We start from the raw sequence: 128,578 nt of genomic DNA, 5'->3' as shown, positions 1-128,578 counted from the left end.
AATGGCCCAGGCTAGAATTGGGACAGGGGAAAAAGGAGTCCTTGACTTATGACTGTAATGGAATCTGCCCACATGGTTGAAGTCATGATGGCCGTAAACTACGTCATCATGTGAACCAACCAGATTTTATAGTCTAGGTTTTGTGTATGGGGTCATTGTTAAGCAAATCACTCCAGGTAGTCCTCAACTTACGAGCAACGAGCCCAGAATTTATGTGAGAAATTTGTTGAGTTTTGCCCTGTTTTACAACTTTCTTGCTACAGTTGCTAAGTGAATCACTGCAGTTGTTAATTTCTTAACCAAGTTGTTAAGTGAATCTGGCTTAAGTGAAGGTCACAAAAAGGGGAATCATATGACACCAGGACCAGAGGTAGGTTACTCCCGGTTCGGCCCGGTTTAGTAGCATTTAGGCCTGGGTTGCAGAACTGGCAGCGACCCAGGCTGACCACCCCCAAACTGGTTCCCTGATCGCAACTCCCATTGCCAGCATGCTGTGTAGTAGTGCGCGTGCATGCAGAGTTCACGTTAAATTGTTCTGCGCATGCACAAAGAACAATTTACATTGAACTGTGGACCATGAGGATGCTGCAACAGTCGCTAAGTGTGAAAATGGTCGCTAAGTGTGAAAAATGGTCATCAGTCACTTTTTTCAATGCCATTGTAACTTTGGTCACTAAGCCCATTATACCACCTTTCTTGCCACAGTTCTTAAGTGAATAACTGCAGCTGGTATTTTGTATTTTGGATAGAATCTTTTTTTAAATTTGTCTAAGACAATTTCTAAAAAGATTCTATCCAAAATAAATTGAAGTGGAACCATTTTTAAAACTTCTATGCACAATACTTTGAAATACATTGTGCATAGAATTTTTAAAAATAGTTTTACTTCAATTTATTCTGTGTGGAATAGTTTGAAATATTTTACTTCAATTTATTCTGTGTGGATTCTTTTTTTAAATTGTCTTAGACTATTTAAAAAAAAATTCTATCCAAAATACAAATACCAACTGCAGTTATTCATTTAAGAACTGTGGCAAGAAAGGTGGTATAGTGAAAAAAGTGACTGATGACCATTTTTCACACTTAGCAACCATTTTCACAGTTAGCAATCATTGCAGCATCCTCATGGTCACGTGATCAAAATTTTGATGTTTGGCAACAGTTACAAGTTATATTTGTAAATTGTAGTGATGTTGAAATAAAGAAAATATTACAATACTATTTTTGCGTTGTATGAAAATTTTGTTACTCAGTATAAAATTTTTAATCTAGCCCCCTCCCCCACCCCCGGGGTCAAAGGTGTCCCTCTTTACCAATCTGAAAATCTGGTCACCTTAGTCATACAGATGAACCAATTGTCAATGTAAATCATGTCACCCTCAGGATTCTGCAAGGGTTAAGTGTGAAAAATGGACATCAGTCCCTGTTTTCCAGGGCTGTTGTAACTCCAAATGATCAGGAAATGAACTGTTGTAACTTGAGGACTTCCTCTTTTGGGGAGTACTTTAACTGAGCTGAAGTAGGCCCTGATTGCCGGTGCAGATAGGGTGCCCTTGACTCCATGGGCTTTAAACGTTGTCACCAACACCTTGAACTGCACTCAGCAGCAGACCAGGAGACAATGAGGTTCAGGGAGCAGGAGTGCAATGAGGACTATCCCAGGAGCCCCAAAGAATGCTTTCACTGCTGCCCTTTGAATCGCTGGGTTAAGCAAAAGGTTGTTTTAATTTTTAAAAACTCATTGTTCGTTCTGGGGCATTTTGCTGAAAATGTCATAAACTGTGACCAAGGGATGCTGCAAATGGCCATGAATGTTGCCAAGTGTGGAAAACTTTGCTCTATACGAAGATAGATAGATAGATAGATAGATAGATAGGTAGATAGGTAGGTAGGTAGGTAGGTAGGTAGGTAGGTAGTTAGATAGATAGATAGATAGATAGATAGATATATAGATAGATAGATAGATAGATAGATAGATAGATAGATAGATAGATAGATAGAGAGAGAGAGAGAGAGAGAGAGAGAGAGACAGAGACAGAGACAGAGAGAGATAGAGATAGAGATAGATATCTATTTAGAGTTACACAGGGAGACAGCACAGGTTCGATTCCCAGTAAGGGTATGGCTAGCTGATGAGAGCTAAATAGCTTGAAATAGATCTATAGTCTCCCTTTATTTATTTATCAGCACAAATACACAAATGTAACAAAGGCAACAGTAAAAAATATTGGGTTTCTTTCTGGATGGATCTTGTGACGAGCCGAAGGACAGAGAATGGAAGTAGTGATCTTCCTCCCATATTTGGGCATACCGGGGTTGTAACTCTAATAGATACCTTTCACCACGGCACAGCTGATAAGGAGTCGAACTCTGTGGCTTAGTGGTTAACACATCTGCCTAAGATGCAAGACAGCACAGGTTCGATTCCCAGTAAGGGTATGGCTAGCTGATGAGAGCTAAATAGCTTGAAATAGATCTATACTAGTCTCCTTTTTTTATTTATCAGCATAATACATAGATATAGATATAGATACACATACATACGTACTTGTTACAATGATGCAAACCTATGTACGATACAACATTGTATTGATTGGAAATTCTTGAATAAAAAGAAGCAGTGTTGGCATCATTTGTTTAAAAATCATATATTCATGTGTAAGATTCCTAGCAGTCCTCAGAGAGAAGGGCTCTTCTTTGTCCTTCCTCCCTACTTGGAGTTTCCTGGGTCTTCCACAAAGCCAGGATGGTAAGTAAAATGGTTTGTCCTTCACATGCAACCAGAGCCGAATTTGCTCTGGATGGGAGAAGAGAAGGGCTGGAGAAATGAGCCCCCCCCCTCCCCCGGTGGGGACAGTCACTCTATGAGGTTGTAACTGTGGGGAACATAATCAGAGGCTCATTCTGTGCATTATTTGGATAAAATAAAGATAGAAATAACAGAAAGAGGTGAAATCTAATGCCGTCAGATAAAGTTTCTTTAGAACTTTAGAAGAGACAAGGAGAAAAAATATACGTCCAAAAAACAAATTAATTACATTTTGTGATACGTGGGGTGAATGTAACACCCAAACATCCCTAAGGTACTATGTGGGCAAGAATTCTTGCATTTTGTTTACTCTCTAGCTATTTAGTAAGGTTAACAGTAGACACACAAATGCAAAACATATGTTTTTTTTATGGGGGACATATCACCTCAGGATTAGAAAGTCAGGATTGTCCCTTCCCTTCCCACCAAAGCATCACGAGTGGGAGAAGGCATGAAAAGTGGCAGATACCACCAAGGTGAGGGTAAAGCACATCTCTGCCCATCTATGGTGGGCTCAATCCCAACGACACCCCACGTATCACAAAATGTAATTAATTTGTTTTGTGTACGTATATGGAGAGATTCAAATATTCTGGAGGAAAAAATTCTAGGTTGACCCTGATGAGTAACAGAGTTCAAATGCAGACTTGCACAAGATTGTAAACTTAACCTAGAGGGCTTTTCCAAAGTTCATGAACAACATCATATTATGAAAGTGGACATTAGAACATTTATCAGAAAGATCTCCTACAGGAGATCCATTGGGAAAATATGAAGCTCCCCTGATAGATCTCTTGTAGGAGATACTTGAATATCTTTGATACTTTAATCTCTCTATCTCTCTTCATTTGTGTTGTTGGGATGGAGCCCACCATAGATGTGCAGAGATGTGCTTTACCCTCACCTTGGTAGCATTTACCACTTTTTCATGCCTTCTCCCACTTGTGATGCTTTGGGGGAATTGAAGGGACTATCCTGACTTTGTAATCCTTAGATGATATCTCCCCCTCCCCACAAAATGTGTTTCTGCATTTGTGCAGGAAGGTGCAGAAAACTACTTGGATTATTTGCAGATTTTGGTCATTCTCTGGGAAGTTGGGGGAGGGGAGTCCATGTGGGCCATTGCAGCTATTAAGCTGTTTGAGTGCAAGTCCCTAGCACAACTGTTAGATGGCGTACACCCGGAACCTTCTCTTAGCTTTGGAGCACTGCAGTTATTTAATCCCGATCTTTAATCTTGTAAATTCCCCGTTGCATCTCCAATGCAAGTGAATTCATGGAGGCTAGAATGATGGGAGTGAAGACCAGAATATGCCAGGGCACATAAAATTCCTGACTGAGACTGAAATTCCTTCCTCAGATTTCCTGCTTAGCACCAGAGAATGGACTTCAAAGAAGATCAAAGATTGAGATGTTTATTTGTGATATATATATATAAATATGCAGGTTTTGGTGTATTTGGGTTTTTTGCCATATAAGATATCTTGGTGACATTTCGATGAGCTCCTGCATACATGTACCTGTGAAAATCTACAAAAACAACACACACACACACACACACACACACACACACAAACACCCAGCTTCATTTCCATGTGAGTTCTCTGTTATGATTCTTCAATGTCAGAGGTGGTCCTTTTATGACCTATGGACCTTCATGGCTGGCTGAGGAATTCTAGAAGTTGAAGTCCACAAGCCATAAAGAGGCCATAGCTCTCCACCTCTGCTCTATATGAAGAGATGAGATCCAATGATGGTCATCAGTCCTATAGAATTCATGTTCCAATGTTTCTGTCTCTAGCATGGTTGTTATTTAATAAAAACAAAAGAGAAGGAAAAATATTGAGATGAGAGGTTTATTCAGGTTCTTTAAATGGAAAAGGTTGATTCAAGCACACTTGCATGAAGAGAGGAGAATCCAACAAGTTTAACAGCTCCATGATGGGGCATCAGTCAGATAAAACTCATATTCACATGTTTCTGGATTTACCAGTGTTTTGCGTCCCAGACGATGGTAGGCACCAGCATGTCTTTGGAAAAAATGGGATGGGGAGGAGGAAGAAGAAGAAGAGGGTATGGTCAGTCAAAGTTGGCCTTCATTGGTAAGGACCTCTAAGATCATTTGTCACCTTAGAACCTGTAGAGAACTTTTGAGTCTTCCTGGGAGAAAGATTGATTCAACCAAGATCTGATTTGATTCTAAACCCAGTTTTGGACATCTTCATTGGCATAGAGAAATCTCAAAGTTTGGGACATATGTTTCAACATATGATTTTGGATGATCCCGTATTTGATCGTGATATGGATAAGGAACTTCTTGGAGATCTGCAAACATGGCCAGCAGGATGTACATAATGACAGCCCAGGTATTCCCCAGTCCTGATGGCCAGGAAAAGGAAGGGAAGCAAGGAAAAATACCTGGAGAAAAAAAATTGGAATTTTGTTACTATATATGGGACAGCACGCATGTGTTGTACTTGCCTGCGATGCTTCTGCAAGCCTCCACGACGCTCCAGCTGCCTGTCGGAGTGCCACACAGGCGCCATATGCGCCATGCACGTGCGCGAAAGCGCCAAACGACAGGTAAGGAGCTTGGGCAGGCAGGTGGGCCCTCCGGAGCACCATGCCAGAAAGGTACCCAGTGCTCTGGGCAGGCTCCGGTATGCCCATACCAGGGCGTACCGCCTGCAACCCACCACTGTACTATATGCACAAAAATGGAAGGAAACTTCAATTCCTAGGATGAATGATTGCAGAAGTTGATGGAGTTTATTGAAAGGACAAAAAAAATGACTATTTTGATTAAAGGAAAGAATATACCGTAGAACCTCTGGTCACGGAAGCTTCTGACCACGTCCAAATCAGTAGACTCTGTCCAAATCACTCCAAATCCACATACTTGCTTTTGATAGAAACATCCTATCAGAAACATCCTCAGCAATCTCTGTATGTCACCAGGAATGCAGAGGGAGGGTGGAAAGGGGGGATCATCGGTTATTAAATATCAAGCCCAAGAGGATTTTGATTAATAAAATCGGATTTGGAGGAACTGAAAACAAAAAAAAAGGAAGAAACTTGGAAAATTTGTCTATGGACTTAGAGCTTTTAGTTTTGACAAATTATTGACGCGATCGTCAATAATAGAGGGATTTAAAAGCCACCGACTGGAGAGAAAATTACAGTAACATTTTCAAACAAAGCCTAGCAGTTAAAACTTTACCTTGACCACAGAAGAGATATAGAAGAAAAAAAAAAACTTTTGAAGTGGATTGGACTATTCTTGAACCTGATATTGAAAGGTAGAAACATCAAGAAGGAGGTCTTAATTTACGGTGGAAAAATTATAAGTATATTAAAGTGTGTTAAATTTGAACATGGAGGATGGGATGTTTGAGGAATTACTTGAAATACTAAAAGATGCGTGAGTAACATTAAAGGTGATAAAGAACCAGAAAAATTGCTGAAGCACAAAGAGCAGGAGTTAGGAAAGGAACTGGCAAGGAACACAAACGAGAAACGAGAAATTAACCGTGTAGAGAAAGAAACCAAAAACCAGTTAGACAATACGATTGAGATTTACAGAGGCATTTGATGAAAGAAGTGTCCTTCTGGGTTCAGCTCCAAGTGGGGAAGACGACACTGGAGACATGGAGGCTGCTTGGAAAGATTGTTTATTGTTGGACAGGACCACATGGCTTGAGCTCCTGAACAGAAAAGGTGATCACATGCTTCAATGTTGGTGGACAAGAAGAGAAGAGCTGCGGAAGGGGCTTGCTATGCTTTTTATAACCTGTTCAGTCCCACCTCTCTGTTTCCTGTTCCTGTGTAAGAATGTATTCTGATTGGTTGTCAGACTCCCATAGGGCCATGCAGGGGCAACTCTCTGGGCTGTGTTTTGAATCCAGGTTTAGTTGAGTTCTCAGATGCCAGTGGTCAGTTGAGTAAAGGGCTAATATTATCATGCCTTTACTCCCATCCCCCCTGGAGCTGCAGTGGAGAAGTCTTTATTATGTAAAATGGACTAGCTTGGCCTTCTTAATGGCCCATTAACAGTGGGGATGGGCAGGAAGCTACAGGCAACTATTCTTTTTAAAACATGTTTCTTTCTTTTCATATCCAGAGAAATATTCTGCCTTTCCAATATTTCCTAGGATATTTCATTTTTCTGGGAGAGGGCTGGATGATAACTTCCCACACATTGAAAGAGTAGAGAGGAGAAAAGGAAAATGGAATCCTAAAAAAAAATTAGCCAAAAATAAAGAGAAATAGTGGGAATTGAAAAAGAAAAATCCTGGGGTTATCCAAAAAATCTATCCAAAAGTGAGAGAAAGATCCACAAGAAAATAAATATACATAAAAAAAAAGAAAAAAAAGGAAAAGGAAAAGAAACTAGGAACAAGGGATTAGTAAACTAAATGAAATATGTTAATCGTGGTAATGTATGTAGTTAATTAAGATGTGATTGAACTATACTAATATCAACTGTGCAAATTATTACTGTAAGTAAAATGTTGATTATGTGTAATACTGAATTTGAAGATATATGTTACTTATAAAAAATAGATGGAGATGAAATGATAAGTTTGGTTATTTCTAAAGGGATAAAAATGGAACACTTTTTTGTTATTAGTTTTTTAAAATTAAAGTTGGGAAAATATGGAAGAAGAAAACAATACAGCTAAAATGGGAAATGGAAATATAATGTAAATGAATTATGCATATGTGAAAATGTTAAGGGGGGGGAACTGGACAGCACTCTGTTTACAAAAGAATTTGAAATATGTGACAAAATGCAGTGGCCACCAAATTGGGTTGCAACCAAAGTTATGGAAAATTATGGTCATGATCAGTACTTTGTTTCCACATGGAAATAAAATGGAAAATGTTCAACTGAAAGGAAAAAAACAAGCTATTGAGAGATGGTGAGCAGAAGGTGAGAAGTGGAAATAGCCAGGTGTGCAGCCTCCTCTCCAACTTCCCACAATTGGCTGTCCTATTCTTTCTTCCTTTTTTTTATTAAGTTTCATTATGTGATAAAGAATAGGAAAAAAACATTAGGACAATAAGGAAAAGAGACAGTGAAAGCGCCACACCCATTTCCACCACTGGATGTAATTTGTGGTTTGCTTATTGTGATCATTAGGGTATTTTTCCCTACAAAAATATTTAAGTACTTTTTACATTGTTTTGCTTAAAGTTTTTTTTTTGTAAGAAAGAAAAAAAGTATATTGAGAATTTACAAAATGTTTAAATAATATAGAACAGTATATTATAGTAAATTACAATCTAGTGTTTTCAAATTTTATGATAAAGAAACTCTAATTTCAGATATTTCATATGTTAAAATATAATTTATTTAAAAATCCAAATAAATACATTTAAAAAAACTCTAGCAGAAACCAATGACTTTTGCTGACGAATAGGAATATTTAACTGCATTTTTGAAAAATAGCATTTATTGTAAGGCAGAATTGTATCGCAATTTTGTAATACAATCTTGTATTTTCATAATACAATATCGTAATACAAGGAATATACTGAAAAAATTAACTTTAAATGTTACAATCAAATCAGGAAATAAAATTAAAACTTTCAAGATAATGAGATTATTAATTGAATCCATAAGAATATAACAATGATCAGGCATGTTTAACTAATCTAAAGCAGTAGAATTATAGTACAATACAAGCTACTATTTATAAACATGTTAAAAGGAATTCTGATTTCTGATATCAGATATATTAAATTATGTTCAATATACAAAAATCCAAATAAGTTCATTTCCTTTTAAAATTCCTCAGCAGCAACCAGTGGCTGTCTGTGTGAAGCCCATTTGAAGCCTGTTTATTAAATCAGGGACATCCCAGGTGGGAGGGTGAGTTGGGGGCTCAAGAGGAATGGCCGTGGCCAAAGGAACAAGGACCCTCGGATTTAAGGGAGCTGTGCTCTCTGAGCTTTGGCCAACAGGGTGCAGGGCAGCCATAGGGCAGATTGGGGGCAGACAGGTAGGGGGGGAGTTGAGCCTTTTGAGGGTCAGGGCTGGGGGGACCAAACCCAGGATTCTTGCATTGGGTTGGGTACTTGCTTCACAACACTTTATTCTTGGTGACTGCTGGGATTGTGATTGCTAAGCGATGCGGCCATGTGACATGTTGGCTTACGACCCCATCAGTCTCTTGATGACAGAAAGTCTGATCCCAAATGCGGTCGTACGTTCCCAGCCAGTTTTCTTCCAGATGGACAAGGCCAAGTGGACGTTCTCCAAGGACAGCCGAAGCTGGGATAGCCATAATAGAGGGAGATGTCCACTTCTTTCTCCGCTCCTCAAAGATCTTGATCCTCCCAGCGAAGTCCAGCAGGCTGCCTCCTCCCTCTCTTTCTGAGCTTCCCGCTTCATCCTCTCCCGAATGGGCCGCTGCTCGTCCGTGATGGGTCGCGAGACCTCCAGGTCGGGGGGAGGCATTCTCCAGGGTCTGAACGTATCCCTTTATACGGTGGCGATGAAGATGGACCTTTGGGCAGTGGGACTTTGGCTGGTGCTTTAATGTGGCCGAGGCGCCCAACATTCAGACCTAAGTCAGTGGGCTTTGACCCCAGACTGGTGGTTTTCCCGCCAGCTGCAGCCTGGCTTCTCCACTCCCTGCTGCGTGGAAGTCCAGAATCCCAGGACTTTGGGGCAGGTGGGATCGTGGCAGGGGGCACCTGCTTCCCCAGGGGCTTTGGGGGCTGAGTAGGCACAGGAATCAGCGAGTTTTTGCCACGGCTGCGATGGTGGTTGAGGCAGAGGATGGGATGAAGGTTTGGAGAGAGGACGGGAAGGTAATTTTGACAGCGGGGGCTGGTGGTTGGCATTGGGGATGCAGCTGAGGGGCAGGTAGGAAGTGAAGGGACGGCTTGGGTGCAGTAGTCAGAGGTTGGGAAGATAGGTGAGATGATGGTTGAGGCAAAAGCTTGGCCTTTGGGATACGACTGTCCGGAATAGACTTGTAAGGCAAAACGGAATCGACTTTCTTGCTTGGCAGAGTTGAACTGGTCTGCTTGCCTAGTGGGTGAAAGACTTGTAGAGACTCCATCAGTTTACAAGCCAGGTTGGTCTTTGGGATTGTCTTTGGGGCTCCCTCCGTTTCACTTTTGGGGTAGCACTTTCTGCTCTTTGTGCCACACAGGCTGACCTTTTTCCTCGCTTCCTGTTTATCTTGGCTTTTAGGCTGACTCTTCTCCAAGGCTGAAGAGGCATGGCCTGTCATAGAGTTTGGAAGAATAAGAATGACATTGTTCAGCTGTCTGCTCTGGAAGGAGTTCAGGAAGCACCACCTTCGGGTCTTCATGGATGCTCAGAAGTACAGAAGGCACCTTGGTCTGGGTGAGATCTGGAGCTTCCAAACCACAAGGGACGGTTTTGGATTTCGGGGCATCTGCTGCCCCCTTTGCAGAGGCATTTTTGCAAGGTTTGTTTCTCTGCTGCCCTTTTGCCCTGGTCTTAGATGGCATTGATGGTGAGTTCTCTCCTCCTCCTCTTTGGGTTTTTCGCCGGTGGCTTCTTCAATCCAAGGGATTTTCCTTTTCCCTTTCCCCTTTGATGAGGTATGGAACTGACCATCTGGAAGGGAGAGAAGAAAAAAATACTGCTCACCGTCAGGAAACTCATCAAGGAGCTCCTGCAGTACATGGAACTCATCCTTCAAGCCTGTCCCGTGAGGTCCTTTATGTTCCTCCAGGAAGGAGGAGAGGCATGGCCCTACTCCTGCCCAATCTGAACCCACCTCTCTGAAAGTAGAAAAGAAGAAAGAAAGAAAGAAAGAAAGAAAGAAAAGAAAGAAAAAGAAAGAAAAAAAAAAAAAAAGAAAAGAAAGAAAAGAAAGAGAAAGAAAAAGAAAGAGGAAGGAGGAAGGAAGGATGGATGGCTGGATGGAAGGAAGGATGAAAGGAAGGAAGGAAGGAAGGAAGGAAGGAAGGAAGGAAGGAAGGAAGGAAGGAAGGAAGGGAACTGACCATCTGGAAGGGAGAGAAGAAAAAAATACTGCTCACTGTCAGGAAACTCATCAAGGAGCTCCTGCAGTACATGGAACTCATCCTTCAAGCCTGTCCTGTGAGGTCCTTTATGTTCCCAGGAAGGAGGAGAGGCATGGCCCTACTCCTGCCCAATCTGAACCCACCTCTCTGAAAGTAGAAAAGAAGAAAGAAAGAAGGAGAAAGAAAGAAGAAAGAGAAGGAAGGAAGGAGGAAGGAAGGAAGGAAGGAAGGAGGAAGGAAGGAAGGAAGGAAGGAAGGAAGGGGAAAAGAATCTGTTTTTGAAGGATACCAATTAGGTTGCTCAGACAAAATGTGAGCTACTTTTAGGCTCCCATACTTCTCCTACCACCCTGTTTGCCCCTGCTCTGCTATGAGGAATGGGAATATTATTGTCTTCAATCTCTGCAGACCATTCTCCAACTAGCAACTTCATTCCTGGTTCACGGTAATAGAAGAGGGAATCTACAATCTAGGGAATTTTTGGCAAAATTGGTTCAACTGATGAACACAAGGCCAGTAAGGGTCTAGACCATCCCCCATTATTGATGAACAACAATCTAATTTTCATTGGGTTGTCTTCTCTAAAGCCCACAGCAAGATTTCACATATCTTGGAAGAGCATGATGAGACTCTGCACCTTCCAAAGAAACCCCTCTCGGTCGGGGACAGTCTTCCCATCTGCAATGCTTTGGAACTCACCATTCAGCCCAAACTTTTTGCTAGGATCTCGCTCTGATGCTTCTTGCCCTTGAGAGGTCTGTGGGACCTCAGTCTTCAGACTGGCACCTGATGGGTGTCCTCCTGGAGCTTGGCCCACTGAAAGAAAGATGTCAAGAGGTGATTCTTCAAACAAGGATGCTCTATCATATTATCTCCCAGATATGGATTCCCTTCTGAAGTGTTCACCAGCCTTAAAGTCCAGGATGTCATACAAAGGCTAACAGGGGTCAATACCTGCAGGGAATACCTGGTATTTAGCACTCACCTTCCACCACTGGAAAGAGGTGAGGCGTGTCCTCCAAATCATAGTGTAACGATGAAGAAGGAGCCAAAGGGGAGCCCACAAACTGATGGATGCTCCTTCCTGGCTGATCAAGAGATCCCGGAAGATGGTAAGTCTGGGCCTTCTGTGGTTCCTCTTCAGGGGCTCTGACCTCTGAAAGAGCCAAGAGGAGAAACTGAGCAAGAGATGTGGATTCTGCACCATCATAGCTGACCCTAACTTGGTGGCCCAATCTGCCTGTGACTCCTACCAGGTTTTCCTTCGCAACTCTACAGAAATAGATGAAGAGGCAGAAAAGGATGGAGACAGCTCTTGATTGAGGCCTGGGCCTCCCAAGCAGCTGCTCCTGTTTCATAAATTATGAAGAACCATATTAAAAACATCTAGGTCTTCAAGAAACTTACTCTAGTTCTAACTTTTCTTGAAGACCTCCAGGATTGGTGGCCCAGCCTTTGGACATCTGTGACTAGGTCTAACTGGTGGTGCTCTGGGAACAAGAGCCAAGGTTCCAGGGTTGCATAAGTAGCTCTCACCTTGCAAAGAGGCTGGTTGGCTGCTAGGATGCTTGAGTGGCCACCTCTGTCCAAGCTGAACGCCCACATCAGAGGCGGTCTGTGCCCAAGGCGTTGCCTCTGAATGACCTGAGAGCCGATGTTGGGGGTAGGAGGGCCTGGGGATCTTCTGCACAGGGCCAGTGCCAGGAAGAGCTTGATATGGAGGTGGCAGGGGGGTAGAAAGGCTGGGGAAAGGTAGAGACGTGAGGATTGCAGGCTGTCAGGTTGGCCAACTGCAGTTGCTCCCCATGGATGGTTTGGAGGTGCGACACTCCTGGAGGGACAAAACTCTGCAGGCTGGCATTGCCTTGGATCAAGTGAGCAGGCAGGTGGGGAAAAGGAGGCTGGATCCAAAGGTTGTTTCCTAGAGCAGGTATGGCTATGAGTATTGGGCAACCTGGAGTCGGAAGGGCCAGGTTTTCTGGGGTCTCTGCGTTATGCGCCGGATCTGTAAAACACGCATCAAAAGAAGGACAGAAGTCAGAAACTGCATTTTCTGTTTCAATCTGAGAACATCCAGGGTCCCATATTGGATATAGAACAGAACAGAATAGAATATGGATTGGAGTGGAATGGACTAGAATAGAATAGAATAGAAATGGAATGGAATGGAATGGACTAGTATAGAATAGAATAGAATACGAAATGGAATAGAATAGAATAGAATAAAATGGAATGGAATAGAATAGAATATTGGAAGGAAGAATAGAATAGAATAGAATTACAGGGTTGGAAAGGACCTTGGAGGTCTTCTAGTCCAACCCCTGCTTAGGCAGGAAACCCTACACCACTTGAGACAAATGGCTATCCAACATCTTTAAAAGTTCCAGCCTTGGAGCATTCAAAACTTCTGGAGGCAAGTTGTTCCACTGATTAATTCTTCTAACTGTCAGGAAATTTCTCCTTAGTTCTAAGTTGCTTCTCTCCTTCATTAGTTTCCACCCATTGCTTCTTCTCCTACCCATGTGCTTTGGGGAATAGTTTGACTCCCTCTTCTTTGTGGCAGCCCCTGAGATATTGGAAGACTGCTATCATGTCTCTCCTAGTCCTTCGTTTCATTAAACTAGCCATGCCCAGTTCCTGCAACCTTTCTTCATATGTTTAAGCCTCCAGCCCCCTAATCCTCTTTGTTAATCTTCTCTGCACCCTTTCTAGAGTCTCAAAATCTCTTTTACGTCGTGGTGACCATAACTGGATGCAGTATTCCAAGTGGGGCCTTACCAAGGCATTATAAAGTGGTGTTAACACTTCATGTGATCTTGATCTAGGTCATAATGTCCAGGGAGGGGTTAAACACCTGTTCCTCCCTCAGGCACAAAGTCATTCCCCCCCCCCACATCTGACCAGGATGAAAAGGAAAGAAGAATTAGAGGGGAAGAAAGGAGCATTTTCTTTCCTTTTACATCGTCCTTGGAAGTAGATATAGCGGCTGAGGACATCATGTAGTTTAGCCCTCAGTCCCATTCTGAGTGGTTTGAGATATGTAGCCCTGCCTACACCCTGCTGATTTTAGGGTCCTTCCAAAGAAACATACTTAGGGACTCAAAAAGGAGTCCACCCCCCGATGAGTAGATATCCTGTGAACCTTTAAAAGGACGCCAAACTGTCTTCTTGGCCCCAGAGAAATAACACAAGGCATTTCAACCAGATGTTTGGTTTCCTGTTTTGTGATTCCTCTTTCTTTTCCACCTTCTGGTCCATGAGTCCCCCTGATAAACTTTTGATGTGATGAGGAAATGGGATTAAAAATCTGTTTCTATCAAAAGCTACATTGGGAAATATTTATTAGAAGTGGATATGAAATTCCACTGAATATAGGGCAAAATGTATGGCCACAATCCAAGGAAAAGAAGTCAAGGACTTCCCAAAATTGGGTTGAGCGAGGACTCGCCCCATTGGTTTTCTTCCAATTTGCTTCCTATCATGGTTTCCATTTCCTTCCCTTGGATAGCCCATCCCCAAACCTTCTCCTTTCCCCAGCTGTTCTCTATGCGTAATGCCAAATTTGACTCTCAGTGAACGAGGGATCCCTTCCCAGAGTGAGATGGCCCAATTCCTACCTGCCATCATGGGAAAAAGAGTATATGTTGAACGAGGGTAGAGATGGATGCTGCCTCTAACCTTCCAGCAGCCGGTAAAGAGTGGTCAGTAAAAGTGGAATCATTTAAAAGTGTTTATTCCCGTCCCTATGGTAACCCTGGACATTCTGAGATGCCAAGAGAACTTTCAGAGTAGAAGCTGATGATGAAATGTGATGTCACTGCAGGAGGCAAGGAGAACATCAGTGATGGCTCTCAAGAGTTATGCCTGGGAGGAAAGAAAATGTCCAGTCCTTCTCCTGACCACTCATCTTCCCTGGTAGCCAATCGTTACTTTCAGAGATGTGGACAATAGCTTTAATTTGGGCAGTAGATGACTTCTTGATGCCTTAAACTATCCTATGGGGCTTAAGGGGTTGAATCCTCAGACCCAAACCCTTGATGGTTTGGTGATTGTAATGTTACTCTACATTTCAGGACCAAGAAAACATGGGTTGGTAAATGTTTAGTTTTTTTAAAAAAATGTTTTTATTTTTAAAAATTCATTTTTAAGAACACAAATATTATCTTTGCAACATTTCCACATCATTAAACCTCCATTATACTTTTTATCCATACATCTATATCTGTATCTGTATCTGTATCTATATCTATCTATATATATATCTATCTATATATCTATATCTATATCATATCTATATCTATATCTATATCTATATCTATATCTATATCTATATCTATATCTAGATCTATATCTATATCTATATCTATATCTATAATCTATATCTATATCTATATCTATATCTAATCTATATCTATATCTATACTATATATATATATATCTATATCTATATCTATATCTATATCTATCATCTATATATCTATATCTATATCTATATCTATATATATCTATATCTATCTCTATATCTATATCTCTATCTATATCTATATCTATATCTATCTCTATATCATATCTCTATCTATCTATATCTATATCTATATCTATCTATATCTATATCTATATCTATAATATATATCATATCTATATCTATATCTATATCTATATACGTGTATACATCTATACATGTATACATCTATATCTATATCTCTATATCTATATCTATATCTCTACATCTACATCTATCTATCTATTATCTGTATATCTGTATATCTGTATATCTGTATATCTGTATATCTGTATATCTGTATATCTGTATATCTGTATCCGTATCCGTATCCGTATCCGTATCCGTATCTATATCTATATCTATCTATTTACACATTTTTCATCTACTCATATGGTAATTTATACTTATATCTCTTCTGCAAATATTACTCTTTCAATGTACTTTTCTGTACAATACATCTTATATCATTCTATGTACATATTTCTTATAATTGTTATTCGGTTCTATTTTATTTACAATCTATCTTACATTTCCCCCCCCTCTTGTTAATTACGCAGTTTTTATGATTGCTTTCTAATTTCTTAATCTTTTTTCCCCTTTAATACAGCAGCAGCAGCAAAATAATTATTGGATAAGAATAAAAAACTGGCTGGAAGAGATAACCACACAATCAATAGAACTAAAACCAGAACTATTTCAATTAGGGATAACTATAGGGAATTATGAGAAAATAATTAAATACTTCATATTACATGTAATAACTGCAGTAAGAATCATATAGGCACAAGACTGGAAAAACAAAATACATCAACAGAAGAAAATGTGATTTTTTTAAAAAAATGTATTAGAGTGTGCTGAAATGGACAGACTTACAAAAGAAATAAAAGACAAAGAAGAATCTGAGTATTACATAGTATGGAATTTGTGGTACAAATGGCTAGAGGAAATAGACAAAGAACAAGGTAAATGTTTAGATTCAAAGGGCCATCCCTATGTGCTGTAGATCTTTGAATGTTGGCAATTTTCAAAGCTTTACTAGATGGCCTTCCATCCACCTGGGCCCAAAAGAGGGATGTTGTGTAACTTTTAGACGTGATCAGACTTTCCAGTGGCTATCAGCACCATTGAATTGTACATGAAATGAAGGTTTCTTATGACAGCCCCTCTTCATTTTCATGCAAAGACTTCTTCTGTAATTTGAACAAATAAATTAATTAGTCTTCAAGTTTATCCATTATTCCAGTCTCCAGATGATTTTTTTACATTGTTCCATATGCATAAATATGTGTTGAAGAATGTTGTTGTGTCATCTTCCAACATTTCCTTGACATTGAAAAAAATTATTATTGAAGTCTAATAAAAGGCAAGGAAGAGACTAAGATGCTTATGTGGAAGATTTATTCAGCAGCATTTACAAGGAAGAGATTTGAATGGTGCGGTGGCCTAGAGGTGGAGCTCTAAAGGCAGATATTTTTCTCTCTGGGCACAATGAAAATATATCTGCTGCAAGAAAACCTCCACATTGGTGACAGGAAGGGCATCCAGTCAGTAAATACTCAACTCCATTCAGTTGCCCACACTCCATCCCACAAGGAATTATGGGGGTCATTAAAAGAGGATTTACGGGTAATGGATAAGGGGACTGGAGACTAAAATATATGAAGAACCGTTGCAGGAACTGGGTATGTCTAGTTTAATGAAAAGAAGGACTAGGGGAGACATAATAGCAGTCTTCCAATATCTCAGGGGCTGCCCCAAAGAAGAGGGAGACAAGCTATTCTCCAAAGCACCTGAGTGTAGAACAAGAAGGAATGGGTGGAAACTAATCAAAGAGTGAAACAACTTAGAGCTGAGGAGAAATTTCCTGACAGAACAATTAATCAGTGGAACAACTTGCCTCCAGAATGCTCCATCACTGGAGGTTTTTAAGAAGATATTTGATAGCCATTTGTCTGAAATGGTATAGGGTTTCCTGCCTAGGCAGGGGGTTGGACTAGAAGACCTCCAAGGTCCCTTCCAACTCTGCTATTGTATTATTGTACAACTCACATTCCTCTGTGTGAGCAGATCAGGATTCAAGTTTAAGCAGAGTGTAGGTCCCCTAAGCGGGCATTTTAGGAGTGCTGGACCAGTACTGGTTCTTAAAGCAAACAAATAGAAAAAGAAGAATAGAATAGAATGGATGGAATGGAATGGAATGGAATGGAATAGAATAGAATAGAATAGAATAGAATAGAATAGAATAACAGAGTGAAACGAAGAGTGAATTCTCACTTCCAATGCTTTTCAATTCCTTCTTGATCTCGATGGGATTTTCACCAAGCAATATTAATGCTCAAGCAGCATTTATTTGATGCCGGAATACCAAAGGGATACAAGCAGCATCTTCAAGCCCAGCCTGGCTGATACACATTTAACATGGTCCTTATTTAATAAAAAGAAAAGACAAGAGAAAAGGTGAAGATGCTCAGGTAAGACATTTATTCCAGTACTGCACGGGAGGGGATAAGAATTAACATTATAATCTAGTCTACATTTTTTTTTTATGGCTGTCTGGATTTACCACTACTTTGCATCCTTCCCCATTTTCAGTAGAGCTGGGTCTTTGAAAGGAATGTGAGTGATTTAGTTAGACTTCTTTTCAAATTCCAAATCCATTCCGGCACCAGCATCCGAAGGGATGAGACAGCGACATTGGTCATCCAGTGTATAGGCTCCACGTTCACACGATACTGGGTTTTCCCCTTCCTTGCATCCTGCAATTAGTAGAACACCACAGTCTCTTTGAAGGGAAGAAAGAAGGGAGGGTGAAGAAGAGGAAGGAGAAAAGATCAAGGCCGGTCAAGGTTGATATCAATTGACACAGGCTTTTTAAGATCATCAGCCACATTAGAACTTGTGGAGAACTATTGAACTTCCTGGAGAAAGGTTGATTCAACCAAGGCTCTGCTTGATTCTAAAAACCCAGTTCTTGGAAATGCTCCTTTAAAAGGAGAAATCTCGGGTTTCAGGCACCCTGAATTCATTTGGGATGCCTCCTGTTGATTGCAATAAGGATCATGACTTTAACTAACCAAGAGGGATGTGTGTGCAGAAATCTGATGGCCAAGATCACAGCCACAAAGAATATGTTCACTTCCTCATCAGCAGTTGGCTCAAACTCCTCCCAGATAACAGGACTCAACTCAATGAGGCTCCCATCAAAAAAAGCTGAGTGGTTTTTTAAAAAAATATTTTTACTAAACAGTTTTTTTAAAAAAATATTATTTTACAATTTTCTTCTATGCAACATTTTCACATCAGTACACATCCATTATATATGCAATTCCCCCTTATTTCAATTTCTCTTTGTCTATACATATGATACTAATATATATCGTATTTTTCAGGTATAAGACACTACGAAGTATAAGACGCACCTAGCTTTTAGGGAGAAAAACAAGGGGAGGGGAGAAATCTGCCTCTTCCTCTCAGCAATTTGCCTCCTTGCAACAAACAGTATAGATAATATACACTGTTTGTAGTGTTATATTTCAGACTATACTTGTACAGATGCTGTTAAAATTGATGTGCTTTCTGGAAATATAGTTATTCTCTGCTATTTAAAAGAACAGCACTTTTTAAAACAATAGCATGGGGCCTCTTCAGATCAAGCATTTATTTTAAAAAGCTTCTTCATTTTGTTAAGTTGTTTTGAATAATAATAAGGCAGTCTTTAAAAAATAAGTCTCATAATTTGAACATTCTACAGGCATTTATAGTTGTTGACTTACCTCCTTGCAGCAAACAACCTGATTAGCACAAGAAAAAAAATCTGCCTCCCAGCAATTTGACACATGGAGCAAACAGCAAGTTTCACTTACAATTTCTCCCGATCATCAGCTGTTTCAGGCTTCAGGGATTGCTATACCCTATTGCAGCCTCCATAAGCCCCCGTTTGAGGCAAAGAGTTAAATTGCTGGGAGGCAGAGGCCAAATGGTTGGGGCCGGTGGGTGGGTGGGGCTACATTCAGTGTATAAGACACACTCAAATTTTCACCCTCTTTTGGGGGGGGAAAGGTGCATCTTATACTCTGAAAAATATGGTACATTCTTTAAACTGCCATCCTTCATTGTGTATCATTTCTATTATACATGTTTCATCTGCATATACATTGCTAATTTTTAATTCCTGTGTCTTCTTCATTTAGTCATTTCCTTCATTTCCTTAAGCTTTATACCTATCCTGTAGCCTTTTGTACCACTCGTTCCCTACCATATACTATTCTGTTTCCTCCTTATCTTTTATTTCTTTTGTGAGTCTGTCCATCTCTGCACACTCTAAAATGTTCCTTATCACATTTTCCTCTGTTGGTATGTTATTGTTCTTCCAGTTTTGTGCATATATTGTTCTACCTGCCGTTATGATGTGTAAAATTAAATATTGTATCTTTTTAAATCATATTTCCTTGTAGGTATTCCCAATAAAAATAATTCCAGTTTCATATCTATTTGCGGTTTAGTTATTTCTTTGAGCCATTTTCTTATTCTATTCCAATATTGTTTAGCTTTTGGGCATGACCACCACATGTGGTAATATGTTCCCTGATTTTGTCTACATTTCCAACAGTCCGCTGATGTATTCGGGTACATTTTAGCCAGTCTCAATGGTGGAAGGTGCTATCTATAGAACATTTTATAAATACATAAAGCTTGAGTGATTTTATCTGACAGCTGGAATATTTCTCATTGTGATGCTTCGTCCTCACCCAGAAGGGATCTGGTCACCCAAAATAGGGGCACAGTTGGCTAGCTGAAAATTTGCCAACTTAAAGCCACTACGTAAGTCCAGACAGTGTCAGGTGCAAACAGCCTGATTCTGAGATGCTTTATTACATTCTGCCTAGATTGCAGGAATCACCCCAGTCTGGGAGCTCTTCCCTGCGGACAATTAGAAATTCAGAGAGGGATGCTTCTGGCCCTTTTACAGTTGTGTAGTGATTCCAGACCAGCTCCATGCATGAGCCTTCCTCCCTGCTAGGTTAGGGCATTGTCTGTGCTATATTAGTAAACCCTTCTGGCTTAACTTAGGAGAAAACCTGCTCAAATTAACACATCTAAAGCTTGCCCATAACTTTTTCCTACCTTTCACAGCATCTCATTCCATTTCTATTGCATTTGCAGTGGAAGCAATGATCTGTATTCCAGGAGGACCCAATGGGATGGGTTTTCCTATCATATCGATCAAGGCAGGTTTCTGATTTCACCATTTTACCTAAGAAGAAAGAATCCAGTTGAGTCTGCAGTCATACTCAAAAGATCAAGCTGTATCAAGAATCGTTCCAGAACTGGAGGCTACTTCCATAAATCTACTATTGGACAAATGTGAGAAGTATATAAATTCTCTGCTTTTCCTGCAGGCAGTTATTGTCTACCTCTTAGATTTCTAAGGACTCCTGGTGACCAAACAATTTCTGCATTGGTACAGAAGGTGTTTTTCTGTCCCAGTTAGGAGACCTTAGATAATGTGAGAATCAAGAAATATAGCCTATGGATCTATTAGATTCAATAAGTCCTATGGATAATAGAAGGCCCCAGAAGAAAGAGATATGAACCAAAGTTTTCAGCTAGGATGATTTCAAAAGAACTATTTGTAATCCTGCTGAGCCATTGCTAGCAGTGAATTTTTTATGTGTGTACAAAATATGCACTTGTATGGATTCATTCAAAACAGGAAGAATGAAACTGCTGGAAATTAGGAATTGAAAGTAATGTATGCAGGTGTTCACGTAAAGTGACACTTAGTGAAGTTGTGAAGCATGTAGATGGTTAGAAGAACGGTATAAAGGATAGGGTTCAAAGTCAGCTCGGGGATCTTTGATTTATAGCAGTCCATGTAGGATCTGCTGTGAACCATTGGCCCATTGCAATGACTTATTATTGCAAGTATATTACTGCTATTATATCTTTCATATCTATTCATTTCTAATGTTCCAAATTATTAGAAACAATGAACCTGTGCTCTTAAAGTAAGGATTATTGCTTGGATTGTTGCCTTTCTTTCCCATTGGAATTTTCTTATGACAATAGAAACCTAGATTGTAGAATCTAAACCAGAAACTTTTCAGCTGGCACTACTAGACCTTTGCAGGCCACACAATGAGGGTTTGTTCAGATGAATAAGGGGCTTCCTTACCATCTTTAAGCTCTGGTTTCAGGGAATCTGAAAAACATGTTCCTTGACATGTAGCCAACATGAAAGAGAAGATGCTCAGACAGAAGAAGACACTCTGAGAATGGAAGAAAAGAAAAAATGAGTCAACAGAGCCCTTGTTGGTTCTTCCAGAAATGGGCTCTTCAAAAATCCTTCTAATATCCAATTCAGTAATATGATGATGTTCATGAACTTTGGGGAAAGCCCTCTAAGATTAAGTTTGCAATCTTGTGAAAATGTGCATTGAGATCTCTCTTGCCCAGCTGGGTCCACCTGGATATCTTCCTCCCTTCTCTGGGCCAGCTGCACCCAAATCAGGATACCCGAGTATCTCAGCCTTTTGTTCATCCTCCTAAGTACCGTATTTTTGGGAGTATACGACACACCTTTTCCTGTTTGGTGCAAGGTCAAAGGGTGGGGGCCTGCAGGTGGGTGGGACTACATTCAGTGTATAAGACACACCCACATTTTCACCCTCCTTTAGGGGGGGAAAGGTGCCTCTTATACTTCAAAAATAAAGTAAGTAGAACAGTGTGTGTGGGGGGTGGAATCTGCTGTGCCACACAATTTAGATTAGCTAGAAAGCAGGAAACAGCTGATTGTCATCCAGCTGATTGTCCAGAATATTAGTTCACCCGAATCAGTAGCATTTTACTACCGGTTTGGGCAAACCAGTCCGAACCAGTAGTATTTCACCCCTGCGTCTTATTCTATGTCACCTTTATGTTATCTAAATTATGTTCAGACATATCCTCTTATGATTCTCTCCACAGCCATGACCATGGGGTGATTCAGCTGTGAGAAAGTGACTGTCTCAAAGGGGCCATCTCATTCCTTCAACCATTCTCTTCTTACATCTAACCCAATTTTTTTACCATCTTGGCTTTGGGGAAGCCCCAGGAAACTCTTGGTTGGGATAGAAGGACAAGGAGCAGTGCTTCTCTCTGAGGCAGGCAAGGAATCTGCTTCTCCAATTTTTGCAAAAAAAATAAGACCACTCCTTGCACACATTTAAAAAAAATGTCTGTGGGTGAAAGTCGTGCCAAAATAGCCATTTCCAGAAGGAAAATTGTTCCTTTACAAATAGTTCCTATTTTATGGATGATGTTAAGAGGAAGTTTTCATCAGCTTCAGAACAAGATGTTAAGGAAAAATGAAACAATGGCCAAATCAAGTCTCCCAACAGAATGAGAGAAGGTCAGTCAGCCACGTGTGCAGCCATTTCCCACCTCCCCCAAGATGCCCCCTACCCATTTTGAGGATTGTAGACCATCCGGCAATCGGCTCTCATAAGTGGGACTTACACTATTTCCCAAGGATTTCAGAATCTTGCTTATTAGAGCAACAAAAATCTTATCTGAGTCTTATGCTTATATGGTTTTCCATGCATGCATTTTGCCTGTCTGTTACAACCTTCCGTAAGGCATTTGACAAAGTATCTCACAACCTCTGCAAGATAGATTCACAATTGCCTGACCAACCATACGCAATGTATAGTCCTCAGTGGAATATCATCTATGTGGAGGGAAGTATGTGGAGCGATACCCCAAAGTATGTTTTAGACCCAGTATTCTTCAAAAGCTCAAAAACCATTTAGATGGCTGGATAGTGCCAAGCCAAAACTGTGGCTTTCAGTTCTGGCTTTACCTACTGCAATACACTTGATCTCTAATGAATATTTATCAATGAATGGAGCCAAGGATTATTTGTATTTAGAGGTTTAAATTGTGGCTGGTCCAACATTCTCCTGTTTGCATCACTGGAGTTATTTAATCCCAATTCCTAACCTTCTGAGCAATGCAAAGCAATTCTATGAGGCCAGAACGGAAAGAGTGAAGGCCACAATAGGCCAGGGAACATGAAACTCCTGCCTAAGACTCAAATTAAAAACTTCTTTAAACTTAGCCTGCTCGTCACCAGAGAATAGACTTCAAAGAATGTCAAGGTGAAAAGTTGACAATGAATTCTCACTTCTAATGCTTCCGATTCTTTCCTGCTCTCGATGGGCTTTTTGGCAAGCCACATTAGTGCTCAAGCAGTGTTTGCTTGCTACACAATGCCAAACTGATGCAGGCAATACCTCCCAGCTATGCATGCCTTACATCCCAAGTCCCAAGTTCGTTATTTAATAAAAGAAGAGACATGCAAAAGTTTAAGACGCTGATGTGAGAGATTTATTGAGTTTCATTTATACAGGAGAGATTTATTCCAGCTCCTCCATGTGAAGAGATCAGACATCACAGCGCTTTGATGGGTCATCATTTCTGTAGAATTCAGGTTTACATGTCACGGGATTTACCACTGTTTTGCATCCTTCCACTACGGCAATACCACCATACCTTCGAAGGGGGGGAGAGAAAGAAAGGAATTAGGATCGGTCAAACTTGACCTTAATTGACATGGTCATAGGATAATCTGCCACCTTAGACCTTGCACAGAACGATAGAGACTTCCTAAGAGAATGTTGATGCAGCCATGGCTTTATTTGGTTCTACAATCCCAATTCTTGGAGATCCTCCTTTGCACTGAGAAATCTCAGGATTGAGACACATAAGAATTGATTGTGGATGCCCTTGTGTTTTCATGCAGAAGTATAAGGAGCTTGTTGGAGACCTGCAACCAGGGCCCGCAGGATGGATGAAAGGAGAGGCCAGCTGTCCCCCAGTCCCAAGAGGCCAGGAGAAAGCAATAAAAGCTGGGAGAAATTCTGCTCCCTGTCAGCCTCAGTTTCTCTACTCCTGAGGTGGTATTCAACAGGTGCTGACCAGTTCTGGAGAATGGGTTATGGAAATTTTGAGTAGTTCGGAGAACCAGTAAATACCACCTCTGGCAGCCCCTGTCCCAATCTATTCTCTGCCTCCCGAGTCCCAGCTGATCAGGAGGAAATGGGGATTTTGCAGTATCCTTCCTCTGGAATGGGGAGGGAATGGAGATTTTACAGTATCCTTAAGGTGACCAGACGTCCTGATTTTGGCGGGACAGTCACAATTACTAACAATTTGTCCCATGTCCCAGGGCGTTTTTAAAAAGTCCCAATTTTGTGGCTTCATGTTGAAAACCCAGTGGATTTGCTTAAGAAATCCTAACCGGGGCAAGACAAAAGACACTCTGTCTAACTTCTCTCTCTGTCTCAGTACTTTCATTGAAGATATTAAAATGTTAAAGCAAGAAAACGGAACCCTCCCTCACCCCTTTTACTTCCTTTTATAAGAAAAGATGACCCAGTACCATAGAGCTCCAGGAAATACTTTGGCTAGAGAAGTAGCGACTGTTCCTTCCTGGATTTCCCAGAGGGGAGAGGGACGGAGGTTGGAGGTCAGCTCGTGTGGGAAAAATGGTGGCAAAGTTTCTTTGAAAAATTTCCCTGGGACTAATTTTACCATTTTAATTTGCTCAGTTCTTTGTATTAACATCTACATCATTCTGGATTGACTTGGAATGCCTGCCTGCTGGTAAGTGAGCTGGTTTTTTTCTTTTATTTTTTTAATGTATTTCAAAATAATATTTTATTTATTGTGCATAGGATTTTTTAAAATAGTTTTATTCTGTGTGGATTCTTTTTTTAAATTGTCTTAGACTATTTAAAAAAAGATTCTATCCAAAATAAATTGAAGTGAAACCATTTTTAAAAATTCTATGCACAATACTTTGAAATATATTGTGCATAGAATTTTTAAAAATAGTTTTACTTCAATTTATTCTGTGTGGAATAGTTTGAAATGTTTTACTTCATTTATTCTGTGTGAATTCTTTTTTTAAATTGTCTTAGATTATTTAAAAAAAGATTCTAACCAAAATACAAAATACCAGCTGCAGTTATTCACTTAAGAACTGCGGCAAGAAAGGTGGTATAGTGACCAAAGTTACAATGGCATTGAAAAAAGTGACTGATGACCATTTTTCACACTTAGCAACCATTTTCACACTTAGCAACCATTGCAGCATCCTCATGGTCACGTGATCAAAATTTTGATGTTTGGCAACAGTTACAATTTATATTTGTAAATTGTAGTTATGTTGAAATAAAAAAATACAATACTATTTTTGCATTGTATGAACATTTTTGTTTCTCTGTATAAAATTTTTAATCAAGCCCCCACCCCACCACCCCAGTCAAAGGTGTCCCTCTTTACCAATCTGAAAATCTGGTCACCTTAAGTATCCTTCCCCTGGACTGGGGAGGAATGGGGATTTTACAGTATCCTTCCCCTGGACTGGGGAGGGAATTAGATTAGATTAGAGATTAGAGGTTTATTTATATGCCGCCCTTTTCCCTGGGGGACTCAGGGCGGCTCACAATCCAAAGGAAGGGGGGAAAACAGACTTTTACATATAAGACAATACATGGTTAAAACACAACATTCATACCATTCGGGCGGGTTACAATCTTTAGCCCCAGGCCTGACGGGATAGCCAGATTCTGAGGGCTGTGCGGAAGGTCTGGAGGGTGGTGAGGGTACGAATCTCCACGGGGAGATCGTTCCATTGGGTCGGAGCTACCACCGAGAAGGCTCTCCTCCGCGTGGTTGCCAGTCGGCATTGACCAGCGGATGGAACTCGGAGGAGGCCTAATCGATGAGATCTAATAGGTCGTGTGGAGGTGATTGGCAGTAGGCGGTCTCTCAAGTACCCAGATCCACTACCATGGAGGGCTTTATGGGTGGCAAGTAGCACCTTGAAGCGTATCCGGAGATCGACAGGTAGCCAGTGCAGCTCGCGGAGGATAGGTGTTACGTGGGTGAAGCGAGGTGCACCCACAATCGCTCGCGCGGCTGCACTCTGGACTAGCTGGAGTCGCCGAATACTCCTCAAGGGCAGCCCCATGTAGAGCACGTTGCAGTACTCCAGCCTAGAGGTCACAAGGGCACGAGTGACTGTGAATATTTTTAGTATCCTTTCCCTAGAGTGGCAAGGGAATGGGGATTTTGCAGTATCCTTCCCCCTGGAATGTGAGGGGAATGCAGATTTTGCAGTATCCTCCCCCTGCCATGCCCACCAAGCCACGGCCACAGACCTGGTAGTAAAAAAATTTGAATCCCACCACTGCTCCACATAATACTACTTGCTCAATATTGGAAAGGCAAACAAGGGGCTGAACTTCTCAATGAGCTGGACTCTAGAAATTTAATATTATTACCCAGACAGGAACAGATCACATAGTAACTTGGATTAAATATGTGTGCTTATCATGAAAATTTGTAGGGATGCTGGGGCCACCACAGGTGCCCCTGACATGAGTGAGATTGAGCTGGGCATGCCTACCCCAGCCCCCCCAAGGTCAAACACAACCTTGATGTGGCCCTCAAGGAAATCAAATTTGACACTCCTGATGTAGATGGTGAGAAGACTTGAAGGACTTGAACTCTGAGGCACGCCACATTGAAAAGACTTGTGGCTTGACCTCTCCTGCCCCACCAACACTAACTGGAACTGCCCATGAAGTCCAGAGAAGTACAGCAGGACAGCATGTCCCACTCACGAACCCCGTAAACTGATAGCATGATTTCTTACCTGTGACAGCATGACATTCCGTCTTTAAGACACTCGCATCTCATACACTCATCTGTGTTCCATTTGGACCCAATGGGATGCTCTTTCCTATCATACGGATCCACGCATTTTGTTGGCCACACCACTTTCCCTAAGAAAAAAGACTCCAGTTGAACCCGTAGCTGCACCCAAACCTACTATTACACAAATTCTTCACAGTTGCTACAAAGCATTTTACTTAATTTGTTGATCAGATGTGTTAGGACTCTGGTGAGCCAACAACGTCTGCATTAATACGGTTGGGGGTTTAGGAGACCTTTGATGGAAAACTGGGCCAAACAGGTCTTAAACAGTATAACAGTGTTGGAAGGGACCTTGTGGGTCATCTAGTCCAACCCCTACTCAAGCAGGAGACCCTACACCATTTCTGAGAGATGGCAGTCCAGTCTCTTCTTGAAAGCTTCCAGTGATGAAGCTCCCACAACTTCTGAAGGCAACTTCTGTTTCATCTGTTTTGATCTCACTGTCCATCAGAAAATAAAATTTTCCCTTATTTCTAGATTGAATCTCTCATTCAATTTCCATCCATCAATCCTTGTCTGGTCTTCAGGTGCTTTAGAAAATAGCTTGACCCCCTCCTCTCTGGGGCAGCCGCTCAAATATTGGAAGGCTGCTATCCTTTCTCCCCTGGTCCTTCTCTTCACTAGAGTAGCCATGCCCAGTTCCTGCAACTGTTCATCCTATGTTTTAGCCTCCAGGCCCCTAATTCTCTTGGTTGCTCTTCTCTGCACTCTTTCTAGAGTCTCCACATTTTTTTATAGTGTGGTGACCAAAACTGGAATGCAGGATTCTAGCAAGTACAGTCGTGATTTCTTCAGATCAATAAAGAGTATGATTACCATTTATAAGCTGGGGTTCAAACATAACCATAAAGCATGCCCCTTGACATGTAGCCAGCATGAAACAAAGAACAATCAGGCTGAAGAAGACTCTCTATGGAAGGAAGAGAATAAGAAAGTCAGTCAACCGGGGAATTTGGTGTCCTCTTCAATACAGGTAGTCCTTGATTTACATCAGTTCATTTAGTGACCATTCAAAGTTACAACGGCACTGAAAAAGGTGACTTTTTTATTTAAAAAATGGTATGACCTTTGCAGCATTAGATAGTCATTAGATCAAACTTCAGATGCTTGGCAACTGATTCATACTTCTGTCCCCCTCCAGAAGCAAAACTTGGCATTGTGAGTTACCCCACTACAGATGGAAGGAGACAAACCTTACCCTCACATCAGTGTCTGCCCCTTTTCATGCCTTCTCCCACCTGAGAGACTTTGTGGCGGGTGGAAGGGACAACCCTGAATCTGTATTATTGAGTTGCTGTGTCCTCCATACCAAAATATTCATTTCTGCATGTGTGCGTTTATCCTCAACACTACTAAATAGCTGTTTAAAAAAACCTCTACTTGAGTCTCTGCTCAAAAAATGACACCAGTTACGTCTGGATTTTACACTCCTCCCAAAATGCAATTTATTAGTAGTTCTTCTTATCCTTTCTCTTGTCTGAGGACATTCTGGCATTTGTGCTTCATTTTTTTTTCCTGTATTTCTGTCTTTCATAAAGGTAAAGTTTCCCCTCGCACATGCGTGCCAGTTGGTCCCAGCTCTAAGGGGTGATGCTCATCTCTGTTTCAAAGCTGAAGAGCCAGCGCTATCCGAAGACGTCTCCATGGTCATGTGGCTGTCATGACTAAATGCTGAAGACGCTGTTCCCTTCCCACCAAAGGTGGTCCCTAGTTTCCTACTTGCATTTTTACCTGCTTTCGAACTGCTAGATTGGCAGAAGCTGGGACAAGTCATGGGAGCTTGCTCCGTTATGAGGCGCTAGGGATTTGAACTGCTGAACTGCCAACCTTTCTGATTGACCAGCTCAGCGTCTTAGCCATTGAGCCACCTGTCTATTGAATCTAAATAAGGTACAGAGTATTCCTATCATTGTTATAAGCACAACTACGGCTCTGGGTTCAGTTGCAAGAGATTGACTGTCCCCAAGTGGCCACCTCATTCTTCCAGCCCTTCTCTTCTCACATCCAAGTTAAATCGAGCTCTGGTTTGTGAATAAAGTGTCATTTCACTTACCATCTTGGCTTTGGGGAGGATCTAGGAAAGTCTTGTTAGGAAAAGGACAAGGAGCAGAACTTCTCTCTGAGGTCGGAAAGGAATCTGCTCCTCCAATTTATACAAAAACCAAGACCGCCCCTTGTGTAATTTCTTTTTTTAAAAAATTCTGAGTAAAAGTTTTGTCACTTCATTTTTTCCCCCTTCTAGCTACTGCCAGAAGGAAAATATTTACGTATGACTAGTTTGCGTTTGTTTTGTAGATGTGATAAGGGGAAAGTCTTTTGTCGGCTTTAGAACAACGTAAATAATAATCAGGAAATGGTGGCCAGCAGGATTTGTGAGTTTCAAGGAGCCGGATGTGCATCCTTCTCCCCAGCTGCTCCCTAGATGCCCCCAGCCTATGTTGGGGACAGGTCATAGTCCTCAAAGTACGACCACAAGGGTGGCCAAAATTTCTGTGGCTCAGTGAGACATTTGTTAAGTGAGTTTAGTCCCATGTTACAGCCTTTTGGGCCAAAGTCATTAAGTGAAGCACTGCATTTGTTAAGGTAGTTACACGGTTGTTCTATGAATCTGGCTTCCCCATTGATTCACTTGTCAGAAGGACGTAAAGGGAGATCATTTGATCCTACCACACGGCAACTGCCATAAACCTGAGCCAATTGCTAAGTGTCCGGCTTACGACCACGAGGATCCTGCTGCAGTCATAAGGGTGAAAAACAGTCAAAGAAATAAGTATAGATCCTCCAGAAACTCCAACCTCAACAATATTAGTCTCTTTCCATAGTCCTTGATCCCTTTCCAAGATTTCATAAACATAAATAGCATTTCTTTGTGCCCCATGTTTATTATCTCTTACTAAAAATTTCATTGAATATTTTTTTAAAAATTACTCATTATTCCACCATGGCTTCAATGTTCCAAATGTGCAAGGTTACTAATAACACCTAATATTAACAATATTGAATCAATCCCGGGAATGTATTTATGTATGTGTATGTATACACACCCACCCACCCATCCACCCACACATATACATATTATTTACTTACTTACTTACTTACTTACTTACTTACTTACTTACTTACTTACTTACTACTTATTATGGTCAAAGACCAGCACTAGACATTACTTTTTACAATATATTAAAAAGTACTGACATTAAAAGTGGATAATAATCCCTGTTAAGAAAATACATGTTCTCCAACTGTTTAGGTCACACCTTGGTTTATGTGGGTGAAAAACAGAGAAGTATGGGAGTAAATATAATGATCCAGAAATTGATTAGAGATATGTCCAAATAATTGGTGCAAGATGACAGCTATGACAGCTAGATGAATGGGAATGTATCTCAAAATCCCCATACTTTCTAATCCTTACTATTTTAAATGCACTGTATATTTTAACACATTAACATTATTATCATCAAATTATCTAATCCTACATTCCTACCTACTAATCTTTACTTATTGGGGTTATAATAAAAATATATTGTCTATTAATTTATATACCGCTATTTTGCCTATATCCATTTTCCCATTTCATTAATGTATTTTCTCATTATCTGTCATCTCTTAATCTCTTTGAAACTTCATCATTTATCCACTTTGTGATTAGCCTTTTATCTTTCTTTCTTAGAATCTTTTTGATTTTTTTTTATACCTACTGAACTTTCCTTTCTGAGTATCTTTTGTCATTTTCTGCTTGAACAGCCATCCATAAAGGTTCCTTTTCTTTTTAGTTTTTTTGAACATTAAAAAAAAACATTTATAAAAAGTCTTTTCTGAGATGTGATTTTCTCTTTCTGGGAATACTAAAAGTCCAGAGCAGTAAGAAAACCCCATAATTATCTGTTTTCTTCTTTACTTCAAATCCAAGAGAACTGTTCTGCAAAATAAGGCATGGAGACCTCCTCTGTTATTGTTATTACGGTACGGTTTATAAATATTGGAATGATTCATTCCCTCTGAAATGTTGTTCAGGCCAGTGTTTCAGGTTTATTCTCTCTGAAATGTTGTTACGTTAGTGTTCCTGGTTTTGTAGGAAAATTAGATTTGCCTCTGAGATGGAATTACGGACTTATGAAAATACATAAATATTACTAATTTATGACAAAATGGGGATCGGTTCTGACTCTTATTTCCAGTGCACAATCTACGGTCAAAGAGGCTTTTTAGCAGAGAGTGGGTAGGATCAAAGCAAATAAACTTTCTAACTATATTGTTTATTTATTACTTATTTCATTTATTTATTGAGTTGGTCAAACACGTACGAGAGAACAGTTATAAGTATAAACATAAATATGAACATAGGAAATGGGTATGAATAAATGGGGATGGTAGGCATGCTGGGGCGCTTATGCACGCCCCCTTTAAGGACCTCTTAGGAATGGGGTGAGGTTCACGGTGGACAGTTTAAGGTTGACATTATGGGGGTTTGAGGATGTAACAACGGAGTCAGGTAGAGCATTCCAGGTGTTGACCACTCTGTTGCTGAAGTCATGTTTTCTGCAGTCAAGTTACAGAGTTGTTAATAAACAAGAAAACTCTAGAAGATTAAGATTTCTTTTCACTGTTTCATGGAATGTTTGTATTCTTCCACCTCAGAGGAAGCCATCTTGGCTTTCCTGGAAATATCTTGGTAAATCCTTTGAGCTCTTTACGTCTTTATTTCACATTTTCACACTCTCCGTGACCACGCTGGGTCAATGTTATTTACTTTGCTGATTAAAAGGTATTAGATTATAGTTTGCTCACGGGAAATAAGTCATATGACAGATCTCTGTTTTGTAAGGACTAGAGGAGAACATGATAGCAGTCTTCCAGTATTTGAGGGGCTGCCACAAAGAGGAGAGGGGTCCATTTATTTTCAAAGTACCAGAGGGCAGGACTAGAAGCAACAGAAGGAAACTAATCCAGGAGAGGAGCAACCTGGAATTAAGGAGAAACTTACTGACAGTGAGAACAAGCAACCAGGGGAACAACTTGCCACCAGAGGTTGTGGGTGCTTCATCACTGGAGGTTTTTAAGAAGAGACTGGACAGTTACTTGTCTATGAAGGTATGTGGGTCTCTATTTGGAGCAGGGGCTGGACTAGAAGACCTCCAAGGTCCCTTCCAGCTCTATTCTGATTTAAAATTAACCAAAAGGAGACAGAAGCTATATTAAAGGGCTGGGTCTTATCCTCCTAAGGAAACAAAACCTGAAATTCCAGTCTGATCAACACTGGAGAAAGAACGAACCGGAAAGTCCAGTCTGAACAATGCCAAGAAATGAGTCATTCCAGTATTGGAGAAAATGAACTACAAATCATTATGTAATAAAAAGTTACAGAGAAGGTCTCCAAACATTATTTTACTGGTAAAGTTGTCGCAGATGATACCACTCTAATGGCAGAAAGTGAAGAGGAACTAAAGAGCCTCTTGATGCAGGTGAAGGAGAGTGCAAAAGTTGGCTTGAAACTCAACATTAAGAAAACTAAGATCATGCCATCCGCCCTCTCAATTCCTGGCAAATAGATGTGGAAAAAATAGAGAGAGTGACAGATTTTATCTTCTGAGTTTCAAGATCACTGCAGATGGGGACTGCAGCCAAAAATTAAAAGACACTTGCTCCTGGGGAGGAAAGCGATGGCAAATCTAGACAGCAGACTAAAAAGCAGAGACATCACCCTGCCAACTAAAATACATATAGTCAAGGCTATGGTTTTCCCAGTTGCAATGGAAGGCTGTGAAGGTTGAACCATAAGGAAGGCTGAGCGCCAAAGAATGGAGGCCTTTGAACTCTGGTGCTGGGGAAGACTCCCTTGGACTGCAAGGCGATCCAACCGGTCACTCCTAGAGAAGATCAACCCTGACTGCTCTTTAAAAGGCCAGATCCTGAAGAGGAAATTCAAATATTTTGCCCACCTAATGGGAAGGAAGGACTCCCTGGAGAAGAGCCTCATGCTGGGAACCATGGAGGGCAAAAGAAGAAGCGGGTGACAGAGAAGGAGGTGGCTGGATGGGGTCACTGAAGCAGTCGGCGTGAGCTTAAATGGACTCCAGAGGATGGTAGAGGGCAAGAAGGCCTGGAGGAACATTGTCCATGGGGTCGCGATGAGTCGGACATGACTTCGCAACTAACAACAACATATGGTGTGTTTATATCCATGTAATCCACTTTGAGTCACTATGTGTGAGTATGTGCTAATATAAATTTTCTAAAATAAATAAGTAAGCAAACAAACAAACAAACAAAATGGAAAGGCATTCTGCTAAGAAGAAGGAGACGACAGAGAATGAGGTGGCTGGAGGGAGTCACCAAAGCAGTAGGCGTGAGCCAGAGGTAGGTTGCAAATCCCGGTGCTACCAGTTTTCTTGTTCTTGTGTGCACACTTGTACGCATGTGCAATCCTTCTGCGCTGCGCAGAAGCATCCGGGTGGGTGAGCGGAGCCTCAGGCCGCTGCCACTACCAGTTCGCCTGATCCGAGTTGAACCAGGAGCAACCCATGGATAGCGGATGGTAGAGGACAGGAAGACCTGGAGGAACGTTGTCCATGCGGTCGTGATGGTCGGACATGACTTTGCAACTAAGAACAAAAGTTGTTGTGTGTTTGAGATAAAGCGCAGGAAATCAACTTAACTATTAAAGATGCATTGAATGTTTCACATTTGTAATCCAAGTTGCTTTAGCTACAGGGAAGAATATGAAGTAAAGTTCAAAAACCGTCACTGACATGTGATTCAAATGCACAAAAAGTTTTGAAAGACACTCTCCAGAAAAAAAAGTACTTTATAAATCATATTGCATAGAAACTAGCCAAACAAGACTGCCAAATGGCTACTTAAGCTTTTGCCACAAAAAACATGGCATAGGACTGGAGACTTCAGCCAAAGGCTTCAGGAATAAAGTCATGCATGACTCAGTCAAGTATTCCTTTTGTTTAAAAGTGAGAGAGATCAGATGCACATTTCTTGGGAAGAAACAACCGTCTTATATTCTAGAAATGATTTACAGAAACAATTGTGGCCAATGCAAATAACTGCACAAGAAGGAAGCAGAGAATTATGGAAGCCTTTTACTGCTCTGGGTTATCAACCACCTTGATGTATTGATAGCACAGTGGTTAGAATGCAATAATGCTAGCTAGTTCTGCCCACTGCCAGGAGTTTGATCCTGACCAGCTCAAGGTTAACTCAGCTTTCATTCTTCTGAGGTTTATAAAATAAGGACCCAGATTGTTGGGGGTAGTATGATGTAAACTGTTCAGAGAGTGCCTTAAAGCATTATGGAGCGGTATATAAATCTAAATGCTAGTGTTATTGCAATTGGTGTTTTGGTATAACTGGAAAGTGGGAATCATGTCTCATCAAAAACCAAAAGCTGGAGTACAGCCACTCTGTGTACCTTCACCAGAAATATCTCCTACAAGAGGTCAATGGGAGAATATGAAGCTCACCTTGAGCAAAGCCAGAGAACAAGGACTAATGCAAAACAAAAACATGTGAGCTGGGAACCAAGAGAGAAAGAAACTACAGGGAAAGCAAGTCTGCTCTGTCAAATGCCTCACTGAAGATTTTAATAGACAAAAAGCATGCAGGGAACACCATATAAAGAGAGGACTAAGAGGACATTCTTAAACCTTAAACCTCTGAAATGCCAAATTATACCTTGGAAGTCTATAGGAAAAGAGTGAGAGTAAGTCCCACTTCTTATAGTAGGGCAGTCAATTTCCAGGTGCTCTACAATCCTTAAAATGGGTAGGGGACGTCTTGGGGGAAGCTGGGGAGGAGAATGCACATCTGTCTGTTTTCAGTCCTCTCATTCTGCTGGAAATTTTCAATCTCTCCATAATGTGGTATTTTCATTACAATGTTGTTCTGGAGTTAATGAAGTGGTTCCCCTTCATTGTATCTATCAAACAGAGACCAATCAAGTATGAAGCATATTTTATCCACTTGGCAGGACCTATTTCGGCACAACTTGCACCCAGAAGATGGTTAATAATTGCACAGGAGGCAATCTCCTTTTTTACACTGCTGTCTTCTACTGCTATATAAATTGGAGGAGCAAATTCTTTACTGGCCTCAGAGAGAGCTGCTACTCCTTGTCCTTCCTTCCTCCTACAAAGAGTTTCCTCGATTGTTTCCCAAATCCAAGATGGTAAGCAAACTTGTTTGCTCTCCTGTGCAGCAAGAGTTGATCTGACTTGGATGTAAGAAGGGAAGGTCTGCAGGAAAGAGATGGATGATATGAGGCAGCTTTCTGGATATTATTTGGATGAAATAAAGTTGAAAATTAAAATATATCAGTAAATATTAATGGAGATTCAAATGCAATCAGGTGTTCCCTTAAAACACCAAAAGATATATAGAAAAAGAAAGATTTGCAAAACTAGTTAATTGCACTTTGTGGTGTAGGAAGTTATCACCCAGCCCTCTCCCAGAAAAATGAAATATCCTAGGAAATATTGAAAAGGCAGAATATTTCTCTGGATGTGAAAAGAAAGAAACATGTTTTAAAAGACAGAATAGCTGCCTGTAGCTTCCTGCCCATCCCCACCTTGTTAATGGGCCATTAAGAAGGCCAAGCTAGTCCACTTTACATAATAAAGACTTCTCCACTGCAGCTACAGGAAAGCATGATAATATTGGCCCCAACTGACCACATGGCATCTGAGAACTCAAACAAACCTGGATTCAAAACACAGCCTAGAAAGTTGCCCCTGCATGGCCCCATGGGAGTCTGACAACCAATCAGAATACATTTCTTACACAGGAACAGGAAACAGAGAGTTGGGACTGAACAGGTTATAAAAAGCCTAGCAAGCCCCTCCCTCAGCCCTTCTCCTCTTCTCCACCAACATTGAAGCATGTGATCACCTTTTCTGTTCAGGACTCAAGCCATGTGGCCCTGTCCACCAATAAACCATCTTTCCAAGCAGCCTCCATGTCTCCAGTGTCTTTTTCCCCACTTGGAACTGAACCCAGAAGGACATTTCTTGCATCAGTGGTATTTGGTATGAGCATAAAATCCAGGCATTGCTGATGTAATTTTCGGGCAAGGACTCAGAAAGATTTTATTTCCTAGCTATTTAGCAGGTTTAACAGTAGATACATAAATGAACAAAAAGAATTTTTTTTGTATGGGCGAATATATCAACTCAGTAATATAGATTTGGGATTCCCTTTTTTGGAAGGAAGGAAGGAAGGAAGGAGGAAGGAAGGAAGAAGAAGGGAAGGAAGGAGAAAGAAGGAAGGAGCATTAAAATTAAAATATTTTTAATGGCTTCACAAATTTGGCTGGATACCAAAAAATAAAGATGAACTTGAACTGCTTTAATGATTTCCATTTTGTTGTTTGAACTGTGGCTTCCCACTTTGAATTATGGCAATTTGGAAATGAAAGAAAGGGGGTAAAGAGAGAGAGAAAAGAAGGCAGGAGAAATAGCCTTTGAGCCCCTGAGTTTTGTGATTGGACATGACTCCTCTGACCACTCATTGTATTTTTCTTCATCTTTCTTAGAGAGTTTTCTTCATCCTAATCTTCTTCTTCTTCATGCTGGCTTTGTGTCTAGGAGGCCCTGGATTGTCCTCAGATTTTGTCTACTATCCCGAGAGTAAGCAAGTTTTTTTTTATCTGAGCAAACATTCTACTTCTTGCAAAAAGCTTGTAAAAGGGTTTCTGAAGCCTCAGGATATCAAAAATATTCATCTGTAGCCTTCCTTACCTCCTTAACTCACGAAATGCACTTGCTATTCTAAGAAATAACTAAAATAAAATGTTTTGCACCAAGCGCAGATCACTTTTATCCTTGCCACATTCGTCCAACAGTGCATTTCTCACCACAGCCCCTTCTGTATCAGTTTGTTTCCTGGTAGGATTTGGCAATTTGGCTGTGCAGAATGAAAGAATGGTAGAGCTGGAGGGGACTTGGGAGCCTTCTAGCCCAACCCCCTGCTACACCATTTAACTGCAATGTTTGTCTCAGCTGCAGGTTTAATGGAATCTTTTTCCTTACGTAGGAAACAACTTCTCGTACCTTGATCCAGTCCAAGTCACGTTAATTGCCACAGATGCGTGTGTCATATTTGTTGGATGCACTGATACTATAGGTAGGAAAATCTTCCCAGCGTTGTTGGATATATGACTTTGCACATGATTTCTCATGTCTAATTGTCCCCTTTTCCATGCTGGCTAATGTCAAAGGAGTTCACAATGAGAATCGTCATGAGGTCCGCTATCACAACAGTAAGCAAGTTCTTTCGTTATCTGAGCAAACATTCTACTTCTTGCAAAAAGTTTGTAAAGGGGTTCTGGAAGCCTCAGGATAGCAAAAATATTCATTGGTAGCCTTCCTTTCCTCCTTAGCCCATGAAATATACTCAGGAGTGCTTTCAACCGCCCTGGGTCCCTTTCTTATTAGCTTCCGCGCACAGCTTCTCATCCTGTGCCAAGATGTTGTGGAGAATAAAGCTCTTCCATGTAGAAAGTTTTCAGGCTTGATCAGGAGGTCCTGCCAATGTAGAAAATAACAAAAATAAAATGGTTTACAACAAGCACAGATTGGCTATTTGGCTGTGCAGGATGACAAAGTTCCTAGAGTTGAATGGACCTTGGGGGGTCTTCTAGTCCAACCCTCTGCTCAAGCAGGAGACCCTACACCATTTCACACCAATATTTGTCCGAGATGCAGGTTAAATTTGAGTCTTTCTCCTTATGTAGAGAACAATGTTCAAGTGTGACAAAAACACTGGTTACAATTTATTCGTCAAAACGTTGGGTCAATTGCCACAGATGCATATGCCACATTTATGGGATGCACTGCAACCAGAGGTAAGAAGATCTTCCCGGCGTCAATTGGATATATGACTTTGCACATGATTTCTCTAAAGTTAAACCAGAAATGTTAAATGAATTTGTTCATTCGTTTGTTTGTTTAATTTATCATGGAGAGACTTTAGGCCGTTAGAGATAGCAGACATCCATGTACACCCATAAAGATTAAAGAAAAGTTTTCCCATATTCAGTCATGTCCATTTCTTAGCCAAGGGTGCCCGCATTATCCAAACACACTTCCATGGTCATGTGGCCATCTGGACTCTATGCCGAGGGGCATGGAACACTGTTGATTTCCTACTGAAGTGATACCTATTTATCTACTCGCTTATTGTCAGCACCTCTCCATTAAATAATTAGGAAAGAAAGACTCCATGTGTGGAAATCAAGTGTACTTTTACTAATTAAAAATGATTAAAGGCATAGCGAAGCGAAATCTGAATATTTAGGCGCGAAAGCGATTGATATATAGAATAGCCCATTCCCGACCCCTTGGCATCACAGTTACAGTCCAATCATAATTCTCCCAAGTGTCAGGTGCAAGATAACTTCAAAAGGCATCACTAAGATGGAATGTCGGTGCCATTAGTCCTGTCGGGAAACTCCCACGCATGCGTAGTCTGATCAACCGGTGAACTCCAGAACCTTCCTCCAGCACAATGGGCATGGTATTTCCCCTACCAAATACCATGCCCTCCCTCCCCGTTTCATGGCAACCGAAGCAACAGCAAAGCAGAGGCTGACACTTCCTTTCTCCTGGCCTCTGAGGACCAGGAAAGAGCTGGGTTGTCACATTGTTTATCCTGGTGGGCCTGGTTGCAGGTCTCCAAGAAACTCAGAATACTGGTTGTAATCAAACACAGGGACACCCAACATGTATTTTCCATCTTGAGATTTCTCCATGCCAAGAACTGACCCTGCTTTTTTCTTCTTCTTTTGTACTTTTTTAACTTAAGGTTCAATAGTGGTTCAGATGTGCCTCTACAATGAAAGATAATAGTATGTCTACCGTCGTCAATGCGCTGTTATTTTGATATTCTCACACAGAGGAACCTGATTAAATCTCTTAATATGTGAATGAATCTGAATAAACCTCGCACATAACCATCTTAGTCTTTTTCCTTGTCTTTCCTTCATTTCAATTAACAAATTGACATCGGTTTATAAGGTCATGGAAAAAGTGGAACAGGAGATGACACAATGACATTCTTCACTCCATTATTATTCACATGGAACAACCTAAACATACATGTGGAGATTGGAACTACAGATATACTTGGGGACTAGAGAGTTTGGGTCATTAATTTGTTCAAATAACGGAACAAATCCTTGCATGAAAAATCAAGGGGTCATAAGAACTTTCAATCTTCATTTCCTGTACAGAGGAGAAGACAACTCAACTGTGCTGGCTTACAACATTAAAAAAATAAAACCATAACCATGCACATAAACATATAAAGTGACCTTAAAATCACAATAGATATAGACGTATAGAAATAGAGGACTATAGTAAAATGTATGTGTTGATGTGGATACACTGCAAACTCAATCGAGTGATGCTTTTATTTTTATTGTTGGAAATGGTCAATGCCACTGAACATTTTCTCCTTCAGTCCAGGAACATGATGAAACTGTGTCTTATGGGCAGTACTTACTTCCTAAACATTAATGGAGTATGAAAGCCCTAGAGGAACATGAAAAAAATATAAATTTGATGCTGAGTTCCTTAGACTGGGAACTAAGACAAATAGTCCCTTCTGCGGAATCAGTAACATCTACGAAGCATATGTACTTTCCACTTTGGCAGTCAACCTTTTCCCCTTTAAATATATTCCCTCATTTATTTAAGCTATATGCTGAATATATAAAGAGGGAATCTGAACTGGAGGAAGATGAGCACGATTTTGGAGGAAGAAATATCATTAACCTGCATTTGGCCACCTTTAAACATTGGGGGTGTCATCATACTTGCTACGGGCTTGAGGAAAGCACATTGCAATACACAGCTGCCTCTGGCCTCTAATAGCTTAAGCTCTGCTCTTGTTGGTGTGCAACTGATGGATATTGCTGCTAAATTATGATTTCAAAATAGATTTTAGTTCTGATTTGTCACTATTGGTTTTCTCTAGGTTTTTTAACTGGATGCTCTTTGAGTATTTTTAATGGTACTCGTCTTTGACTGTGGGAATAATATTTGAATTGAATAAGCAGCTTTAAAAACCTTGATTCTAGCATAGGAGTCCCTGGGGAAATGTGAGTATAAGTTCCCCCTTTTTAGAGTAGGGCAGCCAATTACTTTGTGGTCTAAAATGCTCAAAATGAGCAGGGGACATTTGTGGGGAAGTTGAGGAGGAAGACGCATATTTGGCTGTTTCAACCTCTCACATTGTGTTGCAGGCTTTTACTCTCTCCATAATTTGGGGTTTTTCTTACCATGTTGTTCTGAAGTTTGTGAACTAGTTCCCCTTCATTGTATCTATCAACACAGAGACCAATGAAGTATGAAGCATATTTTATCCGCTTGGCAGGGCCTATTTTGGCACAACTTGCACCCGGAAAATGGTTAATAATCGCACAGGAGGCAATCTCCTTTTTTACACCGCTGTCTTCTACTGCTATATAAATTGGAGGAGCAAATTCTTTACTGGCCTCAGAGAGAGCTGCTACTCCTTGTCCTTCCTTCCTCCTACAAAGAGTTTCCTCGATTGTTTCCCAAATCCAAGATGGTAAGCAAAATTGTTTGCTCTCCTGTGCAGCAAGAGTTTGATCTGACTTGGATGTAAGAAAGAAAGTCTGCAGGAAAGAGATGGGTGATATGAGGCAGCTTTCTGGATATTATTTGGATGAAATAAAATTGAAAATAAAAATGTATCAGTAAAATTAATGGAGGTTCAAATGCAATCAGGTGTTCCCTTAAAACATCAAAAGAGAGATAGTAGAAAAAGAAAGATTTGCAAAACTAGTTAATTGCACTTCGTGGTATTTGGGATGAGTTTGGCATTGCTGATGTAATTTTCGGGCAAGGACTCAGAAAGATTTTATTTCCTAGCTATTTAGCAAGTTTAACAGTAGATACATAAATGAACAAAAAACATTTTTGTATAGGGGAATATATCAACTGAGTAATAGATTTGGGATTCCCTTTTTTGGAAGGAAGGAAGGAAGGAAGGAAGGAAGGAGGGAGGGAGGGAAGGAAGGAAGGAAGGAAGGAAGGAAGGAAGAAGGAGGAAGGAAGGAAGGAAGGAGCATTACAATTAAATTATTTGTTTATGGCTTCACAAATCTCCCACTAGAACATTCAGGAGAAAAGACATGACTGAATACCAAAAAATAAATAAACCTGAACTGCTTTAATGATTTCCATTTTGTTGTTTGAACTTTGGCTTCCCACTTTGAATTATGACAATTTGGAAATGAAAGAAAGGGGGTAAAAGAGAGAGAGAAAAGAAGAAGGCAGGAGAAATAGCGTTTGAGTCCTTGAGTTTGTGATTGGACATGACTCCTCTGACCACTCATTGTATTTTTCTTTTCCTTTCTTAGAGAGTTTTCTTCATCCTGAATTTCTTCTTCTTCATGCTGGCTATGTGTCTAGGAAGTCCCAGCTAAATACCAATATTATCCACCTTCACAAAAGTAAGCAAGTTCCTTCTTTATCTGAGCAAATATTCAACTTCTTGCAGAAACCTTGTAAAAGGGTTTCCAAAGCTTCAGCCTTAGCCTTAGCTTCCCCCCCACAGCTTCTCATCCTGTCTCCAAATGCTGTGAAGAATAAAGCTCTTCCCTATAGGAAGTCTTCAGGCTTGATAAGAAGGTCCTGCCAATCTAAGAAAATAAACTAAAAATAAAATGTTTTGCACCAAGCACAGAACATTTATATCCTTTCCACATTCGTCCAACAGTGGATTTCTCACTGCAGCCCCTTCTGTAGTGGTTAGTTTCCTGGTACGATTTCGCGATTGGCTGTGCAGAATTGTAGAGTTGGATGGCCTGCTCAAGCAGCAGACCCTACACCATTCAGACCAATGTTTGTCCGAACTGCAGGTTTAATTGGAGTCTTTTCCTTACGCAGTGAAAAACAAGCCCTGCTTTCCTCTACATCCCGAAAAAGGCAAACACCATGTAACTAAAAAAAAACCAAAGTTGGGTTAATTGCCACAGATGCATATGCCACATTTATGGGATGCACTGCAACCAGAGGTAGGAAGATCTTCCCGGCGTCAATTGGATATATGACTTTGCACATGATTTCTCTAAAGTTAAACCAGAAATGTTAAATGAATTTGTTCATTCTTTGGTTGTTTAATTTATCATGGAGAGACTTTAGGCCGTTAGAGATAACAGACATCCCATAAAGATTAAAGAAAAGGTTTCCCATATTCAGTCATGTCCATTTCTTAGCCAAGGGTGCCCGCATTATCCAAACACACTTCCATGGTCATGTGGCCATCTGGACTCTATGCCGAGGGGCATGGAACACTGTTGATTTCCTACTGAAGTGATACCTATTTATCTACTCACATTTGCTTGCCTTTGAACTGCTAGGTGGCCAGCAGATGGGGCAAGGAACATGAACTCACCCCATCCTTCAGCACTCAGATCTCGGCCCTGGTCTGCCAGGTTTCCAGCTGGTAAACTCAGGGTATTTAACTGCTGAACATCACACCCTAATGCACACAAGTAAATATGCAGAAACTTTCCGCCCAAGCATTTTAGTGAATGGTGAATGCATTTCAGGATGATCCCCCATGGCCAATCTAGGTCAATATGTGATCTGTTCCTCTCTGACTAATGATACCCTGTTTCCCTGAAAATAAGACCTCCTGGATAATAAGCCCAATCAGGCTTTTTAGCGCATGTGTTAAAATAAGCCCTCCCCCAAAAATAAGCCCTCCCCGACAATATTGAAACACAGCAGCCATGAGGTAACCACACTCGCCACCTCCTGCACATTACAAATAATTAGGCCTCCCCCAAATTAAGGCCAAGAACTTATTTTGGGGGTCAAAAGAAAATAAGACCCTGTCTTAATTTCAAGGAAATACAGTGTTCAATATCGAGAATTGAATTGAGAAGTTTAGGCCCTTGTTTATCTATCTAATGTTGAGCAAAGAGTATGAGGTGAAGACCCAGGATTGATGGGTGCAGAAGGAAGTGGAGAAACTGAGGCTGGCAAGAAGCAAGGTTTCTCCCTCCCTGTCTTCCTTCCTTTCTCCTGGCCTCTAAGGACCAGGGAAGAGCTGGGTTGTCACATTGTTTATCCTGGTGGGCCTGGTTGCAGGTCTCCAAGAAACTCAGAATACTGGTTGTAATCAAACACAGGGACACCCAACATGTATTTTCCATCTTGAGATTTCTCCATGCCAAGAACTGACCCTGCTTTTTTCTTCTTCTTTGTACTTTTTTAACTTAAGGTTCAATAGTGGTTCAGATGTGCCTCTACAATGAAAGATAATGGTACGTCTACTGTTGTCAATGTGCTATTATTTTGATCTTCTCAGAGGAACCTGATTAAATCTCTTAATATGTGAATGAATCTGAATAAACCTCACATAACCATCTTAGTCTTTTTCCTTGTCTTTCCTTCATTTTAATTAACAAATGACATCGGTTTATAAGGTCATGGAAAAGGTGGAACAGGAGATGACACAATGACATTCTTCACTCCATTATTATTCACATGGAACAACCTAAACATACATGTGGAGATTGGAACTACAGATATACTTGGGGACTAGAGAGTTTGGGTCATTAATTTGTTCAAATAAAGGAACAAATCCTTGCATGAAAAATCAAGGGGGTCATAAGGAACTTTCAATCTTCATTTCCTGTACACAGGAGAAGACAACTCAACTGTGCTGGCTTACAACATTAAAAAAATAAAACCATAATCATGCACATAAACATATAAAGTGACCTTAAAATCACAATAGATATAGACGTATAGAAATAGAGGACTATAGTAAACATGTATGTGTTGATGTGGATACACTGCAAACTCAATTGAGTGATGCCTTTATTTTTATTGTTGGAAATGGTCAATGCCACTGAACATTTTCTACATCAGTCCAGGAACATGATGAAACTGTGTCTTATGGGCAGTACTTACTTCCTAAACATTAATGGAGTATAAAAGCCCTAGAGCAACATGAAAAGAAATATAAATTTGATGCTGAGTTCCTTAGATTGGGAACTAAGACAAATAGTCCCTTCTGCGGAATCAGTAACATCTACGAAGCATATGTACTTTCCACTTTGGCAGTCAACATTTCCCCTTTAAAATATATTCCCTCATTTATTTAAGCTATATGCTGAATATATAAAGAGGGAATCTGAACTGGAGGAAGATGAGCACGATTTTGGAGGAAGAAATATCATTAACCTGCATTTGGCCACCTTTAAACATTGGGGGTGTCATCATACTTGCTACGGGCTTGAGGAAAGCACATTGCGAATACACAGCTGCCTCTGGCATATAATAGCTTAAGCTCTGCTCTTGCTGATGTGTAACTGATGGATATTGCTGCTAAATTATGATTTCAAAATAAGAGCATAAGAGTCCCTGGGGAAATGTGAGTATAAGTCCCCCCTTTTTAGAGTAGGGCAGCCAATTACTTTGTGGTCTAAAATGCTCAAAATGAGTAGGGGACATTTGTGGGGAAGTTGAGGAGGAAGATGCATATTTGGCTGTTTCAACCTCTCACATTGTGCTTCAGGCTTTTAATCTCTCCATAATTTGGGGTTTTTCTTACCATGTTGTTCTGAAGTTTTTGAACTAGTTCCCCTTCATTGTATCTATCAAACAGAGACCAATGAAGTATGAAGCATATTTTATCCGCTTGGCAGGGCCTATTTCGGCACAACATGCACCCGGAAAATGGTTAATAATTGCACAGGAGGCAATCTCCTTTTTTACACCGCTGTCTTCTACTGCTATATAAATTGGAGGAGCAAATTCTTTACTGGCCTTAGAGAGAGCTGCTACTCCTTGTCCTTCCTTCCTCCTACAAAGAGTTTCCTCGATTGTTTCCCAAATCCAAGATGGTAAGCAAAATTGTTTGCTCTCCTATGCAGCAAGAGTTTGATCTGACTTGGATGTAAGAAGAGAAAGTCTGCAGGAAAGAGATGGGTGATATGAGGCAGCTTTCTGGATATTATTTGGATGAAATAAAATTGAAAATAAAAATGTATCAGTAAATATTAATGGAGGTTCAAATGCAATCAGGTGTTCCCTTAAAACATCAAAAGAGAGATAGTAGAAAAAGAATGATTTGCAAAACTAGTTAATTGCACTTTGTGGTATTTGGGATGAGCATAAAATCCAGGTATTGCTGATGTAATTTTCGGGCAAGGACTCAGAGAGATTTTATTTTCTAGCTTTTTAACAAGTTCAACAGTAGATACATGAACAAAAAACTGTATTTTGTATGGGGGAAGCAACTCAGTAATATAGATTTGGGATTCCCTTTTTTGGAAGGGGGAGGGAGGGAGTGATGAAATAGATGTCCTTCTGGGTTCGGCTCCAAGTGGGGAAAAAGACACTGGAGACATGGAGGCTGCTTGGAAAGATGGTTTTGGTGGACAGGACCACATGGCTTGAGTCCTGAACAGAAAAGGTGATCACATGCTTCAATGTTGGTGGAGAAGAAGAGAAGTGCTCAGGGCTTGCTAGGCTTTTTATAACCTGTTCAGTCCCACCTCTCTGTTTCCTGTTCCTGTGTAAGAAATGTATTCTGATTGGTTGTCAGACTCCCATGGGGCCATGCAGGGGCAACTCTAGGCTGTGTTTTGAATCCAGGTATGGATAAGTTCTCAGATGCCATGTGGTCATTTGAGTAAAGGGCCAATATTATCATGCTTTTAATCCCATCCTCCCCTGGAGCTGAAGTGGAGAAGTCTTTTTTATGTAAAGTGGACTAGCTTGGCCTTCTTAATGGCCCATTGACAAAGTGGGGATGGGCAGGAAGCTACAGGCAGTTATTCTGTCTTTTAAAATATGTTTCTTTCTTTTCACATGCAGAGAAATATTCTGCCTTTTCAATATTTCCTAGGATATTTCATTTTTCTGGGAGAGGGCTGTGTGATAACTTCATATAGGAGGAAGGGAGGAGGGAGAGAGGGAGGGAGGGAGGGAGGGGGAAGGAAGGAAGGAAGGAGCATTAAAATTAAATTATTAATATTTTAGCCTCACAAATCTCCCACTAGAACATTCAGGAGAAAAGACATGGCTGAATACCAAAAATTAAAGATAAATTTATACTGCTTAATGATTTCCACTTTATTGTTTGAACATTGGCTTCCCACTTTGAATTGTGGTAATTTGGAAATGAAAGAAAGGGGGTAAAAGAGAGAGAGAAAGAAGAAGGCAGGAGAAATAGCCTTTGAGTCCCTGAGTTTTGTGGTTGGACATGACTCCTCTGACCACTCATTGTATTTTTCTTCTTCTACTTTCTTAGAGAGTTTTCTTCATCCTGGTCTTCTTCTTCATCCTGGCTACATGTCTAGGAGCCCCCAAAACAGCAACCATTTTGACAGTAAGCAAGTTCCTTCTTTATCTCAGCAAACATTCCACTTCTTGCAAAGCCTCAGGATAGCAAAAATATTCATTGGTAGCCTTCCTTTCCTCCTTAGCCCATGAAATACACTCAGGAGTGCTTTCAACCTCCCTGGATCCCTCTCTGACTAGCTTCCCCCCACAGTTTCTCATCCTGTCCTTAAATGCTGTGGAGAATAAAGCTCTTCCCTGTAGAAAGTCTTCAGGCCCGATAAGGAGGTCCTGCCAATGTAAAAAACAACTAAAATAAAATGGTTTGCACCAAGCGCAGATCATTTATCTTTGCCACATTCGTCCAACAGTGGGTTTCTCACCACAGCCTCCTTCTGTAGCACTTGGTTTCCTGATACAATTTGGTGATATGGTTGTGCAGGAAGACAGAATGATAGAGTTGGAGGGGACCTTGGGGGTCTTCTAGTCCAACCACCTGCTCAAGCAGGAGACCCTACACCATTTCAGACCAACGTTTGTCCAAGATGCAGGTTTAATTGGAGTCTTTTTCCTTGCGTAGACAACAAGGAGCCGTGCCTTCGTCCCAACAAAGACCATATAACCGCAAAACCCAAAAACTCAGCTTAATTGCCACAGATGCCTGTGCCATATATATGGGATGCACTGCAACCACAGGTAGGGAGATCTTCCTGATGTTGATTGGATATATGACTTGGCACATGACTTCTCTTAATTTAAGCCAAAAAATTTAGTGAGTTTGTTTGTTGTTTGTTGCTTGTTTGTTTAATTGATCATGGAACAACTTTAGGCCGTTTGAGATAGCAGGCACACCCATAAAGATTAAAGAAAAGTTTTCCCATATTCAGTCAGGTCCATTTCTTAGCCAAGGGTGCCCACATTATCCAAACACACTTCCATGGTCATGTGGCCATCTGGACTCTATGCCGAGGGGCATGGAACACTGTTGATTTCCTTCTGAAGTGATACCTATTTATCTACTCACATTTGCTTGCCTTTGAACTGCTAGGTGGCCAGCAGATGGGGCAAGGAACATGAGCTCAACCCATCCTTCAGCACTCAGATCTTGGCCCATGTCTTAAAATAAGCCCTCCCCCAAAAATAAGCCCTCCCCGACAATATTGAAACACAGCAGCTGCCATGAAGTGATCAAGCTCGCCACCTCTTACACCTTACAAATAATTAGGCCTCCCCCCAAATTAAAGCCAAGTGCTTTTTTGGGGGACCAAAAGAAAATAAGACCCTGTCTTAATTTCAGGGAAACACAGTGTTCAATTGCAGGTCTCCAAGAAACTCAGAATACTGGTTGTAATCAAACAGGGACACCCAACATGTATTTTCTATCTTGAGATTTCTCCATGCCAAAAACTGACCCTGCTTTTTTCTTCTTCTTTTGTACTTTTCTAACTTAAGGTTCAACAGTGGTTCAGATGTGCCTCTACAATGAAAGATAATGGTACGTCTACCGTTGTCAATGCGCTATTATTTTGATATTCTCACACAGAGGAACCTGATTAAATCTCTTAATATGTTAATGAATCTGAATAAACCTCGCACATAACCATCTTAGTCTTTTTCCTTGTCTTTCCTTCATTTTAATTAACAAATTGACATCGGTTTATAAGGTCATGGAAAAGGTGGAACAGGAGATGACACAATGACATTCTTCACTCCATTATTATTCACATGGAACAACCTAAACATACATGTGGAGATTGGAACTGCAGATATACTTGGGGACTAGAGAGTTTGGGTCATTAATTTGTTCAAATAACGGAACAAATCCTTGCATGAAAAATCAAGGGGGTCATAAGAACTTTCAATCTTCATTTCCTGTACAGAGGAGGACAACTCAACTGTGCTGAAAACAACCCTACGGTCAACGACTGTGACCAACCAAACACAGCACAATTGTACCGTACAATCCCGATCTGAAGATTATGATAAAACAGCCAGCATTTTAAACAGGCTTCCCCATTTTTACATGTACATTGTGGGTCAATGAAGATGACCAAAGTGATAGGTGTAAAGTTACAATTGCCATCCTGCAGGTTTTGACACACACACACACCATACACACAAACACAAACATAGATACACAGAGAGAGGGGGGGGAGAGAGGGGGGAAGGGGGGGAGAGAGGGAGAGAGGAGGGGAGGGAGAGAGGGGAGAGAGAGAGAGACCCCAGACACTCATGTGTATGGATTGCAAATTGCACAGTGACAGATAGGAGAGTGCTCCAGAGGGACAACGTCATTGCCCAGAGGATCACGGGTTGCCCTCTCCCCTCTTTGGAAGAGATTTATATTCCTGCTGCCTTAAGAAAGTTCAAAACATTCTTAAAGATCCATCTCATCTTAGGCACCCTGCTTTGTTCAACTATTACCATCTGGCAGAGGGTACAGGACAATCAAAACAAGGAGAAATAGGCTGAAAAACAGCATCTATCCCAGAGCAGGAACTGTATTGAATTCTACAATATAGTGCAATATTAATGCAATATCGGAGTTTTTTTAATTCTATTGTATAGAAGGTGAAGGATGTGATTGCATTTTATTTTTATATTTTTTCTTATATACATGTACACTGAATGTGGAATTTAATTTTGTTGCTCGAGGTGCAATGACAATAAGGTAGAGTTAGAGTTAGAGTTAGTTAGAGATAGAGATAGAGATAGAGATAGAGAGATATAGAGATAGAGATAGAGATGAGATAGAGATAGAGATAGAGATAGAGATAGAGATAGAGATAGATAGAGATAGAGAGAGATAGAGATAGAGATAGAGATAGAGATAGAGATAGAGATAGGGTGAAAGTGAAAGTAAGTGAAACTGAAAGTTCTAGGAAAAGAAGCAGGAAGCACAACAAGATCTATTCTGTCCTGAGTTTATACTAAAGGGAACATTTGATGAATGGAACACGATTCTTATCAAACTGAATGAAGGGGAATATAGCTGTTCCAGGATAATTTTGCAGGATCCAAGGTCACTTATATCAGGGTCCCTGTGGGGGTCCAAGCGATCTGCCAGTGATCTGGCCCCCGGGCCTTGAGTTTGACACCCCTTCTCTAGCAAATAGGACACCCAGCATATGTCTCCTGATGGTTTTCATAGGATGGGCGATACAACTGGCAGAGATTTCCTGCGATTCACCATCACATTGAGTAACCCCAAAAGGCACTTCAAAACCAGCACTTTTAACTAGGAGCAGAAGCAAACTGGCTATCAGGCCACCATATTCATATTCCTTTTAGGATATTTGGCCTGCCACACTCTCTCTTATTTTATTATGCTGTCTCATTAGTGGGGAATTGGGAGAGGGAATAGTAAGGAGTAGAATGTTGTTGTCAAAATAAAACATTCCTTTCTAGAAGCCCAAGGTCGTCTTTTGTCTCTGCACCTCTGCACCTGACCGGAACTAGATGGGTGGAACTGCCAATGTGTTAGTGGGAGATTGGACCATGTGATGGACTTGGGGGTGTGGGGACAAGATCATGAACTTTCAAATGGGTGGGAAACCCCGAAAACTTTCAGATTCGGGTTTCCACAGATTGTACCAATATGATACTCTCTTAATAAATTGGAAGTTTGAGGAAAGTTCTGCCTTGGACTCTGATTTAATTTTGGATGATATTTGGAACGCTGACACTGGCAACCAAGATGTAGCAAAACAGGGGTAAGGTGTACGCTTACCTGCCTACATGGCTGCAATTACAACATTTTGGGACGTGTGTCAGGTGGCTTACAACATTAAAAAAATAAAACCATAATCATGCACATAAACATATAAAGTGACCTTAAAATCACAATAGATATAGACGTATAGAAATAGAGGACTATAGTAAACATGTATGTGTTGATGTGGATACACTGCAAACTCAATTGAGTGATGCCTTTATTTTTATTGTTGGAAATGGTCAATGCCACTGAACATTTTCTACATCAGTCCAGGAACATGATGAAACTGTGTCTTATGGGCAGTACTTACTTCCTAAACATTAATGGAGTATAAAAGCCCTAGAGCAACATGAAAAATATATAAATTTGATGCCGAGTTCCTTAGATTGGGAACTAAGACAAATAGTCCCTTCTGCGGAATCAGTAACATCTACGAAGCATATGTACTTTCCACTTTGGCAGTCAACCTTTTCCCCTTTAAAATATATTCCCTCATTTATTTAAGCTATATGCTGAATATATAAAGAGGGAATCTGAACTGGAGGAAGATGAGCACGATTTTGGAGGAAGAAATATCATTAACCTGCATTTGGCCACCTTTAAACATTGGGGGTCATCATACTTGCTACGGGCTTGAGGAAAGCACATTGCGAATACACAGCTGCCTCTGGCCTAATAGCTTAAGCTCTGCTCTTGTTGGTGTGCAACTGATGGATATTGCTGCTAAATTATGATTTCAAAATAGATTTAGTTCTGATTTGTCACTATTGGTTTTCTCTAGGTTTTTTAACTGGATGCTCTTTGAGTATTTTTAATGGTACTCGTCTTTGACTGTGGGAATAATATTTGAATTGAATAAGCAGCTTTAAAAACCTTGATTCTAGCATAAGAGTCCCTGGGGAAATGTGAGTATAAGTCCCCCTTTTTAGAGTAGGGCAGCCAATTACTTTGTGGTCTAAAATGCTCAAAATGAGTAGGGGACATTTGTGGGAAGTTGAGGAGGAAGACGCATATTTGGCTGTTTCAACCTCTCACATTGTGCTTCAGGCTTTTACTCTCTCCATAATTTGGGGTTTTTCTTACCATGTTGTTCTGAAGTTTGTGAACTAGTTCCCCTTCATTGTATCTATCAAACAGAGACCAATGAAGTATGAAGCATATTTATCCGCTTGGCAGGGCCTATTTTGGCACAACTTGCACCCGGAAAATGGTTAATAATCGCACAGGAGGCAATCTCCTTTTTTACACCGCTGTCTTCTACTGCTATATAAATTGGAGGAGCAAATTCTTTACTGGCCTTAGAGAGAGCTGCTACTCCTTGTCCTTCCTTCCTCCTACAAAGAGTTTCCTCGATTGTTTCCCAAATCCAAGATGGTAAGCAAAATTGTTTGCTCTCCTATGCAGCAAGAGTTTGATCTGACTTGGATGTAAGAAGAGAAAGTCTGCAGGAAAGAGATGGGTGATATGAGGCAGCTTTCTGGATATTATTGGATGAAATAAAGTTGAAAATAAAAATGTATCAGTAAATATTAATGGAGGTTCAAATGCAATCAGGTGTTCCCTTAAAACATCAAAAGAGAGATAGTAGAAAAAGAAAGATTTGCAAAACTAGTTAATTGCACTTTGTGGTATTTGGGATGAGTTTGGCATTGCTGATGTAATTTTCGGGCAAGGACTCAGAAAGATTTTATTTCCTAGCTATTTAGCAAGTTTAACAGTAGATACATAAATGAACAAAAAGAACATTTTGTATAGGGGAATATATCAACTGAGTAATATAGATTTGGGATTCCCTTTTTTGGGAGGAAGAAGGAAGGAAGGAAGGAAGGAAGGAGGAAGGAAGGAAGGAAGGAAGGAAGGAAGGAAGGAAGGAAGGAAGGAAGGAAGGAGCATTACAATTAAATTATTTGTTTATGGCTTCACAAATCTCCCACTAGAACATTCAGGAGAAAAGACATGACTGAATACCAAAAAATAAAGATAAACCTGAACTGCTTTAATGATTTCCATTTTTGTTGTTTGAACTTTGGCTTCCACTTTGAATTATGACAATTTGGAAATGAAAGAAAGGGGGTAAAAGAGAGAGAGAAAAGAAGAAGCAGGAGAAATAGCGTTTGAGTCCTTGAGTTTTGTGATTGGACATGACTCCTCTGACCACTCATTGTATTTTTCTTTTCCTTTCTTAGAGAGTTTTCTTCATCCTGAATTTCTTCTTCTTCATGCTGGCTATGTGTCTAGGAAGTCCCAGCCCAAATAACAATATTATCCGCCTTCACAAAAGTAAGCAAGTTCCTTCTTTATCTGAGCAAATATTCAACTTCTTGCAGAAACCTTGTAAAAGGGTTTCCAAAGCTTCAGCCTTAGCCTTAGCTTCCCCCCCACAGCTTCTCATCCTGTCCCCAAATGCTGTGAAGAACAAAGCTCTTCCCTATAGGAAGTCTTCAGGCTTGATAAGAAGGTCCTGCCAATCTAAGAAAATAAACTAAAATAAAATGTTTTGCACCAAGCGCAGAACATTTAATCCTTTCCACATTCGTCCAACAGTGGATTTCTCACTGCAGCCCCTTCTGTAGTGGTTAGTTTCCTGGTACGATTTCACGATTTGGCTGTGCAGAATTGTAGAGTTGGATGGACCTTGGGGGTCTTTTAGCCCAACCCCCTGCTCAAGCAGCAGACCCTACATCATTTCAGACCAATGTTTGTCCGAACTGCAGATTTAATTGGAGTCTTTTCCTTACGCAGTGAAAACAAGCCTGCTTTCGTCCACGTCCCGAAAAAGACAATGTAACTGAAAAAATCCCAAAGTTGGGTTAATTGCCACAGATGCATATGCCACATTTATGGGATGCACTGCAACCAGAGGTAGGAAGATCTTCCCGGCGTCAATTGGATATATGACTTTGCACATGATTTCTCTAAAGTTAAACCAGAAATGTTAAATGAATTTGTTCATTCGTTTGTTTGTTTAATTTATCATGGAGAGACTTTAGGCCGTTAGAGATAGCAGACATCCCATAAAGATTAAAGAAAAGGTTTCCCATATTCAGTCATGTCCATTTCTTAGCCAAGGGTGCCCGCATTATCCAAACACACTTCCATGGTCATGTGGCCATCTGGACTCTATGCCGAGGGGCATGGAACACTGTTGATTTCCTACTGAAGTGATACCTATTTATCTACTCACATTTGCTTGCCTTTGAACTGCTAGGTGGCCAGCAGATGGGCAAGGAACATGAACTCACCCCATCCTTCAGCACTCAGATCTCGGCCCTGGTCTGCCAGGTTTCCAGCTGGTAAACTCAGGGTATTTAACTGCTGAACCATCACACCCCTAATGCACACAAGTAAATATGCAGAAACTTTCCGCCCAAGCATTTTAGTGAATGGTGAATGCATTTCAGGATGATCCCCCATGGCCAATCTAGGTCAACTTATTTTGGGGGTCAAAAGAAAATAAGACCCTGTCTTAATTTCAAGGAAATACAGTGTTCAATTTCGAGAATTGAATTGAGAAGTTTAGGCCCTTGTTTATCTATCTAATGTTGAGCAAAGAGTATGAGGTGAAGACCCAGGATTGATGGGTGCAGAAGGAAGTGGAGAAACTGAGGCTGGCAAGAAGCAGGGTTTCTCCCTCCCTGTCTTCCTTTCTTTCTCCTGGCCTCTAAGGACCAGGGAAGAGCTGGGTTGTCACATTGTTTATCCTGGTGGGCCTGGTTGCAGGTCTCCAAGAAACTCAGAATACTGGTTGTAATCAAACACAGGGACACCCAACATGTATTTTCCATCTTGAGATTTCTCCATGCCAAGAACTGACCCTGCTTTTTTCTTCTTCTTTTGTACTTTTTTAACTTAAGGTTCAATAGTGGTTCAGATGTGCCTCTACAATGAAAGATAATGGTACGTCTACCGTTGTCAATGTGCTATATTTTGATTCTCAGAGGAACCTGATTAAATCTCTTAATATGTGAATGAATCTGAATAAACCTCGCATATAACCATCTTAGTCTTTTCCTTGTCTTTCCTTCATTTTAATTAACAAATTGACATCGGTTTATAAGGTCATGGAAAAAGTGGAACAGGAGATGACACAATGACATTCTTCACTCCATTATTATTCACATGGAACAACCTAAACATACATGTGGAGATTGGAACTACAGATATACTTGGGGACTAGAGAGTTTGGGTCATTAATTTGTTCAAATAACGGAACAAATCCTTGCATGAAAATCAAGGGGGTCATAAGAACTTTCAATCTTCATTTCCTGTACAGAGGAGGACAACTCAACTGTGCTGAAAACAACCCTACGGTCAACGACTGTGACCAACCAAACACAGCACAATTGTACAGTACAATCCAGATCTGAAGATTATGATAAAACAGCCAGCATTTTAAACAGGCTTCCCAATTTTGACATGTGCATTGTGGGTCAATCAAGATGACCAAAGTGGTGTGTGCAAGGTTACAATTGCCATCCTGCAGGTTTTGACACACACACACACATACACACAAACACAAACATAGATACACAGAGAGAGGGGGGGAGAGAGGGGGGAAGGGGGGAGAGAGGGAGAGAGGAGGGAGGGAGAGAGGGGAGAGAGAGAGAGAGACCCCAGACACTCATGTGTATGGATTGCAAATTGCACAGTGACAGATAGGAGAGTGCTCCAGAGGGACAACGTCATTGCCCAGAGGATCACGGGTTGCCCTCTCCCCTCTTTGGAAGAGATTTATATTCCTGCTGCCTTAAGAAAGTTCAAAACATTCTTAAAGATCCATCTCATCTTAGGCACCCTGCTTTGTTCACCTATTACCATCTGGCAGAGGGTACAGGACAATCAAAACAAGGAGAAATAGGCTGAAAAACAGCATCTATCCCAGAGCAGAACTGTATTGAATTCTACAATATAGTGCAATATTAATGCAATATCAGTTTTTAAATTGTATTGTATAGAATGTGAAGGATGTGTGTTTGCATTTTATTTTTATAGTTTTTCTCATATATATGTACACTGAAGGTGGCATTTAATTTTGTTGCTCGAGGTGCGATGACAATAAAGTAAAGTTAGAGTTAGAGTGAAAGTGAAAGTGAAAGTTCTAGGAAAAGAAGCAGGGAGCACAACAAGATCTATTCTGCCACAGGTTTATACTAAAGGGAACATTTGATGAACGGAACACGATTCTTATCAAACTGAATGAAGGCGAATATAGATGTTCCAAGATAATGTTGCAGGATCCAATCTGGGTCGGATTTTTCAACATATTTGCACCAACAGGAATGAAGTCAAAGCACTGGTGTGTGCTAAAATCTACACTGCTTTGTACTTGCACACCTAATTTTAATAGAATGTACAGATAGCCAACAGGGGAAGGTTCATTTCTTTCTCCAGGCAGGAAAGCCAATATCACATCAAGGGTGGAATGATATTCCACAGGTTAGGGGTCCAGAAGAAAAGACCCTTATCCAGGGTCCCTCTGTATGAAACTCTCACACGGGGGTGTCAAACTCGATTTCATTGAGGTCCGCATCAGGGTGGTATTTGATGTGGGCATAGCCAGTTCAACATCACTCATGACAGGGGCGGCTGTGGTGACCCTGGTGCTCTGCCAGCTAAAAGAGGTTCCTGAGCACTGTTTTCGGCTGCCACTGCCTCCTGCAACCCTCTGCCAGCAAAAATGGAGCTCGGGATGGCTGTAGGCATCCCCCCACGCCTTAACTCTGCTTTTGCTGGCAGAGGTGCTGTGGGCCAGTCCTTTCCTGTTTTCAGGGTGCCCTGCAGGCCAGATCGAAGCATCCTGGGAATGGTATCCAGCCCCTTGTGTTTGATACCCTTCTCTAGCAAATAGGACACCCAGCTATGTCTCCTGCTGGTTTTCATAGGATGGGCGATACAACTGGGAGAGATTTTCCTGCAATTTCAAGTAACCGCAAAAGGCACTTCAAAACTAGCACTTTTAACTGGCACCAGAAGCAAACTTGAAACCAAGGTGTACCAAAGCAGGGGTACACCATACACTTATCTAGGTCTACGCATATCTGGCTACCTAGCTGCAATTGCACCATTTTGGGACGTGTCTCTGGGGCTTACAACATTACATAAAAAAAAAAAAAAAAAAAAAAAAACATAAACTTGCATATAAACATATAAAGGGACCTTAAAAATCACTATAGAAATAGGGGTATAGAAATAGAGGCCTATAGTATACATGTATATGTTGATGGGACACTCTGCAAACTCAATCGAGTGATGCCTTTATTTTTTTGTTGGAAATGGTCAATGCCACTGAACATTTTCTACATCAGTCCAGGAACATGATGAAACTGTGTCTTATGGGCAGTACTTACTTCCTAAACGTTAATGGAGTATGAAAGCCTTAGAGCAACATGAAAAGAAATATAAATTTGATGCTGAGTTCCTTAGACTGGGAACTAAGACAAATAGTCCCTTCTGCGGAATCAGTAACACCTACGAAGCATATGTACTTTCCACTTTGGCAGTCAACCTTTTCCCCTTTAAAATATATTCTCTCATTTATTTAAGCTTATGCTGAATATAAAGAGGGAATCTGAACTGGAGGAAGATGACACGATTTTGGAGGAAGAAATATCATTAACCTGCATTTGGCCACCTTTAAACATTGGGGGTGTCATCATACAAGCTACAGGCTTGAGGAAAGCACATTGCGAATAGACAGCTGCCTCTGGCATCTAATAGTTGTGTGTGGGGAGTTGCACATATGGCTGTTTTAACCTCTCACATTCTGCTGGAGGCTTTTAATCTCTCCATAAGTTGTTGTTTTCTTGCCATGTTGTTCTGAAGTTTGTGAACTTCTGTTCCCCTTCATTGTATTTGCATTTATCAAACAGTGAGCAATGAAGCATGTTTTATCCTCATAGCAGGACCTATTTTGGAACACATGGCACCTGGAAAATGGTTATTTTTTTAAAAAAATCTTGCTTTCTTGTACATCTATAGAAATCTGAGGAGCAATATTCCTTATTTCATAGTGCAGCAATGAGAAAGAGCACCTTCCAATATCTTTTGATGAACAAACTTTGAAATGCAATGCACCTCCATTAGCTTCAATGTACCCAAGAAATAACATTCTCACATTTTATCTTTAGATATACAGTATACATGAACTAGGAGATTCTCTCTCTCTCCATTCATCTCTTCATCCATCTTATTTGTATCTTCCAACAATGACTCTCGGCAGTCTATAATGTAATACCAAAAACTAGAACAGAAATCCAAAAAATGAAACCTAAGATTGGAAAATGAACATCCCACTTACATTCCAACCAAATTCCCAATATAGCCAGAATCAGGTATGAAATTCCGCAGGTTCTGACAGGTTCTGGAGAACCGGTAGTGGAAATTTTGAGTAGTTTGGAGAACCGGCAAATACCACCTCTGGCTGGCTCCAGAGTTGGGTGGAATGGAGATCACAAGTCTAAAAGTCACACAACATCCCTTTCTTGGGCCCAGGTAGATGGAAGACGATCTAGCAAGTCTTTGGATATTGCCAATGTCCAAAGATCTACAGCACATAGGGATGGCCCTTTGAAACTAAACATTTACGTACCCATTGTCAGGCCTGCAGTCATATTCCTTTTAGGATATTTGGCCTGCCACACTGTCTCTATTATTTTACTATGCTGTTCATTAGTGGGTAATTGGGAGAGGGAATAGTAAGGAGTAGAACTGTAGAATGTGTTGTTGTCAAAATAGAACATTCCTTTCTAGAAGCCCAAGGTCATTCTTTGTCTCCGCACTTCTGCACCTGACCGGAGCTAGATGGATGGAAATGCCAGCATGGCAGAGGAAGATTGGACCATGTGATGAACTTGTGGGTATGGGGGCAAGGTCTTGAACTTTCAACTGGATGGAAAACCCAGGAAGCTTTCAAATTCGGGTTTTCCACAGAGGTACCATCTCTCTTATTAAATTGGAACTTTGATGAAAGCTATGCCTTGGACTCTGATTTATTTCTGAATGATATTTGGAATGCTGACACCCATGTTTTCTTGGGATGGTCCTAGAATGTAGGGCAGTATTACAATCACCAAACCATCAAGGGATTTGGGTCTGAGTATTCAACTCCTTAAGCCCCTCAGGATAGCTGAAGGCATCAAGAAGTGATCTACTGCCCAAATGAAAGCTATTGTCCACATCTCTGAAAGTAACGATTGGCTACCAGGGAAGGTGAGTGGTCAGGAGAAGGACTGGACGTTTTCTTTCCTCCCATGCTTAGCTCATGACAGTTGATGTGCTCCTTGCCTTCCGCAGTGACATCACATTTCATCATAAGATTCTGCTCTGAATATTGTCTTGGCATCTCAGAATGTCCAGGGTTACCGTAGATACAGGAGTAAACACTTTTAAATGATTCCACTTTTACTGACCACTCTTTACTGAATGCTGGAAGGTTAGAGGCAGCATCCACCTCTACCCTCGTTCAACATATCTTTTTGCCATGATGACAGGTAGGAATAGGGCCATCTCACTCTTGGAAGGGATCCCTTCTTCTTCCAGAAATCTCACTGAGAGGCAAATATGGCATTACACACACAGCACAGTTGAGGAAAGAAGGTTTGGGGATGGGTGATCCAAGGGAAGGAAATGGAAACCACAATGGGAAGCAAATTGGAAGAAAACCAATGGGGCGAGCCCTAGCTCAATCCAATTTTGGGAAGTTCTTGACTTCTTTTCCTTGGATTGTGGCCATATATTTGTCCCTATATTCAGGGGATTTCACATCCACTTCCAATAAATATTTCCCAATGTAGCTTTTGATAGAAACAGGTTTTTAATCCCATTTCCTCATCATATCAAAGGTTTATCAGTGGGACTCATGGACCAGAGGGAGGAAAAGAAAGAGGAATCACAAAACAGGAAACCAAACATCTGGTTGAACTGCCTTGTGTTATTTCTCTGGGGCCAAGAAGACAGTTTGAGGTCCTTTTAAAGGATCACAGGATATCTACTCATTGGGGGGTGGACCCATTTTTGAGTCCCTACATATGTTTCTTTGAAAGGACCCTAAGATCAGCAGGGTGTAAGCAGGGCTACCTATCTCAAACTTAGGATGGGACTGAGAGCTAAACTACATGATGTCCTCAGCCGCTATATCTACTTCCAAGGACGATATAAAAGGAAAATGCTCCTTTCTTATCCACTAATTCTTCTTTCCCTTTCATCCTGGTCAGGTGTGGGGGGGGAATGGCTTTGTGCCTGGGGGAGGAACAGGTGTTTAGCCCCTCCCTGGACATTATGAGAACCTAGATCAAGATCACATGAAGTCTTAATACTACCTTTTAAGGCCTTGGTAAGGCGCCACTTGGAATACTGCATCCAGTTTTGTTCGCCATGATGTAAAAAAAGATTTTGAAACTCTAGAAAAGGTGCAGAGAAGATTAACAAAGATGATTAGGGGGCTGGAGGCTTAAACATATGAAGAAAGGCTGCAGGAACTGTCTAGTCTGATGAAAAGAAGGACCAGGGGAGACATGATAGCAGTGTCTCAATATCTCAGCAGCTGCCACAAAGAAGAGGGAGTCAAACTATTCTCCAAAGCACCTGAAGGCAGGACAAAAAGCAATGGGTGGAAACTAATCAAGGAGAGAAGCAACTTAGAACTAAGGAGAAATTTCCTGACAGTTAGAAGAATTAATCAGTGGAACAACTTGCCTCCAAAGTTTTGAATGCTCCAAAGCTGGAAGTTTTTAAGATGTTGGATAAACATTTGTCCCAAGTGGTGTAGGGTTTCCTGCCTAAGCAGGGAGTTGGACTAGAAGACCTCCAAGGTCATTTCCAACCCTGTAATTCTATTCTATTCTATTCTTCATTCCAATATTCTATTCTATTCATTCCATTCATCCTATTCTATTCTATTCTATTCTATTCTATCTATCCTAATCCTATCTCTACTCTATTCTTATTCTATATTCTACTCTAATCTACTTTATTCTATTCTAGATCCAATATGATCAAAACAGAAAATGCAGTTTCTGACTTCTGTCCTTCTTTTGATGCGTGTTTTACAGATCCGGCGCATAACGCAGAGACCCCAGAAAACCTGGCCCTTCCGACTCCAGGTTGCCCAATACTCATAGCCATACCTGCTCTAGGAAACAACCTTTGGATCCAGCCTCCTTTTCCCCACCTGCCTGCTCACTTGATCCAAGGCAATGCCAGCCTGCAGAGTTTTGTCCCTCCAGGAGTGTCGCACCTCCAAACCATCCATGGGGAGCAACTGCAGTTGGCCAACCTGACAGCCTGCAATCCTCACGTCTCTACCTTTCCCCAGCCTTTCTACCCCCTCTGCCACCTCCATATCAAGCTCTTCCTGGCACTGGCCCTGTGCAGAAGATCCCCAGGCCCTCCTACCCCCAACATCGGCTCTCAGGTCATTCAGAGGCAACGCCTTGGGCACAGACCGCCTCTGATGTGGGCGTTCAGCTTGGACAGAGGTGGCCACTCAAGCATCCTAGCAGCCAACCAGCCTCTTTGCAAGGTGAGAGCTACTTATGCAACCCTGGAACCTTGGCTCTTGTTCCCAGAGCACCACCAGTTAGACCTAGTCACAGATGTCCAAAGGCTGGGCCACCAATCCTGGAGGTCTTCAAGAAAAGTTAGAACTAGAGTAAGTTTCTTGAAGACTTAGATGTTTTTATATATGGTTCTTCATAATTTATGAAACAGGAGCAGCTGCTTGGGAGGCCCAGACCTCAATCAAGAGCTGTCTCCATCCTTTTCTGCCTCTTCATCTATTTCTGTAGAGTTGCGAAGGAAAACCTGGTAGGAGTCACAGGCAGATTGGGCCACCAAGTTAGGGTCAGCTATGATGGTGCAGAATCCACATCTCCTCAGTTTCTCCTCTTGGCTCTTTCAGAGGTCAGAGCCCCTGAAGAGGAACCACAGAAGGCCCAGACTTACCATCTTCCGGGATCTCTTGATCAGCCAAGGAGCATCCATCAGTTTGTGGGCTCCCCTTTGGCTCCTTCTTCATCGTTACACTATGATTTGGAGGACACCTCACCTTTTCCAGTGGTGGAAGGTGAGTGCTAAATACCAGGTATTCCCTGCAGGTATTGACCCCTGTTAGCCTTTGTATGACATCCTGGACTTTAAGGCTGGTGAACACTTCAGAAGGGAATCCATATCTGGGAGATAATATGATAGAGCATCCTTGTTTGAAGAATCACCTCTTGACATCTTTCTTTCAGTGGGCCAAGCTCCAGGAGGACACCCATCAGGTGCCAGTCCGAAGACTGAGGTCCCACAGACCTCTCAAGGGCAAGAAGCATCAGAGCGATCCTAGCAAAAAGTTTGGGCTGAATGGTGAGTTCCAAAGCATTGCAGATGGGAAGACTGTCCCCGACCGAGAGGGGTTTCTTTGGAAGGTAGAGTCTCATCATGCTCTTCCAAGATATGTGAAATCTTGCTGTGGGCTTTAGAGAAGACAACCCAATGAAAATTAGATTGTTGTTCATCAATAATGGGGGATGGTCTAGACCCTTACTGGCCTTGTGTTCATCAGTTGAACCAATTTTGCCAAAAATTCCCTAGATTGTAGATTCCCTCTTCTATTACCGTGAACCAGGAATGAAGTTGCTAGTTGGAGAATGGTCTGCAGAGATTGAAGACAATAATATTCCCATTCCTCATAGCAGAGCAGGGGCAAACAGGGTGGTAGGAGAAGTATGGGAGCCTAAAAGTAGCTCACATTTTGTCTGAGCAACCTAATTGGTATCCTTCAAAACAGATTCTTTTCCCCTTCCTTCCTTCCTTCCTCTTTCTTCCTTCCTTCCTCTTTCTTTCTTTCTTCCTTTCTTTCTTCTTTTCTACTTTCAGAGAGGTGGGTTCAGATTGGGCAGGAGTAGGGCCATGCCTCTCCTCCTTCCTGGAGGAACATAAAGGACCTCACGGACAGGCTTGAAGGATGAGTTCCATGTACTGCAGGAGCTCTGATGAGTTTCCTGACAGTGAGCAGTATTTTTTTTCTTCTCTCCCTTCCAGATGGTCAGTTCCATACCTCATCAAAGGGGAAAGGGACAAGGAAAATCCCTTGGATTGAAGAAGGAGCCACTGCGAAAAAACCCAAGGAGGAGGAGGAGAGAACTTCACCATCAAATGCCATCTAAGACCAGGGCAAAAGGGCAGCAGAGAAACAAACCTTGCAAAAATGTCTCTGCAAAGGGGGCAGCAGATGCCCCGAAATCCAAAACCGTCCCTGTGGTTTGGAAGCTCCAGATCTCACCCAGACCAAGGTGCCTTCTGTACTTCTGACCATCCAGGAAGACCCGAAGGTGGTGCTTCCTGAGCTCCTTCCAGAGCCGACAGCTGAACAATGTCATCCTTCTTCTTCCAAAGACTCTATGACAGGCCATGCCTCTTCAGCCTTGGAGGAAGAGTCAGCCTAAAAGCAAGATAAACAGGAAGTGAGGAAAAACGTCAGCCTGTGTGGCACAAAGAGCAGAAAGTGCTACCCCAAAGTGAAGCAGAAGGAGCCCCAAAGACAATCCAAAAGGACCAATCTGGCTTGCAAACTGATGGAGTCTGTACAAGTCTTTCACCCACTAGGCAAGCAGACCAGTTCAACTCTGCCAAGCAAGAAAGTCCATTCCGTTTCGCCTTACAAGTCTATTCCGGACAGTCTTATCCCAGAGGCCAAGCTTTTGCCTCAACCATCATCTCACCTATCTTCCCAACCTCTGACTACTGCATCCAAGCCGTCCCTTCACTTCCTACCTGCCCCTCAGCTGCATCCCCAATGCCAACCACCAGCAGCCCCCCTGTCAAAATACCTTCCTGTCCTCTCTCCAAACCTTCATCCCATCCTCTTGCCTCAACCACCATCGCAGCCGTGGCAAAAACGGTCGCTGATTCCTGTGCCTACTCAGCCCCCAAAGCCCCTGGGGAAGCAGGTGCCCCCTGCCACAATCCCACCTGCCCCAAAGTCCTGGGATTCTGGACTTCCACGCAGCAGGGAGTGGAGAAGCCAGGCTGCAGCTGGCGGGAAAAACCACCAGTCTGGGGTCGAAGCCCACTGACTTAGGTCTGAATGTTGGGCGCCTCGGCCACATTAAGCACCAGCCAAAGTCCCACTGCCCAAAGGTCCATCTTTATCGCCACCGTATAAAGGGGGATACGTTCAGACCCTGGAGAATGCCTCCCCCCGACCTGGAGGTCTCGCGAACCATCACGGACGAGCAGCGGCCCATTCGGGAGAGGATGAAGCGGGAAGCTCAGAAAGAGAGGGAGGAGGCAGCCTGCTGGACTTCGCTGGGGAGGATCAAGATCTTTGAGGAGCGGGAGAAAGAAATGGACATCTCCCTCTATTATGGCTATCCCAGCTTCGGCTGTCCTTGGAGAACGTCCACTTGGCTTGTCCATCTGGAAGACTACAGGCTGGGAACATACAACCGCATTTGGGATCAGACTTTCGGTCATCAAGAAACTGATGGGGTCGTAAGCCAACATGTCACATGGCCGCATCGCTTAGCAATCACAATCCCAGCAGTCACCAAGAATAAAGTGTTGTGAAGCAAGTACCCAACCCAATGCAAGAATCCGGGTTTGGTCCCCCCCAGTCCTGACCTCAAAGGCTCAACGTCCCCCCCCCACTTACCTGTCTGCCCCCAATCTGCCCTATGGCTGCCCTGCACCCCGTTGCCCAAAGCTCAGAGAGCACAGCTCCCTTAAATCCAAGGGTCCTTGTTCCTTTGGCCACGGCCATTCTTCTTGAGCCCCCAACTCACCCTCCACCCTGGGATGTCTCCGATTTTAATAAACAGGCTTCAAATGGGCTTCACACATACAGCCACTGGTTGCTGCTGAGGAATTTTAAAAGGAAATGAACTTATTTGGATTTTTTGTATATGATTATAATTTAATATATCTGATACCTGAAATCCGTTTCCTTTTAACATAATGTTTACAAATATAGAAGATTTTGTTTTAACATAAATATGCTGCTTTAGACTAGTTAAATTAGTCTTGTTCATTGTTATTCTTATGAATTGAATTCATAATCCTATAGTCTTGTCTGGTTGTTTTGTTAATTCCTGATTTGATTCTAATACTGGATCTTTTTTTTTCTTTTTTTTTTCTTGATTTATTTTTTATTTTTATTTAAATGTTACAGTTAAATAGACTAAAAAGAAATACAAACTATTGCTGGTGAAAATTCATGGCATATTACGTGTCTCTGAAGGAACAAAGATGGCACAATGGTGAGATTGGCAGTTAGAAAGTAAATTCCGGCTGGCAATATTCTAATACTGGATCTTAAAGTGTTAAAGTTCTCAATGTATTCCTTGTATTTTATATTCTGTCTACAATAAAATATTTAAAATGTAAGAACAGTTCCATGTTCTTGTCAGAGAGGAAAAAACCCTAAACTTCCTAAAAAGCAACCAAATATTATAGCTGCTTCTTCCTTCCTTCCTTCCTTCCTTCCTTCCTTCCTTCCTTCCTTCCTTCCTTCCTTCCTTCTGTTTCTTGGTTCCAAAATGAACTGGATGGAGAATCCCATGGGTTTTCTTCCATCCCATAGAAAGAGCAGAGTGATGATGCAGAAAAATACAGAAGGAAAAAGGGAAGACCACCTTTTCCAGGTTTTTTCCAACTCTGTTATTCTGTTATTTATTTATTTATTTATTTGTCAACAAGTACAATGAAACAAGTATGAAAACACATGAAAAAGGGCACAAATAAATGGATATAAATAAGCAAAACATAGCCATAAACCCGTAAAAAAAGTACATATAAATGGGGACAGTAGGACAGGGATGGTAGGCAAGTTAGTGCTTAGGGGACCTCTTAAGAAATGCATAAGGTCCATGGGAGACAGCTTAAGGTTAAAGGTACGGGGGTTAGAGGAACTAACAACAGGGTCATAAGGTGTTCCACACATTTACTACTCTATTGCTGAAATCATTTTTCCTGCAATCAAGATTAGAACGGATTGCATTTAGTTTGTATCTATCGATAGCCCTTGTGTTATTGCAGTTGAAATCAAAGTAGCATTCACAGGTAGGACATTATGGCAGATTATCCTGCTCATTAAACTCAGGTTGGAACATAAATGGCGTAGCTCAAGGTTATCCAGGCCTAAAATTTCACGCCTAGTGGTATAAGGAATTTTATTACTAGCAGAGGAGTTGAGTACTCTTCTTGTAAAAATACTTCCTTCCAACCCTATTATTCTACATTCTAGATAATATAGGCATCCGTAGGAACTATCCTTGGGGGGGAAGGTACTGAAAGGAGAGATTCAGCCTGGAAATAATGAGAAATTTCCTGATCATGAGAGCAATCAAACAATGGAGCAGAATTGCCTTCAGAAGTTGTGGGGCTTCATCCCTGGAAGGCTTTCAAGAGGAGACTGGACTGCCATCTGTCAGAAATGGTGTAGGGTCTCCTGCTTCGGTGGGGATGGGGGTTGGACTAGATGACCTATAAGGTCCCTTCCAACTCTATTATTCTGGCTTTAATGAACAAAAGGACCAGGGGAGACAGGATAGCAGTCTTCCAATCTATGAGGGGCAGCCACAGAGAGGAGTTAGGGCTCAAGTTATTTTCAAAAGCACCCAAAGGCCAGACAAGGAACAATGGATGGAAACCGATCCAGGAGAGATTCAACCTGGAAATAAGGAGAGATCTCTGACAGTGAGAGTAATCAACCAGTGGAACAGATGTTGCCTTCGGAAGTTGAAGAAAGCTTCATCCATGGAAGCTTTCAAGAAGAGACTGGACTGCGTCTGTCAGAAGTGGTACAGGATCTCCTGCTTGAGCAGGGAGTTGGACTAGATGACCTACAAGGTCTTGTCCAACTCTGTTAATCTGTATATGAAAGCACCCTGTGACTGCATGATTCACTGCTTTGAATGAGCCTTCTTGCGATAGAAAAAAGCAGAGCTTGCATTGAGTAGATTTAATGCTGCTTCTTCTCTTATTTTGGTCAAAAGAGTCAGTTTCTGTAGAATGGTCATAGCTTTCGTCCCCAAAGGGTTGCCAAGGCAGCAATAGTTAATTATTTTAAAAAAACACCCATTTCTCAGAAAGCAAGAGATTTCCTTGTACAGTTCTGTCTTCCACACCTATCCTATTCTTGTTGTTCTTCAGGGAAACTGGTCACACTACCTAGCAAAGTTTCAGCTGCCTACAGCTTCCCCCCATAATCGTTTTTTCTCTAAGAATTTCAAATTACTTCATGAGAAAAAAGAGCCCAAATAGGCATATTGTGCGAGTAGCACTATTAAGATCAGTGGTGGGATCCAGCCGGTTTGCATCTGTTCAGGAGAACTGGTTGTTAATCTTTTAAGCAGTTCGGAGAACTGGTTGTTGGAAGAAATCTCCTTTTGTTTTTTTCTACTTACAGGGCTAATCCTGTAAGGAAGGCAGGAAGAATAGCAATAGCAATAGCAGTAGACTTATATACCGCTTCATAGGGCTTTCAGCCCTCTCTAAGCGGTTTACAGAGAGTCAGCATATTGCCCCCAACAATCTGGGTCCTCAGATTGAAAACATTCTGGTATGGTTTCTAGCCTCATCTTTGTTGCCCTGCTTACAGAAACTACCTCTCCAATTAACCTTTATGGCATTGTCACAGCTAAGGCGAAGCGCCATCGACCTGAGTGACATTGAGTTGGCCATGCCCTCCCTGTCACATGACCACCGATCCCTGCCTACCCAGCTGGTCATTAGGGCAGAAAACCGGTTGTTGAATTATTTGAATCCCACCACTGGTTAAGATATTTAAATTTAGCAGCAGAGTTTGGGCCGTGAGCCAGAACATGACGTTGAGGTTGATGATTGGAGAATTCTGGCTCCAATGTGAGGCAATCTGCATGGCAATTGGTTGCTCTGGGTGTGGTGGGGGAGTTTCTGTTTCCCGCCTTTTTCTCCTGTGTGCCCCATGTGATCTGTCATTTACCACACGATGCTCCCACTTTTCCTTATGATCTCGCTTGCTGTAAATAGAGATGTAAAACTATTTATTTATTTATATAAATAAATGCAAGTCTGTGTCAGCGTCTCTGACTTCGTTTGGACACCTGCTGCACCATTCCCTGACAACATTATTTTTATTGTATAGGCCAAACTTCATTTTCTGGAAACAGAATGTTCTGGAGAACTTCCATTTCTCCTCTGGATCTTGCCAGTGCAGCTGCCTGTGGTGAGGAAAACGCTCACTGAGAAAGAGGAAAGCAAAGGATTTGGAGATAGAAATGACACATACATTTAGCCTCTATATTCACCACTATTGCAAAACCACACTCATTGGAAATACTAAAATTGAGTCACAGGTTCCATGCCAAAACAGCCCCAAGCAAGCCTGCTCTCCATATGGCCAATTGCATAGGAAGCAAATAGATAACAGAAAGATAAGAAGGGTGAAGCATATTGCCTAATGCCTTTTTCTCTGGAATGCTTTGATGGTATTAGATTGACCCTGCTGCTACTTTTCACATGTGCTATAACAGTGATGGCAAACCTTTTTTGGCTTACATGCCATAAGTGGGGGGAGCGCAGGGGGGTTGTGTGCGGGCATGCCGCACCCATAATGCAACACATGACACACACACGCACAGTGTGCATGCATGCACTACAGGAGCTTCTCCCCCTCCCCCATTTTTGCATATTTTTTTCACCCTCCCCAGGTTCCAGAGGCTTTATAGGAGCATGGGGAGAGTGAAAACAGCCTCCCCCCCCACCCTTGGAAGCTTCAGGGACCTTGAGGAGGCTTCCCTGAAGCCTCCAGAGCAGTTAAAATGACCCTCCGAGCAAAGCGGAAGTCCGTTCCTGAACTTCCAGTTTGCCATAAGGCTGGTTTTTGTGCTCCGGAGGCTTCAGGGAAGCTCATGAAGCCTCCGGAGGGCCTCTGAGGGGAGGCTCTTTTCACCCTCCCCGGGCTCCTATAAAGCCTCTGGAGCCTGGGGAGAGTGAAAAAAATGGCTTTTTAAAAAGGTGAACTCGCCTCGCCGGTCCTGACAAATGGCTACGCATGCCACCTGTGGCACGGATGCCATAAGTTCCCCATCACTGTGCTATAACATCTGAAAACTAAGATCTGGCCCTCTCAATTCCTGACAAATAGATGGGGAAGAAATGGAGGTAGTGATTTTATTTTCCTTGGCTTCAAGATCACCACAGAGACGGCAGCCAAGAAATTAAAAGACGCTTGCTCCTGGGGAGGAGAGCTATGGCAATCTAGACAGCATACTAAAAGCAGAGATATCACCCTGCCAACCAAAGTGTGTATAGTCAAGGCTATGATTTTCCCAGTTGCAATGCATGAAGGTTGGACCATAAGGAAGGCTGAGCACCAAGAATGGAGGCCTTTGAACTGTGATGCTGGAGAAGACTCCTGCGAGTCCCTTGGACTGCAAGGCCATCCAACAGTCAGTCCTAGAGGAATCAATCCTGACTGCTCTTTAGAAGGCCAGATCCTGAGGAGGAAACTCAAGTACTTTGGCCACCTAATGAGAAGGAAGGACTCCCTGGAGAAGAGCCTAATGCTGGGAACGATGGAGGACAAAAGAAGAAGGGGACGACAGAGAAGGAGGTGGCTGGATGGAGTCATCCAAGCAGTCGGTGTGAGCTTCAATGGACTCCAGAGGATGGTAGAGGACAGGAAGGCCTGGAGGAACGTTGTCCATGGGGTTGCGATGGGTCTGACATGACTTCGCAACTAACAACAATATAACATCCTATAAAAAGATGTGAGACTCTAGAAAGAATGCAGAGAAGAGCAACCGGGATGATGAGGGGACTGGAGGCTAAAACATACGATGAACAGTTGCAGGAACTGGGCATGGCTAGTTTAGGGAAGAGAAGGACCAGGGGAGACATTAGAGCAGTCTTCCAATATTTGAGGGGCTGCTACAGACAATAGGGGGCCAAGCTATTTTTCAAAGCACCTGAAGGTCAGACAAGGAATAATGGATGAAAATTGATTAAGGAGATATTCAACCTGGAAATAAGGAGAATTTTCTGACAGTGAGAACAATCAACCCATGAAACAGAAGTTTCCTTCGGAAGTTGTGAGGGCTTCATCACTGGAGGCTTTCAAGAAAAGACTGGACTGCCATTCATCAGAAATAATGTAGAGTCTCCTGCTTGGGAGGGGGGTTGCACTAAATAATCTACAAGGTCCCTTCCAACTCTGTTAATCTGTTAATCCTTACTGATGTTATCAACATTGAGAGCAAATACGAGCACTAAAATAAGGCACATGGTGTCTAAGTGGCTAAGACACTGAGCTTGTCGAGCAGAAAGTTGGCACTTCAGCAATTCAAATCCCTAGCTCTGCATAATGGAGTGAGATCCCGTTACTTGTCCCAGCTTTTGCCAACCTAGCAGTTCGAAAGCCCGTAAAAATGCAAGGAGAAAAATAGGAACCACCTTTGGTGGGAAGGGAACAGCGTTCCATGTGCCTTCAGCATCGGCCACATGACTATGGAGACGTCTTCGGACAGCGCTGACTCTTTGGCTTTGAAACCGAGATAAGCACTGCCCCCTAGAGTTGGGAATGACTAGCATATATGTATGAGGGAAACCTTTACCAGCACTAAAATCCATGCCTAGTGGAAGAACCTAAGTCAGATAGGCCAAAAACTCTTGAGAAGGACTGGTACTGGTCTTTGTTCTTGGATGGGGTTGAACTGCTGCAGATGGGACCCAATGCATAATCTGGTGGTTCTCCTGGAGTGGCAATACCTGCTCAAGGGGGCCATGGCTAGTTGTGAAACCCTGGGTTGTGTGTCAGCTATGCCCTTTCCTGGACCGGTTTATTTGAAGGACCTTTTTTTTTTTTAACCAGTTATATTTAACCAACTAACCAGTATGAGGAAGCAGGATATTTTCCCTGTGGGCAGAACTGTCAACATTTTCACAACCTGGATTGCTTTCAAATTACTTTCAAGATCTACTAAAACAGGATTGACAGGAGTATGCAATAAGGAAAACCTTCTCAGAATTAAATCCAGGATCTTTCTCTTTGCAATAAGGGTTTGGCTCCCTCTGTGACTTTGATAAATATTCAAATATTCTATGTGATATGATATATGATTGCTTTATTGACTAGCCTATAGGCCCTATCAAAACACAAGATTCAAACACATATCGCCAATAAAATCTTATACAAACAATTTAAAATAAAGTAAAATACAATAGTTATAGGATACAATATAGGCAAGAAATGAGTGAACGACACACCCACAAAAAGCGAGATTAAGCTCTGCAATTGATATGACAAAGCAGGGTGGAAATTATCTCATGCCAACCCGCCATTTTGTATATTCTCTTGTGCGGTATGCCGTCAATTTCCATGCCGAATTAATAGGGTTGAAGATATTAGCAATTTGGGAGTCACAAATATTAATTTGAGTAGAGCAATATCTCAAGTGAAGGAAAAGAAATCATTTTGGGTTATTTTTGTGTGAAGCTCTAATCTCTCCAATGATGGCAACATGGCCATCGTTAACAAAAGCCGTCAGATGCAGTGAGAAAGCTGGTATGTTATAGAGAAGATGTACAAATGTGAGAACGTAGAACAAGAACTACCATTATTATTTTTTTAAATGTTTTTATTATAAGCAAACAACAGCTTGATATGATATATGATAGCTTTATTGATTAGCCTATAGGCCATATCAAAGCACAAGGTTTAAACACATATCACCAATAAAATCTTATACAAACAATGTAAATAAGAGGTAAAATACAGTAGTATAGGATGAGGTACAATATAATTTAATATATAAATGTATAAAATAGAATAAAATGGCATAAAATTATATTCCGGTGTCACCCTTACAACCTACCCCAATTAGTCCCACATATGCAGATCTCAACCAAACCATTTTGTATAAGGCCTGTGCTGTGTTAAATGCTATTTCAGTTTCTGAACACACATAAATAGGTTGTTTTGCTATGGGGATCCCAATGGGTCCTTCGTTTGGTATATGGACCAAGGAATCTGCCTCTCACCCGCTTACACAAGCAACAATCCAATATGATGTGAGCCAGGCCTTCCACCTCTGCCACTCTGCAAATGCAGAGACGCTCCTTGTAGGGTATAGAATGGAATCTCCCATATCTGACCATTGTGTCAATCCGTTCGAATGTCGCTCGCGTAAATATCTCCCTAAGATGTTTTGGCAGTTGTAACTTCAAATAGCTGCCTACTTGAAAAGTATGTTTGTATATACTCAGCCATTTCAGGTTACCCACCTTATTAAGGATATGTTCTAATCATATTCTAATTCCTGGATCTCAGTAAATCATTTCATGCACTGAAAATCTCCTGCATTCATATATTTAATCCACATTTAGCATGGTTTTCTTTGTTCAAAGATCTCTCTATGATTAGAAAATTATTCCTTGCCTTTACTTTATCACATATAAATGTATATACCAAAGATGTCCCATTGTAGATGTTTTCCACATGCAAATCAACTTTCAATAAATCTGTAAATACAAGAAACACTTCTAGTGAAGAGAAAGACCAGGGGAGACATGATAGCAGTCTTCCAATATTTGTGGGGCTGCCACAGAGAGGAGAGGCTCAAGCTATTTTCCAAAGCATCCGAAGGCCAGACAAGGAATAATGGATGGAAACTGACTAAGGAGAGATTTAACCTGGAAATAAGGAGGAACTTTCTGACAGAAGAACAATCAGCCCATGGAACAGAAGTTGCCTTCGGAAGTTGTGGGAGCTTCATCACTGGAGGCTTCCAAAAGAGAGTGGACTGCCATTTGTCAGAAATGGTGTACAGTCCCCTGCTTGAGTGGGGGGTTGTTTAGATGACCTATAAGGTCCCTTCCATCTGTTATTCTATCCCAAAAATCTCAACCAGTTACCCAAAACAGAGACAACATAAGGAGCAGTGGCAGCTCACAATGAACTGTTTAGTTCTATTTGCTTCTGGACCTTCTAGAATAAGTTTTTTTCAGGGCAGAGACCGCATTTAAAAGTGAGATGAGAAGTCAAGATAATTCTATGCAGTCTAGATTAATAATAAGAGCAAGGTTGGCGGTGGAGTTCCCCAGACTAATGGTACTGGGGGACTTTAATCTGCCGTCTCTTGGTGAACACTCAGATGGGGCACAGGAGTTCATGGCCTCCATGACAACCATGGACTTGACCCAGGTAGTTCAGGGTTCAACTCATAGAGCAGGACACACACTTGACCTTGTATTTCTCTCGGGGCAGTGGAGGGGAATAGAGACCTCGCCCTTGTCATGGTCAGATCACTCCTTGCTGAGGCTTGACTTCAGGACGCTACTCCCCCATTGCAGGGAGGTGGAGCGACTAAGTGGTTCCACCCCAGGCACCTGATGGACCCGGAGGGATTTCAGAGGGAGCTTGGAGAGATACCTGACTCCCTTGTCCGCAATCCGACCAAGTCTTTGGTCGCTGCCTGGAACGTTGCAGCGGCTGAAGCATTGGATCGGATTGCGCCTTTGAGGCCTCTCCATGGCAGTGGATCCAGGAGGGCACCTTGGTTTACCGAGGAACTCCGGGAGATGAAGCGCCAGAAGAGACGCCTAGAGCAACGTTGGAGGGCTAGTAACTCTGAATCTGATCGATCACTATTAAGAGCCTTTATCAGGACTTACCTAGTGGCAATACGGGTGGCAAAATGCATACATTTTGCCCAGTCACCCTGTTTAGGGTGACCCGCTCCCTCCTGAAAGATGAGGAGGTGGGGGAACCCCTGCAGGAAGAGCTGAGGAGTTCGTTTCAGTTTCTGTCGGATAAAATCACTCAGATTCGACAGACCTGGACTCCGCTTGGGCAGTACCAGCCGAGATGCTGAGGGTTAGTCTTAATCGGATTTTCTGGGATGAGTTTGAATTTGTCACCCCTGAGGAAGTGGACAAGGCCATGGGAGCGATGTGCCTCCACCTGCTTATTGGACCCATGCCCCTCCTGGCTGGTTTCGACCAGCAGAGAGGTGACACGAGGCTGGCTCCAGATGATTACTAATGCATCTTTGCAGGAGGGGTCTTTCCCTCAACCATTAAAGGAAGCAGTGGTAAGACCCCTCCTCAAGAAGCCTTCCCTGGACCCAGCTATTTTGAAAACTATCGTCCTGTCTCCAACCTTCCTTTTTTGGGAAAGGTTGTTGAGAAGGTGGTGGCACTTCAACTCGATGGACCTGAAATGAAACGGATTATCTAGACTCCTTTCAGTCAGGTTTCAGGCCTGGGTACAGCATTTTATAAATAAAATAAATAATAAATAAATAAAGGGAATGGGGATTTTGCAGTATCCTTCCCCTGCCACGCCCACCAAGCCACGCCCACAGAACTGGTAGTTTAAAAAAATGAATTCATCACTGGTTAGGAGTTATTATTTTAGGAGATGACGCAGGAGTGAGCTGCTACAGGTTGGCCGGGGTTGCAGACCCATATGATTCTTGCCAATGCTGTAGCTAATCTGTAGCTAACTTTATGGCCAGTTCAGAGAACCTCCAAATCCTACCCCTGGCTGGCCCCGCCCACCTTGTTGCTAACATTTTTCAATCCCACCTTTGCCCTTTGCCCTCCTTAAAGCTCCAGCCCTCTTTCTGAACTGGCATATGGACCATGATTTGCCCCTTTCCCCTAGGGAGAAGTGTCACGGAGTGCATCAACTCCTCTGATGGAAGTGTGCATCCAGTGGGATCAAGTTGGAATACAAAGGATTGCAGACGATGCATTTCTTTTCAGGGGTGGATCGATTGCTGCTGCAGGTAGATAGAAAATTGGAAATGCTGATGGACTTGCTTGTGTTTTTACAAGGATTTTTGCTTAAAGTGTAAATGACAGTGTCTCAACATGATTGGGGTATTCCTTGATAATGGGCTTCTAATAGTTACTGATATAAAATTTTGTTTTTTTTCTTTCATGTACATTCAGAAATATACCTTTTTGTAAATGCTATTAACATTTACCTATTAACTATTGACTTTTATCACCATTTTCTTACAAATATAGAAAACACAGTTGGGGTCACTTTCTTGCCACCCCATATCTTCAACCATCTTCGCAACAACCCTACTCCTTCCGTCTTCTCAACCACCCTTCTCTGCCTTCTCCTTTCCTCCTCTCCTTCCTCTTTTCTTCTTCCCTTCCCTTTCCCCACTCCTCCTCTTCTGCTCCCTCTTACCCTCTCTCCTACTCTTACTTCCCCTCCCTTACTTCCTCTGCTTTACCCTTTCTTCTTTTCCCTCCTCTTCCTCCCTCCTTTCCATTGTTGCCCTTATTTGTTTTCTTTCTCCAGTGATCACATTTTATATTTACATAAAAATAAATTTTCTCTTCCACATTTTCTTCTCAATAGTAGATCCACTAACATCATTTTTTAACTGTATATTTGTATCTTAACACTTTTCTAATAGTTAGTCCAGGAGGCTACATATTCTAAAATTAAGGCCTCTGTGTCTTTACTTCTCCATACTCCATCACTTAGTTTTCATATCTGAGATATTTGATGGCTTCCACTTTTTCTATGCAACTTTGATGAAAAGAAGGACTAGGGGAGATATGATAGCAGGGTTCTAATATCTCAGGGGTTGCCACAAAGAAGAGGGAGTCAAGCTATTCCCCAAGGCCCCTGAGGACACAACAAGAAGCAATGGGTGGAAACTAATCAAGGAGAGAAACAATTTGGAGAGAAGAGAAATTTTCTGACAGAAACAATTGATCAATGGAACAACTTGCCTCCAGAAGTTGACAATGATCCAACACTGAGAATTTTTAAGAAGAGATTGGATAACCATTTGTCTGAAGTGATGTAGGGTTTCCTGCCTAAGCAGGGAGTTGGACTAGAAGACCTCCCTTCCAACTCTGTATTCTATTCTACTCTATTCTATTCTACTCTATTCTACTCTATTCTACTTTACTTTACTCTACTCTGCTACTCTACTCTACTCTATTCTTCATTCCAATAGTTATTCCTAGTCTATTCTATTCTTCATTCCAATATTTATTACCATTCTATTCTGTTCTGTTTGTTTGGTTTTTTTTTGTTCTATTCTATCTCTGATTTTTTTTTCCTGTTCCATTGCAGCTAAGGAAGTAGGTACATTCAGTTGCCTTATTTCTAACACATTAAAATTATAACATTATGATAATATCTTTGGAGGGTGGTGAACCAGAGGTAGTATTCTGCTGATTCACCCTGGTTCAGGTAGTGGTGGTGGCAGGAGGCTCAGGGATGATGAGCAGAAGGTGCTGAACATGCGCAGAAGTGCCCCACACATTCCAAACTGGGAGCAAAGATGATAGCATTTCATGCCTGTGGTCAACACTTAATTATCTTTGATTCAAGCATTTATACGTGCTCCCTATTATTGCACACAATCAGCTACATGTCCCTTTCTTCACACACACCCTCCCCCAATGATATTTTTCTATAAATTTATGGTGAAAAATGTCTTCCTAGTGGCACCAAATGCCAAAAATAATCTAACAGCCAACATTCCTTTAGATCGTGGCGGAAGGTTCTGATGATTTCAGGGTTTCCAGTTTATTTCCCAACAATTCTGCCACGTTTTCAAAGATCCGACTTCCGGTTGCCATTGCAAACTATGTCACAATTCTACTTCTTTCAACTTCTCCGGTCTAAAGCGGTGTTACGTTGCTTCTTAGGTATGTTGCCCAGCGCAAACAGCCAGGGTGCATCGCTAGGCGAGATCCAGAGCCTGCATGTACAAGTACTACAGATTGACCCTCCATCCCATGCTAAGTGGCTGAATGAATAAAACGAATATATCCATTGCAAATTCTTTTCCCATGATGGAGAGATGTCTGAAAACTTCGCTTGCTCTGGCATTTCAAAAGGTTTGCCTCAAGGCATATAAAATGTAATACAGAGGAATTACGTATACATTGCTAAATCTCTTGGGCTTCCTGGGAGGAGCTTGCTGGTGGTGGCAGCAAAAAATCAGCTGCCTCTGAATTCCTGGCTACGTACCTGTTTAGAGATCTTCCATCTGACGTCTTATCAGGTTTTCTTATCCTTCAGGCAAGAAGGAAAGAAGAAAACTGTTTTGCTGGCAAATGCTCTTCGATTTTTGCAGCTTTTGTGCTTGCAAGGAAAGGGGGGCTAGCCCAAGGCAGAACGGCCTGTCCGTGCTGGGAACTTCAAACTGCCTTGTGCAGGACAAAGTAAGACTCCCCCACTCTGCTCAAAGTTTTTGTTTGATTTAATCTTATCACGAGCTGAATCCATTTCCGTGCACAATAATTGTTTATCAACATTTTAGCTTCTTTTCTTTTTCTCCTCCGAAAAATTATTTACTTAGAGGCTTTTAAAATGGCGCCGAGCCGGCTGGTTTCTCCGGTAATAATGAACACTTTTTGTTATCCTCACAGAATTCACAAGATCCAAAACAAACGAGATGCTTATCACATGTTTTGGTTTCACAATAGGCCAGCAGAAGCTTTTTAATTAGCTTTATTTCTACAAGAATGTTACTCCTTCATTAACTTTGCTTATCTGGAAGTTAAATGGTGATGAATCTGCTGAACGGTCTTGTTACAATGTTTACTCACTGAAAGTTTTGCCAAGCCTTAACTTCAAAATAAAAGGGGAATTCAGCCTCTCCCTTAAAGCTGCATATTCAGGCAATAGAGTTTTATTAACTGCAGGCAGATAAATTTTGAATGGCTTCAAAACCAAATATTAACTTGAAGTTGTAAATTTTTTTTTCTTATTACTATTCAAAATACCAGCTAAATCTCTTGTGTCTGTAACCTTTAACTGGGAGAAATGGTGCGTCATAGGGCAAAACCTTTTCAACCAAGGGATCCCAAATAGGCTAACCGAGAGAAGGTTGGGACCAGTGGGTGGTTTCTGGCCAGTACAACCTGGTAAGGTCCTACCAGTAGTAGTTGGGAGCAGTGGCCACCGTACCATTTGGCCCACCTGCCCACCCGCATTCCTTACCTGTTTTTAAGGCAATTGTGCACACTCGCACAGTGTGCGGCACCTGCACAACCTCCAACAAGCAGCTGGATGTCGCGGGGCGGTGGAGTGCACATGTCTGCACAGTGCACATCAGGCACGTGCACAGCGCATGTCAGGTATGCATGAATATGGACCACGAGCAGCATACCGGTTGCGAAGGTAAGAGCACCTACCAATGGTTGGGACCCATTATTCGCCTGGAATGAAATTTTGAAAGTTCTCGCCGTTTTAGCATCGCTGTGCTGCTGATGCTCAGCATTGCCACTGAGGCTTCTGTGGTCACGTGATCTTCATTTATGAGCCACGCAGGGGTGGACTTCAAAAATTTTAGCAAGGAGTTCTTTGCCCAGTTGCTTGGTGGGTGTGGCCAGGTTGGGCGTGGCCTAGTCAGCCTCCTGTATCACAGCGGGGGGTGGGATGATTTTCCCTCCTAGGCTCTGGAGGCTTTTCTTGAGCTCCCCCAGACTCTGGAAGGCCTCTGGAGGCTGGAAACAGGCGCGCAACACACACACACACCAGCCATTTTATAGAGCGAGAGTATGTTGTGTTGTGTTGTGTTGTGTTGTGTTAGGTAGGTTATTATATGGTTCTATGGTTATTATTATGTTAATACATTATGCAGAGTGGCCTGTAGGAATGTTAGCATTGACATACAATTTCACTTCCGTTTACTTTATTTCAGGGATATCGGCAGGAGTAGAATGAACAAAAGTTAAAAATGGCAGCCATGCTGAGGCACACGTGACATCACGTGTTCCCTGAGGATGGCCATGGCACGAGATTGAGCTCTTCACATTGCCAGTCACTAAATAATAAATAGAAGTTGAAGTAACCTGTGAGTACCTTTCATGGAGGGAGCAGTTTGACAAGCTAGTTTCCCTTCTTTCTGATTGATTGATTGATTGATTGATCATTGATAGATTGCCTATCTTACCTCAAGGTACCTCTGGGAAGGTTTTTTAATCCTCCACTGAAGTCCTCAGAGTGACTACACCACACTTCATTATAGTTTCAATATTTTATTTTTGTCTTTTTCTCAAACATGTACAAGGTAACAGGTATAAGTATGAACATGAACAAAGGAAGTGGATGCAGATAAATGGGGACAATGGGACAGGGATGGTAGGCACACTGGTGCGCTTATGCACGCCCCCTTTATGGACCTCTTAGGAATGGGGTGAGGTCCACACTAGGACAGTTTAAGGTTGAAGCTGGGGGGGGGGTTGAGGGTGTAACAACAAGTAGAGCATTCCAGTCGTGACCCCTCTGTTGCTGAAGTCATATTTTCTGCAATCGAGTTTGGAGCGGTTTATCTTGAGTTTGTATCGATTGTTTGCCCGTGTATTAGTGAGGTTGAAGCTGAAGTAGTTGTTGACAGGTAGGATATTGTAGCAGACAATTTTGTGTATGAAAAAATAAACCTGTGGTTAGAATAATTTATTTATTTTCTTACCCATTGTTGACATTATCGGTATCTCCATTGTCACACAGAATCTCTATTTACAGCCAACATATCTTAAATCATTTAAATCAGACAGGTCTACTGGGTGCGGTTAAAAACAAGTCAATATATTTTTGTCTCTCAGGAGACAGGAAACACATGAAGCAAACAGCCATTGTGTGCCTGCTTGCTCTCTTGGAATTCCTTCTTCTCCAACAAATTGAAGTACAAATATTGATTTCTGCAGTACTGAGGTGTGAATGCCAAAGGACCAGGAAGTGGGGAAAACCTGCCTAGAATTTTTTAAAAATTTTTCTCCAGCTTCCTTATGGATAGAGTTCTAGAATCTTCTTGGCTGCTAGGACTTTCCTGGGGTCTCCAACTTGGCAGCTTTAAGACTGGGAACAGGCCGGGGAATTCTGGGAGTTGAAGTCCACAAGTCTTAAAGCTGCCATGTTTGAAGACCCCTGCTGTAAAGTATTAAGACCAATTTCTAAATAAACTTTTTTGGAGAATTGTTATCATCATGGTAAGGAGCATTGCTGACATAGATCACATTAGAGAAGGGCTGGCTGGGAAATTCTGGAAGTACCACTATCATAAAATCCCGGAAGTTGAGAAACACTGAAACAAATCCAGCACATTAAGAGGCCCTCTAACTGTAGGTATGGACTTGTTGAGGCTGTAATGGTACTTTAGATCTGAAGGGAGACATGTGGGGTTCTTGCAGTGGGTTGGACATCATGCTGGCATCATAAAGTCCTGTGTTGTGGCCCGCCAAGAGTTGGACAGTGAGGAGGTTGGGGAGGAACATGGGCCAGCTCCTGGAGGCTGGGGAAAGGCCTTGGACGATGGGCTCTGCATCGGAGGCAGGGGGGCAAGGCATCTGGCATTGATCAGGTGCCTACGGAGCTAGACCGCAGTGAGGCAGAGGAACAATTGGAGTCTATTCCCAGTGTGTGCATGCGCCAGAACTGCCAGAAGAAAAGAACAGCTCAGAATCAGGGTTGACTTGGGAATAAAGCCACAGGTTGGAAGGTGGTTGGCCCCTCCATAGGACATAAAGAGGACACTGTTCCTCTAAGGTGCACGGCTGCGCGGCCACGCCACGTGGCAAGAAAACCCCACGCAGCAGTTTCTAACTGCCGCGCAGTGATTTCTGTCAAAGCAAACGTGGGAAAGTCCTTTGGCAGGCGGCTAGAATTGGCCACCTGCAAGGACCTCCCCAGACTTGTTTTGATGAGCATGGAGCGACTGACGGTAGTTTGTGCCAGCCGCGGCCGCCCAAACTAGCGTCAGCACCCCCATGTTCAGCAAAGCAAGCCCGGGGAGGTCCTTGTGGGCAGCCAATCCTAGCCGCTTGCGCCCTGGCGCTGCAGCTGAAATAAACCCCCAAAGCCCCGCCGCCACCAGAATATCTGCTGCCTCCTCCTCCTCCTCCTCCTCCAACAGCACTGCCGATTTGTCCCCTGATTCCACTGCTGAGGTGAAGCTGCCAAAGCTCCCTTCAGCACCCCTGCCTGTGGCAGTGGTGTCTCCCCCTCCACGCGGAGCACCTGAGCTGGGCCCTGTGTTATCCCTCCCCCCTCCTCCTTCGCAGTGCTTTTGAGGAGCAATGAGGCCGCAGGAGCCAATAGGAAGGCGGCGGAGGGGGCGGGAGCAGGAAAAAAAAGGCCTCATGTCTTCTCAAAAGCACGGCAGAGGATGAGGCGGTGGCAGGGGTAAATGCGGTGCCCAGCTCAGGTGCTCCAAGTGGAGGGGGGTGCCAGGGGAGCTTTGGCGGCTTCACCTCAGCCGCAGCACCAGGCAGCAAATGTGGTGGTGCTGTTGGAGGAGGAGGGGGAGGCAGCAGCAGTTATTCTGGGGGGGGGCTTGTCGCATCTTCAGCAGCAGCCCTACCCCCAGTGAAAAAATCAAAGATGGAGCAGATCCACACAGATGACATCGCCGCAACATGCCTGGAGGAGAAATTCTGGGAGTTGAAGTCCACAAGTCTTAAAGCTGTCAGATTTGAAGACCCCTGAGGTTTTTTTTCTAAAGGGTTAGGGGTGCAAGGGTCTTGTAACTTGACAGCTTTAACACTTGCATGCTTCAATGCCAGAGTTTCTGAGCCAATATGACTGGAGGAGGAATTCTGGGAGTTGAAGTCCACAAGTCTTAAAGCTGTCAGGTTTGAAGACCCCTGGGTTTTTTTTCTAAAGGGTTAGGGGTGCAAGGATCTTGTAACAACAGCTTTAAGATTTGCGTGCTTCAAATGCCAGACTTTCTGAGCCAACATTTGGTTGCTAAGCAGGAGCATTGTTAAGTGATACTAATATATAACACTTTAATTAAGCGGGTACCTTGAATAAACATAACTTTGAGTTTCAAATATACTGATTTCGTTGTTGTCTTAGGTGACATCTGTGAAAAAAATTCAGGTGCTCAGGCATGAAAATATGCCGCTCAAACACTATACTTTTCTGCTCACACTGAAAAAAAATTAGAGGAACATTGAAAAGAGGAGCGAAAGGGGAGTGGGCTGTTTGCAGGAAATAATCCGTTCGTTCGGTGGTTAGATTCATTTCAGGAGTGTGAAGATCTGTCCGTGAATCTCAGAGACTCTGTGCCCAGTTTTTCCTTGCACAGCACCTCATTTGGAAAATATTTACATGGCAACTTTCCAAGATAGATAAGGTCTGTGGTGATAAATATCCCTTGAACGACCGTTGCCTGTCCTTTGTTGAATGTGAATGAGAGGAATTCACATTTGTTTAATAAAAGGGGTTTTGTCAGGACCAGGACTCTGCTGTCGTTGCTTTGGGGAAGCCTAGGTCAGAACACCCTAGCAGCACAGTGGATTAAAGTGCAGTATTGTAAGCAAACTCTGCTCCAGCCTGGAGTTCGATCCTGATGGGGCTCAAGGTTGACTCAGCTTCCGAGGGTCACAAATGCTTCTACAATCGTAAACTGTCCAAAGAGTGCTGTAAAGCACTCTGGTTCAACATATAAGCCTAATGCTATTGCTATTGTTCTGAGTTTTTTCTTGTGCTTTGAGGTTGAATGGCTGTCTGTATGTAAATGAGGGGGAGTCCGTCACCCACTGTTTGAAAAAGGGCAGGGTCTTTTTTAAGGATGGTTTGTAACTTCACCATCATTACCTCCCAAACATTGTATGCATCCGCTGCATGTACGTAATCCTACATGAGTTCAGCCTTTTAGGCATCTGAAGTAGAGTGCTGTGTTAGTCTTAAAGAGATACCACACACAATAATTCTCCTCCCCTTATATAATAGGTCTACAAATAATTATAAACTTTCTCATGCTTTGTGTGTTTGTGTGTGCGTGTGTGTGCGTGTGTGGAGGGAGGGAGAGGGGGGAGGGACACAAAGAGAGAGGATGGAAAGAGAAAGAGAGAGAGAAAGAAAGTGAGAGAAAGAGAGGGAGACAGAGAGAGGGAAATACAGACAGACAGAGAGACAGAGAGAGATGGAAAGAGAGAAAGAGAAAGTGACAAGAGATAGATAGAGAGACAGGAAGAGAGAGAGGGAGACAGAGAGAGACATGGAAAGAAAGAGAGGAGAGAGAGTCAGGAAGAGAGAGAGAGAGAGAGAGAGAGAGAGGAAGATAGAGAGAGGGAGACAGAGAGAGAGTCAGAGAGAGATGGAAAGAAAGAGAGGAGAGAGAGTCAGGAAAAGAGAGAGAAGAGAGAGAAAGTGAGAGAGACAGGAAGAGAGAGAAGAGAAGAGGGAGAGAGAGGGTAAACAGAGAGAGAAAGAAAATGAGAGAGACAGGAATAGAGAGAAGAGAGAGGGGGAGAGAGGGAGACAGAGAGAGATGGAAAGAAAGAGAGGAGAGAGAGACAGGAAGAGAGAGAGAGAGAGGACTATCATGACTTTCTTCATATATATACATTTTCTGTTACTATTACATATATGTTTTTGTATATATATAAATGAACATACATACACACATACATGTATCAGAGCTTGAATTAATATAGTGACCTGTTGTGGCCCAGCAGAAGCCGTTGAAGCTGCCACCAGACTCCAACAGCAAGGGGCCCTATGAGTCAGCTCTGGAGGATGTGGAGGACCCTAGACAGGGTTCCGACCCGGAGCAGGGCGCAGAGAGGCTGATTGGTCACCAGGAGGCGCCTGAGCCTTGGACCAGTGGGGAGGAGACAAGGGAGAGTGATTCCGACGTCAGCAGTGAGTTGTTCCTGGATGCCCGGCACTGAAGAGCTGATAGACGTAAGGAACAGTTGCGCAGTTACAGGAGGTAATTGCACTCAGCTGGTGGTAATTAGGCTCCTCTCCAGACTATAAAAGGAATGCTTGTGCATACGCCCCTTTTGCAGAAGTCAACGCATTAACTAATATTGGAGAACTGTATTGTTAGCTTGGCAGGCTGGATTGCTGCCAAGGCTTATCTGTGCTGGTTTGCTGCCAAGGACCTGTCTGTCTGTTAATAAATTCCCTAAAGTATCTTTGGCTCGGAGTGCTTTGGTGTGGGCCGAGGGGGGGTCGAACAGTGACCCTTTCCTTTCACTGCCTTAAAGCCTTCTCAAAGTGGCTTTGATAGAATCAATCAAGAGTCTATACAAACAATCTCAATTCTATACAGCACAAGAGGAAAGGCGCTGAAGAAGGAAAAGAGGAACACAAGGGAACCAAATCTTCCATTCGATAGAATTTCTTGTCTACCATCCCTGGTTTATTTGGATCTTGGAAGCCCAGATGTGATCATTGTGATACTTTTGCATGGAAGCTGATGCTTGTCCCTGAGCCATGACCCTTCTCTGAAACTCTCAACGCAAAAGTCAACAAACGTTCTCCAGATATTTCTGTTTGCAGACCAAATATAATCGTCTTAGGTTTTTTTCTGCTTAATTGTAGCAATGTTGTAAAACTTCTTCTGAGAAATGGGAAATTGTATATGGAAACATCGCCATCTTGTGGAGATGGCAGAACTTGTAGGTGAAGAGAAATCTAGTTTTAACTGGAAGAGAGTTTGGAATTTAGCTCGGACTTCTGGTGCCTTCCAAAAGCATTGGGCTTTGAAATACCAGTAATCTTAACCCATAGCATTGCCTTTGGAGGAATTCTGGGAAATGTCCCAGAATATCTGGAAAAAGCAAGGCTGCAGAGGCGGGTTTTAAGTCAACAGACCCATATGTATGTCCACAATGAGAGGAGGAATGGAGGGAGGAAGGAGGAGGAGGAGAAGGAGGAGAGGAGGAGGAGGAGGAGGAGGAGGAGGAGGAGGGGAAGAAGAGGAGGAAGGGGAAGGAGGAGATGAGGGAGAAGGAGGGGCAGAAGAAGAGGAGGAGGAAGGGGAAGAAGAGGAGAAGAGAAAGGGGAAGGAGGAGGAGGGGAAAGGAGGAGGAGAGGGAAGGGAAGGGGCAGAAGAAGAGAGGAAGGGGAAGAAGTGAGGAGGGGGAGGAGGAAGGGGGAAAGGAGAAGAGGCAGAAGAGGAGGAGGAAGAGGAAAAAGGGGAAGGGGAAGAAGGAGAAGGGGCAGAAAAAGGGAAGGAGGAGGAGAAAGGGTAAGGGGAAGAAGAGGAAGGAGAAGGAGAAGAAGGAGGGTGAGGAGCAGGAAGGAAAAGAAGGAGAAGAGGCAGAAGAAGAATGAGGAGGAGGAAGGAGGAGGAATGGGAGGAAGATGAGGAAGGGGAAGAAGGAGAAGGGGCAGAAAAAGAGGAAGGGAAGGGGAAGAAGGAGGAGAAGAAGAGAAAAGAAGAAGAAGAAGAAGAAGAAGAGAGAAGACGAAGAAGAGAAAGAAGAAAGAAGAAGAGAAGAAGAAGAGAAGAAGAAGAGCAGCAGTAGCAGTAGCAGCAACAACAGAAAAACTTTTGCACATGAGCAACCGGGCTGATGCGCAATGGGCCAACGTGCACTTGTTTAACTTCATTGGTCTCCTCAAAATATTAACATTCCTTGAATGAAATGAAGCTTAGTCCCCAAGTAGTGACTTGCTACTTAATTAAGTAACCTAAGAATCATTGATCAAGTTGTCAATGGGTTTGACTTCACAGAGGCTGACTATGTCCTCTCCTAGCGAATTCACTTTATGTTGCCGCGTGCCTGAAGCCTTGTGCCAAGAGAGCTGAGTTGACAAATCTGAGGGGGGCCGAAGGGCATCCAAGTGGGAGTCAGTGTGACCTTTACACAAAAGACACCGATTGTTTGTTTTCACAAATGGCTGCATAGAAAAACATTGAATCACAGGCACACTCTTTAAATGTCAGCCCCTCTTCCCTTTATTTCATTCCTTTTGCACCTTTGCTCCCCCCATGTGGTCTGGCCCCACGGACAACCTTCGAGCTCTCTGTATGGCTGGTGGATGACCGGCAAATCTTGCGAGATGAGCAATGTGAAGGAGCCTTCACACAATTGGTTCGACCAGGTAGATTAAAAGGCTAATGGTGCATTTCACACTTGAGAGTTTGCCTAGATCTATGTATTCCTAGAGGGACGCACTGGCTCAGTGGCTAAGACACTGAGCTTGTCGATCAGAAAGCTCGGCAGTTTGGCAGTTGAATCCCTAGCACCACATAATGGAGTGAGCTCCTGTTTCCTTGTTCCAGCTTCTGCCAACCTAGCAGGTCGAAAGCACATAAAAATGCAAGTAGAAAAATACAGACCACCTTTGGTGGGAAAGGAACAGCGTTCCCTGCGCCTTCAGCATTGAGTCATGTCGGCCACATGACCACGGAGACGTCTTTGGACAGCGCTGGCTCTTTGGCTTTGAAACGGAGATGAGCATCGCCCCCCTAGAGTCAGGAACAAGCACATATGTGCAAGGGGAACCTTTACCTTTATTTCTATGATAGGATTAGAATCCAACATACTGATGAATCCAGTTTATGGGGTATTTTAATGTACCATGTACTACGGCCGTGATGGCGAACCTATGCCACACGTGTCACAGGTCACACATAGCACTCTCTCTGCTGGCACTCCAGCCATCAGCTCAACCCAGCTCCACCGCACATGTGCACCACACCTCCCTCCGGCCAGCTGCTTTTCAGATCTCTGCCACGCATGGGCAGGGCATGTGGGGGTGGGTGGGGCAATGTGCGGGGACAGGGGTGGGTTCTGTCAGCATTACTGCCAGTTCGCTGCGTGTGCTCATGCACAGTTGAGTGTAAATCTTTCTGTGCATGCACAGAACATTAAAAAATGAATTAAAAACCAAGCCAGCAATGGCAGCAGCAATTAGGGAACAGTTCTGGGGCCTGTGCCAGCCTGCAGTCCCCTACCAGTTTGGCGATCCAGTCCCAATTTCCCTACCAGTTCGCCTGAACTGATACGAACCAGTAGCAACCCACCTGTGGTGCAGAAGGTGCTCATAATGCATTTGGGGGGTCACATGAATGCACCACGCCCACACACACACACCCCAGCAGCCTCCTGCACCAACCTGGAAGCCAAAAATGGTGTGAGGTGTGAGGCACATGCGTAGGGGTGGGGTACATGTGGGGGCACAGGTGCATGCATGTTTCACTCGTATTGCTTTTTGGGGGTTGGGCACTTGTGCATTGACTGCACTATGAAGTTCTGAGTTCTGTTCTCAGTCCCTGATGAAGCTTCTTGGATGAGAAGTAAACTTCTTCTTCCTCAAGGAAAAAATATAGTCCAGTTGCCTTTACACACCACACATCACCACACACACACACACACACACACACACACACACACACACACACACACCCTTTGAGACACCATGACCTGGACGACTGAAAATCTCCGTAGACATTTCAAGGAAAAAAACAAGAAAGTCCAGTTGCATTTTTGCGACTTACAACTATAAGCTTATCTGGGTCAAGTCAAACAAATTTCCCTAGAAGACAGTGACACACAGCAGGTAAAGGCTGTCAAGAGCCAGGAAAAACATCTTACTCCTTAGGGACTGGCCTCTTGATAATCAACTATCAGTCTTAGCTGCCTTCGCAACAGGATAGATTTCCATTGAGTGTTCTATTTTGACACGATACTTATTGTCCTACCCTTGTAGAATCTGGATGACACATCCTTTACTGGAATGTATGTCTGGTTGTAATATGAAGCTACACACAGGTCTAAAATTATTCTAAGGTGGGGGTGGGGTGGGAGACAGAACAAATGCAAAAGCTGAATGAAAAGTAATGGCTGCCAATCTCAGAACGTGCCACTAGATGGCAGTACCGTTACACTTAGAAACTCTTCTGGCACTTGTTCATTTGTGCTTTAAGCAATGTGCTAGATTGAATTTTTGACTGCTGAAATGAATTCCTCCAACTGAAATTCACCACCGAAGGACAGGTTGTTTACAATAGCTGGGTTTGAGATGAGATACCGTGCCAAATGCTGAGACCCGAAAATGTTGAGCTTTGAGAATCAGGAAAAGCTGATCTGCTCGATCAAGATCAAAGAAGATGACAACAACTGAAAGTTTCACATGAGAAGAGATCATGACTGATTAATGATAATCAGCAATGGCTCAACGAGAAATTATGGTCAACCTGAGTGTTTTACAGGAAAAGAAAGAGGTGGTCGCATTACCAAGGTTCTTCACAAATTGGAAAGTTTCTACGCATAACAGAGGAGTGATTTGTCACGAGATTGTTTTCTCACGCTGCTAAAGTGGAGGTGAAAAAATTCCTCCCTGGTATCATGATAGCTGATGAAATATGGCTCACTGTGATCCAGAAATGAAGCATTATTCTAAGGATATCACCATAAAGCTTTGCCACCGGACGGGGGTGGGGGTTAAAACCCAGTGCTCCGCAGGAAAGTTTCAGAGTTATAATTTAGGGGGATGCGGAGTTTTATCCCCCTGGATTTCCTTGCACCTGGTATGACTCCACTGCAACGGTCAAAACCTTGACATAACACAGAATATTAGGGTTGGAAAGGACCATGGAGATCTTCTAGTCCAGTGTTTCTCAACCTTGGCAACTTGAAGATGTCTGGACTTCAACTCCAAGAATTCCCAGCCAGCATTCGCAGTGTAAATCTTTCTGTGCATGCGCAAAAACATTAAAAAATGATTAAAAACCAAACAGCAGGGCAGCGGCAACCAGTTTGGGGGCATGGCCAGCCTGCCGTCCCTACCGGTTTCAGTGATCCAGTCCCAATTCCCACTACCATTTGGAATACTATTGAGGCACATCCTGATGTTCTTAGATGCACAGAAAGCCTTTGACGATGTGAACTGGCATTTATGTTGCTACAGCTGGAACCAATGGGTTTTGGTAAGGAATTCACCCAAGCCATACAAACTATATACCACAAACAAACAGCAAAGATAATGATAAACAAGAGAACTGACTTCCAGCCGTTACTTCTTGTCCTGTCCTGAGTTGGAGAAGAAGGCAACCTCCACACCTCGATGACAGCGCCCTCAAATACTGGAAGACAGCTGTCGTGTCTTAGTGCTTCTCTTCACTAGACTAGACCTATAGCTCATTGTTCATCTTCGTTGCTCTTCCCTGCACCTTTTTCTAGGATGATAATGGATTAAGCAGTGTTTGGAAGTATATTTGTTGCAGGTGGACAATGCTAAAATCTGTCCTCTATCTTCTTCTCCAGTACATTGTACTGCTGACTAGGGCATACAAACCTTTGCCAGACCAATCCTTGAATACAGCTCATCTGCCTGGAATCCACACTGTATGTCGGACATTAATAGAATTGAGCAGGTCCAGAGGGATTTCACAAGAAGAGTCCTCCATTCCTCTGCCCACAATAAATCCCTTCTGCCACCAGGCTCGAAATTTTGGGCTTGGACAGCCTCCTGGTTTCTGGCCTGATTCTTCAACCATTAAACCAATAATTACGGTTAATGAACTCCCTTCTGTTATTTTATAGGGGGTTTTTTATATTGAAATACAAGATATATCGGCAATCAGCGCTCTTTCCTTTTTACAATAAACATATATACTGTGTGTGTGCATAATTCCAATCAAGACTTTAAAAAAAAAGAAGCAAAGATAAGTCAAGGTTGAATTTCTGATCAACCCAAAGCTGCTGAGCCCTTTGGTGTAAAAGTTAACAGCTTGGAAATCCACTTTTTTGCAACTGGCTCTTTCTGGAAAATGCCCATAACTTACTCCTCAAAATTCAATGTGTGCGCTATTTTTTATTTTTAACAAATGTTGAACTGTTCCTGTCACCTACGCTTTGGACTTAGAATAGAATCACAGAGTTGGAAGGGACCTTGGAGGTCTTCTAATCCAATCCCCTGCTTAGGCAGGAAACCCTATACCATTTCAAACAAATGGATGTCCAACATCTTCTTAAAAACTTCCAGTGTTGGGGCATTCACAACTTCTGGAGGCAAGTTGTTCCACTGATTAATTGTTTCTAACTGTCAGGAAATGTCTCCTCAGTTCTAAGTTGCTCTCTCCTTGATTAGTTCCACCCATTGCTTCTTATCCTGCTCTCAGGTGCCCCTGAAGAATAAGTTTGACTCCCTCTTCTTTGTGGCAACCCCTTGAATATTGGAACACTGCTGTCATGTCCTCCCCTAGTCCTTCTTTTCATCAGAGTAGACATACCCTGTTCCTGCAACCATTCTTCATATGCTCATTCCTTTCTATGTGTTAAGCAACACTTGGGGTTTAGTACAAAGGCTTAGGCCACATCTGGAATGCCACATGTTGGCCATTAAACAGGGCTTTTACTCATTCCCCTATTCCACCTCCATCCCCCAGGACACGATTCCTTGAGGCTAGTCCCTTGAATATGCCAGCAGCATTTGAAGCAGCTTATGAAGAATGGGACAATTAGAAGGAAATTAGGCCCCACGCCAAACACAATATAAATCTCTGTTTATAAGAATTTGTTCCCTCTAAGGTTGGTTGTTTTTGTGTTTTGTTTTTTTGAAAAGCACAAGTTATTTGCATACCATGTCAGATAAAAAGAGAGTTCCATATCGTTCGGGCAGTTTTTTAAAAAAAGTCATATGGTCCTGTTTCGTCCTATGTAAGAGGCTTGGAAAAAGCAGGGGAATCAAATGTCGAAAGGCCGCGGATGTGGGTTCGCACATGCCTCGCGCGGGCTCTCAACGTTGTGCAGGGTCTCCAACGTGGCAAATCCCTGAGGGTCCCGGGGGTAAGGGGCTACAGCTTGGTGTTCCGGTGGTAGGATGGGACTGGGCAGAAGTGTAGGTCGGCTGGCTGTGCCACGTCGACACGGGGTACAGCCGGTGGCGTAGTGCGCTGTCATACGAAGTGGGGTAGTGGACGAGGCTGGTGCCCAGGGACGACCCAGATCCGATGCCTGGACGGACGCAGTTAATAGCGGGGTGGGGAAGGCGGGGATAATGAACGGGTTGATGGAGAGAGACTGGATCAGCGAAGGGGCCTGTTCCTTGAGATGTTCTCCTGGGCTGCCAAATTAACGGGCAACCTCAACATGGTGCCCTTGTACATGTCCTGTAGCTGAGGCACGTGAGTGACTGGAAATATGGACCCCACCACCGTCGCTTTCGGCTTCGCGATGCCTGACTGCCCTCCGGGCCGTCCCTTGATCCAGGCTACCGTTCGGGTCTACCTCCTTGACGAATGGAGACACCGCCTTGAGTTTCTTGCCATGCAGAAAGTAGTCCTCCTCTGACGCTCTCTTCTTTCTGCAGGGGATGCCCGACTGGCCTGGAGACATGGACAGCCCTCCGTTCTTAGAGACCTGTGGGCTGACCTTCGCCAGGTTGACCACGGGTGAGGTCCAGGGGCTTTGACCGGTTGAAATGGGGAAACCCCGCCTTGGTGCTCAGGGCGCTCGCTTGAAAGGCCGAAGAGTGTTGATGGTCGGCTTTCCAAGGTTGACTTGACTTCCTGCGGAGTCTTCTGGTTGGTCTTCCAAGCTCTCCTGCTTCTTCTGAGACCCAGCTGCTAACAGGGCATCTTTTCCGGCTTAGCGTAAGCTGGGGAAGACGCAGGAGGTCCTTCAAGCTGGAGTAATATTCCACTGGTCCTCGAGGCCACTGATGGGTTTCAAGAGGTTGCTGCTGGAGGTGTGGAAGTAGCCACGGAAGACAGGTGGCCCAGTAGACAGGTGAGCTGCAGAGCTCTCTTCCTCCGCTTTCATGGACCCTGGGCCCTCCTTGAAACCTGGAGGAACTTTCATCAAACCAATCATTGGCTTTTCCAACCTGGGAAGGAGCTGGAGACTGCTAGAACCGTTCACCTCTGCTCCTGTCTTTGGGGCCTCTTTCTGCAGGCGACCAACTTCAGAGTCCAATCCTGGTATTTCCCGGATCCTGATCTTCTTGTATTCGGGACAGTGGATGAGGTGCTTCTTCTCATGAGCGTACAAGCATTCGCTGGCTGACCTGCGCCAGCAGCTTCTTCTTCGCCAAGGGAGACATGATGCCATTGTTCCCCTTGAAGTAGAAGCTGGAGAAGAGCCGCGTGTAGGCTTCGGAGCAGCCGTGGGAGCGACAGTTTCCAAGGCAGCTGGCGGTTGGCTGAGTCTCAGCCGTCTCTCGGCTTGGAAGGGAGAGGCGCCCTTCTGTTTGCTCCTGGGGCTGATTCGGCTCGGGACCACTGGGAGGTTTGGGGAGCAAAGCAACATCTGCCCTCCTCACTTTCTCCGGCAAACTCTGCAACGAAGGAGAATATTAATTGACCAGGGGAGACAAGGTAGAACATTCTGCACCTTCTGTAATAAACATCGGTAGAGATTCTCCATCATCCAGATCATGGTTGTCCCAAAGGTCCTTTTTTCAGGAGGCAACTGGACTTTCTTTTTTTTGTTTGAAGACGTTTCCCTTCTTATCCAAGAAGCTTCTTCAGCTCTGACTGGATGAACGGAAGGATTTATATTTCTTGCAGGCAGATGGTCATTTGTATCCTTTTAGAGGGTTGTTGAAGCCACGTGGGGTTTTATCTGTGTCCCCAGGGTCACCTGAGTGGTGCAAATGGTTCCTGTAGACTGCAATTTTCCCCTCTGGAAATCCATTCCCACTCCACACCATTCCAAGGGTGTCCATCCCAAATTGCACAGCTAAATGTCTGACTCAGGTGACCCTGAGGACACTGATAAACCTCCAAGTGCTTCAACGACCCTCTAAAAGGGCACAAATGACCAGTTGTCTGCAAGGAGTATAAATCCTTCCATCCTCCACCACCATCCAGCTAGAGCTGAAGAAGCTTCTTGGATGAGAAGAAAAACATCTCCGAAAGAAAAAAATACAATTGTCTCCTGAAAAACCACCTTTGGAGTATTCTGTATAAAGGTTTCCAGCAATAAAGCTCCCACAACCTCTGGAGGCAACTTCTGTTCCATTGGTTGACTGAAATAAGGAGACACTGTCAGAATGTGTCTCCTTATTTCTAGGTTGAATCTCTCCTTGGTCAGTTTCCATCCATTATTCTGGCCTTCAGGTGCTTTGGAAAATAGCTTGGCCCCCTCCTCTCTGTGGCAGCCCCTCAAATATTGGAAGACTGCTATTATGCCTCCTCTGGTCCTTCTCTTCACTAGACTAGCCATGCCCAGTTCCTGCAACCGTTCATCCTATGTTTTAGCCTCCAGTCCCCTAATCGTCTTGGTTGCTCTTCTCTGCACTCCTTCCAGAGTCTCCACATTTTTTTTATAGTGTGATCTAACTAAGTCTTACATATTATTGTCTCCATCAAATGGTTATTCATTATTGGTTGTGCATATTAAAGAAACAAATCCCTTGATCCATTTTCGCATGAATTCATAACCATTGTGGATACATCACAGGGCAAAGGTGGGATTCAACAGGTTCTGACCAGTTCTGGAGAACCGGTAGCGGAGATTTTGAGTAGTTTGGAGAACCTGCAAATACCATCTCTGACTTGGAGGGGTGGGGGGAAAGGCCTCCTTACTAGATCTCTCATCTTCTTTCTTTGTTCTCTTCTTCTCCATCACGCGATCCCCCTTCGGCTCCTTGGAGATCTTGTACTGTTTTCGAGGCTTGACGGGGGGTAGCGGCTTGTCGTCCTCCCCTTTCAAGTGTCGGACGTACGGGAGGACCAGCCTGGAAAATAGAGGGGGGAGAAGGAGGAATTATGACCGTGCTCCAGGTGTGGTGTTCTAGCAACAGGGGCGCAGAGCACATGAACAATGCCATTTTATTCCTCCCCTAAAAATGCACGCCTGTCAGATTTAAGGAAGACCGTGCTGGTTGTGGATGGGATGGGATGGGGAATAGAATAGAATAGAATAGAATAGAATAGATAACAGAGTTGGAAGGGACCTTGAAAGTCTTTTAGTCTAACCCTCTGTTCAGACCGGAAAAGCTACACTACTTCAGACAAATAGCTATCCAACATCTTCTTAAAGACTTCCAATGTTGGAGCATTCACAACTTCTGGAGGAAGCTGTTCCACTGATTAATTTGTTCTAACTGTCAGGAAATTTCTCCTCCGCTCTAGGTTGCTTCTCTCCTTGATTAGTTTCCACCCATTGCTTCTTGTCCTGCCTCAGGTGCTTTGGATATCACTCCCTATTCAAATTGTATCATCCTTTCCTCAATTTGCCAGCCCCCACGCCTTAGACATTAAGACCAGCATCTATAATGGCCTGTGGAAATGGCCTTGAGGGAGAAGAGAAAGAGACACAGACTAGAAAACAGAGAAGGGGGAAGCTGAATCTGCAGAAGGAATCGGGATGTGGCAAACGTCTCGGAAGGGACCCTCCCAAATTTCTTGAATGTACAGGTGAGGGGGGAAGAGATGTACTTTCACACTTGCAAGATTTTGTTAATGCACCTTACAATAAGGTCACAGCACCTGCTTTTGGTGTGCTACAAACCACAAATCTGTGCTTGACCGAGGCTTCCCAAGAGCCTGAAGCAAACTCCTGGTCCTGACAAAAAACCCTTTTATTAATTTACTGTGAATTCTGCTCATTCGCATCCACAAAGTCTTTCAAGAGAGGATTTACAGTCACAGACCTTATCTGGCTTGGAGAGCTGCCAGGCCGATCTCTGCAAAATTTGGCAAGGAGTTTCAGAGAGTCAGGAACCAATGAAGCGAACTAATGGTCTCCTGCAAACTCCACACCCCTTTGCTCCTCTTTTATTTCCTGGGAGGGGCCATTCATCGTCTACCTGTGGCCTTACTCCCAAGTCGACCCCCGTTCTTTAGCTGTTCCCTTCGTCTGGCAACTCTGCGCCTGCGCACTGGGAACAGGCTCCATTGTTCGTCTGCCCCACTGATGTCTGACTCTGAAGGCAGCTGATAACTGGCACATGGCCCTGGCCCCCTCTGCCTCCGACCCAGAGCCCTCGTCAGGGCCTTCCCCAGACTCCAGGACTGGCCCAGGTTCCTCCCCAACCTCCTCACTGGGTGAATCTGCTGCCAGCTCCGCTGGCGGGCCACAATACCTCCCTCTTGTAAAAAAGGGGAATACCTCTCGTAATGTCGGCGGGTGCAAGTGGCAGCACTGGTACTTCCCGGGCTGCCTCCCAACATGTCGTAAACATTTTTCCAAAGTCGTCTTCCTGTCACCTGAAAGAGAGGTAAAATAAAACCTTTCTCTTTTTCAACTTTGGCTCCTGGGATTTCCTAGTGGTCTCCTTTTTAAGTCCTAGCCAGATCCAATGCAAATGAGGTTTTTACCTCACCCAAGGAGGTGTCAAGTCACCTGTGGAGGTACTTCTCCAATAATGCAATGCATGTGTGACACACACAGACACACCCCTGCATATGCATGTGTGACACCAGCACCACCCCATGCCCCATTTTGGGCCTACTAGGCCTTCCAAGACCAAAAACAGGCCCCACCACCACCCACGCATGCACGCATATCTCCCACATGCGTGCCTGAAAATCAGCTGGCTGGTGGGAGGCGCACACGCATGTGCTGTGGAGCCGAGCTGGGGTGATTGCCTCACATCCCCGCAGACAAGGCTCCACATGCCACCTGTGGCACACGTGCCATAGGTTCCCCATCACAGTCCTTCACCCTTCTAGATAAATGGCTGTCCAGTCTCTTCTTAAAAGCCTCCAGTTATGGAGCAAGTTGTTCCACTGATTAAATTGTCCTCAGTGTCAGGAAACTGCCCCTAATTTCTAAGTTGGATCTCTCCTTCATAACCTTTCATTTGTTACTTCTTGTCTCACCTTCAAGTGCTTTGGGGAATAGGTTGACCCCACTCTCCCCTCTGTGACAGCCTCTCAAATATTGGAAGACTGCTCCCATGTCCCCCTTGGTCCTCTTCAATAGGCTGGATATGCCCCAGTTCCTGCAACCGTTCATCGTCCAACTGCTCACCATCGTAGTCCCAAAGGTGCTCTTTTTTCTGGTTTTTCTTTGAAGGCGTTTTGCTTCTCATCCAAGAAGCTTCTTCAGTTCTGACAGGATGGTGGGGAATGGAAGGATTGATACTCCTTGCTGATAGCTGGTCATTTGCATCCTTTTAGAGGGTTGTTGAGGCCACTTGGAGGTTTATCTGCCTCCTCAGGGTCACCTGAGTGGTGCAAATGGTTCCTGGAGTCTGCAATTTTTCTCCCTCTGGAAATCCATTATGATTGGATGGTGAGGAATGGAATTGGACTGGATATTCACCATCCAGTCAGAGCCGAAGAAGCTTCTTGGCCGAGAAGTGAAATGTCTTCAAAGAAAAACCAGAAAGTCCAGTTGCCTCTTGGGTGAAAAAAGCACCTTTGGGACCACCATGACCTGGAGGACTGAGAATCTCCATAGACGGTCACCATCGTAGCTTCCAAACACCTTATCATCCTTGTTGCTCTGTTTTCCTCTTCTTTTGGGATCTTTTAGTCTACAACCCTGTTTTTTTTTGAGGTCTTCACCTAACATTTAAATCTATGATTTAACCACATTGAGAGGATCTTTCCAGATCAACTAAGGTCAGTGGGCAGATGAATTAAAGTAGTAGGGGGTGCCCAGATGTCAGAACTCCAAATCTGGAGTCCTGAGTTCCTTTTTCTGGGATCTGTTGTAACTTTGAAGAATCAGTAAGCAACCAGCCATAAATCCAGGTAAAGGTGAAGGTTCCCCTTGCACATATGCTAATCGTTCCCAACTCTAGCCGCACACATTTCCATGGTCATGTGGCTGGCATGACTAAATGCTGAAGGCACACGGAATGCTGTTCCTTTCCCACCAAATGTGGTTCCTATTTTTCTACTTGCATTTTTACGTGCTTTTGAACTGCTAGGTTGGCAAAAGCTGGGACAAGTAACGGGAGCTCACTCCATTACACGGCACTAGGGATTCGAACCGCCGAACTGCCAATCTTTCTGATTAACAAGCTCAGTGTTTTAGCCACTGTACTAACTCCAGGACTAACTCTAATTAAAAATAATGTCTTGTTCGGCCAAGAAATCCTCAAAGACATTTCACCCATATTTTCACCCATTTTTCCAAGTAGTAGGATTTGAGAATTTGAGTTTCTCTTTCTTACCAGTTCGTAAGCTCCGAGTTTTTCCACAGCTTTGTAGATTTTAAACAGATTAACTGTTAAAAAGAAAAAGAGAGAGAGAGAAACATCAGTTAACAGCCAAAAACCCAGAGAGGTAAGAGATAATGTATGGCTTTAAAAAACCTTTAAATTGTGAATTGCCCAGAGTGGCATAAAGACTAGGCTGTACTGAAAGCCAGGATGACTCTGTAGAATTGAGAATTATTATCCCCATCTTCCAAACCCCAAATGTAGGCACAGACACGTTGAGTTTGTGTGATACTGTTGTGGCCCGCCAGCGGATCTGGCAGCAGACTCAGACTGTGAGGAGGTTGGGGAGGAACCTGGGCCAGTCCTGGAGTCTGGGGAAGGCTCTGATGAGGGCTCTGTGTTGGAGGCAGAGAGGGGGCCAGGGCCATATGCCAGTTATCAGCTGCCTTCGGAGTCCGACATCAGTGAGGCAGACGAACAGCTGGAGCCTGTTCCCAATGTGCACACGCACAGAGCTGCCAGGAGAAGGGAACTGCTAAGGAACAGGGGCCGACAGGAGTAAAGGCACAGGTGGTGGTAAATGGCCCCTCCCATGGGGAATGAAGAGGATGAAAGGGGAGGGGAGTTTGCAGGAGACAATTAGTTCAAGTCATTAGGGTGAGGATCTGTTCCTGACTTCTTGCCAAGGAATTGCTGCGGCAGCGTGGTGTTTGGAAGATATCGGCCTGGCAGCTCTGCAAGCCTGATAAAGGCCTGTAGTTATGAAATCTCATGAAAGACTGTTGGACGGGACTTTGCTGGAATTCACTTTAAAACTACATGAAAGGGGTTTTATCAAGACGAGGAGTCGGCTTCGTGCTTTTGGGAAGCCCAAACAGATGCAACAGGTTGCCTGAGGAAAGTACAAGATATATGAGAAACAGGGAGACACATGGATACACACACACACACACACACACACACACACATATCAGGGGTGGGTTGCTGCTGGAGTTACTGCCAGCTTGCTTTGCGTGCACTTTGCATTATAAAATGACTAAAAAACATGTCGGCAACAGCATGGGCAACAGAGGAACCAGTTCAAGGATGTGGCCAGCCTGCCGTTCCTACCGGTTCGGCAACTCAGTCCAAATTTCCACAACTGGTTCGTACGAATAGGTAGCAACCCACCTCTGACACACATATGCTTTTGGAAAAGGCAACCAAGAACATACTTTGCTTGAAGCCCAAATGAGGCACCCTCTCAATTGGCGTGTGACGCTCTTTCATGAACTTGTAGAGGTTGACCAGAAAAGTCTGCTCCTCTTCTTTCTCCCCGCTCAGCATCTCGTCGTCTCCCGAATCTTCTTCTTCAGGAGGCTTCTGCTCAGCTTCAGAGGTGGCATCCGGCTTGTCAGATGAAGATTCCTGAGTGAAAAAGAAACAGGAAGTCAGAGGTAATCTATCAACCACAGAGAAGACAAGAAGGGGCGTTGAGAAGCTGAGGAAGCTCAACAGCATCTCATTGTCTCCTGGCACCACGTTCGGCCCACAACACAATGGATGGAGCCTCCAGAAATATTCACCAACCTCAAGAATGCTAAGCTTCAAGTCAAGTTTGCCTGAGCAAGATTACAGAGGTGGATTTGCAGAAAGGGTCCACCTTCCAGAGGTGGGATTCAGGTGGTTTGTACCAGTTCAGGTGAACTGGTTTTTAAACTTCTACCCAGTTCAGCAAACTGGCTAATCTAGAGGTGGGTTGCTCCCAGTTCAGCTTGGTTTGGCCGAACCAGTACTGGAATTCAGGCCTGGGTGGCAGAACCAGCATGACCCAGGTCTGCCACGCCCCCAATCTGGTCCCCTTGCTGCCGCTTGGATTTTGGATTTTTGTGACTGCGCAGCGCAGTTCACTGTAAATTGTTCTGTGCATGCACGCAGAACAATTTACATTGAACAAAGTGCACACACATGCACATTGTGCACGGGTTGCAAACCAGCAGTAATGCCAGCAGCAATCCACCCCTGGCCTCACCACTAACTGGACCTGCCCCACCTGTTTTGGGGGTTGTTTTCGGCCATTTTGGGACATTTTTCAGGCCATTTTGGATGTTCAGTAGTAGTAAATAAAGAGAGTGAAATTGTACTTTTTTGAACCCAAAAGGAGAAAGTAACCCAACAAGAGGGTTATGGGACTGTAAATGTTTTAACTACAGATTCTCAGGATATTTCCTTCTCAGGAAATATTTAAATACACATTCTCAGGATAAGTTCCTCATGTTATTTTAAAATGAGAAATCGTTATTATATTCAAGTTCCTGTATTGGTAGTAAACATCAGCAAGCAATCAGCAAGCTATGAAATATAAGTGAAAGTGAAAAGAAATTGCAGTATTATCTAGTCAATAAGCATTCTGTCTATTTAACAAACGACCTGTGATGTTTACGCTATTACATTAAGAACACTCAAGTTTTAAATGTTGTGCTAGCCCCCAGGGAGGATTGATGGTCCAAAAATTGTTTCTCTGTTAAATAATTCTATGTGAGATTTATTTTTCAAAGATGAGGTTATTTTAGACATGGCATATTCCCAGAATTTCATTTGCCATTTTTCTGCTGAATGAATTACACATTCTACTTTCCAATGCAAAGCACAGAGTAACAGCTGTTAGCGTGTATATAAAGCTGGTTTCTCTATACTTTATAGAAATATAAAGTTTAGAAATATTAACAGAAAGATGGCAAGATGGGAAAGTAATGATAAAGCATTTTTTCCCCAAAATTATTGGGCTTCACCATATTGCCATCAGGGAAAGAGAATGAGCCAATCTAATAATACATTTATAAGAGATTTTAGAGAATGAATTATCAATTTAGCAGTCAGTCCTGGATTATACACTGTTGTGGCCCACCAAAGGCCAGCAGAGCTGGCAGCAGATTCGGAGAGTGAGGAGGTTGGGGAGGGACTTGGGCCAGTCCTGGAGTCTGGGGAAGCCTGATGAGGGCTCTGTGTCAGAGGCAGAGAGAGGGCGAGGGCCATAGGCCAGCTATCAGCTGCCTTCAGAGTCAGACATTGGTTAGGCAGACGTTGCAGGAGACCACTAGTTCGCTTAATTGGGTGGTGACTCTCCAAGAGAAATTTTTGTCCGCACCAAACCGGCAGTAATGCCGGGAACAATCCACCCCTGATGGTTATGATCATAAGTGAGAAGAGATCAGTACTAGGAAGGATGAGAAGAATAATAGTAATACAATATATTGGAACATAATAAGTGTTACATCTTATTTTTGCAATTCCTTTAGACCAGTGGTTCCCAAACTTGGCAACTTTAAGACTTGTGGACTTCAACTCTCAGAATTCTCTAGCCAGCTCTGCTGTCTTAAAAGTTGCCAAGTATGGGAACCACTACTTTAGAATAATATTGATTTTTTTTTAAAGATACTGGAACTGGTCAGAAGGTTTTGATTATTCTGAAAGGGGAAATAGTAAAAGACTTCAGCTTCATCTCATTTGCAATTTAAACTTGCAGCCTGCATGATTTATTGTTTTTCCACTGTCCAAATTCCTTTGCATTTTCATCTCCGGGAAAGCCAATATTAGTAACCAAGCAATCATAAAACCAGAGTGTCTTCCTTGTCGTTTCCAGAGACCTGGAAACTTTCAATGGACAATCCTTTCTTCAGGCTTACAAGGACCTTAGATGCATTTTTTTTTTTCCAAGGAATGAAAGGAAGACTGGACGAGTGAGAAAAAGAAACTCCAGATTCGAAGCTGAATCGTATTTTAAATGAGGGCCCATGAAGTGGTACAAAACAAGTGGGCAGGAATGAACAACTTTTGATGAATTGCATTTTTAAAGAAAATTGTTCTGGCAGAAGAGTTACAGGAAGTCAAGTCAAGATGCAAACCTTAGGGTCAACTAAGGTTTCAGCTGAGCTGTATTGCAGGGCTCAAAGAAGTTAGGTTTTTTTTTTCAATTCCCCATTTTAAAATTGTGGGAAACCATATCGCATTTTGGGGGGTTGGGGGGGGCTGGGATGGAAGGGCAGGAATCAGACGTCTGGTTGGGGAGAGGAGTTTCTGGAAGAGGCCCAGAAATCTGGTTCATACCAAGTTTTAAGACTGGGGACGAGCCATCTGTCAGGCAACATGTTGAGTAAAATGTAAAATACATTTCCATAATACACTGGCGCTCCATTGAAAAGGACTGACGTTATGGAACACAGAATCTTAGGGATGCAGGGACCTTGGAGGTCTTCTAGTCCAACCTTTCGGACCTCAGGGACCACTAAATTCATAATTCTGAATCCCGCAGACTGCTAATAAAATCTGCCTAATGACCAGCTGGGGTGGCGCGTGGCTAGGTGGTCATGTGACTGACTGGGTGGGCGTAACCTTCTCACTGTCACTCATGTCAAGGGATGCCTCGCCATCCTCCACTCGCCCCTCCCAGACACTCTTTAGAGCCCCAACAGGAAGCAGTTGTTGGAACTAAGCCGAGGTGGCGCAGTGGTTAGAGTGCAGCACTTCAGGCTACTTCAGCTGACTGCTAGATGCAGTTCAAATCTCACCAGGCTCAAGGTTGACTCAGCCTTCCATCCTTCTGAGGTGGGTAAAATGAGAACCCAGATTGTTGAGGGAAAGAGGCTGCAGTTTATAACCGCTTAGAGAGGTCTGGAAAGCACTGTAAAGTGGCATATAAGTCTAAGCGCAATTGGTATTTCAGAACTTTTTGAGACCGAAACCCACCCACCCCCAAGATAGATGAATGAAGCTGGGACAGGCTTCATGCAAATCAGATGCTTTGTCACTCTGCCCCATCTCCATAGCTGTACTCCAAGCACGATCCAGTGCCAAAAGCCATTTTATAACCCAAACAGCTTCAAAGGGATGGTTTGTAATCCAGTTCCTTTCTTCTTCTTCAATTGGCTTCTTCCGAGATCCAAATCATTTGCTCTAGTGGAAACAGAAAACAGATGGGACCCTGTTTTGGTTTGGAACAGCTGCAGAAGCCAGCGCTCCAGAATTCATGACCTCCACCCCCCACCCCCACCTCAATTAGCGGGATCCGGGAACAAAGCGCTCTGTTTCCCAGGAAGAAAAGCAAGGGTTAGAACAGAAATTGAGCGAAGTCCGCTAGCCACATTCTTTTGCTTCAGCTTCGCATATATATCGGCACGACTGTATCTTCCCGGGAACAGCAGAAAGCTCTGTGTGCTCTGCTCTAGTTTGCTGCAAGAAACACGAGTCTTGGTTTGATTAACAACCGATGACGTGAAGCCAATGGGCTGTTCCTGGGCTGAAGCGTTGGCTTTCCCATTACCTCTCATTACAACTTCTTAACAGCCTCCGCCCATTTGGGCTTTGGGCCGCGACCGTTTCTGACACATCCGTCCGCAACTTGCTATTTAAAGGGCTGGAGCAACCATCTGAACTTAATGTACTCCTGTCCTGGTATGTTCTCAGAAGTCGGCCAACTGTAAATGGCCCAACAAACCGGGCGCAAAGAACACAGCAGTTGGAAAAGAGCCATCGCAATAGTCAACTTTTCTCACTGAACGGTCTCTAAATGAGTGGTTGTAAGTCGAGGGCTACAAGCATGGAAAGGACACAGGAAAGGTGGCTCAGGGGCTAAGACGCTGAGCTTGTTGATCGGAAAACTCAGCAGTTTGGCGTTCAAATCCCTTGTGCTGTGTACAGAGTGAGCTCCCGTGACTTGTCCCAGCTTCTGCCAACCGAGTAGTTCGAAAGAATGTAAAAAATGCAAGTAGAAAAATAGGAACCATCTTTGGTGGGAAGGGAATAGCGTTCCATGCGCCTTCGACATTGAGTCATGCCAGCCACATGACCACGGAGAGCGCTGGCTCTTCAGCTTTGAAACGGAGATGAGCACCGCCCCCTAGAGTCGGGAAAGACTAGCACATAGGTGTTCATCCCACCCATCCTACCCCCCCCCCACCATCAAGAGCTGTCCTGTGACCTACAGAAGAAGATATAAATAAAATAAATTGGACTGGGCAGAAATGGACAGATTAACACTGAAAAGAAAAAGAAAAAGGATGCAGAATATTTTCACATTTGGGACTTGTTTTATCAATAATTGGATAAAAGCAGCCGAAATTAGGAACTTAATAAGTATTACTATGTAAATGAATTGACCAACAGTACACTGTTCACTAAGCACATATTGTATGTAAAGAGAAAACAAATAATATAGAAATAGATGATAGATAGATAGATAGATAGATAGATAGATAGATAGATAGATATATAGATTAGATAGAGAATGAAGAGAGAGAAGAGGAGAGAGAGAGAGATGGATGATAAATAGATATATAGATGAGCGAGATGGACGAATGACAGAGAGAGTGATAGATAGATAGATAGATAGATAGATAGATAGATAGATAGATAGATAGATATAGATAGATGGATGGATGGATGGATGGATGGATGGATGGATGGATGGATGGATGGATGGATGGAAGGAATTATAGGTAGGTATGTAGGTAGGTATGGAGAGAGAGAGAGATGGAATGATAGAGATAGATAGATAGATAGGTATAGATGAGAGAGATGGATGAATGACACAGAGATAGATAGATAGATAGATAGATAGATGATAGATAGATAGATAGATAGATAGATAGATAGATATGGAATTATAGGTAGGTAGGTAGGTAGGTAGTAGGTAGGTAGGTAGTAGGTAGGTATGAGAGAGAGACAGACAGACAGACAGAGAGACGAGAGAGATGGATGAATGACAGAGACAGACAGACAGACAGACAGAGCTGTCCTGTGGCCAGAGGCTATTCAAAAGCTCCAAAACCCTAACCAGCTCCTCCTTCAACCCGGAGCGTCTTCTGCTCAAGGCAGCCGGCCAACTTGGTCAGAACGCCCGAGATGGGTGAGAACACAAAGAGACCGTTTTCCAGGAAAACATCAGACACACCGATTCTTGCTCTCACACGCCCTCCCTCCCTTGCTCTCTGGTCTAAAAAAAAATCCGTTTTGTGTTTGGTTTGTTCTAAATTTTCCAGGAGTTAGAAAACTTGCTGCTATTTTGGGGGGGGGGGGAGGAAGGGAAGTCAGCTGCTTCGTCGTTCTCACCCGCTCTGCTTGGCTCTATTCTTCTCGCCGTTCACAAGAGGGTTATTTTAGCTATGCGTCTATTTATGGGACTGCTTCTCTTTTTAAAGGCAGCCTTCTGCAAAGCGGTGAAATCGGAATGATGCTTTCAAGGACAGGTTTTTTTCCTCGCCAGGTGGCTCACCCAGACGCGGTACAAATGGGCACGACTTGCTTAACAAATGTCTCACTTAACTATAGGAAAAATGGGCTCGGTGGTGGATCTACGTCGGAGGGCTACCTGTATTTCTGCACGAAAGGCAAAATTTCTGCCTCATGCCACTGGTGACTCTTGCACAGCTATGCCCGGTCTCCAGATTTACCTCACTCGTTTCTAAGACTTGGTCGTGGTGTTTAGAGACAAATTGTAACTGATCCTAAATTTGGACCTTGGTTTCTTTTCTGCTTGGTGCTGAGGTTTAGTCAGATTAACAGAGTTGAAAGGATCTTGTAGGTCATCTAGTCCAACCCCCACAGCCCAAGCAGGAGAGCCTACGTCATTTCTGACAAATGGCAGTCCACTCTCTTTTTGGAAGCCTCCAGTGATGATGCTCCCACAACTTCCGAAGGCACTTCTGTTTCATGGGCTGATTGTTCTCACTGTCAGAACATTTCTCCTTATTTCCAGGTTTAATCTCTCCTTGATCCGTTTCCATCCATCCTTCCTTGTCTGGCCTTCGGGTGCCTTGGAAAATAATTTGACTCCCTCTTCTTGGTGACAGCCCCTAGAATATTGGAAGATGCTCTCATGTCCCCCCTGGTCCTTCTCTTCATTGGAATAGACATACCCAGTTCCTACAACTGTCCTTCCTATATTTTAGCCTCATCTGTCAAACTAATCTTCCTCCGGGTTTGTTACTATGAAGGATTCACCCAATGCCAGAAACATGAGGACATTTTAGTTCATGGGTGCAAATGAGAAATGCAGCTGGGACGTATTACAGGAACTTTGTCATTGTGGCTTGTAAACCACCATTTATGGCACAACATGTTTTGCAAGATTAGCCAACTATTTATTGGGTTTATTTTTAAAAAAATAGTTGTCGCCTGCTTTGTGCAACATGCAATATCACGGGCTCTTTTATTTTATGATATGTTTTGTGATGATCGCATTTTACAATTATGGTCATGATTTGTCGCTTGTTACTTGTTATGTACACAGAGAGCTTACAAAATTCTTTATTGGCCAAGTATGATTGGACACACAAGGAATTTGCCTTTGGTGCATATGCTCTTAAAAGACAAGATACATTCTATAGAATAGAATAGAATGGAATGGAATAGAATAGAATAGAATAGAATAGAATAATGATAAATAAACCAACCAAATATATATAACATTAAATGAAATAATAAACGTATAAGAATGATAAATGTAAAGAAGAATAACAATTATGTGAATGTATACTTAAAATGGTATGTAAGAGCATAAAAAATTAAAAAACTCTTTGGGAAAAGAGAATAGAATAGAAAAAGGGATAATAGAGTAGAATAGAGTAGAGTAGAGTAGAGTAGAGTGGAGTGGAGTGGAGTGGAATAGGAATAGGAATAGGAATAGGAATAGGAATAGGAATAGGAATAGGAATAGAATAATAGGAGTAGGAGTAGGAGTAGGAGTAGGAATAGAATAGAATTCTTTATTGGCCAATTGGACACACAAGGAATTTGTCTTTGGTGCAGATGCTCTCAGTGTACATAAAAAGACAAGATACATTCATTAGGAATCATAAGACAACAATAATAATTATAGGGTACAAATAAGCAATCAAATCATCCTAGGAAACAAACCATATATAATAAATATAAATCAATATATTATATACCGGAAGTCTAATTCCTTGTGTGTCCAATCACATTTGGACAATAAAGAATTCTGTTCTATTCTGAATAATATAACAGTTGACAGTAAAACAATCTGAATAACAAAATTTCCACTGCTAAGGAAGACCGTTGTTAAGGGAGTTTGTCCATTTTATGATCTCATTGGCCACTGTTGTTAAGTGGATCCTGCAGTTGTTAAGTTAATAACACAGTTGTTAAGTGAATCTGACAGACAATTGTTGTTAGTTGTGAGGTCGTGTCCGACCCATCGTGACTCCATGGACAACGTTCCCCCAGGCGTTTCTGTCCTCTACCATCCTCTGGAGTCCATTTAAGCTCACATCAACTGCTTCGGTAACTCCATCCATCCACCTCCTTCTCTGTCTTCCCCTTCTTGTTCTGCCTTCCATCTTTCCCAGCATTAGGCTCTTTATTTATCTATCTATCTATCTATCCATCCATTCATCATCTTTCTTTCTATCCATCCATCCACCCTCTATCTATCAATCTATCTATCTATTACTCTATCTATCTATCTATCTCTATCTATCTATCTATCTATCTATGTTGTTGTTGTTGTTAGTTGCGAAGTTGTGTCTGACCCATCGTGACCCCATGGACAACGTTCCTCCAGGCCTTCCTGTCCTCTACCATACCCCAGAGTCCATTTAAGCTCATGCCGACTGCTTCGGTGACTCTATCCAGCCTCCTCTTTCTCTGTCGTCCTCTGACAGAAATAAAACAACCCAATTGTTTGTTCAGGAGATGGTGAGCCATGTCCCATCATCCTGAGTTGCAAGTCGACAGGGAAAGTAGAAACCAGGCTGAAGAGCAAGATGGAGCCCATTAAATGGCTCATGTGATCTACTGTCGCCGGGGCAGGCGGATGGCAGGTGGAGGGGGGGGTTGATTTTATCATTATATTAATTCATTTGATCCTTTTTATCAGTTTTATTGTTTTAAATGAGGTTTTAGATTCTGTAAGCTGCCTTGAGTCGCCATGTGCAAATAGGGGCAATATAAATTAAATAAATAAATAAATGCCAACACAGTCCTAGGCTGCATAAACAGAGGGATAGAATCAAGATCACATGAAGGGTTAATACCACTTTATAAGGCCTTGGTAAGGCCACACTTGGAATATTCAGTTTTGGTCCCAACCCCCCCCTCCCCCCGAGATCAAAACACAATCCTGATGCGGCCGTCAATGAAATCTAGTTTGACACCCCTATCCTATCCTGATTCTACTCAGGAGGCTCCCTATTTTTCAGGACAGCTGCATTCCTGGAAGTGGTTTTGTTGGATCTGCGTGATCTGTTGGTTCGTGAGTATTAAAAAAATAGCCCTTCTTAATCATTCTTCCACATTAGGTCCCCCCCCCCCAAAAAAGGTTAAACTCACACAAAGTAGCAGTCACAATCACATGATCAAAAACTCCAGCCCTTTTTTTAATCTTGTGATACGGATAAAATGGAGTACGATTTTGACTGCATGCTATCTCTCTCTCCCCCTCCTTTTTGGGTCGGGGGCTCAGTGGCTAAGACTCTGAGCTTGTCGATCAGAAAGGTCAGCAGTTCGGCGGTTCGAATCCCTAGGTCAAGTCTCTTGCGTGAGCTAGATGGGCTAGATGACCTCCAAGGTCCTTTGCAACTCTGTGACTGTTGAGGCTGATTTGGGATTATTACCAGAGATGGCCCGAACCGGTAGCAGAAATCACGGGTGACTCCGTCCATCCGCTCCCCTCCCACCCGGCTCTATGGCATCCCATTTAGGCACTTTTTTTAGCCAAAGCGCACGCGCGGAGAGTTGAGTGCATGCATGGAGGTGGCGTGTGCACATCCCCATTTGCAAACCGGTAGGGAAGGTAAGTGAATACCAGTAATACCCGATTATTACTATAACTGTAAATGGTTCCTCTTCCCTTCAAATTTCATTTCGTTGGAAATCTGCAACCGCGGAATTGAAGTGAATGAAATAAGCTAAACCATTTCCGAAGGGCCGATTCATTTGCTGCAGATTTGTCAGAGACCAAACGTGGTGAAGAGAGGAATGAAGAGTTTCCTCAGTACAAAACAAAAACAAAACCGTTTCTCGGGAAAAAGAATGATTTCTTGGCAACGGAAAACTCATTTCAAGTTTCAACGCACAAGACGCAATATGCAAGAACCCTTGCATTTTCAATTTCTTTCTGAATATTACTCTTATTTGAAAGTCAGCAGGTTTTTTTTTTCTATATTTCCCTGTTAAATTTTCTATGTGGTTCAAAACAAACAACAAAAACCCAGCATCAATTCAGTAATTGTTTAAATAGAAAAGAAAAATTGGCAGTGTCACAGATTTGCAAACGCGACTAGGAATTACCAACACTTCATTATCTCATATTCTTCTACCTAAACTCCAAAAGACATGAACAATGGGGTTTTTTTTGCAAAAACTTCTATGCAAATTAACAAACTATAAACTGTAACTAGCCACTTGATCTGGAACCAATAAATGCTGCTGGCCCATTTTAAAACAAACCAGGATCGTAAATTAAAGCAGAGGCTGGACTAGAAGACCTCCAAAGTCCCTTCCAGCGCTATTCTATTGTAAGAAACACAGCTTTCCTAGAATGGGTTAGATCATCTTGGGAACCTTATTAGAAGACAGTGTTAAGAGGAAAATACGAAGTACAACATTTTGATTTATTTGTTCTCTTTGCTTCTGGTCCTCCTATTTCCACAGGCTTTTTGTAAGCATAAAATATCTATGGAAATTTTTATAAGCATAAAAACAAAGACATAAAAACTAATAATCTCTCTTTCAAATCACAGAGCGTCTTCCTACTTTGCAAGATGGCCTCTAAAAGCTTTGCTGAATCGCAGAAAGGATGGGACCACTCATATTCCCACTTGGGAAGTTTCAAAATATGGGTGCCACTTTTGGGAACATCCCCTTCCAAGGGCCCATCAGATGACAATCCAATAGCAATGGAGATGGGTTGATGCTTTTTACTTTGGTTGGATAGGCAGAAGAACACAGGAGAGAGACATCCCTTAGTTCCGCGTTCTCAACCTTAACAAGTTTGAGATTGTGGACTTCAGCTTCCATAATTCCCTAGCCTACATTCATGGACTTCAACTCCCAGATTCCCTAGCCAGCATGCTAGGAATTGCTGGGAGTTAAAGTCTACACATCTAAAAAAGTTGCTGAAGTTGAGACACACTACCTTAGATAACCATGCTGCAAAGGTTCATGCCACACTAATCATGGTTTGTTTAAACCACAGCAGCTACCCTCACCACAATGGCTAAGTTCATACAACTCACTCCATCTGAATGAAATAAACCACATCTTAAATCTTAATCTCAAAAGGGAACTCAGTCAAGGAGATGACGCTTCTTTGACTTTCCAATTGGTTTATTACACTTAAAAAGTTCAAAGCCCTATTCTCCATACTCACCACTTCTTCCAGCTTCTCCGGGTTGTCCTGAAGTTCTTCTTCTGGGGCACAGATCTGGAACTTCCTGGGGATTCACTCTCCGCCATGGGATGCTCTTCTTTTTTTCCGTTGCCTTTAAGACTGGTTGCTTGCATGAAGACAGACGACCATTGAGCCTCAAGGACTAGAACAAGGGATCACCACCTTTGGTCTCCAGCCCAGATCTGCAGTCAATGATCAACCCCCTACTTGGGCCATTTTCTGATCCTTGGGGGGAAAGACCACCACTTGCAGAAGCCTTCTTGCGTGCCCCAAGAGTCCACTTTGAGGTCCGATCTTGAACAAGACCAGATATCAAGCGAAAGCGAAGGGTCCTCTAGTAGGATCCTGAATAGCCACTCCTCTCTGGAGTAGAGAGAGACACTGCAGCCACGGCTCAAGTCATCTGCTAGCTACACAACGGAAGTCCTTCCTCACCCATAACACCCATTCACCCATCGTTAGCTGAATCACAAGGAGGAAGCGAGAAACGATGACGTCTTCTTCCTCTTCCAAACATCACAAACTATGACTTCCGTGTGTGTGTTTGTGTGTGTCAAACTCTGCAAGAACGGACAGAGCAATTTCGTGATCCGATCTTACCCTACGGGAGCGCCTCTTTGCAAATTTGGGGGGACTCGAGTCCTTGTCTCCCCTCTCTCACCACCCGCTGAGTCCAGAAAGATGACCCTCTCCTGCCCTCATCCTCAATCTCTGCCCAACCTCGCCTTGAAAACCTCCATCAATGGAGCGCCCCGCCCCTTCTGATGGCAAGCAGTTCTGCCTGTTTCATCGTTCCAACTGTGCAACACTGCAAAACCCGCTCCGGCGAGGGTGCCCATTGTGACATCCCAGTAGACCCAGATGGAAATATTGCACCCTCAGGTGGGGGACTTTCCAGCCTGCCTGCACCCAGGATTCGAAATGCAGCCCCTGGCTGAGAAATAGAGGCAGCCCAGGGGGCCGATATCAGACTGCTTGCTGCAGATGGTTCCTTGGTGTCTTGGTTTGGAGAGAGGCATCCGCACGGCGTGGGGCGCATCCCGGAAGCTTGTGGAGGGGGGGGGTTCCACTTTCACTTTCTGAGCGGTTTCCTGAACGGTGAGAAATTCACCCCACATCCTTCCCCCTAGACGCTGCTCAGAGCCGACAGCTCTCCTACCCCATTCCGGAGGCCCCCACAGGCAGCCCATAAGGCTCTTCTCCTGAATGCGACCACCTAGACCGCATGCACCTAAAGGGTCAGGTGGGAAGTTTGGAATCAGGGTGCAAAGAAGAGGGAGAAGGGCAGGAGAAGCAGAGTGTGCTCTCCATTCAGGGAACCAGATATGGTTCCAATCGGTTTGGGCCAACGAAGTCCCTACGGCAGTCCAAATAGTCCAACGAAAGCTACCATCTACTCTGTCTGTGTGTGAGAGTGTGGTGTGTGTGTGTGTTGCTGATAAAGGTTTTAAAATTTTGAGCCGTTTCAAAGGGCGAATATTTGGATTTTTAATGGGAGGGAGAGAGAAAAGAAAAGAAGAAAAGAAAAGAAAGAGAAGAAGGGAAGGAAGGAAGAAGGAAGGAAGGAAGGAAGGAAGGAAGGAAGGAAGGAAGGAAAAACGAAAAAAGACAAAGAGAGAGAAGAGAAAAGAGAAAGGAAGGAAGGAAGAAGAACAGAGAGAAAAAGAAAAAGGAATGAAGGAAACAAGAAAGAAAATAAGAGAGACATGATAAGAGGAAGGAAGAAGGAGAGGGGAAACAGAAGAAAAAAGAAAGAAAAGAGAAGAGAGAAGAGAAGTAAAAAAAAGAAGAAAAAGGGAGGGAGGGAGGGACAGGGAGATCCTCAGTATTTAAGATATTTAAACAATCTTGGCAACTGAGATGTGTAGACAACTATTCCCAAAATTGCCCCAGTTAGTCATGCTTTAACATGCGTGGACCTCAACTCCCAGATTCCCCAGCCAGCCATGGAGTTGAAGGCACACATCTTAAAATTGCCACGGTTGGTACACCTGGTTCAGAGGGACAAGGGCATCTCCTACTCTTGTCAGCTGTCCCATCTGAAAGTCCCCATTGCCAACTGTCAAGTCCTTAAATCTGGTCTCATCTGACCATGTGCCAACGACCAAACCTCAGTTTTGCCCTGTCAGTTACCTCATAACCAAATTTAGCGAAACCAAGCGTCGCCACACATCAACCTCAAATACTTCATGGATACTCAGGGTGAGGAACCATCCGTTGGACATTATTATTTTTATAAATGCATCGTTTTTATAAATAACACCATGACATGAGAACCAAAGAGCCCTTGGTTCTCCCCACGCACATCGGAGTTTTAGCATCATGGATGACCTTGTTATTTAACCGTGATCTGTTAAACAAATCAGGGCAGATTGCCTCATCCAACACACTAAGCTGCAAAATCACAGTGGCTGCACTAAAGGTAAAGGTTCCCCTTGCAAGTATGTGCTAGTTGTTCCCGACTCTAGGGGGCGGTGCTCATCTGTGTTTCAAAGCCGAAGAGTCAGTGCTGTCCGAAGACGTCTCCGTGGTCATGTGGCCAGCATGACTAAATGCCAAAGGAGCACAGAACGCTGTTACCTTCCCACCAAAGGTGGTCCCTATTTTCTACTTGCATTTTTTACGTGCTTTCCGAACTGCTATGTTGGCAGAAGCTGGGACAAGGAACAGGAGCTCACTCCATTATGCGGCACTGGGGACTCGAACTGCCGACCTTTCAGCAGTTTTTCAGCAATGTTGTGACTTTGAACGATCACTAAATGAATGATTTCTAAGTAGAGGACTTTCGATTTAGGCTCACAGGCTGCTCCTTCCAAAAAACGAGTGAGCAAGATGAGAGAAGAGGGGAGAAGACCAGGCATTAACTGCTGAAGTAGGGTAAAGGGACCCTTTTATTTTGTAAACAGAAATGAGTCACCCTGTGGCTACGAGAAAAATAAACGACCTAATCCACAGAGAGAAATCAAGCGGAAGCAATCAAACCGTTGCAGGTTTCTGAATTTCCAAGAACTCTTAATCACACAAAGTTGACTAGAAAAGAAGAAAGAAAGAAAGAAAGAAGAAAGAAAGAAAGAAAGAAAGAAAGAAAGAAGAAAGAAGAAAGAAAGAAAATAAATAGAGGGAAAGGGAGACAAGATGACTCGTCTTCTGGTAGAACAGTATTGCTCAACGAATTAACTTTAAGCTCGTGGGTTCCCAGAATCCTCCAGTGTAGATGCCAATAAAGAGGTAAAGATGAAAGTTCCCCTCACATATGCGTGCTAGTCATTCCCGACTCTAGGAGGCGGTGCTCATCTCCGTTTCAAAGCCAAATAGCTGTCCGAAGATGTCTCCGGGGTCCATGAATCAACCCCGAAGGTGCATGGAACGCGCTGCCCTTCCCACCAAAGGTGGTCCCTATGTCTATTTGCATTTGTGTGTACTTTCGAACTGCTAGGTTGGCAGAAGCTGGAAAAATAACGGAGCTCACATCCGTTACACAGCACTGGGATTCGAACGCACCGAACTACCAATCTTTCTGATCAAGAAGCTCAGCGTCCCTCTGGCCAATAAAGACTCTCCCACTAAAACAGGGTCCATTTGTAACATGCCACACCAAGAAAGAGATGTTAAAATCAGAGGGGTGGGGAACCAAATGGACTCCTCACACACACAAACCATATTTCCCTCCCCCCTGCCCCACATTTCTTGCAGCTTTTGTTCCTCCTTCCTCCAACCCATCTTCGCCTCACAAAGGACACTCACTACACACTTTCAAAGGCGTAGCCAACAGTGGGGGGAGATTAGTAGTGGGGCAGTGGAGACTTTCACTCGGCAGGGCAGCAACCTCTAATCCTACAGGGGTTCAGTGGGGAACTGGGAGGGGGGGCAACGTTAAAGGTTGGGCGAGAGGGCAGGCAGGGGGACGTGATAGTTGGTCCCCCTCATCTCAGCTGCAGAATTCATTGCGGGTCAAGCCGCTCATTAGCCTTTCTCTCCTCTGCCTCGGCCCATCTTTTTTCCTGATTGCCCATCAGAGAAACTGAAGAACAAGTGAGTTAACGCAGCAGAGAAATTCCTGTCGCCGAGCAGCTCCTTGGAAGGGGGATTAGGAGGTGTTCAGTATTGTTGCACAACCAGCAGAGCTGGCAGCAGACTCGGACAGTTGAGGAGGTTGGGGAGGAACCTGGGCCAGTCCTGGAGTCTGGAGAAGGCTCTGACGAGGGCTCTGTGTGGGAGGCAGAGAGGGGGCCAGGGCTGTCTGACAGTTATCAGCTGCCTTCGGAGTCAGACATCAGTGAGGCAGAAGAACAGCTGGAGCCTGTTCCCAGTGTGAGCATGTGCAGAGGAATTAAAAGAGGAGCAAATGGGAGGGGAGTTTGCAGGAGACAATTAGGGTTGCTTCATTGGTTCGTGACTCTCCAAGACCCCTTGCCAAGTTTTGCAGATATCAGCCTGGCAGCTCCCCAGGCAGATAAGGTCTGTGACTGTAAATCCTCCCTTGAAAGACTTGCTGGATGTGAATGAGCAGGATTCACAGCCAATTAATAAAAGGGCTTTTTGTCAGGACAAAGGACACAAAGCTTCATGGCTTCATGCTCTCGGGAAGCCTCAAGAACAGTCAGGCTGCACTGCAGGATTCGTTTCCAAGCTTGCCAACTTGCATGCAGATTTCCCCATCTTAAGGGAATATCTGGATGTGGAGAAGTCAGGGAGAAGCCCCCAGACCCCGCTCAGGTCTTTTCCAATCCTCTGCCATGCAGAAATATGGAGCGCAGGGCAGGGGAGTGTGTCAAAGCCTCAAGTGGAGTAGGAAGACAATTCCATCTGACTCACGGTGTCCAGATCTCTCCTACTAACAGAAACAGTTAGTAAGCAATTCCAGATTTATAGTTTCTGGATTGCAAAAAATATTGCAATTCACCCATCTGCGAAGCCTTGCAAACAATTCTGTTTCCTACAATGGGTTTTCAAAATTAGTCAACGAAAGGTGTTGTATTAATGAAGGGATGCTAAGGAAAGGGGCAGCCAGGGTGCCTTAAATCCTGGGCAAGCAAACTTGGCACACTCTCTTGGTCTTGGGCCCCCTCTCAACCAAGGGGTCAACATGAAACTTCCATGGGTTCAGCCTCCTCCTGTCCACATGCTGGCTGAATCACCCCCCCCTTCGCCCCACCTCCCCCTTGGTTAGCAGTGCAATGTAGCCAGAACAAGAAACACAACCGTGATGACTTACTCTGTTTGATCCAAGGTCTTTGGAAGCTTAGATTAACAGAATCTTGCAAGACTGAAAGTATTGGTTAGAACTGTAAGTTGGCCAGAGTCACTAATTGAAGATGGGCGGGCCACAGGAGATTGAGGGAGGGAGGGAGGGTTGGGTAATGAGGGGTGAGAGAGAGAGATGATAGATAGAGCTAGATAGATAGCTAGATAGATAGATAGATAGACAGACAGATAGATAGATAGATAGCTAGATAGATAGCTAGATAGATAGATAGATAGATAGTAGATAGACAGACAGACAGACGAACAGACATAGACAGACAGATGATACATAGACAGACACACCACAGATGACAGATAGATGATAGATAGATACAAAGTAGATAATAATAGAAGAAGATAGATAGATAGATAGATAGATAGATAGATAGATAGATAGATAGCGACAGACAAACAGACAGACAGACAAGACAGACAACCAGACACAGACAGACTACCTAGACAGAAACACCTATGATAGATAATTGATAGATAGATAGATGATAGATAGATAGATAGATTAGATAGATAGATGATAGATAATGTTGAAGAAGAAGAAAGAAAGAAAGAAAGAAAGAAAGGAAAGGATAGATAGATAGATGATAAGAAGAGAGAGAAGGAAGGAAGGAAGGAAGGAAGGAAGGAAGAAAGGAAGGAAGGAAGGAAGGAAGGGAGAGAGGAAGGAAGGAAGGAAGGAAGGAAGGAAGGAAGGAAAAGATAATGATGATCTTCTGGGAGAATCTTTAAACAGATTAACAGAGTTGGAAAGGGGATCTTGTAGATCATCTAGTCCAACCCCAACCCTCCCAAGCTGGACACCCTACAACCATTTCTGACAGATGGCAGTCCAGTCTCTTCTTGAAAGCCTCCAGGGATGAAGCTCCCACAACTTCCGAAGGCAACTTCTGTTCCATGGTGGATTGTTCTCTGTCAGAAAATTACTGATAGACCTCAGTTCATCCATGTTAGCTAGAGAATTCTGGGAGTTGAAATCCGCACACCTTCCAGTGGCTGAGGTTGCAAAACAGATTTATATTTAACTAATTCATTAGAAGACCGGTCAATCACCCGTGACTTTTTCCCCAAAGCAGTCACCCTTCCAATAGAAATGTTATTTGGATTCTCTGGCCAGGGTGTGGACATCCCTTCCGCGTTCCTGCGGCTTTGAGTAATATATATTTACACAAGGCAGCAATCAATCAAGCCCATGCTTGCAGCCAGGAGAATATTCCTAGATGAAACCTTCCGAGTGACCAACAGCTGCCCCAAAATGTTGCAGCTGGGCAGGAAGGCAACATGACAAAGAAAGGGGGGGGGGGGGGCTTTTTTTTTTTTTTCAAAAGTAAGCCTGGGTGGAATTTTTATTCTTCTCCATTTATCTCCCCCCCTCCCCATCCCAACCGCTCCTAAGGCTGCGAAGGATCATTTCAATGTGTTTTGAACAATGTTAAACCTTCTTCAGCGCTTCCATCATAGTTTTCTTTTCATGAGCTTCCAGTCTCAAACCAACTCTGCAAATACTGCTGGGGATTTTCAGTTTAAGAGAGGGGGGGGTTGCATGTAGAATGGGAGGGATTCCCCCCCCCAAAAAAAATTGAGGTTTAGGGGCTCTTCCCTAGGAACCACCCTGTTCTGAACTAGGCTTCCTGAGACAGTAAAAAAAAAAGCACACGCTTAGTCCCAAAAACTTTCTTTTTATTTCAAAGGCTGTGAATTATGTTCATTCACAGCCCGTAAAGAGTCCCAAATAGTTTGTGAAGTGTCCAACAGTAGTCTGCCAAAGTCTTTCGGGATAAGGCTGATAAGCACCCAACTTTATCTCCCTTGAAATACTGTTAAAGACCTACTAATTGGAAATTAACTTTGCAAGGCCACACAGAGCAAAGAATCAAAACAGAGCTTCAGAATTTAAACCAACCAGCATGAACAAAGTTCACCTGTCTTTGCTCCTCTTTTATGTCCTATGGGAGGAGCCAATCATCTCCAAGCCTTACTCCCCAGTAAGCTCCTTTTGTCGTAACTGTTCTTGCCTTCTGGCAGCTCTGCACATGTGCGCACTGGAAACAAGCTCCCCCTGTTCCTCTGCCTCACTGATGTCTGACTCTGGAGGCTCCAGAGGCAGCACATAACTCCCAAATGGCCCTGGCCCCCTCCCTGCCTCCGACACAGAGCCCTCGTCCGAGCCTTCCCCAGACTCCAGGACTGGCCCAGGTTCCTCCCCAACCTCCTCACTGTCCGAATCTGTTGCCAGCTCTGCAGGCCGCCAGCGGAGCACAACACAATCCTGCTTTAAGAAGTTTGGGTGCCTGGCACCACGATGACAATTTGAGTTACACATACGAAGTGTAAGAACAAGTGACTGGAAGGCGTCCAAACACAACCACCAGATGTTAATTGTCGCTGAAAAGAGTGGGGGTAAGGGGTGGATCAGAGATGTAGCCGTTATCAGGAGATAGGCAAATGGACGAAAACAAATGGAAAAAAGGAACAAAAGATGGGGATTTGCAAACTGGAGTTGACATGCTTTGGGGGGAAAAGGTCAGCTATAACAATACCAGTGTTGATTGGAACACTACTAATAACAGGGAATTACAAATACGTGGAAGGAGGAGGAGGAGGGGAGGAGGGGGAAAAGAAGAGGAGGAGGAGAAGAAAAAGAAGAGGAGGAAGAGGAGGAGGAGGAGGAGGAGAAGGAGAAGAAGAAGAAAAAAAGAGGAGAAAAAGAAGAGGTGAAGAAGAAGAAGAAGCAGGAGGAGAAGAAGAGGAGGAAGAGGAGAAAAAGAAGAGGAGGAAGAGGAGGAGAAGGAGAAGAAGAAGAAAAATAGGAGGAGGAGAAGGAGGAGGAGAAAAAGAAGTGAAGAAGAAGAAGAAGAAGGAGGAGGAGGAGAGGAGGGGAAGAAGGAGAGAGAGAAAGAAAAAAAGAAGAGAGGAGGAGAGAAGAAAAAAGAAGAGAGGAAGAGGAGGAGAGGAGAGAAGGAGAAGGAGAAGAAAAAAGAGGAGGAGGAGAAAAAGAAGAGGTGAAAAAGAAGGAGGAGGAGGAGGAGGAGGAGGAGGAGGAGAAGGAGAGGAGGAGGAGGAGAAAAAGAAGAGGTGAAGAAGGAGGAGGAGGAGGAGGAGAAAAAAGAAGAGGAGGAGGAGAAAAAGAAGAGGTGAAGAAGAAGGAGGAAGAGGAGGAGGAAGAGGAGGTGGAGAAGAAGGAGAAGAAGAAGATCACCACCACCAACAACAATCTTTGCACATAAACAACTGAACTGGCGCAGCAATGGGCCAACTTGCACTTGCTTAACTTCATGGGTCTGCTTCTCAAAATATTAACATTCCTCGCATAAAATGAAGCTTAGTCACAAAGTACTGATCTACTACTTAATTAAGTAACCTAAGGCATGAGAAACAGGCCCCACTGTTGACGCCCCACAGTTTAACCGATCCATGAAAAGCAGCCCTTCCAGAGTGCAAAATTATCTGGCGGCTGCCCTATTCGATTTGAATCCTGGGCATTTTGTTCTCTGGCGCTCTCTCCAAAAACAGGAAGCCAAGCGCAAAATTGTTTTCTAGCTATTTCTGCCCCCACATCCACTTCCAGCTCATGTTTGCTAAAACAGTTTGCATGTCACTCTCTCCCCTGAAGGGTCAGGGAGCGTATCCAAAACACTCACATACTGTACAAAGGGAAGGGGGGGACTTGGAGAGCGAGAGGGAGGGAGAGAGAGAAAAGGATGGAGAGAGAGACAAAGAGAAAAAGAGAAAGAAGGGAGGGGTGGGAGGGAGGGAGGGAGAAAGAGAGAAAGAGAGAACGAAAGAAAGAAAGAAAGAAAGAAAGACAGAAAGAACGAAAGAAAGAAGGGGATGGGAGGGAGAGGAGAGACAGAGAGAAAAGAAAGAGAGAGGGAGGGAGGGAAGGAAGGAAGGAAGAAGAGAGGGGGAAGGAGAGAGAGACAGAGAAAGAAAGGAAGAAAGGAAGAAAGAAAGAAAGAAAGAAAGAAAGAAAGAAAGAAAGAAAAAAAGAGGAGATGGGAGGGAGAGAAGGAGAGAGAGGGAGAGGGAAAGAGAGGCAGAGAGAAAAAGAGAGAGGGAAGGAAGAAGGAAGGAAGAAGTGGGGGAGGGAGAGAGAGACAGACAGAGAGAGAAAGGAAGGAAGGAAGGAAAGAAAAGAGAGGTGGGAGGGAGAGAAGGAGAGGGAAAGAGAGAGAGAAAAAAGAAAGAGAGAGGGAGGGAGGGAGGGAGGGAAGGAAGAAGAGAGGGGGAGGGAGGGAGAGACAGAGAAGGAAGGAAGGAAGGAAGGAAAGAAAGAAAGAAAGGAAAGAGGAGGTGGGAGGGAGAGAAGGAGAGAGAGGGAGAGGGAAAGAGAGACAGAGAGAAAAAGAGAGAGGGAGGGAAGAAGGAAGGAAGGAAGGAAGGAAGAAGAGGGGGAGGGAGAGACAGACAGAGAAAGAAAGAAGGAAGGAAGGAAGGAAGGAAGGAAGGAAGGAAGGAAGGAAAGAAAGAAAGAAAGAAGACGGGGTGGGAGGGAGAGAAGGAGAGAGAGGGAGAGGGAAAGAGAGACAGAGAGAAAAAGAAAGAGAGAGAAAGAGAGAGGAAGGAAGGAATAAAAATAAAAGAGGGGTGGGAGGGAGAGACCGAGAGGGAGAAAGAGAGAGAGAGAGAGAGAGAAAGAAAGAAAGAAAGAAAGAAAGAAAGAAAGAAAGAAAGAAGAGAGGGGGTGGAAGGAAGGGAGACAAGGGAGGGAGAGAGTGAGAGAGAGAGAGAAAGAAATAGAAGAAGAAGGTAGGAAGGAAAAAGAAGAGAGAGGGTGGGAGGGAGAGAAAGAAAGAAAGAAGGAAGGAAAGAAAGAAGAGGGGGAGGGAGGGAGAGAGAGAGAGCTTTCCAGTTTCATGTGCTGTAAGGATGAGCTCATGGTTTACAGCAACCAAAGGAAGAAGTTTTGAGAGGAACTGGACCCGATGACAACTTCTTCAGGGAAACAAAAGACACCCAGGGAGGAGAGAGAATTGGGGGGGGCTGGGACCACCTCAGCCCCTTCCAGAAGGCTTCCAGCCAGCCCCCGGCCCCTTCCCCAGAGAAAGGGAGAAAGAGAGAAGGGAAGAGGGGACAGTGGAAGAGATCACAGGAAGGGCTGGGAAGGAAGGAGGCATTCAGCGGTAAAGAGGAGGGGGGCTGGGGAATTCTGGGAGTTGAAGTCCACAAATCTTAAAGTTCCCAAGTTTGGACACCCCTGTTCTACAGAGAGAAAGGAGAGAAAGGAGAAAGGACAACAAGAAAAGAACAAAAAATAACTATGAGTACTAAGTTGGGGTGCAAATGTAAACATCCCATTTTGGGAGCCTGGGGAAAGCTTTGATTGACTCTTAGGAACCGACTTACTTTTCTCCCTTCCTTCCTTCGCTTCTATTTCGCTCTCACTCACTTTTTCTTTCCTTCCTTTCTTCTCTCTCTTTTTTCTTTTCCTTCCTCCCTTCCTCTTTTCTTCCTTTCCCTCTTTCTTTTTTCTTTTCCTTCCTTCTTTTCTTTCTCTCTCTCACACACTTTTTCTTTTTTCTTTCTTTCTTTCTCTTTCTTTTTTCTTTTCCTTCCTTCCTTCCTTCCTCCCTCCCTCATTCTTTCTTTCCTTCCTTTATCTCACTCTTTTCCTTCCTTCCTTTCTCTCTCTCACACACTTTTTATTTCCTTTCCTACCTTCCTCCCTTTCTCTTCCTTTCTTTCCTTCCTTTCTCTCTCTTTCTTTTTCTTCCTTCCTTTCTCTCTCACACACACACACACACTTTCTTTTTTCTTTCTTTTCTTCCTCCCTCCCTTCCTCCCTCTCTTTCTTTCTTTCTTTCCTTCCTTCCTTCCTTTCTCACTCATTCACTCACTTTTTTTTTCTTCCTCCATTCCTTCCTTCCTTCCTCCATCCCTCCCTTCTCTACAATTTGAAATAAAGAGTTCTTTACGACAGACAGTTGCCGTATTCCATCCTTGTCAGTAGTGAAGACACCTGTTTTTGTACAGGATTGTCTTTCTTTTTTTAATCCCCTCCCCTTGTAAAACAGCTGCCTGGAGACGCTGTGGCAGTTTTGGGGATATTCCCCCCCCCTCTCTCTCTTTCCTTGTTGACTTCAACAAAAGCAACCGTTTTTCTACACACAGTTGTGTTATGTGAGACACAGAGAGGAGGACTTGTGCCTTCTCCTAATTGTACAACCCGGGGGGGGGGGGGGGGAGGTTGTGTGCTATTTTGGTCCTGTTTTGGGCAGATGAAAGTTCTGGAAAGCAATGTGAAGGTGCACAGTTATTACAGACTTACCACTGTTCATTTAGTGACTGTTCACATTTACGACGGCCCTTGGAAAAAAAGTGACTTATGACCGCTATTCCCAGTTATGACCTTCGCAGTATTCCATAATCCAATTTATGGGATCAAAATTCGGATGGTCGACAACTTACGACCGTTCAGACTTATGTCCCAAGGTCACGTGATCCCTTTTTATGACCTTCTGACAAGTCAACAGGGAATCCAGATTCCCCTAACAACTGTGTTACCGACAACTGCAGTGATTCACTCAACAGCTGCGGCAAGAAAGGTCGTAAATCGGGGACTACCCCTATAAAAGAGGTGTGCCTTTTGACACCACTCTCCCTAACTAAAACCCAGAGAGGGGAAACCAAATAAGAATCTCTTTATAATTCAAATGTCATCCAATGTGTCCATTTCTACAGGAAGTTCTCGACTTACAACTGAGGCCAAACTTTAGGTTGCTAAGTGAGACATCTATTAAGTGAGTCCCCCCCATTTTACGGCCTTCCTGGCCACAGTTAAATGAATCATTGCAGTTGTTAAGTTAGTAACCAGGTTGTTAAATGAATCTGGACTTTTAGCTTGTCGGAAGGTCGTAGAAAATGGATCGCATGACTCCAGGAGATTGCGACGGCCATAAATATGAACAAATGGCCGAGCTTGTGGATTTTTGTCGCGTGACCAGAAGGAGGCTGCTAACAGTCCTAACTCATGTTGTAACTTTGAGTGGTCACTAAGTGAAGCGTTATAAATCGAGGATGGGCTGTATTTAGAAAAACCACATTTCCTTGACTTGTGGCAACTCACAGCAGTGCCCCAGGGGGATTTTTTTTTTCTAGCAGATCAGAGTCCAAGCTTACTAAATTTAAGACTTACGGACTTCAACTCCCAGAATTCCTCAGCTGAGGAATTCTGGGAGTTGAAGTTCGCAAGTCTTAAAACATTCCAACCTCACAGAGGCCAAAGGGAATTCTGATATTGAGAAGGCTGCCTATTTTGGAAAACCAAATTCCGGGGATGACTGAAGCAGGAAAGTCAACCATTCCCTTGTTTGATGGGCTGCTCAATTAATTCCCCGGATCCATCTGCCACCCAACTCTCCGAGGCAAGGTGCGAGATCTCACAATTCAGCAACCTGGCAACCGTATCATTAAAAAGCAGAAAATGAATTTTCAAAAACCATCTAGAAAAAAAATGAGAATTTAAAGAAAAAAAAACAATTGGGTAATTGTAATGGGGAAACAAAATTGTCAGTGCCAGTAAGTTAAACAAACAAACATACACACACACACTCTTAAAGAGAAATACCATACCACAGTTCAGTTTCAAAACCTGGGGCTGAATCACACCCAAAATCAGATATGGCATAACGCCAGTGAAGTCATTCATGCTTCTCAAAAGCGGAGGAGAAGGAAGAAGAAGGAGTCAAGCCCTTCTGGAGAATATCAACTTCCCTGCCTCATCCTTCAGTCAGGACTTGCTTCCAAGAAGTCATACCAGTGGTTGTATATTCAAATTTTTTTTTTACTACTAGTTCTGTGGGCGTGGCTTAGTGGGCGTGGCAGGGGAAGGAGACTGCAAAATCTCATTTCCCTCCCCACTCTGGGGCCAGTCAGAGGTTGTATTTGCCGGTTCTCCGAACTACTCAAATTTTCCGTTACCGGTTCTCCAGAACCTGTCAGCACCGGCTGAATTTCACCCCTGTTCCAGCCCTAGGATTCTAGGAGTTCTCCATCTCTCCAGCCACTGACCTCATCCCATATGAGCCGTGGCTAAGTCACGAATGTGGTAATGCTATGAAACCTCCCATGCTATTGCCATGGGCTCAGCTGCCCACAGCTCTCCTCTTGCCAGCTTCATCAAAGCAAGATAAGACCCACAGTGTGCCACGTTCTCACAGGAAAAGGGAGAGGTGGGAGAACGTGTGAAAACTCAGTGGCTTCAAGAGAACGTCACATTGTCCAAAAAGGACACCGGTGGTCCTGAAGCGGCATTCGTTTAGTGACCATTCGGAGTTACAACGGCATTGGAAAAAAATGACATAAGACCATTTTTCACACTTACGACCATTGCAAGATCCCGCGTTGCACGATCAAATGTGGCAACTAACAAGTACTTATGATGGGTTGCAGTGCCCCTAGACACCCCTTTTGCGATTTCCTGACAAACAAAGTTGACAGGGAAACCCAGATTTGCTTAACGACTGTGTTGCTAACTTAAAACTGCAATGATTCGCTTTACAACAGTGGCAAGAAAGGTCACTTAATATCTGTCTTGCTTAGCCATGGAAATTTGGGGCGCATTTGTGGTTATAAGTTGAGAACTTTCTTTTCCCATGTTTTGTTTTGTTTATATTACTTTCCATTTATAATTGATATTACTTTCCCACAACACTGTCAAATAATTTACTAAGACTGTATTACTACTATTACTCTTCTCTTCCTTCCTGGTACCTATCTCCCCCCCTTATGACCATAACCATGTTGCTTGTATCTTTCAATTTATACTGTTTTTATTTGTTTCCTAGTATGATTTGATAGCTTAATAGTAAACTTGATTATCACTAAGTGTTGTACATTTTTATTATTGATGAATGTATTTTTATTCTCCTTGCGTACACTGAGAGCCTATGCTCCAAAGACAAATTCCTTCTGTGTCCAATCATATTTGGCCAATAAAGAATTCTATTCTATTCCATTCTATTCTATTCTATTCTATTCTATAGAATGTATCTTGTCTTTTTATGTACACTGAGAGAATATGCACCAAGACAAATTCCTTGTGTGTCCAATCATACTTGGCCAATAAAGAATTCTATTCTATTCTAAAGATGTATCATCTTGTCTTTTTATGTACACTGAGAGAAAATGCACCAAAGACAAATTCCTGGTGTGTCCAATGCACACTTGGCTAATAAAGAATTCTATTCTATTTCCATCAAACAGTGTGTGTGATCTGGGTACAGCTGTCTGAACAGTCAACATCTACGTACCTGTTATTATATTCATCACAATAATGTTAATAATATAATTATATATTAATAGGATTACAATAATGCATAACATCTTCATCGCCAAATTCTCTTGTTATATCACTTGCTTTCTAACTTCTGTTTCTATTGCCTAACCACTGATAATACATCCCACACCAAAAAATATTCAGCTTCTTTGTTCTTAAGAATAAGCATTAGTCTGTCCATTTCTGCGCATTCTAGTATTTTGTTAATTACATTTTCATCTGACGGAATTTCAGCATTTTCCCATTGTTTTTTTTTTTTCATTTCTGTGCATTAATGCTCAGGGCTCCATCAAGACAGAATTGTAACAGAATATAATCTTCCAAAGTTAGGATGGAGACTAAATGCTTTTGCACCCATCCCGCTTAAGAGTTAAATTACTCCAGCGGCCAAAATCACAGATCTCTGCAAAGTTTCTTCTAAGTTCCCACCAACTTTGGAAAAATTCAAAGGGACAGCCAATATCTGTATTAGAAACCCTGAACAAGCAGATTGTAAGGAACACACACATACAAACAAACACACTCCATGTGCAAAACTTGATCAGTAGATAAATCCTTCGATTTAGGGTCACCCCGATATGGTATCCTCCCATACTTCATCTGTGTTTCAGAGAGAAGTCACAAAAAAGAGGAATCCTTTGCATGTTACACCAATGAAACCAGTAGTTTTGCTCACTGGCCCTGCTGAGAGCATTGTGTGAACAGGTGGTTACCCACCAAGAGTCAAGTGTTTCTGGGTCACAGCCACACATTGGGTAACGCAGCACACGTGACAACTTTTGGCCTGTATCGAGTTCTTGGAAAACTCGTTACCAATGTTTAACGAAGAAGGAAATGGGGCAGGGAAATGAGTGAAACCACAAGAACAACCCATATAGCTTCAGTTTCATTAGCTTGGTTTAATTTTAACCCGTCAAGTTTTAGGTGCTCTCATTTTGGGATATATGTATGTGTGTGTGTGTGTGTGTGTGTGTGTGTATGTGTGTGTGTATGTATGTATGTATGTATATAATACAGCACAGGTTCAAATCCCAGTAAGGGTATGGCTAGCTGATGAGTGCTAAATAGCTTGAAATAGATCTACACTAGTCTCCCTTTATTTATTTATCAGCATAAATACAACATATATACATATATACATATATACATACATACATACATACATACATACATACATACATATATATATATATATATATATATATATTTGTTATATTTATGCTGATAAATAAATAAAGGGAGACTAGTATAGATCTATTTCAAGCTATTTAGCTCTCATCAGCTAGCCATACCCAAGTTTTTGGGAGGCAATGGAGCACAGGTTCGATTCCCAAAAAACTTGGGTATGGCTAGCTGATGAGAGCTAAATAGCTTGAAATAGATCTATACTAGTCTCCCTTTATTTATTTATCAGCATAAATATAACAAATGTAACAAAAAAAGGCAACAGTAAAAAATATTGGGTTTCTGTCTGGATGGTCTCTTGTGACGAGCCTAATGACAGAGAGTGGAAGTGTGACCTTCCTCCCATACTTGGGCATACCAGGGGTTGTGACTTTAAGTATATATATATATATATATATATATATATATATATATATATATATATATATATATATATATATATATATATATATTTGTTATATTTGTGCTGATAAATAAATAAAGGGAGACTAGTATAGTATATAGTATATATTTATCAGCACTAATATAACAAATGTAACAAAAAGGCAACAGTAAAAATATTGGGTTTCTGTCTGGATGGTCTATATATATATGTGTGTGTGTGTGTGTGTATATGATGTATATGTATATGTGTTTGTGTGCGCGTGCATGTGTGTTTGTGTATGTTTGTGTGTGTGTGTGTGTGTGTGTGTGTGTATGTCTAGCCGGAGCTAGAAAGACGGCAGCTCCAGCCACGCTTTAAGCCAAAAACACCAGCCTGAGGATGGCGAGTGAGACCTCGCCGAAACTTTGCCAAGACGATCTCCATCTTACATGGGAAAAGACCCGAATACAACAAGGCCAGCATACCTACACCCATGAATAAATAGATAGATAGATAGATAGATAGATAGATAGATAGATAGATAGATAGATAGATAGATAGAGATAGATATATGCACACATACATACATACATACATACATGCATACATACAAATATGTATGTATGTATATGTATGTATGTATATGTATATGTATATATATTTATATATTTTACAGAATCAAACAAAGCTGGAAGGGACCTCAGGAGGTCTTCTAGTCCAACCCGCTGCTCGAGCAGGGGGTGGGGTTTGAATTCTGCTGTACAAATCCAGCCAACAGGAAAGTTGTCTGGTGAATGAAAGTGTGAACTGTGGTAATTTTATTCAATTACCTCTGTGGGGCTCCAGCTTCCATTTGAAAACTGGAACACCAAGGCCCCTTCTGGCATTTGAGAATTCCCTGGCACTGCTGTCGCTGTCCTGCCTTTTGCCAGAAATGACAGTAGGGATTGTGTTTTACAGCAACACCCCCCACCCTCCACACGCTCTCTCCTCCAATGGCATGTAGCATCGCTTGCATCCCGCTTGTATCCCCGGAGCAAAGCAAGGAAAGAGACAGAACATTCCACAAAGCAGATCTCAAACTTTTCATGGTGCTGGGGTTTTGCTAAAGAGTTTCTGGGGAAAAGCGGCTGGGGGCAGAAGGGGGAAGGGTTTTTTTTTTTAATAAGTACAATCCATCTGCAAACACAATTCTGGTCGGAAGAGGAAGCGAACTCATTTGCATCTTCCAAAGAATGCAGACCCAGCTCCTTTCAGGAAGTGGCAGCCCCAAGAAGGAACTCAAAGGCATCCTACCAGTTTCATTCAAAAAGTTTTTTTCCCTTTTCTTTTCTGATTTTTTTCTTAACTCTTCCTTACCAAAGTACCTGCCCCCACTCTCTCTTTCTCTCTCACTCTCTCTCTCACACACACACACATCACTGCTGGGAACCTATCAGTTGGGAGGATTGTGTGTGTGTTTGTGTGTAAAGCAGTCGTAGCACACCACAAATTAGTTGAGAACAGGCAAGCAATTAACCTGGTGTGTGTGTTTGTGTTGTTTGTGTGTGTGTGTAAGGCAGCTGTAGCTCAACACACACCACAAATTAGCTGAGAACAGGCGAGCATGAACTTGGTGGGGGTGGTTGTGTAACACACACCACAAATTAGTTGAGAAGAGAGGAGGGATGAAAAAACAAAAGCCACAAAAGGAAGCCGGGTTGCAACAAAATATCCATGGTGTGAGTTGACATTGACTAACGGGCGATGCCAGCGATGAAGAGGAAGATAAAATTACCAGGAAAGCCTCCTAAACCAAGAAACGGGGCTGTTTTCGGAGCAGCCTCTCCTCACTTCAAGCCTCCCTGAAGAAAAAGCGAGAGCTACACACCCTTCCAGCCAGGCTACTGAGCTGGCACAGGGCAAAAAAGGCTGGGATCACGTGGATGAAGTTGACATACATCATGTTCCGAATGCTAAGTGTGGGAAGGAGAGGGGGGAGGAAGAGGGGGGTTTGTTGTGTTGTAATCGTCAAGGCAGAGAGAATTGCAAGCAAGTTGGCTGCTTGACAACACACACACACTCACACACACACACACCATCTTTTGGCGCTCAAGGCGGGAGGGGGGGTAAAGAGAGAAGGAAAGGAAAGAATGAAAGGGTGAAGAGAAAAGAAAAGGAGAGAAAAGAAAAATATTAGAGAAGGAAAAGAAAGGAAAAAGAGAAAGGAAAAAGAGAAAAGAAACGAGAAGACAAGACAAGAAAAGGAAAAAGGAAAGGAAAAAGAAGAGATGGGAAAGAGAAGAGAGAAGAGGAAAGAAGAGAAAAGAAAAAAGAAAAGAAGTAAAGAAAAGGCCTGGTTGTTTGTTTGTTTTTCCACCTGCTCGGAAATGACAAACTTGGTGAGTTTTACAACTTAGTAGCAACTCATTCTTGCCCATAATTATAGCTCAAACAGATGCAAAAAAAGAGAGTGAGTGAATTAGGGATCAGAGTCAGAGGGAAGGAAGGAAGGAAGGAAGGAAGGAAGGAAGGAAGGAAGGAAGGAAGGAAGGAAGGAAGGAAGGAAAAAAAAAAGAAGAAAAGGAGAAAGAAGGAAGGAAAGATGAAAGGAAGGAAAAATGGAAGGAAGAAAAGGAGAAAGGAAGGGGAGAAAAGGAAGGGAAGGAAGAAAGGAAGGAAAGAAAGAAGAAAAAGAGAAAAAAAGGAAGGAAGGAAGGAAGGAAGGAAGGAAGGAAGGAAGGAAGGAAGGAAGGAAGGAGAAGAGAAAGATCCGAATTTTCTTTCACACCCTCCAATCTTCTTCGGCACCCAAATTTCAACTGAAAACAAACCTTCTCCTTAAAATAAACTTCAAAATCTACACACCCACCCGCCCCTCGCTCTTCAGGGAAGCGAGGGGGGGGGAGGAGAATCTCAGATCGTCCCGAAATCCGGAGGAATTTTTTCTCCCCCCTCCACCGCCCCCCCCCCCACGAGCATCTCCAAGGAGTCGGCGGATGATTGTACATAGAAAGCGGGCTTGTTATTGCATTTTTCGCACCAGGGGTTGCAAAGGGCTTTTGAGTCATGCAGCTGTCGGCGTCAGAAGATGACTTACTAATATAGGGAGAAATAGCGAGGGGGAGGGGGAGGAGGGCTTTGCATGCCGCAACTTCACAAATCCGGACATTTTTCTCTCCTTTTTTTTGTGTTGCTTTCTTTTTTTTCCCATGATCAATAACTGTATCACAACTTGATACAACTTCGGTACAAAAACAACAACATCACAACACCCCTCCCCCCCAGTTAAAAAAAAACTTTGGACAAAAGTTGGTCCAACTTTGCAACAATGAATGGAGAGACACCCCCCTCCGAAATTTCTTTCTGCTCCCCGTCAAAACTTTTTTTTGCCTACCCCGATTCTTCGCGACAAGATCCGACAAGCGAAAATAACCCCTAAAATTAAATCGTACAAGCAAGTTGCTAGTCCTCAAGGCTCCCCCGGAGACCACCACCACCACCACCCAAAAAAACAGTCCAAGGGCGGGGTCCCTCACCCGCGACCGCTTTTGCTCACCCATCGCCCGGAGCGCCAACCCTGCCCGACTCGGGACCAGCGGTTTCCATGTGATGCTGAGTCCGCAAGGCGACTGAGCCGCAGACTCGCTCGCTCCGCTCCCCTCTCTTAGCCCGGGAGCCTGCTTCGGTGCTTTGATTGGGCGCCTTCGGGCGCCGGCCCCCGGCGATTGGACGAGGCCGCCGTCGCTCCAGCGGGAGGTTCGCTGCTCCTCTCGGCTGAGGGATTCTGGGAAGTGTGGTTCTGGGGGAAGGAAGAAAAAAAGAACGATTTGCCGCTGGAGAAAGGCGAAAGTGGAGGGAGAGGAAATGGAATTGCAGAAATCGAGCACTTGCAAAACAAAAACAGAAACACCTTAAAGACAAATTAAATGAGGAGCCGGATTGTGGAGGGCAATATGCTGACTCTGCAAAGCTCTTAGAGAGGGCTATAAAGCATTGAGAAGCAGTATATAAGTCTAAGTGCTGAGCGGTATATAAGACTAAGTGCTAAGCAGCAAGTCTAAGTGTTAAGCAGTATATATGTCTAGGTGTTAAGCGGTATATAAGTAGATGTTAAGTGATATATAAGTAAGTGCTAAGCGGTATATAAGTCTAAGTGCTGAGTTATATATAAGTCGTAAGTGCTGAGCAGAATATAAGACTAAATGTAAGCAGTATG

General features: G+C 43.0%; 4 protein-coding genes and 3 long non-coding RNA genes across 7 annotated transcripts; 4 read left to right on the top strand and 3 right to left on the bottom strand.

Annotated features, from left to right (window-relative positions):
• Positions 1 to 9,327: 9,327 nt before the first annotated feature.
• Positions 9,328 to 21,201, bottom strand: LOC116516832. Its single transcript, XM_032229460.1, has 5 exons — positions 21,095 to 21,201; positions 12,359 to 12,564; positions 11,808 to 11,978; positions 11,522 to 11,638; positions 9,328 to 10,409 (listed from the first exon to the last, which is right to left on the bottom strand). Exons 1-5 carry the CDS (start codon positions 21,199 to 21,201, stop codon positions 10,144 to 10,146), a joined length of 867 nt encoding a protein of 288 aa, XP_032085351.1. The 3' UTR covers positions 9,328 to 10,143.
• Positions 21,202 to 23,685: 2,484 nt separating this feature from the next.
• LOC116516415 (small serum protein 5-like) lies at positions 23,686 to 29,216 on the bottom strand. The gene is made up of 4 exons (XM_032228872.1): positions 29,146 to 29,216; positions 27,909 to 28,002; positions 27,031 to 27,160; positions 23,686 to 23,858 (listed from the first exon to the last, which is right to left on the bottom strand). The coding sequence occupies exons 1-4, from the start codon at positions 29,146 to 29,148 to the stop codon at positions 23,750 to 23,752; spliced, it is 336 nt and encodes a 111-aa protein (XP_032084763.1). The 5' UTR covers positions 29,149 to 29,216; the 3' UTR covers positions 23,686 to 23,749.
• Positions 29,217 to 40,593: 11,377 nt separating this feature from the next.
• Positions 40,594 to 43,504, top strand: LOC116516583. Its single transcript, XR_004256377.1, has 4 exons — positions 40,594 to 40,673; positions 41,488 to 41,580; positions 42,017 to 42,144; positions 43,359 to 43,504. It is a non-coding gene; the product is annotated as an uncharacterized LOC116516583 (long non-coding RNA).
• A 1,403-nt stretch (positions 43,505 to 44,907) lies between these two features.
• LOC116516526 lies at positions 44,908 to 48,032 on the top strand. The gene is made up of 4 exons (XR_004256365.1): positions 44,908 to 44,988; positions 46,401 to 46,478; positions 47,010 to 47,125; positions 47,882 to 48,032. It is a non-coding gene; the product is annotated as an uncharacterized LOC116516526 (long non-coding RNA).
• Positions 48,033 to 51,438: 3,406 nt separating this feature from the next.
• LOC116516531 lies at positions 51,439 to 54,146 on the top strand. The gene is made up of 4 exons (XR_004256366.1): positions 51,439 to 51,518; positions 52,331 to 52,424; positions 52,887 to 53,006; positions 53,999 to 54,146. It is a non-coding gene; the product is annotated as an uncharacterized LOC116516531 (long non-coding RNA).
• A 5,986-nt stretch (positions 54,147 to 60,132) lies between these two features.
• On the top strand, positions 60,133 to 61,886 carry LOC116516831. Its single transcript, XM_032229459.1, has 4 exons — positions 60,133 to 60,663; positions 61,042 to 61,206; positions 61,376 to 61,552; positions 61,719 to 61,886. Exons 1-4 carry the CDS (start codon positions 60,133 to 60,135, stop codon positions 61,884 to 61,886), a joined length of 1,041 nt encoding a protein of 346 aa, XP_032085350.1.
• Positions 61,887 to 89,558: 27,672 nt separating this feature from the next.
• On the bottom strand, positions 89,559 to 97,317 carry ARID5A (AT-rich interaction domain 5A). Its single transcript, XM_032229676.1, is given in 12 exon segments — positions 89,559 to 89,679; positions 89,682 to 89,783; positions 89,786 to 89,914; positions 89,917 to 90,047; positions 90,049 to 90,227; positions 90,229 to 90,504; positions 90,507 to 90,846; positions 90,848 to 91,125; positions 92,370 to 92,529; positions 93,906 to 94,003; positions 95,923 to 95,975; positions 97,125 to 97,317. Coding segments are annotated over 12 exon segments (1,893 nt in total). The 5' UTR covers positions 97,237 to 97,317; the 3' UTR covers positions 89,559 to 89,644.
• Between the last annotated feature and the right edge of the window lie 31,261 nt (positions 97,318 to 128,578).

Source organism: Thamnophis elegans, chromosome 13 (assembly GCF_009769535.1).
Source record: "Thamnophis elegans isolate rThaEle1 chromosome 13, rThaEle1.pri, whole genome shotgun sequence".
Classification (NCBI taxonomy): domain Eukaryota; kingdom Metazoa; phylum Chordata; class Lepidosauria; order Squamata; family Colubridae; genus Thamnophis; species Thamnophis elegans.
The sequence above is the reverse complement of the archived record's forward strand: the minus strand, read 5'-3'. Positions and strand labels throughout refer to the sequence as shown.

Coding starts and splice junctions, on each gene's coding strand:
- LOC116516832 (XM_032229460.1), bottom strand. CDS start 21,201: ATGGACTGCTATAAATCAAAGATCCCCGAGCTGACTTTGAACCCTATC. Junction 11,639..11,807: donor CCTCTTTCCAGTGGTGGAAG/GTGAGTGCTAAA, acceptor TCTTTCTTTCAG/TGGGCCAAGCTCCAGGAGGA. Junction 10,410..11,521: donor CAAAAAGTTTGGGCTGAATG/GTGAGTTCCAAA, acceptor TCTCCCTTCCAG/ATGGTCAGTTCCATACCTCA.
- LOC116516831 (XM_032229459.1), top strand. CDS start 60,133: ATGATCAAAACAGAAAATGCAGTTTCTGACTTCTGTCCTTCTTTTGAT. Junction 60,664..61,041: donor CCAACCAGCCTCTTTGCAAG/GTGAGAGCTACT, acceptor TGGCTCTTTCAG/AGGTCAGAGCCCCTGAAGAG. Junction 61,553..61,718: donor GAGAGGGGTTTCTTTGGAAG/GTAGAGTCTCAT, acceptor AAAATTCCCTAG/ATTGTAGATTCCCTCTTCTA.
- LOC116516415 (XM_032228872.1), bottom strand. Junction 27,161..27,908: donor TGAACCCCAGCTTATAAATG/GTAATCATACTC, acceptor CTTTTTTCTTAG/GGAAAGTGGTGTGGCCAACA. Junction 23,859..27,030: donor GGAATGTCATGCTGTCACAG/GTAAGAAATCAT, acceptor CCCCCTTCGAAG/GTATGGTGGTATTGCCGTAG.